The 125,535-nt window shown below is 42.2% G+C and overlaps 3 protein-coding genes and 1 long non-coding RNA gene across 11 annotated transcripts; 1 reads left to right on the top strand and 3 right to left on the bottom strand.

Moving 5' to 3' along the window:
* Positions 1-4,961: 4,961 nt before the first annotated feature.
* DGUOK (deoxyguanosine kinase) lies at positions 4,962-39,417 on the bottom strand. 2 transcript variants are annotated; one of them, XM_028517452.2, is made up of 7 exons: positions 39,204-39,417; positions 25,602-25,714; positions 15,486-15,673; positions 12,142-12,289; positions 6,679-6,794; positions 5,644-5,743; positions 4,962-5,210 (listed from the first exon to the last, which is right to left on the bottom strand). In XM_028517452.2, exons 1-7 carry the CDS (start codon positions 39,343-39,345, stop codon positions 5,184-5,186), a joined length of 834 nt encoding a protein of 277 aa, XP_028373253.1. In that variant the 5' UTR covers positions 39,346-39,417; the 3' UTR covers positions 4,962-5,183. The 2 variants fall into 2 exon arrangements, with proteins under 2 accessions (XP_028373253.1, XP_028373254.1); XM_028517453.2 differs by lacking the exon at positions 25,602-25,714 and having other exon boundaries at positions 39,204-39,334.
* A 7,015-nt stretch (positions 39,418-46,432) lies between these two features.
* ACTG2 (actin gamma 2, smooth muscle) lies at positions 46,433-69,817 on the bottom strand. The gene is made up of 9 exons (XM_028516105.2): positions 69,727-69,817; positions 60,468-60,629; positions 59,440-59,568; positions 54,505-54,615; positions 54,160-54,244; positions 52,388-52,549; positions 51,125-51,316; positions 49,191-49,372; positions 46,433-46,652 (listed from the first exon to the last, which is right to left on the bottom strand). The coding sequence occupies exons 2-9, from the start codon at positions 60,591-60,593 to the stop codon at positions 46,509-46,511; spliced, it is 1,131 nt and encodes a 376-aa protein (XP_028371906.1). The 5' UTR covers positions 60,594-60,629; positions 69,727-69,817; the 3' UTR covers positions 46,433-46,508.
* LOC118501134 lies at positions 46,909-60,518 on the top strand. Its single transcript, XR_004903737.1, has 3 exons — positions 46,909-47,136; positions 47,602-47,718; positions 60,434-60,518. It is a non-coding gene; the product is annotated as an uncharacterized LOC118501134 (long non-coding RNA).
* Positions 69,818-93,505: 23,688 nt separating the features above from the next.
* On the bottom strand, positions 93,506-120,464 carry LOC114499602 (STAM binding protein). Of its 7 annotated transcripts, XR_004903736.1 has the most exons (11): positions 119,869-119,988; positions 118,332-118,546; positions 108,928-109,003; positions 108,572-108,667; positions 107,068-107,434; positions 104,796-104,920; positions 103,776-103,913; positions 96,628-96,740; positions 95,948-96,047; positions 94,304-94,466; positions 93,506-93,781 (listed from the first exon to the last, which is right to left on the bottom strand). XR_004903736.1 is itself a non-coding variant. In XM_036028158.1 (10 exons), the coding sequence occupies exons 2-10, from the start codon at positions 118,532-118,534 to the stop codon at positions 94,410-94,412; spliced, it is 1,275 nt and encodes a 424-aa protein (XP_035884051.1). In that variant the 5' UTR covers positions 118,535-118,546; positions 120,378-120,464; the 3' UTR covers positions 93,506-94,409. The 7 variants fall into 7 exon arrangements, 6 of the variants coding, with proteins under 6 accessions (XP_035884051.1, XP_028371717.1, XP_028371718.1 ...); XM_036028158.1 differs by lacking the exon at positions 119,869-119,988 and adding an exon at positions 120,378-120,464 and having other exon boundaries at positions 93,506-94,466; XM_028515916.2 differs by lacking the exon at positions 119,869-119,988 and adding an exon at positions 120,307-120,430 and having other exon boundaries at positions 93,506-94,466.
* Between the last annotated feature and the right edge of the window lie 5,071 nt (positions 120,465-125,535).

Here is a 125,535-nt window from a genome sequence, read left to right as displayed (position 1 = left end):
GGGTGGGGCGGGAGACCGAGACACTCTGCTTGTGCACAGCAACCTCAGTCCTTTCCTCTCCTGAACCTGCTTTAGCTGGGACGCCTTGGGAAAGGGAGGATCACTGGTGGTCGTCATGGGTGGCTGTGGGGAAGGTGGGAATTGGGCCCCTCCAACTGGAGAACAAATGAAGCACAGAGAGCAGTCCAGAGATCTCAGAGATGAACAGGCAGAACTTGCTGAGAAAGGGTGTACGAGGGGCAACGATGACTCTAAGTCTCCTCATAACTGGGTAAATGGAGAAGCAGGGGCAACAGGCTTTGCTGGCTGAGGTGGGGGTGGGACGAGAACCCCATTCCACACACACTGAGCACAAGGGATATCCAAGTGATGACAGCTGCAGGTCGGGATGGCTCTAGCTTTAAAAGTCATCCCCCGTCTGAGATTTGCTTCAAAATAACCTGAGAATAGTGGGTAGGATACAGGTGAAACAAAGTTGGCTATGTGTATATAACTGAAGGGGGTGAGAAAGTAAAAATTAGCTAGGATTAAGAACAAACGCATTCACCAGGCTGGGTGGGCAGACATAGGCACAAAGTCGCAGTGAAACAGTATTTGTCCCGAGGGCACGCTGCAGCTGAAATGTCACAACCACCCCCTTCTTTGCGTGACTACCGCTTCTGACTCATGGGGAAACCTTCTCTAAAGTGACAGACCATCAGAAACTTTGCTGTTTGAAATTTTATCAATAAAAATGAAACACCCTTCTGTTGCCAGGAGGATCTAAGTCACTTTGACACGGAGAAGGAGTCTCGACTTGCAACTCAGGTTCGGAGCTCCAGATACGGGACCTCTGACACAATGCTCCATGTTCATCTTAACCTGAGTCTGCTGCTCAGCTCGGACCAGATGTTGACTCCTGCTTTGCCATGAGCCCATCAGAGCACTGCTGCTTTGAAGTCTTACCTAAACTCTGTCCTTCCCCCAAATCCTGTAACTTTCTCTTTGCCTCTTTGGTGAGACACCACATATTCCCTTGGTGTGTGGTCTCCTTTATTGCAAAGAGTTAATAAATCTGATTTTGTCAGACTACAGGTTTGTTCCTAGTGGTCTCAGGCTGTTTGGGTCAGGGCATGGGTAATGGAGATATAGGAGGTCTTTGTATTACCCCCCTCAGCTATGGCAAATGATTCATTTTCTGTAACATTTCCAAGTTTAAGGAAGTCCTCACCCCATGCTAATAGTGCCAGCCATGGCAGTGTTTGAGACCAGCGGAAGGCAGAACTAATAGCCTCCCAAAAATACCCACATCCTAATCCCTGGCACTTGTGAATGTTATCTTAATAGCAAGAGGGACTTGAGATTGATATAGTTAAGGCTAAAGACCTTGACGAGTATTCTGGATTATGTAGGTGAGTTCAGTGTACTCACGTGGACCCTTAAAAGCAGAGAACCTTTGTTGGTTGTGGCCAGAGAGGCGACCATGGAAAGTGACCCAGAGATGCAATGTCGCTGGCTTTGAAGAGTCTCCAGAAGACGGAGAAGGTAAGGAAACAGATTCTCCTTTAGAACTTCCAGAAATTAGCCCTATTGCTAATTTGATTTTAGCCCAGTGAGAACCACGTCAGAGTTCTGACCCTCAGAACTGTGAAGTCTGTGCTGAGAAAGTGGTGCAGAGATTTAAACTGCCTGCTCTTCAAAGGGAGGACTGAGGTTAAACAGTCTTCGAAATTTAAAGTGCATGTTATTTCCTTGCTTCATTTTCCTTGTGAATCTAGCACTTGCACATAACAGCTTCTTTCACCTGAAACTACCACCTTCTCCCTTCATGTTGAAAGACTAAGAGTTTACCTAAGAACTCTCACGACCTCAATCCATGCTAGAAACCCATCAAGGCAATATTCTGGTTCCAGAACAGCAGTTTAGCACATCGCAAGTGGGAAAGATACGTAGCTATTTTTATGTGTTAATTCAAGTTATTGGGCTCTGGGGGACAGCCTCCCAGGCCGGCCTGACGGCACAGCGGTTGTCTCCACACCTCAGCGCTCCTCCCAGACCGACCCTGCCCCTGAGACTTGAGGTCCACGAGTACTGCTCCTCCTGGAAGTATTTCCTTTCTCTCTCTCCAGACCATCGCAGCTACCAGTTTGGAAAATGGCAAGTTATTTCACCCTGGTGAGACTGCTGATGGCTTTGACTATCTTAGAGAACATTTACATTTTAAAATGTTCACAGATGGAAAGAAATGTTGGGTGTGTAGATTTTCAGGCTTTAAGACTAAGTGAAGAACGTGGAGAGGACTATGTTCTTACATTAAACTCACTAATCTCATCTGGTTTTGACAATCTGGGCTGACTCTCTCATTGTCACAGGAAGACCTAGGCACATGCCCGATTTCTCTGCCTGAATACTACAGTGGTATTGTAGTATAGCCCATTCATTCTTCAGAATTCAGCACCTTCATCGGGAGGGCTGTCCCAGATGCCACTGGCCCCTTCTGTTAGAGGCCCCCACTGTACACTGTAGTTCTCCTTTTGAAACGCTCACCACACCTGTCATGATTGGTTCTGTGTCTGTCACCTTCTCCATTAGATGACAAAGTCCTGTGAGGTGAAGACACGGTCTGCCTTCTGCTGTGTCCACTGCTGTCTCTGTGGTCTCTGGCACATGGCAGGCACTCACGCTTGCTGATGACAGAGTAGATGAATGAAGGGTGAGAGCTGAGCGCTCTTACTCTGAGTTTACTCTGGGTATTAGTGGTTCCTGGAAACATAAATGGGAATGAAAGATAAGGCTCCTTAAAGCTAAAGGACCAACATTAATGAGTTTCCAAAACATACCTAACACCCCATACTACTCATTCCTGGTCTTGTCCAAAGCCTGAAGCTGCAAACACACTCAAGAACAAGTGGGACAGATTTTCAACAGGGTGCCGAGACAAGTCAATGGGAGAAAAGATTAATCTTTCTAAAAATGGTGTTGGGACTAGATGTGCACATGTGAAATGAGGAAGTTGGGTCCCTTCCTTACAGCACACACAAAAATGAACTTCACGTGGATTGCAGACCTAATGTAAGAACTAAAATTATACAACTCTTAGAAGAAAACATAGATGTCTGTGACCCTGGGCTATTCAAAACTTTCTTAGACATGACACCAAAAGGACAGGTGACAAAATAAATTTGATTGCATCAAAATGAAAAACTTCTGCGCTTCAAAGGACACTAGCAAAATGAAAATACAACCCATAGAATGGGGGAAAACACTTGTAAGTCATGTCTGTAAAAAGGACTTGTATCCAGAACATACAGAGCGGTCCTACAACTCCACAAGAAAAGCCAAGTACCCCAACTGAAGAATGGACAAAGGATTTCAACAGACATTTTTCCAAGTAAGATGTACAAGGAACCAATAAGCACATAACAAGATGCTCAGCGTCGTTAACCATGAGGGGGATGTGAATCCAAACCACCACGGCACACAGCTGCACACCTGCTGGGATGGCTGTAATTCAACTGGCACACGGCAAGGGTGAAGATGTGGGGAAACTGAGCCCTCCTACATTGCTAGAACAATGTAAAATAGTATAGCCACCTTGGAAATATTTAGCAGTTCCTGAAAAAGTTTAGCATGGAGTTCCTTTGACTCAATAATTCCATCCTTCAGGAAAAATAGAAACATACAGCCACACAAAAATGTGTATATGAACTGTCGGAGCAGTGTTATTGATAATAGCCAAAAAGTGGAATCCACATGTCCATCAATGGATGAATAAACAAAATATGGTATATCCATAAAGCTATAAACAAAATATGGTATATCCATTTAGCTATAAAAAAAGAACAAAGTACTGATACAACACAGATGAACCTTGAAAATGAAAGCAGTCAGTCACAAAAGGCCACATATGATGAGATTCTATTTATACAAAATGACAAGAATAAGCACATATATCGAGAAAGTGGACTGGTGGCTGCCTTGGGCAGGCCTGGGGTGCCTGGGGACTGCTGGGGGCGGGAGACAGAGACGATGAATTGGCACGGCATTTCTTCTCAGGCGGGTGAAGCCTTTTGGAACTGACTGTGGTTGTGGTTGCACAAGCCTGTGACTACACTAAAAACCACTGAACATTCACTTTAAACATAAGGGGCATATGAATTCTATCTCAAAAAAGCTGTTAAAATTTTTTAAGTAGAAAAAGAAATGATGCGCTATTTCGAAACATCCCATTTGTAAGAAACCAATGTCACAGCCACGTTCCCAAGCACGAAGGAAACCGGTCTGCCCCAGGACCGGCTGGGTCCCAGGCTCGTTCGTTTCTCTGAGAGCCCGCGCAGCTGTCAAGGGCTCGAGCCAGCAGTTCTGCTCCCAGCAACTCATGGGCCGGCAAGCTTCCTGGAGCAATTTGATTTGATCAAGACATGTATTTTTCTCTTTTAACAGTAAATTGTTTTTGAAGCTTGAAGTGTGGCACAAAATTTTTCTTTCTTTCTTTCCAGCATAAACAGATTCACTCCCTTAAGGCATCTGAAACTCACTGGGTAAGGTGTTTGGAGCAGGCCATAGTGTGAGGTTGACCAAACCCTACGTGTTAGATGCAGAGCTCTACGCTGCTTTGTTCTCTCCTACTTCTCCATTTCTTTCCTTTGTCCAGGTTCTACCAGCTCTAGGACAAAGGTCTAAATCTCCACCCTGCCCTCCGTACCAAGAGTGCTGGATGAGAAGAGATAAAGGAGCTTTCGAACTCCGGGGGCTCATAGTTGAGCACCCACCCACCCCTGAGCCACTTACTTCCCTCCTTCATACCTATGGCAGGGCCTGGTTAGGGTCCTGGGAGCAATTCCTGCCCTGGCATGTCTGGTTGGTGAAGGATTCAGGAAGAAGAGAAGCTAAAATTCTTTTCCCGGGTGAAAATAGCTAGTTTAGAGAGGAGTTCAGAGCAGGCACCAATAGATACATGCTGAAATAAATGAACAACCAGATTAGCAAAATAAGCAAAACTTATATAAGCTTTATTATAGAAAACTTTGAGATACAAAAGAAGACCACGGCAAAGTCTATGAGTAACAGAAACCACATCATGAAGTGTCAGCACTCAGGGTACAAGGGGGTGGGGGTAAGGATGGGAAGGTGGTTCACTCGGTGCTTTTCTAGCTTCAGAGAGTCAGTGAGCCCACAGCACAGCCAGAACATCCTGGTATTGGTTATAAACCATTTACAAAGGTGTCTACCTGTGGGAAAGAGAAAACCCAACAGTTAAATTTCACTTTGCCAGCAGCCTATACAATAGTCCATCCACAATGCATAAGTAGTCCATGAGTTTTTTGAGAAGGGAAAACAGGTATGGAGAGGAAATGTGACCTGCCTAGGGTCATATGGTATCAAGTGGCAGAGCTGGCAATAGAATCCAGAAGTCTCCATTCCCTAGTTCTAGAATACCTTAGGGGAGTAAGTTAGTTGGGAAGCACATATTATAAGTTAACTTTTTAACAATTATTGGCCCCCAATACTTTAGAAAATTGGGATTATATTTGCAACTTTTACAAGGCTCCACAGGCTTTGGAGTGTGAAATGTAGTCTGAGGCATTATATTTAGGTTTGAAGCAAAGATAAAAGTGCAATAAAGGAGCGCCATTAGAAAGCAGGAGCTCAGGCCCTCCCCACCTTTCTCATGAGTTCTTCTTGTTTGGTTACTTCTTTAGAAAAATCATCGTTGACATCCAACACCAGCACTGGAATGTTCAGCAGGGCCTCAGAGTGGAGCCTGTAAGGAGCACGACCATTTAGGGAACAGAAAAAAGAAGCTGGGCCAAGCTTCACATGCGCTCACCACATCTTCATAATCCAGAGAACACATCTACAGTCACATGGCTTCCCAATGAAATGGTGTGTACACAGCAATTAAAAAATAATTTATGCCAGGCTGGGTGAAAAGGTTGAAGGAATTAAGTAAAAAAAGGAAAAAACCTCACAGACATAGAAAATTGTACAGTGACTACCACAGGGAAAGGGAAGCATGAACGGTGATGAAAGGAGATTTGACTTAGGGTGGTGGGCACACAACACAATTACAGGTGTGCACACCTACAGGTGTGTCCTGTAGAATTGTACACCTGAAGCCTGTATAATTTTGTTAACTAGTGTCCTCCCAATAAACTCAATAAAAAATAAACAAATAAATTCATATGTTTTAAATTGTGACTAGGAATCAACAAAATTCTATCACCAGAAGAAATATCAGTCATTAAAAAAAAAAAGGAATTCAATAAAGTTAGCTGGAAAGACTAAGGCTAAAATTTCTCTTTAGTCTTAAGACTAACCCTGAAGGTGAGAGCCGCAAACATTTAAGCAGAGGGCATACCATGCCTAGAGAGGAAAGGCCAAAACTAGCAGTGTCAACTTAATTTCTCTGAAATTTTTCAGCCGTTCACCCTGAGCCTATTATATAATCATCATCAATCACCATGTTCAGCCCAGTGGAATGTCATAAAACAGAAATCTGGGGAAATACAATCTAACAAAGTCTCTTGGCATATACAGATTATACCCAGTGTTAAACTTCTGAGCTGGAAAGTGCTTGACATTTCCAACCATTTCCAGTACACTCTGAATCTTCTTATGGGGCTGCGTGTCAAACTCCCTGGGTTTTACTGGCTGGCTGTAGAGAGGCGGCAGGCCGCTGTTCTCTCTGCTGCTTACTTGGTGGTCTTGTGAACAAGCCAGGCTTCGTGTTGATCATGAAGCTGCTCGAGATACGCCAGCTCAATTCCTATCTCTTCCTTCCTGTCTCTCTGGTGTAGCCTCTTCAGACAAACCTGAAAGACAATCCCCAGGCCCTGCTGAGCTCATTCTTGGCTGTTACAATGCAGTCTTGGGGGGCCTCTCAGACCCACTCATAATGTCTACCCTGGATGCTATATGCCCTGACTTTCCCTCTGTAGTCTTGTTTTCTTATTCAATCACAGGTTAAGGGCAAACATCATCCACCCAGGAATCTGGAATTACCCTGCTTTCTCCAGGAAGTCACTGAATGCTCCTTCATATCTCTCCTTGCTTCTCTCTTACCTCTGGCCTGGTCGGGTCCTTATCAACTCTCACCTGAACTACAGCTAGAGCATTTTGGCTCTCTGCCTCCTGGAGATGGTGAAGGGTATGGAAAGGGTCCAGGCTTTAAGGTCAGAAAGTCCAGGATTAAATTCCTGTCTCCACCACGCACCAGTGGTGCAATCTCTGTGGGCTTCCCTTTCCTCATCCTCTACTCACCCACGGGTCACTGTGAGGATTCAGCAGGTAAGGCACGTCAAGTTCCCCTAAAATCTGTTCTTTCCTCTTGGTCTGTCCACTCAGTCCACCCTTCCATAGCACTCCAATATAATGGCCTCACTCTCCTTGCCTAAAACACTTCCAGGCTCCTTACTGCCTACAGCCACCGCCCCCGGGTTCAAGGAAGTATGAGTACCATCACATTTACGAAAGTGTATTTGCAAACACCTCTTTCAGATCACAGCAAACGCTCTCTGCAGGAAAATGCAAAATCTGCCTTGGTCAAAGATAAAGAAGAAAAACAGTGAAGTTTGGGACTAAGTCTCCTTCCTTCCCTACTTCCAGAGTGTGCATAATTCCCTTCTGATTTCACATGGTAGACAAGTTTGAAGCACAATGGCTCAGAGAATGTCACTTTCTTCTTTACCTGTCACAAGGCCATTCCCAGAGTCTGGCCGCCCCTCCCACATCCCCACTCTCAATTTCCTTAGCCCCTCTCCTGGACTCACTGCTTTAGCCAGATTTGACAGCCTGCCTTCAGGGCAGACCAAGCTCTTTCACATCTCCAAACTCTTGCTCCAAATGTTTGCTTTGTCTCAGTTGTCTTCCTTTCTCTCTCTGCATAGCAAACATTTCATTATTCAACGTCACCTGTCCTGGAAGAATAGGTGGATTAACCCACTGATTTTAGGACTTCTCTCTTCCAAACACTGAAAAAACCTTTATTCCCAAATGTAAACTTAATCCCCAAATATAGTGCACAAAATTCCTAAAGCACAGAGTCTTTGCTATTTCCCTCTTGTTCTGTCATTCTTCTAAGGAGACAAAATCATGTACAAAGATTTCACTTATGATCGTATGCCAACTTTTCAAATTAACAGACAGATGTTAATAGTTTTAGAACTTATCCCTTCTGGTCTCTCCCTCTTCCCTCAATCAATAATTGTCCAAAACTCAGATGAAGTCCTTGTCCTAGGAAGGCCCTGGGCACACACAGACTTCCAGGGGCACTTTGGCTGCATCAGATGACAGAGGAGGTCTGCACGAGGTGCTCCAAGAGGGGACCCAGGAGGCAGGCCAGAGCCCACCCTGCTGAGGGCTGAGCCCTGGCCTGGCAGAGCAGTAGGTCATTAAGTATTTGTTGCACATATTCATTTAATGTTTTAATATCTGATTTAGTCTCTCTATCCATTTTCCTTTTAAAATGTGTATTTTCCTATTTTCTCCTACTTTAAAAAAATCTTTTTCATTTCTACTTTTCTTTACTCTGAACCTGCCTCTTTTTCTTGCCTTCTGCCCCTACCTACATCCCCTTCCTACTGTTGATGGCTTCAAGGCATTTCCCCATATTCCCTTCCCTCCGCAGTCACACAGCTTTCCACTCCTGCCTTTCAGCTGCCCAGGTCTCCACCCCACTGACAACCAACCAATATTATTAACTTTTTGTATACCTTCAAATTATTTTTACACACATACACACCCATCTTTTTTTTTTTTTAAAGCATACCCATACATATAAAAGGTATCCTACTATACATTCTGTTCTTATGTTTGTTCACTTAGCAATGCACCTTGGAGATTGTTACATGTCAGTAAAATACTTTCTTATTCTTTTTCAGGACTTCAGAATTTCCAGTGCATGGATGGGACACAATGTATTCAGCTGGTCCCTACTGATGACCACTTGGGTTGTTTCCATTAATTTGCTCTCACAAACAATGCTGCCTTGCACATGAGACATTTTGCCCATGTGGGAACGTATTTATGGAGTAAATTCCAAGGAGCATAATTAATAGGTCAAAAGGTATGTGTGCTTGTTAGTACATATTGCCAAACTGCTCCTTAGAGGCCAACCAATTTCCATTCCTGCCAGCAAGGTAAGCCTCAGGGTTTCTAAACATAGAAAAGCTACCTGATTTCCTCTCTGAGAGAAAAGTATTATCAGAATTTATAAAAATGTCTATTTTTAAAAATGTGACTTCCTGTTTTCAATTATACCAAGGGCAGAGCAATTCTTTTAATCAAAGCTATATTTATTCATTCATTGCTGGCAGGCAAGCATTGATGCTAAGGTCTTTCCTATTAAAAAGGCTAATATTTCCATTTTTACTACTAATTTGCTTAACAGAGCAAACTTCTTCCCTGTAGAAGTTTCAGCATGGGGCATAATTCTTGCTTTACTGGTATGGTTACAAAAATTCTTTTTAAAAGAAGCCTGTGCACACAGTACTTTAGTCTGGTCCCTCCCCCTCAATGGGAGGACACACCTGAATGTAAACAGGAAAGGCAGTGTATATGCAAATGCCAAGGGAGGGACCCTTCTGCCCATCTGCCCCGCTCACACACACCCCCTCATAAAAAGCTGCTGCTCAGACTGCTTGGATGAGACAGCAACTGGATGGTGACTGCTGGTGGGCCTGGCCCCTGTGCTTCCCAAACCCAGGTGCCGTTTGTTCCCAGGCATTTCTGCACGCAGTCTCTGTGCTGCAAACAGCCGGGCAGTGCCTGGCTCTTGGAGGCACACTGGCCGGCTGCACTCTCTTCCTGTCCACAGGTTTGGGTAGGGACACTGAGGCCCAGACACTTCTCTTCTAATGTTTGTTACTGTTGACTTGCTTGCTTTTTAGAATTTTGAGGAGAGAAGATGGAAAGGAGCAGAAGGTCCTACTTAGTTTAGGTCCATCTCACATGCTCTGAATCAGTATTTACCAGGGCTCTGCACTGGAGTACTGGTCACATGCATGGCTTTTTACACAGATGTTTCAACCTCTGTCCTGCTCTTCTCTTGGATATAGTTACCTCTCAGTCTCACAGAAGGTCAGGCTCACTTCATGGAAAGGATACCAGGATTCCTGGGTCCCAGGCTCTAATGCCTTCAAACCAGCACCAAAATCTCCATCCACTCTCAAAAAAATTAAACTATTTTTCTTTTTCTATCATTGGGTTGCAATAATCCCTCAACTTCCCTCAGCTGAAATGCTTCAGTTAGTTTCTCCAAAAAGATACGTCAGCCACACCAGCATCATAACAGTACTCACCACCACCATCATTTTCATTGCTCCCTCATCTCGAAGCCATCTGAATGCACAAAGAAGTGAGCAAGCCTTTCCTGCTTTCCTTGCTGGGTCCACTTCAATCTCAGCTCCCCAGAAACGAAGCCTCTGCAGCTAGCCAAACGCCCTATTCCGCTCTCAGGAACCAGTCCACCGACTTCCTTGTCACCACCAGTACTGTCTTCATGGTACCGAGTTGATTATGATGAAGTTGTTCCTCTCGAAAAGGTCAGGTCAGCACTCCCAGTTCTTCCAATGCTCAGCCCTCCAACCCACTGCACCTTGCGGCCAGCCACCTTAGGACTCCTAACAGAAACCTGGCACCTCTTCAAACTCCAACTACAATCTTCAGTCAGGCCCAGCCCCACTGTCGCTCACTCCTCCTCTGCCCGGGCCACGAGCCCTTCTGGGACCAGGACTTTCCTCTCACCCTGAACCCCACACTCAGCGACTTTAAGTCATCCTCTCTGGCAGGGGTCCTCTTTCCCCTAATCACTGACACCAATCCCTGCCTCCCACCCCAGTGTATCACCTTCCTAATATGCCTCTTCCATTAATGCTCCCAGGCAACGAAGACTACTGGACAAGGTCATACAGATGTGACCCAGCTAGTCAACTTGCAATGAATACATCTCATTTCAGCTTGCTTCTTTTCACTAAAGGTTCTCAGTCCTGTGGCCTCACTGAATCTCTAGTTCAGTTTTACTTTAAACCTTAGATCCTATTTATTTCTATTGAATCCTTTTCTTATTTCCTTCTATGACCTAGTTTCTGCCTCACAATCTCCAGAAACTCCTGATACAAAGACCCCAATAGCTGGTCCCAGTCACACTCCTGGACTCTCTCCTGGCTGACACCTTCCTGGGGTGAGGCCCTTCTTTCTGGTCCTCACCTCCCTGGCTCCTGCCAGCCTATGTGACAGAACTCTCCCACCTGTGTGGGCACAGGTCTTTGGACACAACTCAGTCTGACCTCAGGCTTCCTCTTGTCTACAAGGCTCAGTTCTCTCTCTAAAAAGCAAGGCCTCTGGTCTGGAGAGAGCTTTCCTTCCTATCCTAAGATCATGTGGTATATCTGGATTTGACTACACATTACCTATATGTCTCAAGACTTAGAGCAATACATCTCTCAAAAAACACCTCCTGCCTTGACTCAGGACCCCACTCCAGAAGAGCCCTTAGACACTTGTAGTCTGAGCCACTGGATTTAATAGGTAAGAACCCTTCCAGGGAAAGGTTTCCAGGGACTGCCCAAGGTCACTGCCAGTCTGCAGAGACCAAGGACCACTACTGGCTCCAGAGACTTTGGTGCTCCTATCAGAATCTGTGCTAGGCTGGCTCCATAGTCCAAGTCAGAGAGTCATGGAAAGCAATTTCTGTAGTCCACGCTGCCTTACCAGTGGCATCCTCAAGGTTCAAAATGAGGCTATAAATCAGGGCAGTACCAGGATGAGATGAGGCAACCTCATCCTCTTGCTCCCCACACACCATTCAGGAAACCACTAAGACAGCCACAGGGGGAGGGAAAAGCTGAGGTAACTGGCTATAGGTTACCTGGTCAGAGGGTCCAACCTGTAAACTCTGGGTGATAGAAAGAACACCCAATTTGCTTTGGTACATCAAGAGGGACCCTTTCTGTGCACATTTTTTTTCACCCTTCTGCTGCAGAAGGCCTGTGGGAAACAGGGTGCTCTACGCTAGGATGGGAGGGTGTTGACCTAGTGTTCTCTGTGGTCCAGACAATACCCATAGTCTAATTTCTCCAACCAGGAAATCAGGGGCTTGGGAAACATCTCCTCTCAAGGTTCATATGGCCCTCAAGTCAGAGGCTTTCGGTTCTGCATTACCTGGGGAGTAGCCTGAAGGTAGATGAAGCCGCATAATTGGAGCCGGCTGGCAAACTCCTGCAGGAGAAAAGAATGCCATTCCTGATAGATATGCCACTCCATAGCATTGATGGAACCATTTTCAAAAAGACTCTTTGCAAAGATATACCTGGTTGGAAATGTAAGTGGGGGGAGGGGTGAGGGGAGGGAGAGAAGAAGAATGGGAAATGGAATGGGCAAAGGAGAGAAAGAAGCAGAAAAATCAATAACCAACTTGTTCCATGGCTATTCAAATCACTTAATCCTTTTAGTGCCTTAACAATTTTGAAGAAATCTGAATTTTTAACCAATATTCCCCTCATGTTCAACATTAAGACAGAAAATAGCAACTGGACTTGAGAAGCCAAAATCGCTGCTCTCCAGCTGGATTAACCTGCTGGGAGAAAGGGGCCCTGGAAGGGCATGTTGTATCATTGGTTGCTAACAATTTTTTCCTGCTGGAAACCAGTCAGACACACAGCAAAGGTGCGTGTACACTCAAACTTTTGAGATGTCTTTATTATAATTGTAGCAAGCCCCTCAACAAAAACCAATCTAGTATAAAGCACCCACCGCATTTTATTTCAAAACAGGGCTTCTGGGTCTCCAGGCTGCTGAGCTATCCTTTGTTTAGCTGAGAAGTACAGAAGGAACTGTATTTCAGCAGCATCACCTACGGAGCAGGAAATAAATGCATTTCGTCCTAACTGCAGGATTATCAAGAATGCAACTTTCCTCCACAGCACACATGAGCTCTTTATTTACTTGCTTCATCTGTTGAGCCTCTAATCTAGACCCAAGAAGGCCAAATCTAAAAACCAACTGGCTTTGCCCCTAGCTTACTTCTACTGCTAAAGGAACATCTGATAAACTGGAAATAAGAGGTAACCAGAACCATGGCTTCAGAAGGGTCAATTCTCTTTCAGACCTCAGACATCTTGATACAAAACACAATTTACATCCTAAATAATGAATTCCAGTTTCTAACGCAACACCCAGCAACTGGGCACTTCTGAGAAAATGAAATTCAAAATCCTTGTGTATGAATGGCTTAGGAAGTATACACCGCACAGTTGTGTGCTGTAAGAGAATGGGTTGCAGAATCACAATCCTGAGCCTGATCCTGGCTCCAAAAATTTACCAGTTGTGTCACCATGGGCACGTCAGTAAACTCGGCCCATTTCTTCATCTGTATAAAGAGAGAACAGTAGAACCTAACTCACAGAGTTGATGTGAGGATTGTACATAATCCAAGTACTTAGAGGAGTGCGTGGCACATAGTATCCAAGGTGTTTTGGTTGTTGTAACTCCTTTGCTAGGCTATGAAGACACCAATCTGAGAGCTCCAGGGTCAACTCTTCCAGGCTGGAAAGGTATAGCGATAGCCTAGCTAAAGGTAAAAAGAAAAGAGGTGACTTCTGTCACTCAATTTCTGAAAAAATGTTTTCAGCTGTGTCATAGTAACATGGAAATTAAGATCTTATGAAGAGAACTTAATGATCTGTTAATAAGCCCTACAAAAAGCTGTTGCTTTCCTCAGCACCTCTTTATTTCTCCCAACTGGTGGTGACTGCCAGGGAGAGTGGGAGCAGAAGGCTGTGGCGCTGAATGCTAAGGGCAGGGCCCCACTGCAGTCCAAATCAAATGCAGGGGCTGCAAGGAGTCCCTGCAAGGACCTAGGTGGCAGGGCCCCTCTCTAAAACCACATGCTATTATTTCTTTAACTCAAACAGGGAAGATTCAGGTTTCTTCCTCTCTGTCGTCCACTCAACCAAACGACCGCGTTCCACCTGTGAACGCATACAACACGCGAGCATGTGTGCAGTCAGAGTTCCCTGTTAGACTGCAGTCGCCGTGAAGGCACAGACTGGGTCTGCTCTGTCTCCTGTCACAGCCCCTGGCCCCGCCTGCCGTCTGAACACGGGTGCCATTCAAGGTATCTGTGCTGAGTGAATACACACATGAACGAATTTTTAAGAGTAGAAAGGTTCTAAATTACCATTGGGATTAGAATGTGTAATTAGTTATCCTTTCTGTCTTAAAAATGCCCCCTCTGAAGAAAACATCTAGGATGTTGTAGCTGCCTACAGTGCAATCAATTCTCATCTCTTCCAAGAAAACAGTAAGATCTTGTAGCTTCTAAACAAAGTAGCATTTTGATTTCTGAGGGGACTCTCACATGCCTACCCTACTAGTGGGTTGGAAATAAAGAGACCAAGGGTGAGTACATTTCCAAATAACCTAGGTGATTCTATGTAACTCATCTTCCTAGTCCAGAAGGCATGGCTTTGGAAAGGGGAGAGGAAAACAGGAAGCAGTATACCCAACAGGTGAAAAAGAAGCAAAATCTAGAGCCCAACCATTGGTAATTCACAAATTTAGCTTTTATAAAGAGGAGGCTCTCTCTTGGAGTACGGAGAAGGAATGCATAGCCCACATGATTTGTTTTCATATCTTGCATGATTTTAGGTAGCATTAAAACAAGTAACATGACATTTACAAATGTACTCTTATTTTTCCTTCCAGGAGGCTTTATGGGAGCACAAAGAAGCAGAACTAGATTGTCTAACTTGGAATTAAATGGGCAACCAACTCAGTGTCTTCAGAAGTGAATGGACAACAAAAATGCAGCATTTTCCATTTTGTTATTTAAGATAGACCATCACGCTTTAAGTTTGCGGGTTCAACCCCCCCGTTGTGGTGTATGCGGGAGACAACCAATCAGTGTTTCTCTCTTGCACACTTTCTCTCTCTCTAAAGTTAGTGAACATATCCTCAGGTGAGGATTAAAAAAATAAGAAGGGTAAATCCGAAATAGAAGCCAATTTCACAGATGTGCTATTTCTTCTTAGAAAGCCTTTCTTGAAGAATAAAAAAAAAGGTGACTGCATCTCGCAGTATCGTTTTAGAAACACAAATTTTTAGTTCCATCTGCTATCTTCTTCAAGGTGATAACCAACCACCGATTCATTTGGTTTCCTAGCACATACACTACTTAAGTGTCTATTCTGTGCCTTTTAGTGTGTGATGATTCTATTAGGCATTTACCAGCTTGCCTCTGTGCCAGAAAAGAATAGGGAAACATAATCAGTGGAGATGTGGGAAAAAGTGCATTTAGTTTATGAAAAATACAATTTTCTTGACATATATGGTAGTCCTGTGTAATCATAAGTTTGAACAAAACTGTATGGTGTTGTCTTAAAAAAGGAGACAGTTTTTAAAAGTACAATGTTCAATGACCACAGTGGTGCAGGGTCTGAGCAAGAAGAGAAAACCAACAGCCCCAAGCACAGGGCTTCTGACTGGTGGCGGGTTCAGGGTCTTACCTGTCACTGTACACAGACCTCTCAAAGATCTGTACCGCTTTCTCGGCCTGTAAGAGCTTCTCAGGGAAGGGCTCCAGCCCTACTTTCAGGCGGGTCATAAAAGAAAATGTCTGGAATGTGTACGACCATCGTGCTGGCTCCCGATACATCAAATCCAGCAAGTTCCCCAGATTTGGGGTAGTGCAGGCCTAGAGGGGAATTACAAAAGAAGAGAATTGCCTAGAAGGCATATTTACTTCATTGTGTTTACCTTTTCCCCACCCCCCTGCAGGTTTAATAATCAAGGAGAGGAGCAATTACAAACATTTTCTTTAGTCACTGCTACATAGTCAAGGAACAGATTTTCTACTTTATTAGACAAGAACCTGATACAGGAAGATGATATGTCATCTTCAACGTACCACAGAAGAGCAGAGGAAGGGCCCCACATGGAATTAGAATATTACTTACTATTAATGGATTTGTGGAAACTGTCTGAGGGGGAGTTAACAATCAACAATCACCTAAAACTACTTGGAAACAATTTTTTCCATTCTAACACTATGTTGCCTTCCTTTTGGGCTTCCATATGTGGCTATTTCTTCACAAAACTTCAACCAAGGCAAGAAAGCAACTGTTTATTTGAAAATCTGACCAACCAAATAAAATCCTTTCTCTCTCAAAGAAGGGCTACAGTTTTTTAACAAACAAAACCCTTCTCCATGCTACAGACTTCATGAAAGGGATCTGGTCACCCACTCACTCAGCACGTGCAGGTGGGAGCATGTGTGGGACACAAAGGAGCCCTGGATCCTTTCTTGGGCTCCACCGCTGACTCAGCACAAAGGTGAGTTTTGTGGAAAGTACTCTGGATCTGCACTCATGTAGTCACCATTAACTGGAGGCCTATGTGAATGAGGCACTACATGAGCTAGGTGCTACAAGGGGTACTAGAAAACAAAACTAAGATTTATTTCAATGTTCACTATGCTATGTTATCTCATTTAATCTTTTATGAGCTTCACGAGGTAGGTAAGATTGTTATGTTCATTTTCTTGAGGAGAAAATCCACTCAGAAAGGTTAAGTAACTTTCTTGCCCAAGGTCTCATGGTGAGTAGATACTAAATGGGTACACAACCCTGGCTTCCTCTGACTTCTTCATTCTACTATTTTTCTCTATAAAGGTGAGCAAGACAGGTTCCAAAACTCAAGGAGCTCACAATGCAAAAGGAAAGGGGGTGAGGCAAGGATATAAAGAGCCAGGATATAAGGAAGAACGTGTGATAAAGAGTTGATCATTTATGATGGAAGGAATCTGAGGAAGTTTCTGGAAAAAAAGTGGCATTAAGCTATGTGGAATGATATGTGAAAAAGTTTTTAAAAATACCTTATTTATTTATTTTCATAGAGAGAGGAAGGAAAGGAGAAAGACAGGGAGAGAAACATCCATGTGTAGTTGCCCCTTGCTCGCCCCCACTGGGCACCTGGCCGGTAATCCAGGCATGTGCCCTGATTGGGAATTGAACTGGTGACCCTTTGGTACATAGGCTGGCACTCAGTACACTGAGCCACACCAGCCAGGGTTGATATGTAAAATTTTCAGATGGAAATTTCAGGTAGGGACAAAGATACAGGAGGGAAACAAGGTTAGATAACAAGTAATGCAGTTTGGCTAAACACCACCATTACATTCCAAAGAAGGGTCCCGCCCTTTGGAAGGCCTCAACAGGAGCAATACAGATGGAGCAGAGTGGGTCACAAAATGATTTCCCTCTTTCCGATTCCACAAACCACAGACACACACCAGTCCCATAAATGGTCCCCGGCTAGGAGCTGGAGGCAGAAGCGCGGTGGGGGGGGTGGGGGGGGGGGGTGCAAATCTGAATCACCTGGAGTCTCTGATGTCACTAGACTGCTGTGTGGCACAGTTCTGACACTGCATGCCAGCCCACTGAATGACTGGGGCTCTGCGCTGACAGATGTACTAGGATGACTGGGTGGATGCTATTCCACCATCAGGCTCTGGGCTACCAAAAAAAGACTGTTCCAGAACAAAAAAACTGCACAGGGGTCTACACAATTTCTGAAAGAAACATCTCAGCTATAGAACAAATGCAAACATCACTTCCAACATATAAACAAATAGAGGAATAATCATTGGACATAAAAATATTCAGCAATTCAAAAGGATAGGACCAATCTGCGTGCTCAAAACAAGCAGCCTCTTAGGAGACAGCTGTTGCCAGGAACAGGAAAAAAAGCAGAAGAATCTCATTGAGATTCAAAAGAATGCCACATTGATAAAAGCAGGCAGTCATAAAAAAGGAGCAATATGAAAAGAACATTCTTAGAGGAGAAAAAATAGATTTGCTAAAACAAAACACACAATGAAGACAGTAACTAGACTGTACATTGCAGTGAACCTAATGACTGAATATCATACAGAGAATCAGCTTAAGAAATTCTCCCTAGCCCTGGCTGGTGTGGCTCAGTGGATTGAGTGCCCCCCTGCAAAGGGTCACCAGTTCGATTCCGAGGATTCCTAGTCCAGCCACATGCTTGGGTTGCAGGCCAGGTCCTCATTGGGGGGGGTGTGAGAGGCAACCACACAATGATGTTTCTCTCCCTCTCTTTCTCCCTCCCTTCCCCTCCCTAAAAATAAATAAAATCGTAAAAAAGTATATCAGAATTTTTTTAAGAAGAAATTCTCCCTAAACTAAGAGGGAAAAAAAAGGAAAAAATTATGAAAGAAATGAAAAGACATGCAAGTCAGAAGATCTGGTATGTACTGTAATATAGTGATAGGGTTGGTGTTTCTTTTACTTTCTTTACTGACTGGTGTGGCTCAGTGGGTTGGGTGCTGTCCCATGAACTGAAAGGTCGCTGGTTCGATTTCCAGTCAGGGCACAAGCCTTGGTTGTGGGTTTGATCCCAGGCTGGGGTGCAATGGCAACTGACCTGATTCTATCTCACAGCGATGTTTCTCTCTCTCTTTCTAAAATCTATTCTCAGTTGAGGATTAAAAACAAACAAACAAACAAACAAAACACAGTAAATTTGCTATATGAATGAAGGGGAGGAAAATGAAAGAAAACTTCAAATACAGCAAAAAGAAAAAGATGGAGATGGAAGCACAAAATAAGGTGGCAGGAATAAATAAACATAATCATAATAAAAGAGAAAAACTCCCAGGAAAGGCAAACTCTAAGACTGAATAAAAACTAAAACTCCTGTTCACAAAAGAAACACCTAAAATTAAAAAATCCTAAAACAAGATGACAAATTGGTTGAAGACAAAGGGACAGAAAAATCCACTAAGTATTGGGTTGTCCAAAAAGTTAGTTTAGTTTTTTCCATACAATAGCTCTACTGGCACTTAGTGTGTCTTTAACTTCACTTGAAACAGTTCTGTTAGATTCTAGTGTAATAGCTGTCATATCGGTGTGTGTTTTTTAAATGTTTTTTATTTTATTTAAAATTTTTTTGTTGTTTAATTACAGCTGTCCCCGTTTTTCCCCCATTACTCTCTCCTGCCCCACCCACCACCCCACCTCCTACATTCAATACTCCCTCCACCCTGTTGTTTTTGTCCATGGGTCCTTTATACTGGCTCCTTGACGTCACTCTTCCCCCTCAGTGTGCATTTTTTAAAAAGATTTTATTTATTTATTTTTACAGAGAGAGGAAGGGAGGAAAAGAGAGAGAGAGAAACATCAATGTGTGGTTGCCTCTCATGCACCCCCCACTAAGGACTTGGCTGCAACCCAGGCATGTGCCCTGACTAGGAAGCAAATTGGCGACCCTTTGGTTTTGAAGGCCGGCACTCAATCCACTGAGCCACACCAGCCAGGACCTCACTGTGCATTTTTAAAAACTGTAACAAAATTGATGAATTTTCGTATAATCGTTTTAATATTGAAGATGGAAGAACATGCGCAACATTTTTGGCGATTTATGCTTTATTATTTCAAGAAAGGTAAAAAATGCAACTGAAATGCAACAAAAGACTAAAAGAATTGTGCAGTGTATGGAGAAGGTGCTGTGATTGACAGAACGTGTCAAAAGTGATTTTCGAAGTTTCTTGTACTACTGCCGTTTTGGTTAAATAATTCTTTGCTGTTGGGGTGTCTTATGCATTGGAAGATGTCTAGCAGCACTCCTGGCTTCTACCCACTAGAAGCCAACAGTGGGAGATAGCTAACATACTCAAAATGTCCAAATCAATAAAGTTATTGGTGAAAATGAAAAAATGTGTCATTTATCTTACGGAAAAAATTAAATGGACTTTTGGCCAACCCAATAGATGCGAATAAAAAGAAGGCAGATGTGGCAAAACTGTATTTAAAAAAAGGCATTAACTGCTAGGAGAGTTTTTTTAAATACTAATAAACCAACAGACTCCACAAATAAGTTATGAACCTTTTTATATGGAGTATTAAAGCATTGAAATATTATCAATATAGAGCAAAGACAATTAAAAATATAAGGAAAAATAAAACACAATAAAAACACAAAATTTTAACACATTTCTCTCAGATTTTAAAATAAAAAGTAGACCCCAGAAATGAGAACTTGGAGAATAAAATTCTAAATCATCTTTTTGCACTTATCTCAAACTGGGATATATCTTACAATGTTCACTAAATTAAACTTAACACACATATTTTAATTATTCCATTGAAGGGTTATTAAATTCATTATGTCTTATGATAAATGGCATCTTAGAATTTATAAAATATCTCATATCAAACTCCATACCTTACAAGTAATATATATTCTACATAACACATGGCACATTTACCAAAATTGATCATATGAAAAACTGATCATACATAAGCCATGAAGAAAGTCTTAGTAAGTTATCTCAGTTAGAAACTATATAAGCCACATTGTCTAACCATAACAAAATTAGAACGGCAAAGTAATACTCACACAAAATCTACTCAGAGAATGTAAAATATTTTAAACATAATTCTTGGGCAAAGAATACATTAAAACTAAAATTATAAACTCTTTGGAAATTTCAGTTAAAATCTTGGATGTCAAAACCTAGAAGATACGAACAAAGCTTATCCCATGAAAAAAATTTCCAGTTGCAATTGATTTTATTATTAAGGCAGAAAAAAGGGAAAAGTACACAAATTAATCACTCAAGCCTAAGATCTTTAAAAATGCAAAGAAATTCTGGGAAAGAAATGAATAAAGGCAGAAATAATGCAAGCCCCCATAGAATTAAAAATAAAATCCATTAATTAGTTCCCTTTTAAAAATGTCGAATAGACAATCTATCAAATCTATCCCTCCTCAAAATATTCAAATAAGCAGCATGAGACAAAAATAACTCTGGCAGAGTTTAAAGTATTAAAGAAAACCTACTAATTTTACTTGATTAAGTGTGAAAATTTCAATACAAGGTGAGTTTTCTAAGAAAGCAAAATTGACTCAAGAAGATTTAAAAGAAAAAGCCATGAATTGAGAAATAAACCGTTGTCCAATAACTATTTCCTCCAAACAACACTGACCTCATGGCATTTAAAAAATGATTTCTGGCATACCTTCAAGGACTAGATAATTCCTATGCTAAAAATGACACAAAACTTCTCAACTATTTTCATGACCCTGATGGTAAAACCTGTCAAAAACTATACACACGAATAGTAATACCAATTAAACTTACAAATATATATGCAAAATTCCTAACAACATATTAGTAAATTAATGGAACAGTATACTAAGGCCAAAAGAGTTCATTCTAGAAATGTGAAAATGGCACCATTATCAAATCTATGACTGAGAGAGTTAAGAAAAACCCCATGGTTATCTTGCTAGATGCTAAAAAGGCTTATGATGAAAATTCAACATCTGATTCTGATAAAAAAAGTTAATATTCTAGTGATAGAAAAATCCTCCTCCATGTGGTCTATTGAAATGAGTAACAATCCTAGAATGTAACATTGATACAGTATAGGTAGTTGGACTAAAGATAGAACAAAATAAGGGTGACTACCATAGCTGCTATTATTTAACACTGTTCTGGAGCTTCTACTCAATGAAGGAAAACAAGAAAATAGAAATGAGACGGCTTTGGAAAACTTTTGCAAACGATTAGAAATTATAGAAGAGGTAAGCAAATAGAGCAAAAAAAAAAAGTGACATGAGAATTGTTACACAAATACAATTGACTGCTTTCCTTTAACATAACAATAATCCTGTTCCATTAGTCTGTATGATTTTCTGCCAATACCATGCTGTTTTGATTATTGTTTCTCTGTAGTATAATTTGAAGGCAAGTAGTATGAAGCCTCTAGCTTTGTTTTTTCTGAGGATTACTTTGGCAACTTGGGATCTTTTGTGATTCCATATAAACCTGATGCTTTAAAATTTTTTTTAAAAATAAATGTCATTGGGATTTTGATGGGGATTGCATTAAGTCTGTACATTGCTTTGGGTAACATGGGCATTTTAACTATGTTGATTATTCCAATCCATGAACATGGAGTATCTTTCCATTTCATTGTGTCTTTTTCAATCTCTTTTAATAAAAGTGATTTACAGTTTTCATTATATGGGTCCTTCACATCCTTTGTTTATTCCTAGGTATTTTATTCCTTTTGTTGCAATTGCACAAGGAATTGTGTTTTTCATTTCTCTTTCTGAAATTTCATTGTTAGTAAATAGGAATGCAGCAGAAACAAAACCACATGTATGGGGCAGATAATTTTTGACAAAGAAGCCAAAAACACACAGTGGAGAAAATAAAGCCTCTTCAATAAATGGTGCTGGGAAAATTGGAAAGCCACATGCAAAAGAATAAAACTAGATAGACTACAGCTTGTATCCATGTACAAAAACTTATTCAAAATGGACCCAGGACCTAAATATAAAATGTGAAACAATAAATTACATAGAAGACATAGGTACTAAACTTATGAACCTTGATCCTAAGAGAGGATTTTATGAACCTGACTGCAAAAGCAAGGGAAGTAAAGGCAAAAATAAATGAATGGGACTGTATCAAACTAAAAATCTTTACACAGCAAAAGAAACCCATAACAAAACAAAAAAGTAACCAACCAAATGGGGGAAGATATTTGCAAGCAATAGCTCTCACAAGAGGTTAATATCCTAAATACATAAAGAACTCATACCACTCCAAACCAAGCAAACAATCTAATTAAAAAATGGGCAGAGGATCTAAACAGACACTTTTCCCAAGAAGACATACAAATGACCAACAGGTATGTGAAAAGACGCTGAATTTCACTAGCTATTAGGGAAATGCAAATAAAAACTACAATGAGATACCACCTCATACTTGTCAGAATGACTGTTATCAACAGGACAGGTAATGACAAGTGTTGGAGAGGTTGTGGGAGAAAAAGGAGCCCTCATTCACTATGGAAAACACTATTGTGTCCCTGAAAAAACTAATAATAGAGTTATATAACCTGGCAACCCCTCTTCTGGGCACCTACTAGAAAAACTCAAAAACATTTATTCTAAAAGATATATGCACCCCTATGTTCACTGCAGCATCATTCACAGTGGTCAAGACATGGAGAGTGTTCTTCAGTAGAGGACTGGATAAAAGTCCTTCAGTAGAGGACTTTCAGTAGAAGACTGGATAGAGATGTGGTACGTATATACTATGGAATACTACTCAGCCATAAGAAAAGATGAAATACTGCTATTTGCAACATGGATGGAACTTGAGAATATTATGCTAAGTGAAATAAGTGAGTCAGAGAAAGCTAAGAACCACATGAGTCCACTCACATGTGGGATATAAAACTGAAACTCACAGACACAGACAACAGTATGGTGGTTACCAGAGGGAAGCGAAGTGGGGTAGTAAAAGGTAAAGGTGGCCAAATACATGGTGACAGAAGATGATTGGGTGGTGGATACACAATGAATGTACAGATTATATATTGCGGAAATGTACACTTAAAACCTATTTTATCAATGTCACCCCCCCAAATTTTAACTAATTCAAAAAAATTAATAGCAATAACTAGATTGAAAAAGATGATGGGAAAAAAGATTGCAGCCACAGTAACAACAAAATGTATAACCACTAAGGCATAAACTAAACAAGAATAGTACTGGGACAAGTAAATAACCTTGGCTGGTGTGGCTCAGTGGACTGAGTGCTGGCCTGCAAACCAAAGGGTCACTAGTTTGATTCCCAGTCAGGGCACATGCCAGGCTTGTGGGCCAGGTCCTTGGTGGGGGACACATGAGGCACAACCACACAGTGATGTTTCTCTCCCTCTCTTTCTCCCTCCCTTCCCTCTCTCTAAAAAGAAATATATAAAATCTTTTTTAAAAATGTAGTTACAAGAATATTAACTATTATAACATTATTTGTCATAGGGAGAAATTAAAAAACTAAATATTAAAAAAAGACCAGATAACTGAGAGTATATCATATTATGTAGTATACTGCCACCATTAAACTGACATTACTATGAAAGGATGACCTTGTATATAGTGATGTGCAGGTGACAATCACAATTTTTGATTAAAGACAGTAGTTTTATACATTTATGTAAGTGTATGTAAATATATATTTTTTTCTCTATAGGAAAAAATCTAAAAGGACAAAATGTTAATTTTACCTCTGGATAATGGGATTATGGGAGTATTAGGTATCTGTTGCTGCATAACAAGCTGTGCCAAAATTTAGTGGCTTGAAAACACTCATTATCTCAGTTTCTGTAGGCAGGGAACTTGGGACCCAGCTTAGCTGGGCAGTTCTGCCTAGGGTTTCTCATAAGGTTGCAGTTAGGATGTTGGCTGAGGGTACGGCCATCTGAAGACCTGACAGGGAAAAGGATCCACTTCCAAGAAGACTCACTTACGCAGCTGTTGTCAGCTATGTGATGACAACACATAGGACTTGGATATTTGCTGTGTGGGCCTCTTCGCTGGAGGGGATGCTTCATCACATAGTAGCTGGCATCCCCAGAGCCAAAAGTGATCAGGAGAGAACAAGACTAAAGATGCAATGTCTCTTCTGGTCTATGCAGAGAGTCACACTCTGTTATTCATGCCACATTCTAGTCATTAGAAGCAAGTTACTAAGTCCGGCCCACACTAAAGGAGAGAATTAAGGTTCACCTCTTAAAGGAAAGAGTTTCAAACAATGTGTGGACTTTTAGTGTCAAACTAACAAACTGGAGCTCATCACCTAGACAAAGTGACTTCAGAATAAGGAATAATCTGGAGGAACATGGTGTTTGCCTTGAAAGAAAGAAGACTTGAGGGGGGAAAAGAGGAGGCAAATCATTGCCTTCAACTAACTATGTGAAGAGTTGCCATGTGGAAAAGTTAGGAGGCTTAAGAAGCAAAACTTGAACCAATGACTCAGAGTCAGTCACAGGTATGCAAAGTGGTTCATACAAGAACTTTCTAACAGTTAGTTGTTAAAAACCAGAATGAGCCACTCAGTGAATGTTTCCATTGGCTAGAGGAGGAGCCTGTGGCAACTGAGGCATGGTGCTACCACTCCCCCAGCTACCTCTAAGGTTCATGTCCAGACTGGTATTTCCTTACTCATACTGATGTGGCTGGTGTTGAAACCAACCCTACGGCCTTTCCCAAAGCAGCAGACCTGCAATGAAGGTCTAAGCCATGACGTATAAATGAAATGTACGGTGCTTGGCACAGTATAGTACCTGGTACAAAGTACGTGCTTTATAAATGTTAGTTATATCTGCATTGACTCGAAGTGTGACAAAATGCTCTCTATGGTCCTTCCCAATTTTTAAGACTTCATAAATAGTTAAAATCACTTTAATTAACTGTTAATTTTGCTCGTGAGCCTCAGTAAAATACTTAAGGGTAGGAATGACAAAATTAAACCTCAAAGCCAGAATGGCTGGACATGCTTTGGGAAACCACACAGAACAGAAGCAGTCACTTATGTAGACATGTAATAACCACAAAAAAGAAAACCAAACATATTCAAGCAAGTCATATTCTCTCTTGCATACGTGGTCTGCATGCTGGAATGAAGGTATTTTAAAAAGGAGACTAAACTGGGCTACTTCACCCCCTCAGAGCAAATTAGATTATTACAATTAGTTTACTCACGCATGCCTGCCAAGTACCCACCACAACTGAAAACTTACTTTTTGTGTGCCAGCAGCCTGGACGTTCTGCCATGTTGCTACAGGTTCTGTAGCTACGTGCCACTCTGGGTAAGTTTTCTCGAGTAACTTCACAAAGGTAGACTTTCCCACGGCTGCAATGCAAATAGCATGTATTGGGACATTTCCCAAATCAGGGCTGAAGGAAAAGGGGGCTATCCTGCCCAACTCAAGGGAACAATGATCAGTTTTTACAATTTCAAAACTCAGCAGCAGCCATATCCACTGTCTGACTGACAATAGGTCAGGCCATGCTACCCGGAGTCACCCTAGTGAATGTAGGCAACAGGGAGGAAAAATACCCCTGAGATTTGACCTGAAATTTTAATGTCCCAAACTCCCAGAGGCAAAGAGTATTTAATAGTAGTTAAAAATGTAATAGTCCAGCCCTGGCTGGTGTGGATCAGTTGGCTAGAGCATCACCTCACAGACCAGAAGGTCTCAGGCTTGACTCCTGGTCAGGGCACACACCCAGGCTGCAGGCTGGGGTGCAGACAACAAGGCAGCCAATCAGTGTTTCTCTCACACATCGATGCTTCTCTCACCCTTCCTCTCTCTCTAAAAGCAATGACAAAAATGGCCTTGGATAACAAGAATTTTTTAAAAAATGTAATAGAGTATGAAAAGTAGATGAAATCAGCTACATATGTTGTAAAGCTTGAATCACAATCCTATTTATTCTGTGATGGTGTAAAAACTGAAATTTTTTCACAATAGATTATGACTCTCATTCATTTAACAATCTGACCAAATGCTCAGGACTGTCTGACCCTGGGGGTGTAATGATAAACACAGGATCAACTTTGCCCTCATAGCTTGTATCAAGATACTAAACAAACACAGAAGGAACTTATATTGTGTTAAGTGCTAGAAAAGAAAAATGCAGGATGGCTCTAATACAGCTCAGGAGGTCAGGGAAGGCTCCTCTGCAAAATACCTGAAGTAAAATCTGAAAGATGGGCTAAGGGATAGGGGACAGCAATCCAGGCACAGACAGCAGCATGAACAAAGGAGGGAAAAGAGAAAGAAGTAGGCACACCATAAGACATAGAAGTCTACATGTGGCCTTGAAGAAGCCAGTGCAACTACAGTGTGGGCAAGTGAGGGAGAAGTGTGACTCAAGGTGTGTGTGGAGAGGCAGGCAGGCAGCCGGGGCGAGTCGTGAAGGGCCTTGTGGCCATGGGAGGAAGTCTGAATCTACTGGAAGGGCAATGAGAAGTCAGTGGTGATGGGTTTTACACATAGGGAAATGACAAATTTCTATCATTTTTAAAAGATCACTGTCAGCTACATAAGAATGGACTGCTACAGAAGTAGGCAGACCAGTTAGAAGACAATAGTAGCTTGAACCAAGGTGAAGGCAGAGGTGTAGAAGATAGCAGATGCTTTGAGAAATACTTTGGAGATTAAATCAACCTAGGACCAAAACAGTCAAGTCATCTTTTCCCATTTACACCATTGTCTAGCCCATACCTCCCTGAGCTCCAGATTTCACCCTCCAAGAGTCCTCTGGACATCTCACTTTGATGTCCCACAAACACCTCAAAGTCAATATATTCCCTAAATGAACTCACCAACTTCCCCACCAAACTGTTTTCTTTTCCATATCCCACCATCCACTCACTGTCAGAACTTCCTCCTCTGCGAAACCTCAAGTAGCCACCAAGTGCTTTGGTACCTGCCTTTTAAATCCCCCCCATCTATCCTTTTCTCTCTATTCCCACCGCCTGTTCGAGACCAGCCCTTCAACTTCTCTTGCCTCTCCAATTCTGCCCTTGCCCTCTTCAAACCATCATTCATACTGCAGCCACAATGAACACAAAACAACATTGCTTAAAACTCTCTGACAGCTCTGCATTGATTTCATAACAAAACCCAACCCTTTAACATGGCCCGAGATGTTATGATCTAGCCCCTGCATATACCTCTCCGGCCTCAGCTTCATTTCAGGCATCCTGAGCTCCTTCTGGACCAAACTCCTTCCAACTCCAATCATGCCATGTTTTCTGCTGCAAATGGGACTGTTCATACACTTTACCATTTCCTGGTACACTTTCTCTCCTCAGTTAGCCAACTCCAATTCAATCTTCAAGAATCTGCTTAGGCCCTGGCCGGTACGGCTCGGTTGGTTGGAGCATCATCCCATAACCAAAAGGTTGCTGGGTTCTATTCCCGGTCAGGGCACATACCGAGGCTGCAGGTTCACTCATTGTTCTGTGCATGTGAGATCCCCGGTCCAGCACTTAGGATTCCCGGGCCCCAGTCTATGAGCACATAAGATCCCCAGTCTGGGCACGTACGCATATGGGAGGCAACCAATTGATGCTTCTCTCTAGCATTGATATTTCTTTCTCCCTTCCTCTCTCTCTCTAAAAAAACAATGAAAAAAATGTTCTTGGGTGAGGATAAAAAAAAAAAAGAACCTGCTTAGATGTACCCTCTATGTGAAGCCTTTCCAGACCCTGATACCTCTATTCAATTAGCTAATCCTCCTTCATGCTTGGACTGGCATTCTGGGTAAGACTCCATCACTGCCATTATAATTGTATTTCTCCAGGTACAAGACAGGGGTCTTCCAGGGCAGGAACCAAAGCCCAGGCCAATGACCTGACTGAATAAATAAAACATTTAATACATTATTAATTTTAGTTCCCTCTGAAACCTACCTTTGTTAAATATAAAATATAACCCTTAAGGATGCCCTGATCAGTGTGGCTCAGCTAGTTGGGCTTTATCCCGCAAAGCGAAAAGTCACCAGTTCAATTCCCAGTAAGGGCTCAAACCTGGGTTGCAGATTTGGTACCTCCCTACAGTCGGGGTGTGTACGAGAGGCAACTGGTTTCTCTCGCTCGTCAATGTTTCTCTCTTTTTCCCTTCTAAAAAAATTTATTTTTTTTTTAAATAAAATAAACCCTAAGAGTGCTTTTGGAACTCAATCTAATCTCCTCTACTGGAGTTGATTTTTCTTATGTATGTTCTACTCTTAAAATAAATCCAAATATTGGGTTGGCCAAAAAGTTCATTTGTTGTTTTTTCCATAAGATGGCTCTAGTAGCACTTAGCTGTCTTTAATTTCATTTGAAACAATTTTGTTAGATTTTATTGTGACACCTGGCGTATCAGCTTGCATTTTTAAAAAAAAGTATCAAAATATGCCCTGGCTGGCATAGCTCAGTGGATTGAGCCCAGGCTGTGAACCAGAGTATTGCACGTTCGATCCCCGGTTGGGGTACATGCCTGGGTTGCAGGCTATGACCCCCAGCAACCACACATTGATGTTTCTCTCTCTCTGTCTCCCTCCCTTCCCTCTCTAAAAATAAATAAATAAAATCTTAAAAAAAGTATCAAAATCTGCCCTGGCTGGTGTAGCTCAGTGGATTGAGTGTGGGCTGCAAACCAAAGCATCACAGGTTCAATTCCCAGTCAGGACACATGCCTGGGTTGCAGGCCACGGCTCCCAGCAACTGCACACTGACATTTCTTTCTCTCTCCCTCTCTCTCTCTCTCTCTCTCTCTCTCTCTCCCCCCACCCTTCCCTCTCTAAAAATAAATAAAATCTTTAAAAAATTTAAAAAGTATCAAAATCAGTGAATTTTTGTGTAGCATTTTAATACTGAAGATGGAAGAAAATAAGCAACATTTTTGGCATATTATGCTTTGTTATTTAAAGAAAGGTAAAAACACAAGTGAAAAAAGATTTGTGCAGCTTATGGAGAAGGTGCTGTGACATCGAACGTGTCACACTATGAACAGTAAAATGACAACAAACTCATAACTATCAACAACTGAACCTAAAAAACAAAAACTGAGCAAACAACTAGAACAGGAACAGGATCACAAATGGAGATCACATGGAGGGTTATCAGTGGGGAGGGGGAGAATGGGGGCAGAATGGTACAGGGAATAAGAAACATAGATAGTAGGCATAAAATAGGGGGAGGTTAAGAACAGTATAGGAAATAGAGAAGTCAAAGAAGTTGTATGTACGACCCGTGGACATGAACTAAGGGGAGGGGAATGCTATACGGTAGGGGAAGTGCAGGGCAGAGGGGGTATAAAAGGGTTAAAAAATTGGGATAACTGTAATAGCATAATCAATAAAGTATACTTAAAAATGGTTTGCAAAGTTTCATGCTGGAGGTTTCTCACTGATGATGCTCCACAGTCAGGCAGACCAACTGAAGTTGAGAGATCAAATTTAGACAGTAATTGAGAACAATCAATGTTCTACCATGTAGGAGATAGCTGACATACTCAAAATATCCAGATCAATAAAATTATTGGTGAAAATGAAAAATGTGTCTTTTACTTTATGGAAAAAACCATATGGACTTTTTGGCCAACCCAACAGAACCAAGAGAAGAGAGGAAGGCACGCTTCCAGTCAATTTTATCAGCCACTCATGGCTGCTGATCAGGAGTGAAGAGTTGTCTCAGGAAAAGAACCCACACACCCAATAAGTGACATTTATCACACACCACTCCAACTCCTCTCTGAACTCACAGGCTAAGAACAAACAACGTGAATCTATGCATTTTGTACAGTCATGCTCATCTCTCACTCCCACTCCACCAAACTTTTGAGTGCCTTTGCACATGTGCTCAGCCTCTGCTCTTCCCACACTTCAGTGACTAAATGCCTTTCCCTGCTCCTCTAGGCCTGTGTCTAAATCCTCTCCCCTATCAAGCCCAAGGTCTCACTTCTTCCATAAGTTCAGGACTTCTCTAATTCACACCAAATTTCTACCATACTGGGCAGCTGAACCAAACAAGATACATTTATTAACCACCTATAATTTGTTTAGCATTTAATTGTTTTGATTATTTCATTCATCTCAGTTTTGGTTTCCTAAAAGGTTTTCAATTTCTGGGGTTGGGCTCCCAGAATGCAGTTTTAAAGTATGCCCCAAGTGCTCCTGATACACACTTATTTTTATTATTTTTTAAACTTAATCCTCACCTGAGGATGTGTTCATTGATTTTAGAGAGAGAGGAAGGAATAGACAGACAGGAGATCTATGTGAGAGAAAAACATCAACTGGCTGCCTCCTGTACGTGCCCCGACGGGCGATCGAACCCACAGACTTTTAGTGGACAGGGCAAGGCTCCAACCAACTGAGCCATCTGGCCAGTTCGATGCTTATTTTTGAGAATGCTATCCAGAACTATCTGATCAAAATCAACAGAGGTAGTTCATAAAAAATATAAATTCTAAAATTACATACTAAACTGCTAAATAAAACCCTCTGTGCTTGTCATTGAGTATCTAACAGAGTGGCAGGAATTACAAGTTGGTTGAGTTTGTATATTATCAGGTACTTGTCCAGCCTGAGTAGTCACTAGTTTAAAATATCTGGCAAAGATGGTCAATATTTAGATTGCATGTTGTTGATTTAAGTCTAAAACATGTGCCCTGCTATCAGCTGAAAAGCTATTTTAATTACTATGAAAAGATGAAGGTAATTGTTATCAGAGTGATGCTGAATAACTGTTAAAATTATTTAAAATTTTTAAAAATTAAAATAAATTATGGCCCTGGCCAGGTTGCTCAGTTAGTTGGAGTGTCATCAGCCAAGGTGCGTGTTCGATCCCTGGACAGGGCACATACAAGAAGCAACCAATAAATGCATAAATAAGTAGAACAACAAATCAATGTTTCTTATTCACTCTCTCTCTCTAAAATCAATTAAAAAAAAGACATGCACACAACCATTAAAAAAAGGAAAACAATTACTGTAGAAATTACCACATATAGCAAGGGACCTGTGGGTTAGGGAGTGCAACTTTACCTCTGAGATCAGACACTATTAGTTCATTTAAGAGCAGTCAAAACTCTCAGAAACTGACTCATTTAATCACACAAAACCCGGAATGCCAACAAATGAGATGTAATGGGATATACACAGTTCCAATGACTGGAACAATCACACCTCCACCCTGCATCCCTTCCCCATTCCGAAGCTCCTGGAAGCCAGTTTAGTAATCAGAAGATGGCTTCAGCAAAGGATGGCAGTAAGTGGTGGTGGGAGGTCCCAAGAGCTGTGCCATCCATGTTGCTGTGGGGCTTGGAGAACCTGAGTCATTTACCGCAGCGCAGAATGTCTTCAACTGCATTGCAATGGGACTCGGTTGTGCCAGGCACCATCCACACGTATGAAATAATAATTTTTATTTTTAAAAAGTATTTTATTTATTTATTTTTTAGAGAGGGAAGGGAGGGAGAGAGAGAGAGAGAGAAACATCAATGTGCGGTTGCTGGGGGTCATGGCCTGCAACCCAGGCATGTACCTTGACTGGGAATCAAACCTGGGACACTTTGGTTTGCAGCCTGTGCTCAATCCACCGAGCTACACCAGCCAGGTAAGATGAAATAATAATTAAAAAAACATTTGAAGTTATATGTTTATATTAAAACCAGACACAGCGTAACTTTTTTTAGTGCTGTGATACCTCATCATAATAGCTTTTTCTTCCTGCTTGGGTTTTGATTTTTAAATATACATGTTTCTAAAGTGTTCCCAGGGACTTCCCCAGAGGTGTTTCTGGTGGTGCTGGCTGGCTCTGCACTGCTACACTGCCCTCCTCCTCGTGACCAAAACACTCACGTCCACTGGAAGCCACTCCTCTCTGTGTCACATCTGGCAAATCAACAAATTCTTCGTTTGGTCTCTATGCAGAGCACTGGCTTCTTATGATATCATTATCACAATTTAGTTATGTCCCAGCTTGACTGTTACTTTTCACTATACTTTTTAATACCATAAAATTTTGGAGGTAACAGATCTCAGCATCAAACCTTCCCTTGGGGCCTTGGCTATCCTTGTACCTTACTTAATGTGCCATGACTTGAAAAGGGGTGGGAGCTATGTTTTGAGAGTACATTACTTCAACATGTTGATTTTTATCAGCACTGGAATTGTCATTCCACCTGCTGGACCAAAGAGTTCCACTGTTAATGTTCATCTTATTCCTAAGTCATGGTTTCTTCCTCCCACAAATTTTTCTATGCACTACAACACCTGCTATAACAACATTACGCTAAAATCTAGTAGTAAGACAGTATTGGATGTTAACACCCCAAATAATCTATTACTTTAAATGTAATACAGCTATATCTCAGGGGGAGCCTCTTAAATATATCACTTCCAAGCATTTTCTTCATTAAAACAAAATGAAAAACATAGGAAAAATCCATTTCTGAAACTTTATACAAAACAAACAAACAAACAAACCAATGGCCATAAATATAAATTTTGTAGTCTAGAGACTGGGACATAAAGCAGTGGAGAGTTTTCCTGTAACATGTGTCCTCTGTCATTCAAGGTTAGTGGTTTAAGATCACTAATACGTATCTTTAACTTTTTTGAGTATAAACAATTGGGCAGAGAATCCTGGTGGAGGAGACCTATTTATTCCAAACATTTTTCTGAAACATTCCAATCCATTTCTGAAACTTTATACAAAAAAACAAAAAACAAACAAAAAACAACCAATGGCCACAAATATAAATTTTGCAGTCTATCTTTAAACAAAAATTCTTCAAAGAAAATTAAAGACTTTATTTCAGGAACTTCATTTGATGCTGCATTTATTCACTCTGTCATTCAATCAATCAATGTAGCTACCAAGTGGTAGGTACTACAGCTAAAATGATGGACTAGGATGAGATCCTGCCCTTTAGGGACTTACACTTCAGTCCTGAATCTAAGTACCCAGGATCACATAAGCTCTGAGCCAGTAGCCATTCTGGGAAAACTTTAGAAAATCATGCAGCAGCTGAAACAAAACTTAGTACATTTTTGCCCTGATTCTTTTTTATGGGAAACTATGTTTACCAAAAAACAAAACAAAACAAACAAAAAAGCTTCTCACCGCTTCCAAGTACATCCCAAACTCATCCATTCTCCCTGAAACCCTTCCTGATCTGGAATGCCTTCCTCCCCCAATCTGTCCACTAGCTGATTCATCCTTTCACTGTTGCCTTCTCCAACTGTCTGCACCTCCTTCATCTCTAGGCAAAGTTAATTACTGCCTGCTCTAGTTTACCAAGGTTTTACAATGTAATTGTTGACTCATCACTCTCTCCAGCTAGACTGGAAGCTCACTTTTTGAAGACACAGACTGACTTTATTCTCTTTACACCCTGAGTGTCTAGCCAGGTACAAAGAATGGAGATGGATGCATGGAATGAGTTAAATCACAGAAGTAGACTCTAATTCTTAATGTTTGGATTAAATAGGTCTCCCCTGCCAGGATTCTCTGCCCAATTGTTTATATTCAATACAAGTTAAAGATGCATATTAATGATCTTAAATCACTAACCTTGAATGCCAGAGGACACATGTTATAGAGAAACTCTCCACTGCTTTATGTCCCAGTCTCTAGACTGCAAAAGTACAAAACAGCTTCCTCTTTCCTGGTGGGGTCTTTCAAATCAAAGTAAGAATAGTCTGAGATGACTCACTGACAATATTTCAAAGAACACTCCTATCTTCAATTTAGATTTGTAACAATAAAATAACTAGATTTGGAAGGTAATTTTATACTTTAGTGAAGAATATACTTTAAAAAGATAGGCTAGGTATTTTATTTTTTAGATCTTAAGGAAGTCTAGGTATAAAGCTTTTCACTTACAACCACACAGGCCTTTGGCTTCACAACTCATGCTGGATGCCATTAGTTGTTACTTCACTGACCCATTTCCTTTGCTGCTATCTACATCTGCAGGGTCAAAACAGCAAGATGTAGAGAAGTATAACTACAATACAAGAAAAGCCACTCCAGCCCTGGCTGGTGTGGCCTAGGACCTGAAAGGCTGCCGGTTGGATTCCCAGTCAGGGCGCATGTCTGGGTTTCGGACCAGGTCCCCAGTTGGGGGTGGAAGAGGCAACCAATTGATGTTTCTCTCCCTCTTTCTTCCTCCCTTCTCCTCTCTCTAAAAATAAATAAATAAATAAATAAATATCTTTTTAAAAGCCACTCTGAAGATATCTAACCTCAGGACAGGGGCTCACCTTGCTCTGTTCAGGTTTCCTGAATGGGTATTCTCATTCTGATTTGTTTAATGATGCCACCTGTGATTAGAGAACCAAATAACTCATTTGATTATACTATTAGTTTAAAATATATTTCCTTTGTGGGTATCAATGATTAACTTCCATATGGGTATCACAGCATAGGATTCAAGTATCTGGTAAACACTGAATGAGTACAATGGGTCAGGAAGGGGGGCAGGTTCTGGTGACAGAAAGATGAACAAGAGACTAAGTGGCCAGACCAGGGAAGATGTTAAATGTTGCAAACAATCTCAACAGAACTCAAGTGCTGCAGCAGTTGTGGGCACAAAATGTTATGAGAGCATACAGAGGAGGCAGTGACTAATTTTGTCTGAGGAGAGTCATCAGAGTGTGTGGGGTGATGAGAAGTAACAGGAAATAGAGAGCAAGCCAGATTAAAGAATCCCAGTCCACTTCTCATTAGTCACTCTCCTTGGGCAACTGCATTCACTTCCAAGGCTTCAACAATGACCCCAAGGTCAACAACTTCCATGTATGAAATCTCAGCTTCCAACTCTCCTGACTCCAGGCACATATATATTCTAACCTACCTCAGAACACCTATCTCTGTATGTCTCAGAGGCATCTCATATAAAATACAGTGTTCAGAAGTAAGGCTTGCTTGAGTGTGGTTGGTAGCGTACGTGAATGTCTCGCACAAGATGGACAGCAATTTGAACATTTCACCTAAAATGTCATATGGTGTGACTGAGTGTGATATTGTTATGTTACAGAATTACATGCTTATGACTTTGTAATAAAAGAGTTTGTAATAAAACACGGGGCACTATTTTTGCTGGACTCTGTATATCTCTCTTACCTCCCCAGATTTCTTCTTCTCTTACTCCCATCCTCAGTTTTCAAAGTCAGTGTCCAAAGTATAAACCTCATTGCCATCTTCTATGCTTCCTTATCCCTCACCTTCAAGTGGCTACCAAGGCTTATCAATCCTACTTCAAAATCTCTCTCAAATCAGCACTTACTTCTCTGCCTCTCCATTCCTCTGTGCAGGCCGGCATCTCTCCTCCCTCCAACTACTATAAGAGCCACAAAATTAGTCTATTTACTTGAAACTGTTTTTATTTAATCATTCAACCAACTGCATGCAAGGCAATATGGGAACTACAGCAAACAAGACATGCAAAGAAAGTGCCAGCTTCATGGACCTGTCTTCCTATTTGCTCATGCTAGCCAATTTTCTTTTTAAAATTGATCTAGTCATAGTACATACTGGCTTGAAGTCTTCAGCAGCCTCTCATTGCCTACAGGCAAAAACTCCTTGCACAGCCCACAAGTTCAACATCTGGCAAATCCAACCCTTCCACCCTCTTGTTCTGGCATCCTCTCACAGGCCCTTTAAACTCCAGGCCCATCCAACTACTTCTGTGTTATTAAAACTACATGTTTCTTCAGGCTTTGCTTTGGCAAAGGTTATTTCCTATGTCTGGAACACCCTTCCTCTTTTCCCCCTTGGGAATCCCTACCCCTGAGACTCCAAGTTTCCATGCCCAAACATGGCACTCATCACATGGTATATGAATCACGTTTAGAGGTTGGCTTCTTTCACTTGGCTGTGAGCTCCTTAAAGGACAGGAGTTGTATCACACATGAGTTCCTCTTCATAGGACACACTCAGTGAGCCTTGGTTGCATGAGAAAGCAAGGAAGAAGCATAGAAGTCCGGGAATGTTAAGAAGCAAAGGTCAGGAAAATTGGGACAGGCAGCTTACACCTCACCTGATAGCCTGTCCAAAACACTTATTTTGTAAAGTACTTTGCACCTCTCTGAGCTCTAAGGCAGAGCTTCCTTTGAGGGCATATTTTTCAAAGTACGGTACAGAAAATCCTTGATAACACCATCAGGTAGGTAGCAGAACCCTCCCTTCTCATTTCTCTCAATGTTTCTGATCTGGCTGGAGAAAACACACAGTGCCAAGTTGATTGGTCCCACTTTAAATTCTGGACTACGAAGTCCAAATGGGTCCTTAGTGCTGCCCAGTAATTCTGTATTTCCCCCTTTCACTCACTGGATATTCCATGTCTTTCCACGCTCCCCACATGCACTCTTTTCCCTTTTCCTGAGAAAACATACACAACCAAGTGACCTTCCATAAGTTCCCACTACATCTAAAGTCAGTACTCACTTATTTGCCATGCTCTCCATTATTAGAAATGAACTGTGCCTCCAGCTAAAACCAGCCTTGCTCCGCTTGGTCTGTAGATTCCATTCCTTCTTGCTTACTAACATCACTCTAGCAATCCTATCCTCTCTCCTGTTTCTCCATTTTCTCCCTCTCTACCAGGCCATTTCCACCAGCTTACAAATATGATATAATTTCTCTTACAAAAAGAAAAAGAAAGACCTGAAACCCTCTTTCCATTTCAGTTACCACCCATGTCTTTCCTTTCTAAGAAAGCTTCCAAACAGCTGTATGACCCGCTGCCTCCAGTTCCTTACTTCCCATTCTCCTTGAACCTATGACAATCAGACTTTCAGCTTTATTGCTCCTAAAAATTGTTCAAGTTCATCAAAGAGCTCCATTAAGAGAGTATCACAGTTGAAGATTCCCTCCCTCAAACAGGTTCAGTTGGCTTCCAGGATATCATTCTCTTTTGTTTTTTCAGTGGCTGGATTCCTTCTCAGTCCATTTTGCTGGTTCCTTCCCATCTCCCCAATCTCTTTAGCATTTCCGTACCCAGGGCTTGGTCCTTCTGGATGTAAAATACATACTATATTTACAACTCTAGTTTGGGGAGACTCTGAACTCCGGGCTCACATATCCAACTGCCTATTCAACAACTCCACTTAGATATCTAACAACCATATAAAAACCCGACATGCCTAAAAACAAAATCTTGAAACCACTCCCTGCCTCAAATCTGTTCTTCCTATTTTCCTCCACTGAAGAAAATCCATTTTTCAAGCTACTCAGGCCAAAATGATTAGTCACCACTGAACCCTCTCTTTATCTCATTCCATATCCATCTGTTAACAAATCTAGTTAGCTCTACCTTAAAACGGAACTAGAACCCAATCACTTCTCACCACCTCTTCTATTACCACCCTGGTCCAAGTCACTGAAACTCACCATTTCAATAACCTCCTGATACTTTCTACCTTCAACTTATCTGCCAGACTGATCTTTTTATAACAAGTCAAATCACATCACTTGACTATCCTTCCCATCTTCCTCAGCATAAAAACGCATCAAGCACTGCAAAGCCTATATCCAGTATGGCCACCCCTTCCCTCCTCCCACTCTCCCTCTTGTTTACTGCACTCCAGCCACCATGGCGTCTCTCCTGTTCCCTGAACACACTTTCCATCTCAGGGCCTTTGCACTTGGTCCTCTCTCTGCCTGGAAGATTCTCCTCCCAGTTATCCACATGGTTCACTCCCTCACCTTCTTCTGAGTTTTGCTCAAATGTCACCTTCGAAGTCTTGACTGTCTTGATTACCCTACTTAAAATTACAACTTTCCTCAATCCCTGAATTTTCTTCATCACACTCATGACTACCTAATAATATATGGTTTACTTTGCTTAATTTATGTTGTTCATTGTCAGTCTCAGCCTACTTAGGTTCCATGATAACAGATGTTTGTTTTGTTCACTGTTGTATCCTCAGGGCCAACAATGGTGCTGGCATGTAGATGTGGCTCAAAGGGTTACTTGATGAATGAATAAACAGAGAAATTCTCAGTTTCCTGCTAGCGTGCCTTCCACATTGAATACTGCTAATCCTCTTTTAGATCTCAGTAAGTTTGCAGGTAAAAGTATTAAGTCAGAATTTAGTAACATTAAACCAAAATGTTTTGCTTTCATTCACTTTTTAACTACTTTTTAAGATACTGAGTTTCTATGTGCTCTTGTAACCGTTTTTAACTTAATACACGTTTTTAAGGTTAAAAAGTGAGTTTAAGAAAAACGTTAGTAATTTATAGTGGGACTAACAGAAACATGGCAAAAATAGTGAAAGTGGTGCCTGAATGACTGAAGGCTAAGAACTCTCTTAGGGTCGAGTGGCCAGATAAAATACAGGACACCCAGCTACACACAATGATTTTTTTAGCAAGTGCCCCAAATATTGTATGGCACACAACTGCACTAAGAAATTACTCCTTATCTGAAGACCCATTTTAAATAGGCATTCTTTTGTTTTTGTCTTTTGCCTAAACCTGACAACAAAGAAATTACTTCGAGCTTCTTGTCGCTTTCGTTTAGCTCTATTCCTACAAGCTAGTTGAACTCTTGTCCTATCCACAAACTGCGTGGCTTTTATGTCTCTGTGGAGCAGTAGTGAAGAAGGACGTTCTAAATGTCAAAGAGACAGAGATACACCGGGCATTTTGGGAGGGGAATGGCCCTGGCAGCTCAGGACTAGCAGCCCCGCTGCATTAGACCGGGTGGTGGGGAGGTAAGGAGGAGGGGAGAGGGGAGGGGTTTCGGGCCCAGCTCCGTTTCCCAACCTCTGTCTCAGACACCTGCTCAGCGGAGGCCAAGGCTTGGCAGCCCCTTTCCGGCCCTTACCAATGTTGCCTTCGATGGAGAGCCTTCGGGGCTCGCGGCCCGCGTGCAGGCCCCTGGAGAGGGGCACGCCCTCGAGGGAGGTCTGAGACCTGGAACTGCATAGCGCGCGCAGCAGCCTTACAAACAGCCTGCCTGAGACCATCCTACCCCGGAACCGCGCAACCAGCCCTTCCGCCCAAGCCACTTCCGCTTCTGCTACTGCTCTCAACGCGCTTTGGCGCACCTCTGACGTCAAGAGATCGTCAGGCAGGAAGTGGGTGGGGTTGATGTGACCGAGAAGGTGGGGCCAAAGGGACCTCTTTGTTCTCGCGTTGTTTGTAGAGAAGCGTTGTGAGAGTCTAGTTTGGGATGAGGGGAAAGTTTGCTGATAACTGGACTTGCAAGGGCGTGATTAACCTTTGTGTATTTGCTCACTGGAAAATAACATTTCAAAAGAATTATAATAATTCCATCACCTTTGCGTAATTCTCATAAGTAAAGACAAATCAAAATGATTGTAATTTCAAACAAGCTCCCCCCCCCCCCAGGTGTTTGTTATCTGGTATTTATTAAATCGGACTATTTTAAGTAGGAAAATGATGCAAAGTGATAAATTACACAGATTAACTTTTTCCCATTCCCTGCAACGCAGCAGCACAGTGCTGGCACATTATTTAATATAGCAAAAAAAAGAATTCGATTACATCCCACCTCCTATTTTGTCTCTTGAATGAATAAATAAAAGTTCGCTCAACCGATTTGCACAGTAGCCAAAAATTCCATTAGAATAAAGTGGGTGGAGGCTCGGATGTGACTGGAACTGGTTTAAACTTGAGAAATTGGGTTCTGTGGGCGTGAACAACAGCGGGGGTGAGGAGTGGGGAGGGTGTGAAGTGATGGGGATTCTGAACGGGATTTGTCAAAGGAAGAGTCTGGGTAGAGAGAAACTAACGAGCTGGTGTATAAAACTGGTGTCCTGCTGTCGGTGGACAACTGCTCTGCGGAGGAGCAGGGCCAGTTCTGAGCTGCTGCCATTGGGTGAGGCCCTTGACTGGCTTTGTCCTGCTGCACTCAAATATCTCAACGACCTCAGATTGATGACATGTTGTCAGGGGGTGCATACACCTTTCACGCTTAAACCACTAGAGGCAACAGGCAAACCCGCATTCAGGCACCACTCTGAGGTGGGAGTTTTTAGGAAACAGCGACCTGGGTGCAAAGGGGTGGGGAGAGGTCAGTAGCCCGGACACCTGTCTTGAAGCTGTTTGCACAGCAAGCACAACCTGGGAATCAACTCCTTTTTCCTATATTGATGTTTATATGAATGGTTGAAGTGACATTTATATATTGAAAACGTTATTTTAAAAATGGATTGTAAATTTATTTAGGATAACCTGGGTGGAGCGCTGAAGTCTGTCCCATCACCCACCCCTCCTCCCACAGCCACCTCTGTGTAAAATTACTACTTACATTTTTTTACCTATGTAAACCCGGACTTGGAAAATATTCATCCAAAAAAGTTTGAGAGGTTCTCTGGGCCCCCATATTTTCGCTGCTTCATTGCCCTCGGGGTCTCTCTGAAGGTTAAATGAGGAAGTTGTCAGCAGATTTATGTGCAGACAGGGAACTAACCCGCTCCTCAGTTACTATTTTTTAAAAACTTTAGTGAAGTATAGTATGTAGTGAAGAAAAGAGCATGTACCATAAGTGCACAGTTTAAGGAAAAATTTCACAAACTGAATACACACGTTTGTTACCTGGATTCGGATCAAGAAACAGAGCACTGCCAGCATCCCCGGAATCCACTTTCTAGCCAGTTACTACCCCTCCCCCACCCAAAGGTAACCGATAGCCTGAGTTCTAACAGCAGACATTAGTTTTGCCTGTTCCTTATATAAATGAAATTATATAGTGAGTACTAATTTCATTCAAAATAATATCTGTGAGATTTCTATATATTATACCTGTAGTTGTTAGTTTATTCATTCTCATTGCTGGGCAGTATTTCACTATGTCACTCTACCACAAAGTTTTTTATCCATTCTACTATTGAGGGACATTTGAGAGTTTCTAGATTTGGGTTATCATGAATAGCATTGCTATCAATATTCTTGAATATGTGTTATGGTAAAAATATAAATAGATGATTTTGGGGGGTAGATACTTATGAGCATAATTGCTATGTGATAGGCTATTTGTATGCTTAACTTTAGTAAATATTCCTAAATAAGAAATAGATCCACAGTGATTGTACCAGTTGACACTGCTACCAGCAATGACTGAGCACATGCTCTGGTTCCACATTCTCACCAACAGTTGGTATTGTCAGTTTTTTTTTTCATTTTATTCATTCTTCTGTATATAATGGTATCTTCTTATAGTTTTATCTCACGTTTTCCTGATGAGTAATGAAGTAAGACACCTTTTCATGTTTATTGACCATTTTAGTAATCTCTGTTGTGAAGGACCTGTTCAATTCCTGTGCCTGTTTTTCTACTGTCTTTTACTCACTATTATTGTTCACTATATATTTTGCATATGAGTCCTTTCTGAATATTTTCTCTCTGTTTCTTACTTCTAAAAGCGTTAAGATTTTTGATGTATTGTGTAAAGTAAGAAACTAAAATGCTTTTTACCTGTCAGTTATCTCAATATTACCAATAATTCTTCTATTCCCCTTCATTTCTTTATGCTTCTTTTATTATGTTATACCATGCATAAAAATTTAGTATCTTTCTTGGTCTTAATTCCAAATTCCTAGAAGAGAGAAACTGTTTGGCCCAACTGTGCCCAAAAGACAGGGTCTCATGGAACAAACAGGAGTGTCAGATCCCCACACATATGTGGGAGGAAGAAGGGCAGTTAAAAGGATCTTTGTTGCCTGACCTGTGTGATTCTCAGGTCAGGGTGGGTGTCATCCTGCAAAGCAAAAGGTCGCCCGGTTGATTTCTGGTTGGTGTACATGCCTGGATTGAGGTTCAGTCCCCAGTTGGGGTGCATACAAGGGTCAACCAATAGATGTTTCTCACATTGATGATTCTCTCTTTCTCCCTCCCTTCCCCTGTCTCTAAAAATCAATAAATAAAATCTTTTAAAAAATTAAGGGATCATCATGAGCAAGGAAGACACGTAAAAAGAATGGTGATCAGTTCCTCCTAGAAGTAGTAAACAGGGTGTTATCATCCCACCTCAGGTGTGGGCCAGAGGTCAGAAAGTAGTGGCAATTTGGTAAGGAGAATTATGTCCCACTTTCCTGGAGGAATGGGTCCATTTCCTGCTCCTGAGGGATTGTCAGATATCTGCAGGAGTTTATGAATAAGAGCTGATTGTCCTACATGAATTCTAGCCATTCAGTATCATTCCTTCATCCAATGTTTACTGAGCATGCACTGTGTACCATGCACCCTGCTTAGTCCTTGGAGTATACTTCTGAAGAAATTATTATTTTCAAATGTAAGTGCTGTTGTGACAAATAAATACTAACTCATATATACAAAAATGCTTATGCAGCCATTAAAAATGTGACCCTGTCTTTCCTCTGCTGCTTGGATGTCTGGTCAGTTACATTCTCATCTACATTAAAGAAATTCTGATGTGCTGGATGAAAGGGTAAAGCCAGAGCCATTTGCTATTGTGCCACCATTTGCCTAGCAGGCCTATGACCTTGTTAAACATGACTGCCATGTCATGTTTACTCTTCTGAGCTTGCCCCACCCCTCAATGCTGGTGTGTCACTCTACCCCAGGCCCCTCTCCTTTCTTGGAGAGTGAATAAAAATCTTATTCTTTACATTTTCTTCTCTTTGTGAATTCTTTCACAGCCTACATCATTGACCACTCTAACACAGGATTATGCTAACTCAAGTTGGTGAGGCCGGGCAGTACACTTGCAGAATCATCTCCTGATAGGGCTGGCTGTGAGTTAGAGTTGGACAAAAGAGGACCTAGTGATATTTGGAAGGCATATGGGAGCCTCATCAACTCCTCTGGGGAGATCTCTGTTGTCAGATACTGTGACAGACACACCTACAGATAGATCCCAGCTAGTCCTCAAGACCTTAGTGACTCCTCTCTAATCATGCCATAATTCCTTCCTGATCTGTACTTCCCCAGCTCCTCTCACCTTTGAGTAGTCTCATTTCTTTTTTTAAAGATTATTCATTTACTTATTTTTAGAGAGAGGGGAAGGGAGAAAGAGAAGGAAACATTGATGCTAGAGAGAAACATGGATCAGTTGAAACAGAGAAACATGGATCAGTTGCCTCTCACACCTCTCGTATGCACCCCAACTGGGGATCTGGCCCACAACCCAGGCATATGCTTTGCCTGGGAATCGAACTGGCAACTTCTTGATTTGCAGACTGGCACTCAATCCACTGGGCCACCCTAGCCAGGGTTGAGTAGTCATATTTCTAATAACTCTTATTTCTGCAATGTGCATGGTGGCTCTACTCCCCTGAATGAACTCTGACTGATATACCTCATCATAAAGAGAGATATCAAGGAGGTGCTTAAGAGTGTGGGCTCTGGATTCAGACAGCCAGGGGTTAAGATTAAGAAAGATAGTTCATGGACAGCTTTTTAACACAATGCATGCCACATAGTTACCACTCAATAGACAGTATATAATAGGTAATGGCTCCTTCAGCTTGGCCCTCCGTGCCTAGGACATAACTTCTATTTATTTTTCGTAGACTTCCTGTTGGATTTTCACTCTTCTTAAGCCATTGTAGCCAATCCACTAAATAATTTTAGGACAGCACTTCTTGAAGTGGGGCAAGACCAGATGGAGGAGGGAAGGGCATGTCCAGTCAACTTCCCCTTCTTTCCTCATATGGAGATTCCAATATGCCCCTCTATAGCAGGGAGGATCAGTGCTCCACATCTCCATGGCTCCTTGTGTGCATGTGAACACCCTCCAACCTCCTCTCTGTGCTTTCTCTCCCAAGAGCCAGTGCCTGCAGCTCTTCTTTGCAGGACTGCCCTAAGCCCACTGGAGGTCTTTCCCTTCACAAGAGGAAAGCCTGGGACTTTATGTCCAAGGTGAACCTTCACTGACAGGTGGCTGTGAAAGCCCAGCTCATTGTCTGCAGTTAGGCTTATCTTCCAGAGCTCACTGGGGACAGCTGAAACTATGCCTGAGAGGTCCCCTGCTGAGCTTCCTCCTCTTTCCTGTCATGCCTCTTCCACTCTGCTCATGCGTTTCCCCTTTGAGTACTTCCCCAATAACTCACTTGCACAAGGATCCTTATTTTAGAGTCTGTTTCTGGGAAGCCCTTCCTGAGACATGCAAATAAATCCTCCAGGGGGTGTGTGAAAACAAACTTCTCCACCTCATCTCCAGAGGGAAATTGCAGAGATGGTGGAGGAGGAATTTCTGATGTTGAGGTACCTGCACTTCCACTGGGTTCCACCGTCTCCAAACAGGTGTTCCTGAGAAGGTTCATGGACCAGGTGGGATCTGCTCAGGAGCATCCAAAATGGGACTTGGAGAGGCAGAGAGAGGGAAAAGTACACCAGGCAGAAGTGAGAACCTAGTTCTACCATTAACTAGCTAGGTGACAGAGTTGACTAGTAAAGTAGCTATAAAATGGGAATGATACTAGTTCCTGCCTCATAGGGCTGTGGTAAGGATTAAATGAGGAAATCCATGTAAAGCTCTTAATCTAATGCCTACCATATTGTAAATCCTCAATCTATGTTAGCCATTATTCCTATCCTTTATTTTCTCGTATTACTTTGTGTGTGCTTCTGTGTCACCTCAAATCATTGTCTTGTATATGTGTCTGTCTCCCACTTTATGCAGTGAGACCGTGAAATCATCTTTGTGGGGTACATAAATTCCATGTGGCCTTACCCAGTAATTATGGATTTATTTACCAAAAATTTAGTAAATACTTGTGAAATTAGTTAAACATGATTAACAAAGGACAGGGAATGGGGATGGGGAGAGCGAGAGAGGAAAGGAAGAAGAAGAAGAAGGAGGAGGAGGAGGAGGGGGAGAAGGAGGAGGAGGAGAAGGAGGAGAAGAAGGAGAAGGGAGGAGGAGGAAGAGGAAGAAGAAGATGACTTTCAGCCAAGCTAGAAGTGTAGGTAGATACACTTTGCCTCCTCGAAAAACCAAAACAAGGACAACAACAAATTTAAAAACAAAAAATAACCAGAACTGCCAGAAAATAGAACTGTATGGAAGTCCCACAACCAAGGAATTAAAGAAGAAACACTCATCTGGGCAGGTAGGAGGGGCGGAGACTGGCAGCCAGGGTAGAGAGAATATGCAACTAGTGGAAGGCTGGCAGGTGGGTGGTCCCATAGACAGTCCCACATTTGCATGTGGATAACTGGGAGGAACAACTAGGGAGCGAGACAGACCACACAACCCAGGGTTCTGCCGCTGGGAAATAATGCCTCAAAACCTCTAGCAGTAAAAACCTGCGGGGGTTGTGGCAGGAGTAACTCCCAGCCTCACAGGAGAGTTCATCCTGTGGGTCCTAGAACATACACAAACCCAAGCACCCAGGAATCAGCACCAGAAGGGCCCAATTTGCTTGTGGGTAGCAGGGGGAAGTTACTGAAAGCCGGCCAAGAGCTGAGCAAGCAGCATTGTTCTCTCTTTGACACCTCCCCCACACATAGCACCACAAGGCAGCAAAGAGGGTTGCCCTGCCCTGGTGAATACCTAAGGCTCTGCCCTTTACAATGTAACAGGCACAGAGAGACCAAAAAATATGGCCCAAGTAAAAGAACAGATCAAAGCTCCAAAAATAGAACTAAGTGACGAAAGATCGTCATAGGAGGAAGAAAAATGAAGAAGAGATGAAGGGTAGAAAAAAATATTTTTTCTAAATGTGCTACCACTTTCTTGATAAGCCTGTGTTTCCCTTTCTATTTGTATTCTCTGCACATCACCCTTAAGTAGAAGGACTTACATCTCTGAAAGCCCTTGTTTCTTACCCCCACCACCCTCATCATCTAGCCTTAAACTCATGTTCAAGGAAAAGGAATCAAGGTGCTGTAGTAGGAATACTAACTTTATAGTGAGCTACATTTGGAGTTTAATCTTGGTTCTGGGTGATCTTCAGTAAGTCCTTAACTTCTCTAAGCCTCAATTTCCTCAACTGTAATATGGAGTTAATAATATAATAGTACCTATCTCACATGTGGATTAGAAATAAGGTGTGAAAAACCATTCATACTGTGTGTGAGGCACAGCATGGGGTGGGGAGGGAGAAAGAGCTCCACACAGAGAAGTAAGACTTGCAGGTTTTAATGTTTCATGATTGGTAACAGTAGTCTCAAGGAGATCCCCAGAGAATCTGTTCTGACTTTAGAAGCACTTCCTGTGGACAATGGAGGGCCCTGCCTCGTCATACTCTGGCTTGCTGATCCACATCTGCTGGAAGGTGGAGAGAGAGGCCAGGATGGAGCCTCCAATCCAGACTGAGTACTTCCGCTCCGGGGGAGCAATAATCTGCAAAGAGCAAATGTGGTGAATAATAATCAGTCCCCAAGGGAATAGGAAGATGATTCAGGAATCATCTCATCACACTACTGGGCTGCCCCAGAAAAAGAACAGACTCCATGGTCAGTCAGAAAGTAACAGGGTAAAACTTGTGGTAGATTGAATTATTGCTCAAATCTTTACTACCCCCACCCCCATAGGAAGAGTGTAGTGTTCTACCATGTGACTTTGGGTTCAGTTCTGCATTTGCTTTGGCCAACAAAATGTTAGCAGATGTGACGGAAACAGGAGCTTGAAATGTGCTTTAGGCATGCAGTTGGGCATACTCTCCTGTGCCTCTGCCAACTTCATGAAAAGAACTTCCTTTGGAAGCTGTTGGCCCTTCGGCTTGGGTCCCATAATGAGAGATATGGACCTGACCTGAGCTGGTTGGATCTGCAGAGCTGACTAACCAAGCCTGACCTACATCAGCTGACTTCCAACTGACCTGCAGGTACATGAGCAATACATGCTAATTGTTATGTACCCTGTGATCTCATAGTTGCTTGTTACTCAGCAATAGCTGACCAATACAAACATCTACAGGGGAAGTGCTGTTCTGTTCTTGCCTGGAGTTGATTGCATGAGCAGCTCAGGTTGGACTCCCTCCATTCCTGAGTGTGAGCCAGTCTACTCAGACCCTGTCTTGAGCTATATTTGTTGACAGCCACTTGCATCTGAGAAGTTCTTAAATTCATACATACATTATTCATTCTTGTCACTGAGCTCAGCCTTTAGAAATTGGTTGTCCTGTCAAACACCTTTGAATTCCACCTAAAAGTAGATCCAGAAGGACTGAGATTCTTCAATTAATTTCTCAGATTCTGAAGGGTCTAAGAATTCAGTGCTAGAACAATCCAGAAATTAAACTGATTATTTTGTCTCCTTAAAATCTCTCTCTGTATTTCTTAATTTCCAGGGGCCATGGAATTGCAGACTAGGAAGGGCCTTTAGAAGTTATCTTGTTCAGGCAGACCAAAGTCACCCCATCACTCCTTGAATAGATAACTCAAGGACGGGCACAGACACTAAGAAGGTAAGTGATTTTATTGCTGGGCAGTTCCAGTTGTGAGAAAACTCTGGGCTATCTTGGGCTACAGGTCCTCAATCTCAGCCACCCACCCCAACCCTATATTCCTTTTTTCACATCCTTGAGGCTTGCTTCCTCTCCCCCAGGGCTTGCTTCCTCTCCCCCAATTCTTCTACACAAATCCTGCTATCCGATTTGGCTGGGATGCTGATACATGAACAGGCTCCCTGCCCACACCCAGCACCTTTGTTCACTCTGTTTTCCCTGCCTGGAGTGCCTTTTTCCCTCCTCTCATTTAAGTCACCCTTTCATCAATTATGTCTACTAATTAGATCCTAGACTCCTTGAGGACTGGTGAATATTGCTAAACTCAGGGCAGTGGTTCATAAATTGGGATATGCATCAAATCACTGGTGTTCGTTTATCATTATAGGTGATGGGACTACCACCTTCTTCAGCCTCAGAACTGATGAACTGGAATCTGGAAGTGAGGCTAGGTGTGGTATCCTGACACGTAGTCCTGGTCAAAAGCCACATGTGGCAGGCTTCAGTATCTCCAGGTGAGGAGAGGAGCCCGAAGGTTCTCACCTGTTTTCTGGTGGCCTGCTTTGCTTCCCTGTGCTGAGCATAACCTGCTATGCAGGTTATAACCTGCCTGCAGAAGGAAGGTCTGGGGCAGCCTTCCTTTGCAAAGAAGGTTCTTGGAATACTGACATAGAGAATATACTTCCTCGGGTGAGGTCTACTCCCCAGAGAACAACTTTATTGTGATGTTTTGTAACTTTCAACCTATTTGTTATCTCTATTCTATTCCCAACTCTTTCTAAACCCATTAGCAGCAAAGTTTCTAGGAGCCCGTAAAAAGGACTATGTTATTGATTGCTTGGGGACCAGAGGCTGGGTAGAAGCAGTAAGACAAGTGGGCTCCCATTCTTCTGAGGCCTGTGAGGTGAGAAACCCTGGTGAGAAGCAGTGCGGGAAGAGCTGTGGCCAAACTGGGCCAACAGGCTGTCCAGGGATCAAGGAATGTCCTGATGAGTTGGAACCAGTAGCCTGCTCCATGGCCAGACATGATCTCTTTGAAAACTTCACTCTCCTTTGGGGTAACACCCAACTCCTTTTTAAAGTTTGGAGATGCTGTAGTGTCACCTCCTTCTTTTCTTTCCCTCTATTTCTCTCTTGATTTCCTTCTCAACCAGCTCCATATTCTCTTCGTCCCAAATTCTTTCACCCCCTTCTTATATGACATCAGGTGGTTATGTTTGAGAGCTCATGCTAAGAGTGTCTCTGACTTTATCAGCACCTGAGGAATGTAACTCCACAAGGCCAAAAGTGGAGTCTACTAATTAGGGACAGAATGTGTCCCTGAACCCAGGAGACTGCTGAGCTACAGGCCTGTCAGCTCAACTCTGAGTATCTTGCAAGTAGACAGATCATTGTACAAAGAACAGGATGGAGGGAAATGGGTGAAGACCCACCTTGATCTTCATGGTGCTGGGGGCCAGGGCTGTAATCTCCTTCTGCATCCTGTCAGCAATGCCGGGGTACATGGTAGTGCCCCCAGAGAGGACATTGTTGGCATATAGGTCCTTGCGGATGTCAATGTCACACTTCATGATGGAATTGTAGGTTGTTTCATGAATTCCGGCAGACTCCATGCCTAGTAGAAATCATAGTATATAGTCAACATCTATCCTTCACAATCACTGGCACCTTCAGCTCCTCAAGTGACCCTTCTGTTGTTGCAACTACCCTAGTTTGGACCCTTAATTAACTCCTAAATGGATTACAAGATCATTACCCTTTAACTAGTCAACATCCTGCCTTTAGTTTCCCTCCGTTCTGATTGATCTTTCACACTGTTGCCTGAGGTATATTTCTAAAGGACCACTAGCATTGCATGATCTCTTTTCACAGCTTTTTTCAGATATAATTCACATGCTGTAATGTTTACCTTTTTAAAGTATACAGAAGTTTTTAGTATAATCACAGAGTTGTGCAACCATTATCACAATGTAATTTTAGAAAATTTTTGACACCCCTAAAAGAAGCCCCATATTTATTAGTGGACACTTCCTATTTCCCCCTTTACCCTTACCCCAGCTCTAGGCAACCATTACTCTACTTTCTGTCTCTATAGCTTTGCCTACTCTGGGCATTTCATGTAAATGGACTCATGCACTCTGCAGCCTTTTGTGTCTGGCTTGTTTCACTTAGCATGTTTTCAAGGTTCATCCATGTTATAGCAGGTATCCGTACTTCATTCTTTTTGATTGCCAGATAATATTCCACTGTGTGGATGATACATTGCATCATTTTTGATAGTCCCCCAGTACCTACAGGCTGACATTTAACTTCCTTAGCCTGGCACCAAGACCTTTCCACGTGCTAAACCAGCTCATGCCCACCTACCTGGCCCCCCCACCTCTAGTCTTTTGTCCATGTGATATAATTCCACACAAAAGACAGAATCTTCCTAAAGTGCAAACTTGACCTTGCTATACCACTGCTTAAAAGCTTTTGGGGGATATTCATTGCTGATATGATTAACCCCACATTCTTTGTGTGGTCCAGCTATTCGCTCCAGTTTCTTGTATGTGTAAACACATGACACACATGCATATACATACACACATGTGCACACACAGAATTCTTTTATCATGCCCCAAATCATTTCACACCTACATGCCTTTGCACATACCATTCCATTGGCTTTGTATGCCATTCCCTACTCTGTACTTCTTCCACCTCCAGATACTATAAAATACAATGATACTCATTCTTCACAGTTCCGTTCAAATATTCACCTTCCCTAAGAAGCCCTCCCTGGTTTCTTAGGCCTATTACACTCTGTCCAGTTTGCAATTTACCACTAGTATGTCAACATTTGCTTACAGGCTCATCTCTTCTTATATACTCCTAAAGAAAGAGTTGTCCTCATGTTATTCTCTTATCTAATCCTTGTTGCAATACTATTTAGTAGGTACTACATTGTTTCCACTTTACAAGTCAGGTAACTGAGGGTTAAAGAAGGTCACATGTCTAAAGTGACAAGACTTGAAGAGGCAGAGTCAGGACTTAAAATCAGGTCTGACCCCCAAGCCTGTCCTGTTTACTACCATAAACTTCAGCCATATGACCTAAATGCTGAGCAATCCAAGAAGTGTTTTGTTTATTAACCTCATTCTTAGTTTCATATTATATCCCTCTCTTGCTTTATTTTGATTGCCTTACTCTTGTATTTAAAATGAGATTTTATCTAGTTGTATTGTTTATATATTTTTGGCTGGAAAAATATGGGCTATGTATAACAATAAATGCGTTTGTGACTCCTGCTGTTTCTCCTCCATTCCTTGCCCACCTACCCCCCACGGTGCCCTCATGATTGGCAGGATTGTGGGCAGCATCTCACCAATGAAGGAAGGCTGGAAGAGGGTCTCAGGGCAGCGGAAGCGCTCATTGCCAATGGTGATGACCTGCCCATCTGGCAGTTCATAGCTCTTCTCCAGGGAGGAAGAGGAAGCTGCTGTAGCCATCTCATTCTCAAAATCTAGGGCCACATAGCACAGCTTCTCCTTGATGTCTCTCACAATTTCTCGCTCGGCTGCAAAGAGTGGAAATGACAGAGAGCAGATACTCAGTTTTGTTAGTTTGGTTGTCCCATTTTGATCTCTATGAAAACCTCCTTCTTACTTCTTCGGATTCTGTCTTAGAATGAAAGTTAATTTTTCTCTTTTTTAAGAAGATTTTATTTATTTTTTAGAGAGAAGGAAAGGGAGGAAAAGAGAGAGAGAGAGAGGGAGAGAGAGAGAGTGGGGGAAACATCGATCAGTTGTCTCTCATGTGCCCATGACTGGGGACCTGGCCCACAACCCAGGCCTGTGCCCTTGACTGGGAATTGAACCAGCAACCCTTTGGTTCGTGGCTGACACTCAACCCACTGAGGCACACCAGCCAGGGCGAATGTTAGTTTTTTTATTCCTGTTCCTCAAGTGGGAGGTCAAAGTCTTGATTCCCAGGCAAAACATTGCACAAGCTTTGCTCATTGCTGTCTTCACTCTGCCCTGACCACGCTGCAGGCCTTCCTGAGGGCCTGGCAGGACACAGTTCCAGTCTTGATGTAGGCTTATATGTTGTGTTCTCACAGAATCTAAGAAGGCCCCTACCTAAATACTCTCTTTCCCAGGGTGTCCACTGAGGCATGATACCTTCCCCTTAGATATTCAGACCTTGTGTATTCTATGTGTCCTCAGACAAATTATAAATGCCCCTAGTTAATGAAATGTGTCACCAGATCTTACTACCATTCAGCACTGTTAAAAACTAGCTCCTATCTGGTGTGGACATGGACAGAGGCAGCAGGTTCCTTGGGAAGGAGGGGGTCCTGTGAAAAGGCACTTGAAGAGGGCTCAGCTGAGTGCTGCTTAGGATAAGTAGGCCTAAGCCTTGTCCCTCTCTCCAGGTATATTGGTCTGGAATCTTCCTCCTTAAATATGGTTACCTTGACTGTCTGGTTTTGTCCAGAGGCCCAGCCCTAGGCCAGGGCCTCCCTGCCTACCCCAAGATAGTTGGAGGATACAGAGCTACAGCCTTCTCATTAGTCCTGGGAACTTCTGGTCCTAGATCAGATTTGGTGTTTTGAGCTGAGCTCAGAATCAGGAAAGGGGCTGGATACCTGTGGTCACAAAGGAGTAGCCTCTCTCTGTGAGGATCTTCATGAGGTAGTCCGTGAGGTCTCGGCCTGCCAGGTCAAGGCGCATGATGGCGTGAGGCAGTGCGTAACCCTCATAGATGGGGACATTGTGGGTGACACCATCCCCTGAATCCAGGACGATGCCTATAAACAGAGGGATAGGACCTATGAAAACCTTTCTTGTCTTTCATCTCTCTCTTCCTGGGACCATTTACCAATGAGCTTAAATTACCATATTTTCTTTAGTATCTGAAAAAATTCATTCTCCATAAGAATAATCAATCATATTTTTGTACACATCAATTTATTCTCCCAAATGAGAATACAGCCTACTGGAAAGCAAGTAAAATGTCTCCTCATACTACTTGAAATGCTTTCATGATGATGCACACTTGCATTAAAGAATGTGACGTACACATTATTTAAGTGAGACAGGATAATTTGTACATCTTTCAGGTATCAAACACATGTGTACATGCACATGGAATGTTAGATCTGAAAGAGACTATAAAAACCAGCCAATTTGAAAAAAATTAGCATTCTCTACTATTAAAACTTTTAGTAAACCATAAAGGAAAATAAGCTTTCTCAGCTTGATAAGAAATCTCTCTTGATCCTACAGCTACATCATAACTGATGGGAAAACATAATACTGTCATTTTATTATTATTATTTACTATACTCGTGGGTGTTTTAGCCCATGCAATAAGACACAAAATGGAAATAAAAAGTACTATTATCAAAAAGAAACAGAATTGTCATTATTTGTACATGATGTGGTTGTTACCTAGAAGACCCAAGAGAATCAACTGAAAAATGATTAAAGCTAATAAGATGGTTTTATAAGAACCAGAGGTAAAATAAATATGCAGGGACAAGTAGCTTACTCTTGTACGAATATGTTGATCATAGCATATTTTATAACGAAAAATAAAAATTTGAGACAACTTACAGGCCCAGCAATGGACAAAGGGTAAAATAAATAAATAAGTTATGGAACCATTGCACAATGATTACCACATGGCCATTCAACATGATGTTTGCAACAAAATCAAGTGCAAAGCACAGGATACAAAACTGTATATACCCCGTACTTCCTTAGTACTGTCCTTACTGCCTTGAGTGAAAGGATCTTTTACTTTTGTCTCTCCCCCACTAGACTGTCAGCTCCATAATGGCAGGGTCTGTCTTGTGTGTCAGTGGTGCAGTGCTCGGCACATGGTGGGCAGGATTGGAAAATACTGATGGATGGATGAATGAATGAATGGACATATCAATGAAGACATGAATGAATATTAATAAAAAACAAAGACAAAGAAATACATGTTGGAATGATGTTCATGGAAGTTGTTGAGTCCCAATTAAACACTGTTTTATTTCGAAACTCCCTCCATTTTCCTGAGCACCTTTCCATACCAAGGACACGTACTTGCATATTCACCATCACAGTTGTTGCTGTTGCTACTTCCTGAGCAGAAACATTCCACTATTGTTGGAAGGTGTGTATAAGCTCTAGGACTAACTACTGTGAGGGAAACGGCCCTTGATGGATGTACTAGTTCATGGTTTGTTCATGTGAACTCTTTCCATCTGTCCCGGGCATACTTTCATCTACATGGCTTCCTTTCTGTTATCCCAAAGCAAGGATTTCCCTGGCCTTTGGCTGTCCCTTTAATTCTTCTGAGCAGGAACCTCTTTTTTTTCCTACCTCTGAAGTCTGAAAGGGAATGGATGATGACAACAGGGCTACCTACCTGTCGTGCGGCCAGAAGCATAGAGGGAGAGCACAGCCTGAATGGCGACGTACATGGCAGGGACATTGAAGGTTTCAAACATGATCTGAAAGGACAACGCAGAATTAGACTGTCTGGCAGAAATAGCAGCACCTTTCAGTCCAAAGAATAGTTTGGAATCTTGTTAAGGGCAGGAAATATGCCTGTTTACCCTCCTCCCTCCTCCCATAGGGCCTGACACAGACTATGAACATAACAGGTTCTCAAAAAAATTCTGTCACACTGATGTGTGAGTGGGAGAATGGGTCTGGCTGAGCATCCACGTTGAGTTCTTGTGCCAGTGCTCAAGCCTGGCTGGCCTCTTACCTGGGTCATCTTCTCCCTGTTTGCCTTGGGATTTAGGGGGGCCTCCGTGAGCAGGGTGGGGTGCTCCTCTGGTGCTACCCGAAGCTCATTGTAGAAGGAGTGGTGCCAGATCTGTTTGGGAAAAAAGCCAGATGAGTCCAGCAGACTCCCAGTGGGCTGGAAAATTCCAATTGACATGCCCATGCGAGGGGAGTAGAGCACAGGTGAGAACTATCAGCCCTGGGAATTTCTGATTGAAGGTCAGAGGTTATATTGCTTCTCAGTGCAGCCGTAGACAGGACTCACATCTGAGGCTAATCTACTTAAGGTGTTATTTCTGTCTGAACTTCCCTTCTCTCTCCTTCTTTGTGCCCTGAGGGGGCCAGGTCTGTTACCTCTGTGTTCCTTGCTTTCTGGCCTCTGGCTGTTTGGCTGATAGAAGATACCAGGAAGAGGTTGGAGGGTGGGAGGAGGAAGAGAGGTCAGCGAGTTTCTCCTGGAAATAGTCCAGCCTTTCTCTAGTGCTGCTCTTGTTTGGTGGTCCCTCTTTCAGGACTCCAGCTCTCACAAAGTTTTACTGAAATTGCTCCCACCCAACATGAGTGGTGTAAGAGCTTCCCTCTCTTGCTAGTAGTTGGGTGCCTCAACATCCCTTTCTGGTTCCCTAATTCTGCTCACACTTCTCAAGCCCCAACTAAGTGTATGCTGTCTCTGGTGGGGAAACTGACAGTCACACCTGAACCTTCCCAGTATATGTATATTATTGATCTGGCTGGTAGTTTAGAGCACGGTTTCTCAACCTTAGCACTTTGTTTTAGGTTGGATAATCCCTCGTTGCAAGGGGCTGACCTGAGCATCATAGGATGTGTAGCAGCATCCCCGGCCCCCACCCACTAGATCTCCAGCTTGTGACAGGCAGGAAACATCTCCAGACATTGCCAAATGCTCATTGGGAGGCAAAATCACCCCAGTGGAGGACCACGGTTTTAAAGGAAGGCATTTCTTCCCTCTGAGTCAGGTCCCTCTGCAGTGATCCAGGACCACAAAGCAGGAGTGTTTTTGTTGTTGTTGTTGCTGTTGTTTGTTTGTTTTAACTTCAGCAGCATTTGGCAAAGAGTGCCAGAGACCTAGGGCTTTGATCTCCTCAGAGGTGGGGCACAGGATCATTTGATTTCATTGCACCCATATATTTATGGACCCCTGGCTTTGTGTTAAGGCAGAGCTAAATGTGAGAAGGGTAGATATGAAACAGACATGGCCCCTAGATCTTAGTTCCTAAGTCTGGAGGGGAGAAAGACAGGCAAAAAGACAAAATACAAAGACATCTGCACTTTAAGCAAAGGATGAATCAGAAGCAGTTCATTCCCTGGTAGATTTAGACAGGACCTGAAGGTGAAGAAATTCTGCAGAGGCTGAGAAGGGCACCCAAGGCAGAGCAAATGGCACAAGCAGAGGCTCTGGACTCTGGAAGTTTCACGAGTGACATGAAGGAGATGACAGTCTGAATAAGGTGATGTCAACTTTTCTTCAAATGTGGTCCTCAGGTGCCTTCTGTCAGCATCACCTGAGATAACTGTTGCAGATGCAGGTCCCGAGGCACACCCCAGGACCGTCACTCAGAATCTTTGAGTGGGACTTGAATATCTATCTGTACTGCATTTTATTGGAGTTTTTAAATAAAGTACTTTAAAAAAAGATATCAATAAAGTTAAAGTTTTATTCCTCTTTTAAGAGGAATAAAAACCTCCCATATTTCAATTACTGAATAATAAACAGCTAACATTTTGGCTTTTTTTTTCTTCCTAATCTTTCACCTTTATGTATTTTCAAATTTATCACTGTTACTATTTATTTTCACATACTTTTATTGATTGATTGATTGATTATATTATTATTATTATTATTAGCCCTGGCTGGGTGGCTCAGTCAGTTGCAGCCTTGCACCATACACCATAAGGCTGTGCGTTCGATTCCCAGTCAGGGTGGATGTGGAAGGCAACCAATTGATGTTTCTCTCTCTTTCTCTCTCTCTCTCTGTCCCCCTTCCTTCCTCTCTCTTAAAATCAATAAACATGTCCTCAGGTGAGGATTAAAAAATACTATTATTGTACTTTTATATTCAATTTTGTTTCCTGTCACTTTTTAGTTAATATAACATAAATATTTTTCATAGTAAATATTTATTTTTATATATTGAACATGTATTTTTAGTGCTGATATTTCACCTTATATCATCATATATTTAATCACATCACTATTTGTGTGATCTCTTCCATTTTTATTTATAAATAGTCCTGTGATAGCTATCTTTGTGCATATTACAGTTTCTTTCTTCCATTCAGATTGTTTCCCAAAGAAAAGAATTTTAACAGTGGATTACGGGCTAAAGAGTATGACAATTGTACGACTTTTTGATTTTTACTACCAACAAAGAGGTTAAATTACTCTTTATTCCAGAATAAGAAAGTGCCCATCTCATCCTAACCTGTGTTCAGTGCTCTTGCTCTTAAAATATGAAATAATTTTGTAGATAAAAATAATATCTAGTTTTACTTTGACTTTTTTGTTTCAAAAGACTTTAAATCTCTTCAGATTTGCAACTTTTTAAAAAAGATTTTATTTATTTACTTTTAGAGAGAGAGACAGGGAGGGAGAAAGTGAGGGAGAGAAACATCAATGTGTGGTTGTCTCTCTGACACCCCCAACTGGGGACCTGGCCTGCAACCCAGGCATGTGCCCTGACTGGGAATCCAACCAACCACCCTTTGATTCATGGGCCAGTGCTGAATCCACTAAGTCACACTAGCCAGGGCAGAAATTACAATTTCTAAGAAATCCCGTTTGTCATTCTTTTTCTCTATGACTTCTTTCACTAGAAATTTGATAAATACACTTATTATATTGTATTTTTGAATATTTGAATTTTTATATTTAACTTTTATATTTAATTGATATGTGTTTGGTGAAAATAATATGAAGTAAGGGCAATAAACAATATTCCTCATCCTCCAGATAAGTAATCAGTTGTCCCAGAATAAATAATTCATTGAGTGATCTTTTTCTGGTATTAGAAGTTTCATTTATCATGCATTTTCTCTTTATCTTTGTGCTGGTACCAAATTGTTTTAATTTTATAACTCTATATTTTAATAATTGAATATGGCAAGTATCCTCATAGTTTTTCTTATTCATTTTGTTCTCACAAATTTTATCTTATTTCTTTTTTGAATGTAACTTATGATTATCTTGCATAATTAAAAATTGTTTTTTTGAAGTTAAATTTATAGAAGCAGAGAATAAAATGGCACAAGAGTTAGCAGGAGGTGGAGAGGTTGGGGAACCAATGAAGAGAGGCCGGTCAAGGGGAGCAAAGTCTCAGTGATTGATGTAGGAGAAAATAAACTCTGGGACTTAATACGTAGCATGGCGACTGCAGGTGACAGTGCTGTACTACCTACTTAACATTTGCTAAGAAAGTAAAATCAGTTGTTCTCAGTACAAGAAAAAAACCTATGTGAGGTGACAGGAATCTTAATTAGCTTGAATGTGGTGACTGTAACACACATACACACACACACACACATATATATATATATACATATATATATATATATATAAAATCATCAAATTGTGCCTTAAGTGCATACAATTTGAAAATTGTGAGATTTTTATTGAAATGGCAATGAGCCCATAAATTAATTTTAGAAGATTTGACAGCTTTATCTTGTCCCGTTTTCCTTTTAAGGCACATAATATATTTTTAGGGGTTTCTTTAAAGAGTTCATATAGTTACTACTATGAATAAAATATTTTTGTTACATTTTTTAATTATACATTGCTAGATATGTACAAATTGTATATGCCATTTATTGAACATTAAGTATGTTCCATGCCTTGAGATTGTACTAAATATTTACCTAATTCAATCTACAAAGCAATCTAGTGAAGAAAGTATTTTTATCTCCACAAATGAGGAAACCAAGGCTTAGGGGGAAGAATTTGCTCCCAGATCACCCTGTCATTGACTTGTGTCTGTGTCCTAAATGGTTCTGCTGTGTGAAGCAAACATTATTCTATTTTACCTATTTATCTCACATCCAGAGTGCTTGAATCTAGGGTTTAGAGAACAGTGTTTTGAACCACAGATTTCAAATCAACCTTCTTTATTCCCAGTGGCAGTCTGCTCAATAAGCCTCTATTACATTTCAAAAGGCAATCATTGCAAAGCAAGCACTCTCAGACAACTGTCAGCAAAATTTATCAAAAGAATATTAAAAAGGCTCTATTAGCATTTTGCACACATGATTTTGTTGATCACAAACTACCATTTAAAAACTGTCCCTTCCCCACATTTTCTTACACAAAAAAGCTGCTAGAAACCCCGATGGATTCTTACTTAGGATTTTCATTAGGGAATCATTATCATAATGTAGCATCAATGCACCTATCTGAGGTCATGGCAGAGAGAAGAAAAAGGAGAGAAGCTATTTGCCTCTCTCGGGGCAGCAGCAGCATCTGGAAGAAGGCACAAGCACTGGCTTGAGAGGAGGCTGTGTGAAAGGATGAAGCTGGGAACTAGGCAGGACCAGGTCCTCAGATGCCAGGCAGGAAGTTAGGAACCTGCCGTTGGCTCCTGAGGAGCTACTGAAGATTCTTGAGGAGGTAAATGACATGATCTGATTTATTTCTAGAAAGATAAGCTGTGCAGCAGTGTAGGGAATTGACTGGGTGAGTGAGACAGGAGACAAAGAAATCAGTCAGGAAGCAGGTGCAAGAGTCCTATGCAATATCAGCATCTTGATTGAGTATGGCCATGGGGACAGACAGGAAGAAAAGAAGGGTTTGAAAAACGTTTTAGAGGAAGAGCTGACAGGGCACAGAGGGCTGTGGGATATGAGGGTCATGATGATGTGTTGCCATTAAAATGAGCATGTTAAAGGGGGAGTTCACCAATACCTTCTCCATGTCATCCCAGTTGGTGATGATGCCGTGCTCAATGGGGTATTTGAGAGTCAGGATCCCTCGCTTGCTCTGAGCCTCATCCCCCACGTAGCTGTCTTTCTGGCCCATTCCCACCATTACACCCTGCAACACAAAAGAGGAGAGATGTGAATGGGCTGAGGGCTCCCCTCAGCAGAACTCAGGCATCAGAGGGTTTCTGAGGAAAGATGAAGACAGGAAAAATGTCCTTCCCCAGGAAGCAGAACAGCAGGAGATAAGGGTGAGGCAGATACCAGTGAATAAGGATGTGATAAGGAGAGAAAGTGGAGGATATCTTGTGGGCTTATCTCTCTTCTTTCTCCTAAGACCACGTCACTTTCTGAGAGAGAGAAAGCAGGGTCCCTCCATGTACTTCCTCTGCTTACTTCACACACACACACACACACACACACACACACACCCCTTATACTTGCCTTCCTCATATACCCTATGCTCACACTGTAACCCCCTAAATCTTTGCTCTTGCTGTTCTTTCCAAATGCTGAGATCCTCTTTAGCTTCAACTGCCTTTTTCTTATGAAGTCTTCCCCTTCCTTTGTCTCTCCATTCAGATTTAATCTCTCCCTCTCCTGGCGAAATATGATCTCAAATCAGTTGGGGTGTATCTTCACAGAGTATAAATTGCTTAAAGGCAAGGAACTTGTTGCATATATATTTTTTTAAAGGTTTCTTCCAAACCTAGCAATCCCAAAGACTTAAGCCAGACATAATACCATCATTGATGTCTGATAGATGTTTTTGGTTCTGTGTATTTCTGTTTAAAGGGGCCTTCTCTATTAGTTAATCAGAAGATAGGACCGCACCCTAAACACACACATACACACACACCCTTATACTCACGCATACACACTCATACCCTCTCACACGCACATCCATTCTCTCTCTTAGTCACACATACACACATCAACACAGTTCAGCATGGTCTCCACAATGCTGTGCTTACTCCTAGTGGCTGAAATCCTTGTGTCCAGATGAGCACACACCTGGTGGCGAGGGCGGCCCACGATGGAAGGAAAAACAGCTCGGGGGGCGTCATCTCCTGCGAAGCCAGCCTTGCACAGGCCAGAGCCATTGTCACACACAAGCGCAGTGGTTTCCTCTTCACACATGGTGAGTGTGGCCAAGTGAACTGGGGGCTGGAGCACCTTGGAGGTTGGGGCAGAAGAGAACTAGTCAACCAATTGTCAAAAACGTGCTGGAGACAGTCTTCTTGACTTAGGGGCCCAACTCCACCTGCAGCCAGGGCCCAGTTTCAGGAGGCGCAAGTGTGGACCTGGCCTCCCAGTCCCCGGCAGTTGGGCCTCTTCCCTCTGCTGTGCTGATATGGACTGCATTCATATGCTAAAATTCTAACCTGCAGTAACTCGGGGTATGACTGTATTTGGGGATAAGGCCTTTAAAGAGGTAATTTAAATAAAATGAGGCCATTCATCCAATATAACTAGTCCAATAGGATGCGTGTGTTTGTAAGCAGAGGCAATTGGGACAGAGATGTGCAGAGGGAAGACCACGTGAAGAGGGAGCAAGAGGGCGGCCATCGACAAGCCAAGGAGAGAGGCTTCAGAAGACACCAACCCTGCCAGCACCTTGATCTGGGACTTCTAGCCTCCAGAACTGTGAAAAAATACATTTCTGTTGTGTAAGCCGCCCAGTCTGTGATAGTTTGTTACGGCAGTTTTAGCAAACTCACCTGCCTGCCTCTTAAGGCCTAAAATGGCTACAGAGCTTTAATCCAACAGAGAGAATCTTAAAAGACTTGAAGATTAGGAAAGGAGTTGAAAAAATGTGCAGAATATATAACAAAGGATTTACATAAAGAACTCTTAAAAATCAATAAGGAAGAAGTAAATAGCTTGAAAGAAAAACAAAGATGACGAATATAGAACTGTCAGAAAAGGAAATGCAAACACCCAACGATTGTGTGACAAGACACACAGCCTCACTAGTTATCAGGGAAGTGCAGGTGAAGTAAGACCTTTTTTACCCATCATGGTGTTAAGATTCCAAGTTTTATAATAGGTGTTGGCCAAAGTGTGGAAAAACTGGCACTCTTTTGAGAAACACACAATTTGAAATTGCCCAAAATCCACAGTATGGGATACTGTCCTAAAGTTAAGAGAAGAGCCAGGCCTGTGTTTATGGACTCACATGGCTAGATTTCTCAACCATTCTAGAATGTATAGCATAAAGCCATTTCTGTACCTTCTTTTTAAAACAAAACAAAACAAAACAAAACAAAAAACAAGATCATGTATTTTCCACAGTATTCTATTTGTGGATAAAAACACAGCAAAAAGTCCTGGAAAAAAGTCTAAGACTGATTATAGTGATTACATCTGGAGGCGGGAAGGGGCTTCGAGAGGGGGTGCTGGGTCACAGCTGCAGTGTTTCAGATTTTTACAGGGTGACTCTATTCATGAATAGTTTACAATTAAAATCAACATAATATATCAGTAAGGAAAAAATATGCAGTAGGTATAGGGGAGACATACAATCGTAAGTGTAGAAGCCCCTGAGGAAGAGGGGGCAGCCTGAGAGGAGAGGAAACAAGTTAACCCGGACAGACGAGGCTCACTGCCCCCTGCTGCTCCACATGGAGAAAACACAGAAGTCCCTCCTCCCACGCTGCTACCTGACCCCGGGCAGCTACTGAGCGAGGAGGGAATTCATTTTTCCAACATCTGTTGAAGGTTTTCTCTTTTTTTGTGAGGGGGGGGGGGTTGAAAGACAACGTCTGACAGAATTTTGGCATTTAGTGATAAAAGAGACACAACACTTGGGAGACAGCAGATGGCCTTCTAGCCTGGGAGGCACTGGGTGGGAAAGTGAGAATGGAAATGGGAAGGGTCCTAGCTAAGGGGGTGGGAAGGCCAGCTTTCAGGAGTCCAGGGAAAGAGGCCCAAGGCATGGAAGGAGAAGGTGGTGGTGGTGGCAGAGGAAGCCCCAGTCAAGTTTCATGCAGGATGTGAGGCCACAGGAGGGGAAGAAGATGGGCGCTATGGGAACCTGTGGCCTTGGCCCATCAATGGCTATGTGCCGAAATGGACAGTGAAGATGATGACCAAAGCAAAGAGGAGACAGAGCCACAGGCCTGTGAACATGAGGTCAGAAAGGCTAAGTAGAGACTGGGCAGAAGCTTATTAACAAAAATTGAAGATTAAAGGGAAGCCCTTTCCTGTTGTGTTTGAAGCACTATGCACGCCCAGGGAAAGGCCCACCATGACTATTGAGTCCAGTTTTTCTTCTGTCTTTGTTCATCCTTATGACCTCCACTGGCAATGGAGATCAAGTCCCAGCTCTCCGGGGCCCATCAGAGTCTGACCCCAGCCTGTGTCTCCAGGCTCATCTGCCCTCCTGCCCTGTCTCATGCTTTTCACATGTGGAGGGTTTTTTTTTTCCTCCATTGAATGAACTGTGTCACTTCCTCTTCCTTCTGAACTTTTCCCACAGGATCTGGAAGATCCTCTCCCTACCTGTTTGCTACTCCTGTCACCTGTCAGACCTCTGTGTTGACACTGCATTTTCATGAGGCCTCTCTGGCCAGTGGTCTTAGTTAGTGACCCCTCCTCTTTGCCCCACAGCACCTTGAACTTGCACGGGGAATGATAAACTCTGAATATCCTGGCTCACACATAGCTCTGTAAAGACAGAGGCTGGGTCTGCCTTATTCCCCAGTGATTCTTCAGCGTGCCTAACATAATGTCTGGCACAGAGTAGACTATTAAATATTTGTTATCAAAATGGATGAGTGAATGAAGCGGTGGCTGTTAAGGAGAAAGGTTTTCAGAACAACAAAGGAAGGACAAATGTTGGTAAGAGGAATCAGGGTCTGAGGTGAAGTGGTGATTGAAAGAAAGCACTTAGCTACTCAGAACAGTCCTGTCTCTGGGTCTGAACAGCTTCTGGATTGTGGAGAAGATCCCCCAACCTCCTATCATCTTGGAAGAATGGAGAAGTGAGGAGATGGTAGGAGATTGGAGATGGGCAAATGTTTAATGTTCAAAAGGGTAAGAAGGCAGATCTCTAAAACCTCAGGTAACCTTGACATGCAAGTTAGGTTTCCAGAGACACTGTTAAAGAAGGCAATTTTAAAGAAGCCATGATTTCTTATATTTGGTAATTGTTTACCAAGAGCCAGTGTCGTCAGAGTAACAGCCCTCCATTTTCTCTCAGGACCACGGGGCAGGAGAAGTTGAGAGACATTGACCTTAACTGGATCTTGGCATCTGACAAGGTCTCCTGTGACATCCCTCTTGAGAAAGCCAAGTGGGCTGAACAATAAATCAGTTAGGCATATTTGTAGCTGCCTAAATTAGTCACTGAAATGTGTTAATTGATCGATCAACATCAACCTGGAGACAGTGATGTGCCTGAGGCTCTACTCCTGGGGTTTTTTTTATGTGACATTTTAATAAATGAGCTGGATGAAAATACAGAGCACATGCTGATAACTTCCAGATAAAACAGACTGAGGAGAGAGTAATATTAAATATGTTGGAAGGAAGAACCAAAATCCAAAGGAGATCTCAAAAGGCAGAGAAAATAAGCTAAATCCAGTAAGATTAAATTTAACAGGATAAACACGAGGTTCTGCACGTGAGTCTAAATAACCAAACTGTGAAAGCTCTTGCTCAGCCTCTCTGAGCGGGACCTGGGGTCTCGCTGACAGTTGGGAGTGTGCTGTGGCCCGGATGAAAGCTCACCCCACCTCTGGCTGGAGAGCCGTGGCCCAGGCCTGGGGACACCCTTAACAGAAAAAGTGTGGGGAAATGGCTTGTATTCACTGCTGATGTGTCAAATTGTACAACTTTTTGGATGGGGAATTTGTAAGTACCATTCAAAGCCTTAAAATAAACATTTATCTTTTGTGTATAATGGACAGGGTGGGAAGAAGTAGGTTTACAGTTGTGAGTATGTGAAATCCAGAGTTTATTCTTGTATTATTACTTATCATTGTATTACTTTCCATATGAACAACTGTATATAGCTTTTGATAAAAAAATGTATATGTCTTTTGACTCTACAAAGACACTTCTAGGGATTTATCCTTGGGAAGCACTCATGGGAAAGCAGAATGATTTGGCCAGGAGCCAGTTTATCACAGCTTTGTGGAAAGTAACCAAGATGAGAAACAACTTTAATGTTGAAAAGTTATTGAATGATAAATTGATTTGTAAACTAATTGCCAGAAGCCTCCATACAATGGAGAGAGCAGAATTTTTAATGCAATGGAAAAGGTACAGCTGCTTTGTTAAGTGAAACACAGCAGTGTATTTCTGTTTCCATTTTTGGGAAACAAAGTTCTTTTTGCCTTTTTAAAAAATAAAAGTATTTTTAATTAAAAAATGGGGGCCCTTCACATATATTATCTGTTCAATGCTCCTAAAACTCTGCAGGAAGGTATCTTTGTTTCCATTTTACAGATTTGGCAACCAAGTCTCTGAGAAGGGAAAGAACCTAACCTAATGCCTCCTAGCCAGGCAGAGGCAGGGCTGGCAGATCCCGTAGCCTGGACATGCACCTTCCTCGCCACCTTAGCGAAACTCTCATAATTTCTCCATGTTTGGTGTTTTCGTGCCTGCTTCTCTGTCTCTCTAGAGCTGTTGGCAGCAAATACCCTAAAACAAAAAGGTCTGTGTTCTTGTCTCTCTCTGACTCTCTGGGCCCCTCTGATGCCAGGATTATGTCTACATTTATGTTTATAGCCCTTGCATCTATTTCAGTGTTTTGCACATAGTAGGTGCTCAATTAATGTTGGATGACAACCTCATCACCTGAGCACCCCTCCCAGACCTGGCTTGTGCTTTCCCTGGTGTCCCTGGGGTCCCACAGTCTAGTATCATGACAACGTGGTCACGTGGGCCTGATTTAAACCCACGCAGGGACAGTTTTCTCTACAGGACCTGTTCAGCAAACAGCCATGTTTCCACGTTCTAGCAGGGGTCCACTTTGAGGGGAAAGCAACCTTGAAAACTAGTAGGTAGCCAAGAGGCAAAGCCACACCTCTGTAACTGTCTTGCTCTAGGGTCCCCTCAGCACTTCTCTCTGTCATGTGTGATTTATAGTTCAAGCCTGTGTGGCTTTTCAGTGAATCCTTCTGTCTCCCCCGAATGCTCCCCCACGCAGAAGGAGAGTGTTGGACTTTGTGTCCCAGCAGCTGAGACAAGCCACAGAGCCACTTAAAGTTGTCAACAACGCCATTCTGCAGCACTCGGGTGGATTTAAATCTACTTTCTCCAAGGCAGACCCAGATGAAAAGTAGGAAGGTGAAGGCAGGGTCAGGGCTGCTGGCTGGGAGTTGGAGCCTCTGCAGGGCCCCACGCTGCCCTGGGAACTAGGGTTTTACAGTGGAGCCAGACTCTCTTGGAATGTCTCTGTTGGGAGAAACTCGACACCCTCCTCATCTGCCTGCTGGTAACTTGTGGCTAGACTGGAGCAAGTCAGCTGAACCAGAGCCAAAGGCACTGTGGTTTCCCGGGGTCACAACCGCTTTGCGCTGGCAGAGAGCTGAGCAAAAGGTTCTGGCTCTGTCAGCATGCACTACATCTGGGCTTCATTGAGGATTTCATGAACTTAGAAACACAGCTCCTCTCTCCTCCCCAACGGTGGCCAAAAAACAAACACATAATGAACGTGAAGAATTGGCTAGGCCTGGCCAGGTAGCTCATTTGGTTAGAGTGTCTTCCTGGTGTGCCAAGGTTGCAGGTTTGATTCCCGGTCAGGGCACATACAGGAAGCAACCAATGAACAGGTAACTTAAGTGCAACAACAAATCGGTGTTTCTCTCTCTCTCAAATCAGTAAATAAAAAATTAAAAAAGAAAAAGAATTTGCCCACGCACTTTTCTCCTGCCCTCCTCCTCCAGGCAACTATGGGGAGAGAGGCGTTAAATCCCCTCCCTGTCACTCTGAAGGTTTGCCCTCAGAGTTCCCTCCGCCTTCCTTTCTGTGCCCTTATCCCCTCTTCAGGCGCCCCCTCCCGATGGCCCAGTCCCATGTTTCCTGCTCTGACCTTCAGTTTCCTTAACTATGAAATTGAAACCCTGACATCTATCTCTTAAGCAGATGGACCAAATAAAATAATGGAAATAAAGTGATTTATAAATTGTAAATCAGTATCAGCAAACTAAGGCCTCATTGCGTGTGGCCCATGGGCTAAGAATGGTTTTGACAAAGCCTAATGTATTTACTATCAGGCCCTCTTCATGAAAAGTTTGTCAATCTCTGTTGTAAAGGGCTGCAAAATTAGTTCTTATTATCTCTCCTACTCTTCTTCACCAGAACTTGCTCCCTGGATGAGGTCTGCTGAATATTGGATGGAGTTGAATGAGCCACTTCACAAATCAATGATGATTGCAAGTTGAATTTATGCCAGTTTCCAAAGACATTTTGGTAATTAGCAGGAAGTTTAAACCCTAAAAGGAAGACCTCTCAGATGGTGAGACTTCAAATAATAGTTGGGGAAATATTTTGGGACAAAGACGTTAAATGATATGTAAGCAGCAGCCTATTATAATGTGCACGCACACACATATACTCATCAAAAAGCCTGGTGGAGCAAAATCATTCCATGAAAAACATTCCTTCAGCAGAAAACTCTAGCAGCACCTCTAATTAACTTTGGGGTACCTGGGCTTGGTTGATATATATTAATTACACTTAAAACGACTGGTGAACGATATTTCTGGTCCTCAGGATTCTGTTGTTTGGACCTGCTCTGCAGGCTTTTACCTGGGCCTCTCACTCGCTCTCCTGGCTCAGTCCAGACCGCATCTGCAACCCATGCCCCTGGCACCTCAACTCCACCTCCAGGACTGCTCTCCTTGTCACCACCCTCTAAACCAGGACTGCTCCTCAGGGAAGCACACCACCCGCCTTGGAGCCTATACCCTGACTCCTCCCTCCCAACCAATCCCCAGGGTATCTTAATTCTATCTCCATGCCAACCTGCATGACACCCATGGACCACTGCACATTGCAGTAGCACTCTTGCCCTGTTCCAGTTCCCTCTCCTCACAGCTGCCAGAGCAGCCCCTTCAAAAGGCAGATCTCTTGCTGTCACATTTCTGTAGTTCCCCATTGCCCAGTCCTTCAGTGTAATGTATAAAGCCCTGACAATCCAGCCCTGCCCACCCCTCTGTCCTTATCTCTCCCTGCTTCCTGAGTTGAAGTCTAAATTCAGCTGAGTTTAGCTACTTAAAGAATCCCAAAGACCATGCTTCCTCTCTACCTGGACCACCCCAACTGTAGGACCCAGCTCAGGTACCCCTTCCTCCAGGAAGCCTTCCCTGATAACTCCTGGGCTGGGTGAAAGGATTCTCCTAGAGACCTTTATACATTTATTTACTCCATGCTTCTCTTCTGTTTTTCTGCCTCTCCTAATGATTACAGAAGTCCCTACATTGTCCCTAAGGAGCTGGGACAGTGTCTTGTACATAGTAAATACTCAGTAAATGTTGGTGGAATGAACAAAGGGAAGGAGGGAAAAAATCATGCTTCAAGGTCAGGATGTCATGCTGCCCATCTTGGTTTCCCAGGCCTGGCATGTAGAATCACTGCTCATTACACTTTCTCCAGCACTCATTCTTCTTTATCACAAGGTGGGAAGCTCTCTTTTCAGCCCAATGGATAATCTCGAAGTCTAAACCCATTAAAAAAAATAAAAGCAGGCACCCAGGGGCTCCCTAAGGAAAGTGTGGTCTCAGACCTGCAGCCTCAGTACCACCTGGGAGCTTACTAGGAACGCAAATTAGTGGGCCCTGCCCCAGCCCCCTGAATCAGAATCTGGGGTGAAGTGTAGGGCAGTCTGTGTTTTAACAAGCTCTCCAGGTGTTTTTGTTTTGTTTTGTTTTGCTTTGTTTTAGAGAGAGAGAGGAACGGGGAGAGAGGGAGGGAAACATGGATACAAGAGAGAAACATTGACCAGTTGCCTCTTGTAAGCGCTCTGAACCCGCAATGTGCTCTGACTGGGAATTGAACTGGCGACCTTTCGTTTTGTGGGATGACGCCAGACCAACTGAGTCACACCAGTCAGAGCTCCAGGTGATTTTTAAAGTTTGAGCAGTTGGCATCAGGCCCTCAGAGCCCATGTATTATCTCACTTAATCCTCATAACAGCACTACCAAGTAGGTAATATTACTATTGCTCCCATTTTGCGGGAGAGTAAATTGAGCTCACTCAGTAAATTTGGTAGCTAGCAGTCTGCTCCCAAGGCCTGCACCACTAAACTACCTGTCTCAGCCATGAAGAGATGGTAGCGACTCTGATCACGAAGTGGAAATTGCCAGACTAAAATTACCGATGGCTCATTGGACATCCCTGTACAGAGGATGCTCTGAAACTGAACCTGCCCAGCCATCAGTGCGGGTGAGCCTCCTGGGTTCCCTACCTCAGAGTCCTTCCCTGCAGCCCCTCGGTCTCATCTTCCTCTTAATTATTTGTGCACATGCGCCTGTCCATGCGTGTGTGTGTGCAGGGGAGGGGCGGTGGCATTGGCAGGTGGTTTCACAGCTGGGTGTGTCTCTTGGACAAGCTGCTTAACTTCTCCAGGCCTCAGTGTCCTCATCAGAGAGTGAATTGAATGGCTCCTATTTTCTCTCCAGCCCTCAATCTGCTTGATGCCACAGAACAGTCACTCTTACCCCACCCCTGACTTTCCACCCCCCCACCCCGTGACCCCAGAGCCTTTGAGGCCTGAGAAAAGTTTCTGTTCACCTCAGCCAAGCACAAATCAGAGGACAGTGCAACCCTCAGAGGGCTGAAGAAAATACACTCTTATTCCCAACCCAGACATCTCACAGACACTGGGGCTATTGTTAACTTTGATTCAAACACCCTCAGAAGAAGTGGGATTTTTGAAAAGCACCCGCTCACCTAAGACAGTCTCTCCCAGACATTTGGAGCTGTGACGAAGGACATGAGAGTGCAGATCCACACTGCTCCTGGCAGCAGGATGAGTAGAGACCGCACGTGTAAGATCCCACCCATTACCCAGTTACGAGGGCAGGGAGCACCCATCTGGCCTCAGAAAGCCCCTGCCCCAGAATACCTGCTGGCCAGAAAGGCCTCTTCCTGGCAGGCAGCAGGGTGCTTGCAGGGCACCGCTGTCCACTGAGGGCCTTGATGTGTGTGACCTGGGCTAGCGTCACGTCATGGGGGCCAGGCCAATGGAGGCGCCTCCTGCAGCCAGGGGGCCAGGCAGCCCTATGCAGGAAGAGCCCACAGAAGCTGTATTGTACTCACCGAATGTATGAGAGGTCCTTCTCCCAGGGACTGAGGGCTGGTGTGTCTTTGGCATAAGTACCAGAGCAATATAAAACCCCAGAGGCGGATCTTCTTTAAACAGAGTCCCTAAAAAGGCCAGCTGACGGTGTGTTAGCAATATTACCATATAAGGTGTTTTTTTCAATAAATCGGCCTTGGGGGGTGGGGAAGGGGGGGCTGGGTAGAGTGAATTATCATTAGAAAAATGTATGTAGAAGGACTCGAGTGGCAACACCCCTGGCGCTGGTGGATTTGTTCCTTTTATGTTGTATTCACATAAACAAGTCTCACACCAGGCCTTATAAGCTGCCCAGAGTGAGGCCAGATGCAGCCCTGCTCCTGGAGTGAGAACCATACCAAGAATGGCAGTGGGCCTCCTCCCTCCATGCCTCCGTTCCTCAGGCCTGAAGCCTGCCATTCTGGGTCAGCCTGGGGCACCTGTGCAGCGTCCCCACAGTGGATGCAATTGTGCCTGGTCCAGTGCAAACCCAGGACAGCTAACAGCTGAAGGGCAATGCCATCCACGCCTGGGAAAGAAATCCCCTATGTCCTACTGACCTGCTGCCCCTCACACAAGCTTCTAAGCCCTGGGATAATTCACCTGGGGTCCTAGGACACCTTAAGCTTCCTCTGAAACTTCACTGCCTCCTACTTTTCCCTTCTGGATTCCCTCTATCAGTGCCTAAGTACAGGACGTTACAGAACAAGGGAACTACCTTAGGGTTGAGGCACAGCTAGCAAGACTCAGAAACTTGTAGAACTTTCTACAACCCTGTGGTTCTTGCTTTTTTTTTTTTTTTTGTAATTTATGAACTCTCCCCGGGTAGCTCTCGCCTCTCCCACTCCATCAGCTACCAGCTCTGTGGCAATTATCTTTGATTTCATATTCCCACAGTCCCAATACCTTGTGTCTGGCCCAGACTAAAATTACTGACTGTCCAGTGGACATCCCCACACAGAGGATGCTCCAAAACAATGCTGCCCTGCCATTAGCGTGGGCAAGCCTTCCTGGTTTCCACCCTCAGAGTCCTTCCCCTTGGCCCTTTAAGCTAGAACCCCCGAGTCAGTCTTACTCCTTGATCCCCCTCATGTTTCACAACCACCTGGGCAGCTTTCTTGGTGGCCCTCTGCTCAAAAACACCTCCAGCTCTGTGTCCTCCCTTCTGGCCCTTCTCGTCCATCCCTGCTCGCCTTGTCCTGCTTCAAGCTCTGGTTGTGTCTGGCTTGGGGCCACCATGGCTCCCTGGCTGGCCTTCCTGACTCTGCCCCATCTTCAAACCCAGTGGTTCCCCAAGTGTGGTCTCTAGGCCCGTTGGAAGGCAGCAACATGACCTGGGATGGTATTAGAAACAGATTCTTAGGCCCTACCGGGACAGATCGAACCAGAAATTTTGGGGGCAGGTAAGCTCAGCTATAGATGTTTTACAAAGCTACCCCACCCTGGTGCCTAGAATATCTACCCTTTGCCAGAAGAAAGCTGCACTGATTACCTGTGGAAGGTGTCTTGGGACCCTAGGGGACTCAGTCAGGGCTTGGGAGCTTGTGTGAGGGGCAGCAGGTGAGCAGGACACAGGAGATTTCTTCCCCAGGTATGGATGGCATTTCCCTTTGGCCTTTAGCTGTCTTGGGCTTACACGAGAGCAGGCATGGCTGCACTCACTTTGGGGACACTGCATGGGAGTTCTGGCTGGTTTTGAGCATCCTGGAGTGAAGGCTTGATGCAGGTGTGTCTTTCCTATTAGCTGGAGACTGAGGGGGGCGGAGGTATGGGTGAGGGGTGCCCGCTGCAGAGAGCCCAGGGAAAGATTAGGGAAGGCTTTATGTGAGGGCTCATGCTCATCTCCTTAGAGAAGGGACACTGTAGCTATCATGACAGGTACTTCCTCATCTTTTGACCACTGCCCTGAGTGCTTAGACTTACGCCTAAACTCCAGGCTTCTTGGGAAGCTTTCCCAAGTCTCTCAGGTCTTTGGACAAGCCCTCCTGTGGTTGATGGGGGCATCCCAAGCAGCCGCCGAGGTGGGAGCTGTCCAGCAGGACGGAGTGCTGTCAGTCCTGACTGGCCAAAGCAGCTAAGAGCTAGTGCCCAGATCCTGAGTCCCTCCTCCTCACAGTTGCCCTCCTCAGGCAGGTGGAGACAGGGTGCCAGTGTCTCTTGCCCCCATCAGGGACCTAGAGGGGTATATTTCCCGCCACTGTGTCAGGGCTCCACTCCCTTCTAATCATTCCACTCTGTGGCCAGGAGGACTTTCACACCTTGGTCGGTACCATCAGCTGAAAAACAACAGAGCCTGTAGCCAAGGGGGATGGTTGTAATTCAGGGTCCACAGAGCCCAGAGATCAGAATGGAAGGCTGTCTGAGTAAAATGAAACCCTTAGGCAGGGGTGTCCAAAGTTTTGGTGGCCCTGGGCCACACTGGAAGAAGAAGAGTTGTCTTGGGCCACACATTAAATACATTGTGACACACAATTGCAAAAAAAAAAAATCTCATAGTGTTTTAAGTAAATTTACAGTTTGGTGTTGGGCTGCATTCATAGCCACCCTGGGCTGCATGCACCCATGGACCATGGGCTGGACACCCCTGTTAGGGAATGCTTGGGGAGCAGGAGTCCGCCTTGACTTTGATAGAGAGGAGGAGGCAGGCTAAAGCAGGTGCCAGAGTACTCTTTTTTTTTTTCCTTTTATAAGCAAACCACCCTTGGTGTTTTTTTCTTTCTTTTTCTCCCCACTGCACCCCCAGTTTCAAAAATCAATGCACAATTTTAAAGAACACAAAAATGTTTATTTTAGAAAGCAAATGTCCCCTGCACCCCTACACAGACCTGTGCAGAGATGACCACCGTTAACTGTATGATGTGTATTCTTTCAGATTTTTTCTATCACTTTTCTATTACTTTATATGTAACATATATATATATTACTTTATACAAATGAGATCACCTTATAACATATGATTTTAGAACTGTTCCAGAACTTGCCATGTTCTCTTAATAACACTCTTGGATGTTTTTCCAAATCAGTTTATATACTTTGTAAAACTCAACCATAGTTTTCCACAACAGGGGTACACCATGAATCATTTAACCAATATCCTACTCATGGGTTCTTGGGTCATTTCCAGTTTTTTTACTTATGCAAACATTGCTGCAATTCATAAAACTTACATGCACCTTTGTGCATGTGAGTATATCTATATGGTAAATTAAAGTGAAATTCTTTGTTAAAGCAAGAACATTTGAAATGTTGACAGGAACTGCCAAATTGTCTTCCAAAAAGGTTGTGTGAGTTTACACTCCTGCCGGTGACATGTGCGACCGCCTTCTTCTTCACTTGCTGGATATTCAGCTTCAGATGCTGGGCGTCCCTGGTTTTGTCCAATGTGCTGATTACATTTGGAAACACGCCGATTTTCATGACTCACCACCTAAGAATTGTTTAGATTTTTTCCTGATTATAAAATAATACACCTGATATATTAAAAAAAAGAAAACAGGTGACAACCAAGCCAGAGTCTCTCTCTGTGCCTGAAAGAATCATGTGAAACATTGCCAGTTAGCCATCTCTTAAATCTATTAATCCAAAAGGAAACACTTAGCATTTTCTTATTTTAAAATTAAAAATGTAAATGATTTGCTAGCTAATTAGAGTGGACATGTTTGGCTTTTATTAACCTTTTGTTTTTGTCTCTCTCTGAGAGTGGCTGGTTCATTTTTCTCTTAGATTGTTCACCCTTTCCTTGTTGAGTTAGAAGCATTCTTGGCACATTGCATTTGTGGTCCTATTAGCCTTGTTCCTGTGACGAGGCTGTGAATATTCCTGCCTTCCCCCACTCCAGCCCACTTCCCCACTGATGTAACTACTGCTTTTTCTATTTTGTCTGGTAGCATTGGTGTTGCTGAAGTTTAATCAAATATCTTTCCATTTTGGTGTCTGTGTTTCATAACATCCTTAGAAAGGCCGAGCCCTTCTTTTTTTAAGAAGTAAAATACACGTAGCATAAAATTTACTACCTCAACCATTTAAGTGCTCAGTTTAGTAGTGTTAAGTGTATTCACTTAGTTGTGCAATATCCAGACACTTTTCATCATAAAAAATTGATACTCTGGTGGGCACACAATGCAATATTCAGATGCTGCATTATAGAATTCTACACTTGCAACCTATATAATCTTATTAACCCATGTCAGCCCTACACATTTAATTAAAAATTCTAAAACCAATGCATAAAAAACTTGATACTCTGTACCCGTTGAACAATAGTGCCAATTCCCCCATTAGGTATTATCTTTTTAAGGGTGAGTAATGTTCCATTATATGCATACCCCACATTTTGCTCACCCATTCACCCATCAGGAACACTTGGTTTATGTCCACGTCTTGGCTATTGTGAGTGATGCCGCAATAAACATGGTGTACAAGAATTTCTTTGAGCCCCTGCTTTCAGTTCTCTTAGGTATATACCCCAAAGTGGAATTGCTGGATCTTGTGGCAACTCTGTTTCTAATTTTCTGAGGACACCCGTGCTGTTTTCCACAGCGACTGCACTGTTTTACATTGCAGCCAAGGGGCACAATGGCCCCAATTTCTCTACATCCTTACCATCACTTGTTCTTTTCTCTTTGCTTTTTTTGTTTGATAGTAGACATTCTGATGGGTGTGAAGTGGTTTAAAAAAGTTAGATAGATTTTACTTTTTAAAATAGTTTTAGGTTTCCAGCAAAATTGAGCAGAAAATGCAGATTTCCCATATGCCTCCTACTCCCCACCGTCAGATGCACAGCCTCCCCCACCACCAACCTCCCCAACCAGAGGGGTATGTTTTACAGTCAATAGACCTGCAGCGACCCCTCAGTATCATCCAAAGTCTATAGTTCACATTAGGGTTCAGTCTTGTGTTGTACATTCCGTAGGGTCAGACAAATGTACAATGACCTGTATCCATCATTATAGTATCATACAGGATGGTTCCACTGCTTTAAAATTCCTCTCTGCCCCACCTTTTCATACCTCTCCACTCACAGCAACCCCAGGCAATCACTGGTCTTTCATTGTCTCCACAGTTTTTACGTTTCCAGAACGTCATGTAGCTGGAATTGTACAGTATGTAGCCTTTCCAGGTTGACTTCTTTCACTCAGTAATACCCATTGAAGTTTTCTTCATTTTTTATGGTTTGATAACTCATTTATTTTTAGTGCTAAATAATCCATTATCTGAATGTAGCACAATTTATTCATTTTTTCACCTATTGAAGAGCATCTTAGTTGCTACCATGGAGTGCAATTCTTGGATCATATGGTGAGAGCATGTTTAGTCTTATAAGAAGTTTCCAGACTGCTTTCCACAGTGCCTCTACCATTTGCATTCCCTCAGTAATGTATGAGAGTTTCTGTTATTTCACCTTGTGGTTTCGATTTGCATTTAAGCACTTCTTTTTAATATCAAAAGTTTCTCCCACTTGACAGTTGTTGATCTTTTAATTTCTTTGAGAGAAGAAAATAGCACATATCAATTATTCAAACACTTAAAAATTATTTTTGTCAGTTTCTTTTTGTCAAAATAGATATTTATTTATTTTCTTCTGATTTAAAAAGAATATGCATTCAAAATATTTCAGGAAAAAAGTATAAAGTAAAGAATAAATATGCTCATCATCCAGATAACCATCGTGAACTAAAATCTTTGCAGACGTTTTTCAATACATATACACATTAAAAATTGGTATCTTAGTGTAAACACTACTTTATGTACCACACAATTTATTTCATTTTTATTATCTTTCCTTTGTCACTAGAATGTCAGCTTCAGGAAATCAGTAATTTCTTTTCTTTTTGCTCTCTGCTCTATCCCCCATGTCTAGAGGGGGTCTGGTGCATATGGGTACTCAATAAATATCTGCTATGTGAAGAAATAAATAAATTCCACTTTTATCACTTACATGTGTTAGAATTCTTTTTTCTGTGCCCATGAATATAGGTTTGCTTGATTTATTTTATTGGCTGCATATATTTCAATTAATTGAACCAGTCCCTTACTGATTGGCTGGGTGAGTGGTTTCCAACTTATCACTATTATAGACAATATTATGATGAGTATGTTTTTACTTATATCTGTGTATCTGGGGTTATCTTCTTAGATGGTTTCAAAAAGAGAAATTTCTTAGTTAAGTAGAATGCACATTTTAATTATAAATCATTTCACTAAGCCAAATGTCCAGGAAGTAACTGCAATTTATTCTCCCACTCAGGTATAGGAGTGTTCAGTTCCTTAAAACCCAGCTAGAGAGCATCAACCTTTTTAATCTTCATAATGTAATATATAAAAAATAGTGCTGCACTAGATTCTAACTTGCATTTTTTTTGTTAGTGAGTTATGCATCTTATTTATTGTCCATTTGTATCTGTTCTTTAGTAAACTGTTTGGGCTTTTTGCATTTCTATTAGTAGAGTGCTTAATATTTTCTTATTGATTTACAATAGTTCTTTATATATAAGATCATAATTAAACTCTTGTATGTTATGAATGTTGCAAATATTTATTTCTAGTTTGTCATTTCTTTTTATTTTATTTTCATAGTATCTTTTTCCAAACAGAAGTTTTACTTTTTTTTTTTTTAAATTGAGGGAGAAAAGTACACAAATTTAACTGTGTAATGAGTCTTTATATCTACACATCCATGACCTAACCCAGGTTTTCAGGTGACCTCTCCCAGTCAGTTCTCCCCACTAGGTAAACACCGCTCTGATAAAGTTTTACCTTTTATCATGATAACATCTCTCTGTTCTTCATGATAGTTATCTTTAGAAAAGTATTCCTCAACTCATAATTATGTAAATACTCACTTACATGTCATTCTGGCACTTTGATAATTTAATATATTATATTGAAATCCAGCTGAAATGTATTCTAATGTATTTTAAATGTATTTTAAACAATGAGATAGGGATCAAACTCTCCTTCCTTCTCTATTCCCCCAGGGGCTATTTCCCAATACCATTAGTTAATTAGCCAATATTGCCTGTAAGTTAGTCAACACCCTATCCATGATTTGAAATATTCCCTCTTCCTATACTCTGCTGTCTTCCTTTATTTGTCTTTTACTTCTGCAGGAGCAGTATCTCACGATTTCAAATATAACTCTAGGTTTTCATATCTGCTGAAGTGAATATTGCATCATCACTCTCTTTCAAACATTTCTTGGTTATTATTGCACATTTATTCTTCCAGGCAAACTTTAAAATCATTATGTGGAATTCTGTCATCACACACTTTGAAAAAGTTTAGATCCTAATTGGATTTGCTTCGAATTTATATACTAATTTAGAAAATGTTCATATCTTTACATTGTTCAACTTTCCAATTGTGTCTTTTCATTTATTTAAGACTTTATGTTCCTCAGTAACACCTCAAAGTTTTCATCATATAGATCTTGCACAGTTCTGGTTTTTTAATTAGGGTTTTATATTTTTTGTTGCTACTACATTAACATTTTTGTTATATTTTCTAACTGATTACTGACAGATAGGAAATGTATATATTATATACACATGATGTATAATACCTTATTATACACACATATCTAATTCTCCTGCCAACTCATCAGTTTGGTGTTTTTCTTTTTAGGTAGATAACATCATCTGGAAATAATATTTATTTTAAACAATATTTCTGCCTTTTATTTATTATTTTTATGTTACTATCAAGCACTTTTAGAACAATGTTTGATGTTTAACCTTTATAGTTGGCATCCTTGTCTTTAATGAGAATGTCTCTAATTATTATTCTTAACCCCAGCTCCTACAACCCTTGCAGTTTCTAATTCACAAGTCTGAGATGAGACCCAGGCACCTCTGTTCTGTTAGTTACACAGGCAGTGCTGAGGCATGGTCTCTCTTACTACACCACTGAGGACCCTACTGTAGTGTGTTCCCATTAAGTATTATTTTATATAATATGCATTATGTTTATGTTAGGGAAGTGTTATTTTCCTCTAGATTTATTAAGAGTTATTAATTGGGAATTAAATTAAATTTATTTAATAAAAAATGTCTTCCCAGCATCTCATTGACCTCCTCTCTAGCATAAAGTGTGGAGAAACAAGTGTTTGAAGGCACCAGAGGACCACGCATGCAGACAGGATGTGAGAGGCCAGGTTTCTAGAGAAAGAAGGGTCATTTGGGTAACCTGACATCCTAAGCCATTTTCCTCTTGAACCATCTTTCAATGTTAATGCTGCACAGGGCAGAGGCCAAGAAGTTGAGCAAGAAGTAGTAAGTAAGAGACTGAGAAGCTCGTGACACTTTTGGCAGACGTTTGGGGCTGGGCAGAAAAATACTGGAGTTCAGAGCAGTCTGTGGAGGATCCTGGAAACATTCCAGGCTTTCCACCAGGACCTGTGATGGTTAATTTTATTGTCAACTTAGCTAGTCCTCAGTATCCAAATATTTGGTCAAATATCAATGTTTCTGTGATTAGCATTTAAATCAGTGAACTCATGGATTGTCCTCTATGTGTGGGTGGGTGTCATACAATGAGGAGATGGCCTTGATAAAAAAGGGCTGATCTTCCTGGAAGAAGAGGGAATTCTACTAACACACTGCCTTTTTTTAAATTTTAATTGTTGTTCAAGTACAGTTTTCTGCCTTTTACTCCCGTCCCAGGCCAGCCCCCTAGCCCTCCCTCCCTCCCTCCCATTTCCAACACCCTTTGTTTTTGTCCATGTGTCCTTTATACTTGTTCCTGCAAACCCTTCCCCTTTTCCCCTGAAATTCCCTCCCTAATCCCCTCTGGTCACTGTCAGCCTGTCCTCTATTTCAGTGTCTTTGGCTACATTTTGCTTGTTTGTTTTGTTGTTTAGGTTCCTGTTAAAGGTGAGATCATATGGTATTTATCTTTCACCACCTGGCTTATTTTGCTTAGTATAATGCTTTCCAGTTCCATCCATGCTGTTGCAAAGAGTAGGAGCTCCTTCTTTCTTTCTGCTGCATAGAATTCCATTGTGTAAATGTACCATAGTTTTTTGATCCATTCATTCACTGATGGGCATCTTGGTTGCTTCCAGCACTTGGCTATTGTAAATTGTGCTGCTATGAACATTGGGGTGCAGAGGTTCTTTTGGGTTGGTGTTTCAGGGTTCTTAGGATAGAGTCCCAGCAATGGAATTGCCGGGTCAAAAGGCAGATCCATTTTTAGTTTTCTGAGAAAATTCCATACTGTTTTCCATAGTGGTTGCATCAGTCTGCAATCCCACCAACAGTGTACTAGGGTTCCCTTTTCTCCACAGCCTCTCCAACACTTGTTGTTTGTTGCTTTATTTATGATGGCCATTCTGACTGGTGTGAAGTGGTATCTCATTGTGGTATTAATTTGCATCTCTCTGATAGCTAGCGATACTGAGCATCTTTTCATGTGTCTCTGGATCCTCTATATGTCCTCCTTGGAAAGGTGTCAACAGACTGCCTTTGGACTCAAATGGCAACTATTCCCTTGGTCTCTAGCTTTGCTTTTCTGGACAACCCCAACCGATACAGTTCCCTAAAAAAAATGTGCTCTAGGAGCAAGGGCAAGCAAGAAATAAATAGACTCTAAAAGGAAATGAGCTTAGCTTCGAATAAGTTTAGTTCCAGATTGGAACAAGGTGATCTCTAATTACCTGCCAAAGTCAGAGTAAATCCTCTCTAGAGGAAGATAATACTATTAAGAACCTTTACAAATTTTTGGCCATACCATCTGGCATTTAATTTAAAAATTATCAGGAGTACCAGGAAATAGGACTGAAAGAGAAAAAAGAAAGCAGCAGAAATAGACCACAGATAATCTATATTGTGGAAAAATATAAAAAAATACCAAAAGATAAATGTGGAATATGGTGAAAAGGTCTAAAATGTTTGTAACTGCAATCCCAGAAGGAGAAAATAGAAAGAATGGGACAGAAAGAATATCTGAAAAATAATGGTCAAGAAATTTTCAAAACCGATGAAAGACATTAAGCTACAGGTTTAAGAAGTACCCTGTATTGTAAGTAGGATAAATACAAAGAAAACAATTCCTAGGCATATCATACTGGAAACGTGATATGTGGTGTGTGTGTGGGGGCACTAAAAAGAAAACTTTTGAAGCATCAGGGCAAAAATGTTACTTTCAAAAGAATAGCAATAAGACTTATAGCCAACTTTTCACAATGGAATGACACTTTAAAAATGCTGAATGAAAATAGATGCAATTTATAACTACATAACCTGTGAAGATATCCTGACAAAGGAAAAAAGACATTTCCAGAGAACCTAACACTAATAATTCATCATCAGCAACTTGCCTTAAGGAGAATGCTTCAAGAGGAAGAAAAATTATCCCAGTAGGAAGCATAGAAATTAAAAAAGGAGTAAAGACCAATGGAAAAGATTAATATGTGCATAAATTGCATAAATATTAATTATATAAAACAAAAGTAATAATGTCCTGAGGGGTTAAAATATGTGGAGAATTATAATGCATAATAATGGTAACACTCAAGTCAGGAGGGGAGGTAAATGGAGTTAAAATGTCCTAAGATCCTTGCATTGTCTTGGAAGGAGAAAGTTACTACTTTACATGGAGTGTTAATGATGCAAAGAGAGTGTTATAATATCTAGGGTAATCTTTAAAAGAAAAAGAATGTGTAACTAATAAGCCAATAGAGGAGAAAACAATTAGAATAATAAAAAACACTTGATTAATCCAAAGGAAATCAACAAAGGAGAGAAAAAGAAAGATAAAATAGGTGGGAACAATAGAAAGCAAGCTGTGAAAGATGAAGATTGTTGGACTGGATATTTGATAACATTAAATTGAGCAAAAGATGCACTTATAATGCAAGATTGAAAGTGAAACACTAAGCCCTGGCTGGTGTAGCTCAGTGGATTGAGCTCGGGCTGTGAACCAAAGTGTCACAGTTTCGATTCCCAGTCAGGGTACATGCCTGGGTTGTAGGCCATGACCCCTAGCAACCACACATTGATGTTTCTCTCTCTCTCTCTCTCTCTTTCTCCCTCCCTTCCCTCTCTAAAAATAAATAAAATCTTAAAAAAAAACACACCTGCCTGTCTATATATTGGAGACAAAACTGCATGTAGGAAGGCAGAATAATAGGTCACCTACCCATAAAAAAAAAAAGAAAGCGAAGCACTAATCAAAATGAAGTTATAGCAGCATCAGACAAAGTAGTTTTAAGTCAAGGAGCTGCCCTAAAGATAGAGAGAAGAGAGAGAAGAGAGAGAGAGAGAGAGAGAGAAACAACAAACATTTTCTTTTTTTTTTTAAAGATTTTATTTATTTATTTTTAGAGAGGGAAGGGAGGGAGAGAGAGAGAGAGAGAGAGAGAAACATCAATGTGCGGTTGCTGGGGGTTATGACCTGCAACCCAGGAATGTACCCTGGCTGGGAATTGAACCTGGGACACTTTGGTTCCCAGCCCGCGCTCAATCCACTGAGCTACGCCAGCCAGGGCTAACAAACATTTTCTAAACAAAAAGGAGAAACAGGAATTTGTGATCGTACTGGGAGATTTTAACCCAAGTTTTCCAGTAACTGATTGAACAAGGAGGCACAAAAACATCAGGAAAAAGTTAGAGGATTTGAAAAATAGGATTAAATTTTATCTGTGTTCAAAATGTTGAGTGAACATTTCTCTGTTTCCCTGAAATTGTCTCCATGGCCCCAGCTGCAAACAATAGGCTCTAGGAGAGAGTCTATGCAAGGAAGCTAGAAAAAATTGAGTCTTCCTGTCATAGTCCTTAGACTGAGCTGAGAGCAGTGTGGTGGGGAGAGGGGATTCTTCTCTTTCTCTGGGTTGGGGTGGGGACTGGGCAGGCTGTGGGGATGGGGCCCACTGTCCCCCTCCCAACTTGGGGCAGCCTCACAAGTCTAATGGGCACAGGGAAAGTGGCTGGGCTGGAGCCTTCTTGTCAGTACCCCACCCAAGACAGGGTTCCAATGGAGGGGGTGTGAATAAGGGAGGATGAAACTGTTTGAACTACCATATACCAGAGATTTGCACTTACAAGAAGCAAGCATTCGGATAGTCAGTGCCAAATGGAGAAGTAACAGCCCAAGGGGAAAACTTTGAAGCCTACTAGATAGCTAAGGAAAAAGACACTCGCATTTTCCCACCAGCTGGGGATGACCCCCACTCTGGAGCAGCTAGAAACAGGCTACGCTCCACTTTCTAAGTGTCCTGAGTGGTGGGGTGGCCTGGGAGGTACCCCAGGATCCCAGCTCCTCTCCTTACTTATAATCAGTCATTTCTCTCCCCAGACTCCCACACTCTGCCTTCCTGGCAAGCCCTTGAGTTGTGGTGCCCCCACGGCCCTATCCTCATCCTTGCAGGCAGGAGTAGATTGATTGATTGATTGATTGATTGGTTGATTTATCAATCATCACCTGAGGACATGCTCATTGATTTTAGAGAGATGGGAAGGAAGGGAGAGAGAGGAAGAAAAATATCGATGTGAGAGAAAAACATCTTTTGGACACCTCGACCAGGGACCGAATCCCCCACAACCTAGGCACATGCCCTGCCCTGGACCCATGACCTTTTAGTTTACAGGACAATGCTCCAACCAACTGAGCCACACCAGCCAGGGGAGGACTGGAGAACTTTAAAAGCTAGGTTGGTAAGCTCCCTACTGGATGGTTCTTTCAAAAGTCAAGCTCCACTGAACACTCAGGCCCTCACACCCAGAACGGTGGCTTTTAAGTGAAAGCATTTTGTGATTAGGTGCTGTGATTTCCCAGGGAAAGGCCTCTGCACACAGGGACTCAGCAGAGCCTGGGTTGTTAGGATGCTCTGCCCACCGCTCTAGGCAAGAACAAGAGTCCCCAAAGGGTGATCTGGATCAGACTATCGGCCTTAGGCCTCACTATTAATTACCATTATTGATAGTTGCCATTGATTGTGTCTTTGTGCTACACATTGTAGTAAACCCTGTGTATGCATTTTCTTATTTAATCCTAGTGTTATTCACATTTTTTAGAGTTGAGGACTTTGCAGGAGGATAAGACACTTATTGAAGTGACAGCCAGAAGCAGCCAGGAATCCATCCACCCCAGGTCAGTCTAGCTCCAAAACCTGTTCTTACAACCTTAGCACCACACCCTCTCCTGATGCTGAGGGAAAAAATATACTTGCAATTTGGTATGAGCTGAGAACTATTAGAAGCATCACTTGCATTCCAAAGGTAAGGTTCTCCCATAACGACATCATGCAAATAATTTAGAATCCATCTGACTTTCAAAGTGTTACTGCAAATGCTGATCCTGCTTTTCCTACAGTTGGCATATGAATTCCTGGGCTTTGACTCGTTCTGGCTAAAATACCCTTGAACAAGTCCAGTGAAGGAGGTGAAAAGCCAAAATAGGAGACCCCTCAGGGCCTGATAAAAGTTAGAGTTTAGACAACATTTTTCACTCTTAGAAGTTTGATAACACCTTGTGGTGAGAAGGGAATCCATCAAGGAGGGCAGACTCTGGAAGCGGAGTTTCAGCATGTATCCTGGGAGCTGAGATTGCATGAGGCTGAACACGGGATGGCACCTAGGCAGTGTACCTCCTCCAGCGCTTGACACAAGCCTACTGCCCCAATTTTTATAAATGTGAGGCCAGTCTTTGACTAGAGCCCTGTTATGGCCCTTCAATGCCCAGCACTCATGGGGACTTTTTGCCTCTAGAGTTGGTAATGAGGGGGGAGAGAGGTTGTAGACATGGATGCTGAAGTGTGGTGGGCCCAGGGACTTCAGAGCTGTCCAAGGTGGCAGAAGGGCCAGCACTGTCGATGGCCAGACTCTATTTCGATGGAAATGTGCTTGGGTATGATGCTGTTGGCTTTTTAAAGCTGAAGTGAGGTGAAGAGGCAAGGCTTCCAGGGATAAGGAAGCCAGCTACAGAGAATGATTTAGGATTATCTAAAAATGGTCTTTTTCTTTTAGTCTAGGTGATGTTTCCACTTCTTTCACTCACCAGTAACCCATTGCCACTTCTCCAAAGACAGTAACATCTCGTGCTCTCCCTCAGGCCTGGGAAAAAGGAATAACCCTGGACCAGTGTGGGGGTTCTTTTTTGGAGGACATGGAGGTGGGGAAAAGTAATCCTTCCCTAGCACTCATCACAGAGGAGACTGACTAAGGCCAGACGGACACACTGGACTTCTTCAGTTCTTTCTTGGCCCTTCACTCTCCAGGTTTTTGTCCAAAGATCTCCACCAGCTCTTGCAGGCAAGGTTTATGTTGAATGGGTTCCAGTGGTGAGGTCATCCTCGTGGAAGGTCTCCATATATGACATGCCTCTGCGGCTGTGCCCAAGAGCATTCCCAAGGCCCCTCCACTGACACTGTCCAAGAATAAGGTCATGGCTGGATTCCCACACTGACGGGGCAGTGGAGGTTTGGTTTCTGAAAATATTAGAAATGTCCTTTCTGTCCAATTATAAAAGCAATGTGTGTTCTCTGTAGAATATTTGGCAAATTCAAAAAAAGTATAGAGGGGGAAAAAGATCATAATTCCATCACCTACAGATAACTAATATTAATATTTTGGTGTACTTGCTTCTCAGACTTTTTACTAATTGATGTATCTGTGTATATTTTTGGAAGGTAATATTGCATTTTGGTTAAGAATGTGGTTTGGTAGTGACCAGAGGGGCGGGAGGAAGGGGAGAACCAGGGAGAGAAGGGGAAGGGTCAAGAAACCTGTATAAAGGACCCACAGACAAAGACGATGAGGTGGGGGGAGGGTTGAATGTGGGAGGCAGGCAGTAGGTAGGGCAGAGGAGAGTCATAGGGGGGAAATGGAGACAACTGTAAATGAACAATTTTTAAAAAAGAATGTGGTTTGGAAATCTGACACCACTCACTTAGAGTTTTGTGGACTTCGACAACTTAAGTCTTGTCCCCTTCAGAAATGAAGCTTGCAAATTCTTAATTTAGTCCTCCACCAGTACGATATTATTCTAACACAGGTTTATAATAAGAGTTATCTGGTAATAAAATTTCTCCCAACATTCTTCTTCTTTCAATTTTTAAAAATAATTATTTCACTTATTCCAGGTAAATTTTTAAATATTCAAGTTGCTAAAACATTTTTGTAGATTTGCATTTAAGCTTATGGATTAGAGAAGGGTTAACATCTTTTAAGCAGTAAGTCTTCCCTCATGGAATATAGCTTACCTATCTACTTTCTTCATGTCCTGCTGTGAACCTTAGCAGTTAGTTTTCTTCATGTAAGTCCTGCATGCTTCCTGTTAATTTTGTTCCAAGGTAGTTTATAGTTGTGGTTGCTAGGGTGAATGAACTTTTTCCTCTCCCAATCACAACTATTACCTGTACTAGAAAGCTATTTTAGAAGTCTTATGTATATATTTTACTGGACATCCTTGCTGCTGTCTCGTTAGATTTTTTTTTTTTTATGATTATGTTCAGATTTCTAGGTGGACAGTTTGCAGCCAAAAACTGTCTCCTTTCCAGTAGTAACCCCTTTACCCTGCTTCATTACATTGGCTAGATTAACCTCTCAGGACACTATTGAGGAATACTACTCAGGATAGGTTTGTCTTTTCCCTGACATTATTTATTAAAAATGATGCTAGGTGTTGTTTCAGAAGACGTTTTAACATGTCAATGAAATTTCTTTCTTTCCTAATTTACTAGGGGAGTTTTAAAAATAAATAATATTGACTTTCATCTTCAAATACTTCATTATCTACGAGACTCGAGTCTGTTTCTTTTCTCTTTTGACCAACTTATGTGATGTATCATATCAGTGGATTTCTTTACGGGTCCATCATTACCTTCTCAACAAACTCACTGAATGCATCCTGGGCTCTGGAGTCAGGCAGACCTGTGCTGCCTTTCTATTCCACCACTTACTAGCTGAGGGGTCATGGGCAAATTCTAAACAGAGCTGCACAATAAATGCTGGCAGTTATTAAACATCATTCCATTACCATATTGATGAATTTGTTAGTGCTTTATTTAGCATTTTTAATCTATTATTGAAAATGGTGTGAAGTGTGTGTATGTGTGTATACACAATTTATTAGGTGTGTTCACAGAAATGAATTATATTGGCTTTCTTATTTTCCTATGCTTTACAGCAGTTAAAACAGCAAAATATTTATACATTCATACCAGCAGCAGCATTATTCACAATATCCAGGAAGTGGAGGCAATCCAAGTGTCAACTATTGGATGAATGGATAAACAAAATGTGTTACATGCACACAACAGAGTATTATTCAGCCTTAAGAAGGAAATTCTAACATGTTACAACATAGATGAACCTTGAGTACCTTATCTAAGTAAAATAAGCAAGTCACAAGAAGACAAATACCGTATGATCTAAAGAAGTCAAATTCATTGAGACAGAAAAAAAAGGCGGTTATCAGCATCTGAAGAGGAAAAGGGGAGATGCTGTTCAATGGGTGCAGAGTTTCACTTTTGCAAGATGAAAAAGTTTTGGAGATTGGTGTTACAATAATGAACACATACTTGACATTATTGAACTGTACACTTAAAAGGGTTTATATGGCAAATTGTAGGTTATGTGATTTCTTTTTTATACTAAAAAGGCAATAACAATGGTCTATTCCTTACAAGTTTGAAGAACTCATTCATAGAAGCACCTGGAGCTAATACTTTTTTCTACTTCTTCATTGAATATTGATTTTTCAAGTCCTTTACTTGGGGTTTCATGCACATGTATTTTTTTTTTTTTTACCAAAAAATCACCTATTTCGTTGAGTAGCAAATTCATTAGCCTAGTTATACATAGGAATTTATTTTAATTTTTTTAAAAATTGATTATGCTATTATAGTTGTCCCAATTTTTCCCCTGTCCCCCTCTACCTTGTACCCTCATTCCCTCCAGCAATTCCTGCCCCCAGTTCATATCCATGGGTCATGCATATTAGTTCTTTGACTGCTCCATTCTCTTAACTTCCCCCTATCCATTTTGTACCTATTGTTGTACTTCTTAATCCCTGCACCTTTCCCCCCATTCTCTCCCTTCCCTCACCCAGCTGATAACCTTCCAAATGATCTCCGTATCTATGATTGTATTTCTGTTCTGCTTGTTTGCTTGGCTTGTTTTTTTAGATTCAATTGTTGATAATTATGAATTTATTGCCATTTAATGTTCATGTTTTGATCTTCTTTTTCTTATATAATTCCCTTTAACATTTCATGTAACAATGGCTTGGTGATGATGAACCCCTTTAACTTTACCTTATCTGGGAGGCACTTTATCTGCCCTTCAATTCTAAGTCATAGCTTTGATGGACAGAGTACCCTAGGTTGTCTTTGCTTTTCATCACTTTGAATACTTCTTGCCAGTCCCTTCTTGATTGCAAGGTTTCTTTTGAGAAATCAGCTGGCAGTCTTATGGGAACTCCTTTGTAGGTAACTCTCTGCTTTTCTCTTGCTGCTTTTAAGATTCTCTCTTTATCTTTAACCTTTGGCATTTTAGTTATGGTGTATCTTGGTGTGGTCCTCTTTGGGCCCATATTCTTTGGGACTCTCTCCTTCCTGGCATTGTATATTTCCTTCCCCCAATTAGGAAAGTTTTCTTTATTTTTTTTTCAAATAAGTTTTCAATTCCTTGCTCTTCCTCTTCTCCTTCAGGTACCCCTATGATTTGGATGTCGGTACATCTGGAGATGTCACAGAAGCTCCTTAGCCTATCCTTGTTTTTTTTTTTTTTTAATTCTTTTTTCTTCTTGCTGCTGACCAAATGTTTTTTTCTTCCTTGTGTTCCAAATTGTTGATTTGATTCTTGGCTTCATCCCCCTCACTGTTGGTTCCCTGTAGATTTTTCTTTACTTCAATATATACTTTATTTCATGTATTTCTTTACATATTTCAATGTAACCTTCATTTCTGAGTCTTTTTTATGCTGTTGAAGTTCCCAATGAGTTCCTTGAGCATCATGATAAGCAGTGTTTTGAACTCTGCATCTGATAGGTTGCTTATCTCTGTTTTATTTAGTTTTTCTGGAGTTTTGTTCTATTCTTTCATTTGGGCCATATATCTTTGTCTCCTCGATTTGGCAGCCACCTTTTGTTTCTATGTATTATTAGGTAGAGCTGTTTTGACTCCCTGTCTTAGAAGCATGGCCTATTGTAGAAAGGCACACCTGTAAGCTGGATGGGGTGGAGCCTTAGGTAATCACCAGGGCAGGGCAACTCATGCCACCGCTGTTGCTGTGTGGGGGAGGGCTCACAAGAGGACAATGCCACTGCCTGGCCTCAGAAGCTTTACCTGGGAGGAAGCTGTCTCCCGTCGCTTGCCCTGTTGCCAGTCACTTCGCTTTCTCCCCATATGCCACTGGTGCTGAATCCCAGAGGGGTTGGGTCTGTGTGAGTCCCAAGTCCATTGCAGACCCTTTAAGAGTCTCTTGAGAACCCCACAGTTTCTTTCACCACCCCAACCTCCACTGGTTTTCACAGCCAGAAGTTATGGGGACTTATCTTCCTGGCAATGGAACCCTGGGCTGGATTGTATGGTCTGGGACTGTGATCCCTTGATTCCAAGATAGCCCTTCAAGCTCTATCCACCACACACGGATGTGGGACCACCCATTCTGTGACTCGGTGCCTGTCTCTGGGCCTTTCCACCTCTCGGTGCTTCTCTGCACATAGCTGGCCCTCCTACCTTTTTGGATGAATGTGGCTTCTTTAAATTCTTGTTTGTTGGACTTTCATACAGTTTGATTTTCTGATGTTTCTGGGTGACACTTGTTTTGTAGTCTAGTTATAATTTTTGCCATAGTTGTGCAAGGAGGCAAGATGTGTTTATGTATGCCTCCATCTTGAGCAGAAGTCCTACATAGGACTTTTTATAATGTGCATTTGTTGTATCTAATTTTTTTGTCTTTGGCTATTTAACTGTCCCCCCCCCCCACCCCCCACTGGAAGAATGACCATCAATATGTCTACCAATTCTCTCATTTTAAAACTTAGTAATATCTGCTTTCATATTTCTTTCTTTTTGGCTTTCCCAGTATATTTCATTCTTTTTCCTAATATGAGTCAAATGCTTAACTCGTATCTTTTGATTCTTTATTAAATAATTAAAGAATTTAAAGTTCTAAATTTCCTTCTTTGTACAATTTGTGGAAATTTCAGAAGTTTGATTTGTGATATTGCATTATCACTCATTTCTAAATAAAGACAAATGACTATATATGTAGTATTTTCTCATGCTTTCCTTCTTTTACCTTCTAAAAGTTAACCTATTGTATGATTAACTTGTTAATTTTTAAATTGTACAGTCTCTAAAATCACTAGTCAAAATGTGTGCATGTTTATTGCTCTGTCCCTCATCCCCAACCAAAGCTTTCCCACTAACTGGTCACTTTGGACAAGTCTATGCATTTGTTCTACCTTATTGAGTGTCAGGCACTGTGATGGGAGCTGAGAATACAAGGGTGAACAAGGCAAAGTTGCTGTTTTTAAGGAGTTACTTAAGGAGATATGTAAGCTACAAATAAACCAACAGGATGACTTCAGCTAATGACAGTGCAGTACAGACAGTAAAACAGCTGTCGTAGGGTGATGGAGTGGAAGTGTTTTAGGTGGGGATGTCAGGGAAGACCTCTGCTAAGTGCCAGATCCCATCTTGGAATCAGCTTTGTCCTCAGCCCAGAAAATTTCTCCTGAGCCATCTGACACTACTCTCCTCCTTCCTTTAAACTGTTGTCTTCCATGGTTTCTGTAACTATATAGTGGTATCACTATCTCCTGGTCTCCCTTCATCTCTACAAGCTCTCCCTTTCAGTCTTCATTGCAGGTATGCCTCCTTGGAACACCCACTGAGTGAGCCTGTTGGGCAGGAAAGCCGTCTGTCCTGGCAGCTGGAAGTAGAGCTCAACCCCTGGCTCTCTCTGCTGAGAGCTCATGCTCATGTTCAGACGTCAGGCACAGGCGACACTGGGGTGACAGCACAGGACCAAGACACCATGTTTGAGCCACAGCATTTAGATCCTTCCTACAAGGTAAAGGTAGAGCTCTTCAAGGTTAGGGCACAAGTTCAACTGGCTCCCTAACACATACTTCAACACCATGGCGACTATTTCAAGGAAGAGCTGAGCAAAAAGCAGTAAGGAAGTACTAGGATGACTGAAAGGCACTCAACACAGTGCTAAAAAGCAACACGGTCCCTACCTGTACAGAGTTTACATGACAGTTAAGAGGCATGACTCATGTAAGAAGACAATGAGAAAACACTGCAAACCAGCAAAAAAAAAATAAACAAAAATGGTATAAACAAACCACATACACATGAAATTGTGAGACACATGCTATAAATGACCACACTTCAAAGAAGGAGAAGCCCTTGGAGTGAACTGACCAGTAGACACTGCAGGAGATCAAACCAGAACCAAGCCCTAAAGAAAGTAGGTTTGATCACCAAAGGACACAAGAGTCCTGGTTATGCAGCACAATGGGGCTGGATTCCGGGTCTAACTGGAACAGTGAATGATACTGGACACATCCTATAAGTGTAAGGTCCTGCTTTAACACCAAGTAAGCTAAGGTTAACAAAAATTTCAACTCAGGATGAAGGCGTGAAGACTTCTGTAAAGAGAGTCAAAGTTCTCTTCCTCTTCTTTCATCTCAAGAAAGAGGTGGAACAAAGTGAGAGGTTCTAATCAGAGCGGGGTGGAGCCTAAGGATAAAAGACCTGGTGCAATCTCCAGGTCTTGGCTCTGTTCTCAGTCTTTGGGAATATGAGTAGACATTCAGAAAGTTTCTTCTGGCTCTTGAGGTTCTCAGTTTTCCAGCTCAGAATATCAGGGCAGACCAGGCAAGATATTTGCAGCTGAGGGCCAGCTAGTTACAAACAATAAAGAGTCCTCTAGCTGGAAGCTGGACTGAGTAGAGGCCTAGTAGGTGGAAGCAACTGCACCTCTACTCCAACATTTTGAGAGATACAAGTAACAAGTATCTTAGGTCTTTATAGTATCATCTTACGACTCTCAGAGTTCCATACAGATTTCATTCCACCCTTATTTGAGGTAGGCATACTAAACTGACCTCATTTTACAGATTATAAAGAATTTGGGAAGGCAAGTGACTTGCTGGTGAATGAACAGCTGTGCCTAGAAACAAAGTCTTAAATGTTTCAATGGTCCTGATCTAAATAGGCCTTCTCAGTGCCTGAAGCAAAGCTCCCCACGAAGAGAAATGAGCCTTGACTTAGAAGTACCACTCTCGGCTCACAGGACTGAAAGATCTTTGGACAAACTGGTCTCCAAACCCAGGTGGGGTTAAAGCACCGAGATGCCAGGTGGAGGGGGAGGGAGGCACAGTACCTACAGGAAAACTGTGTTCTGGAGAACAACATCTGGTTTTGCCCTAAAACTGTTCCCAAAATTCCTTTGAAACAGACCAAAGATGCAGGATGCACTGGGCCCTCACGCCCTCAGCTCTGCTCCTCGCACACGCCATTCCTCTCAACCCCACATGAACAAGTTTCCCTTCCACCGGAGTAACTGAAACCCAGAAGAAGCAATCTACAGTCAAAGGGGGATAGACATTATGATTTTAAATCCTGGGTTACCAAACTGAGAGTTAAAATCCTTGCCTTCAAAGCTACAGATATCCACTATGACACCAGCCCCACTGGGGACCACTTCTCCCCAGGCTGCCTTTTAAGTGTCTGGTGTGTGAGGCAGCTCAAGTGGTTTCTCCCTTCTCTTCAGTCTCCTTTACCTAGGAGTATTTGAAAGTGGTCATCAAAAACAAACTTACAAATAAAATGCAGCCCCGCCCTCACATCTAGCAAAGCAGCTTTCCTGGAGTCTCTGCACCTGGTCAGTGGCACTGCAGAGGGTCTGTGTCTCTGCAGCCAGACACGGCCTTTCTTTTCCCCTCAGCCCAGGCCGGTCAACATGGCACTTGTGTGGCTCGGGAGAGTGGGAAGACTTTCAGAGGCCCAGGAGTCAGTACTGTTACTGAGTAGTTGGTACTTTTACTATAAACTTTCCTCAGGTTTCATGGTCTAACTCCCTTTTATTTGCAACATTCATTTCTTCCTTTCCCTACACCTCTGGTTCCTTTTCTCTCACCAGCTTATGCAGCCTCCCTCCCTCCTGTGGGCTGCCTTGACACCACAAGAGTCTGTCCCACAGAGGTGCAGTGAAGAAAGAGGCATGTGCTGTCCTGTGCAAAGTGCCTCTGCTGTGGCCAGGCTGCGGCAGGTGCAAAGAGGGCACCTGCGCTGATTTCCTGAGCTCATCCAGCCACTGCGCCTTCCTGTGCACAGGTGCAGAGGTAGAGAAAATATGGCAGTTTGGTAAACAGTAAGTGATCAATGTGCTTGCAACATGTGATACATTCAGTTCACCTAGGTTCAACAAACATTTGCTGAGTGCCTCTGATTGGCAGAGATTTAAGACAGCACACAATTCTTAGGTATAAACGACTGGTGCACTGGTTTTCAGTGCTGACCCTGGCTATGCTTAAGGATCCTCACAGCTTGACAGGAAGACACAAACAAAACACAAACATCTCTGGAACCCCCAGATTTCACTGTATTTCACTGGTGGGGGGTCAGAAGGAGGGGGCAGAACACAAGTATTTAAAAGCTCAGGTATTTGAATGTGTAGCCAGAGGCAAGAACTTTATGTGACTATATGTATACATTTCTGAATAAAGGCTAAATTTAGGTTTTAGGCAATGGAAAGCTATTGCAGGTTTTTGAGCAAGAGAGGAGAGATGAGAATGATCATAATGTGGGAAGCTTCTCCTGAATGCACTGGGCAGAACAGACTAGAGTCAAGACACACTGAAGACAAAGGAACTGGCAAAAGCCTGCTGCACTAGATCAAGTGAAAGGGAGCACTGAGAATGAGCAGAAGGCACGAACCTCATGGGAAGTACAGGACCAGGCAATGGCAGGACTGTTAGAGCAAGGTGAAAGAGGCCAGGCTGCCTTGGGGTCACAGCAGGGAAACGGGGACAGTGACAGGTGACTTGACCCCACTTGGCCCCACATTCCTACCTGCACTGAAATTGTGTTAGGAAGAATTTCCAATGCCTTGGGGGTTAAAAACCCAGAGAAGAACAAGAATATAAAGACTGGGCTTTTAGGGGAAAATTTCAAGGACTACTAACATAAGTGATAAAGACTGAACATATTTAGGACGCAAAATTTCAAAATGAAGCAAAACTTCATACATTTTTCCCACAGAATTTTGCTGTGAAAAGAAACCTCTGCCTTCCTATCCAAGCTATTTACAATTGCACCCTGAGGGGTCACCAACAGTAACATTATTTCTAGGCCACCTTAGAACACAAGGCTCAGCTCATAGAGAAAAACACAGGATCAATTGCAGCTTTAAACACCTTTCTACCTAAATGTTGCCCAGTCAGAAAAGAACAGCTAACACACAAATTTGGTAGGGTGAGGTAGCATGGGAATGTAGTCATTTATGTGGAGCGTAACCTGGTACTCCAAATAAAGGCTCTATTATCTTCATCTGAAAGCTTTTAGGGCATAAGGAGGAAGTGAATGGATGACCCACTTGAGACAGTCCCAAAACGAACAGATGACTTCATAGCTCTGGATGATGGCAATAAGTAGACAAAAAACACGGGACAATTAAAAGTGAACTGGGGCACACCTTCACGGAAGTTCATCTCAAATTCCACATCACCAAACAACCAGACCTTGCAGTGTCTGTTTGGACAATGGTTGGTCAAACAGGTGTCTTTAGAGCACACGTACACAAATAAGTTAACTGTTATTTTATTATAGAGGAAAAAATATCCTGAACCATGTGTTAAATAACAATAATTCCTGACAAAATCATTCTTCAGGGTTTTCAAGCCTCACCATCTGGTCAGACATAGTGAGCTGTCCCTGGCTCTTGTAATAAACTTCATTAATATTGCCATAAACCACAGGAAAACCCAGAGATTTTCTGAATGACTTCCACATTTCTGCATAGATGCCCTTAATTAGTCCAGAGGTAAACAATAAACAAGTTGGCAGAGAAATTAGGAGAGCTGAAAGAAAAAAATGTTAGCAATCGGTGAATCTAGAACAAAGAACATAGGAGTGTTCATTATACCATTTTTTCCTTTTTTAATCCTCATCTGAGGATATGTTTTTTATTGATTTTAGAGAGAGAGGAAGGGAGGAGGAGAGGGAGAAGGAGAAGTGGGGGTTGTTGGGGTCCGGGGGAGAGAGAGAGGGAGAGACAGACGGACGGACGGATGGACGGAGAGACAGACATTGACTGGCTGCCTTCTGTACACGCCCCAGCTGGGGATGGAACCCAACCTAGGTCTGTGCCCCGACCAGGGATCAAACCCACAACCTTTTGGTGTACAGGACCATGCTCCAACCTACTGAGCCCCCCGGCCAGGACTTTATACCATTCTTTCAACTTAATTTTTAGTTAGAGGCAGACTGAAAAGTTGCTTTAGCATGACTGTGCTATTTTCCAGACTTGCCTAAAAAATATATTCAATTATTTCTTTTCAAGTCAGAAATAGAGAATCGGTTCTCCCCCAGGTGATACTCACTTTCTATCCTGTCTAATCTTCCAAAGCTTTCTGGAAAGTTTAACTTAAGGGGCTACAGTATACTGATGTGGTTTTATAGTTCTTGACAGGGGCTTGAGTTAAACTCTCAGCGGAGGTCTGTGATGGTCACTGCTCTGTCCACAACGGTCACGTGGCTGCAGCTCTGTAACAGGGATAAACAAAGAAAGGGGAAGTCCTGGAAAATTCTGAAGTCATGCTTTAAAATTTCTTACTTAAAATGCTCATAGTGGCTAATGACTCACTGCGGAAGCCAGGCTGCCACTTCACTGGCAGTTTCAGTAAGGGGCCTGGGAACCACTACTTCCACCAGTCCCCACCTGTAGCCTGAATCAACGTGGACCCTCGCAGCCTCATTTATTTTCCAAACGTGTCTACACTCTAGAGTCATTCAAGAGGTATAGATCTATCTGAAAGAACTGAACTCACTGCAGTTTTTGGGTCACTATGCCAACCAGATAATAAAGCTCGCCTACTTGCATGTGGGGAATGCTCCCTGGGCATGTAAAAGGGTTTTTTACAACTGCAAACCTGGGCATTCTGGGGGGATAGTGCGGCCTCTGTTTCAGCATCATGGCACCCAGACATTTATTACATTTTAAGGAAGACTAGCCCATTTTTTCCAGTCTAATGCTTTTCTCTAAGAGTTTTTAGCCTAATATATTTTTTCCTTTTTGTTGAATTCATTGGGGTGGCACTAGTTAACAAATCACACAGATTTCAGGTGCACCATTCCACCTATTTTTTAGCAGATCTGTCAGAAAGTTCTCATTCTCAGCTGAAAACTGTCATTCTGTGAGATCGTAGTTTTGTTTCTACCTAGAGATGCACCCCACATCTTATTATACAATAGTTCTCCCAACATCAAGGTCAGTTCTCAGATTCTCCCTGGAGTTTCTCTTCTGCACAACCCCAGTTCCTTTTACGTGACAAGGTTCTGAGTCTCTTTTCCACATGGGTCACTTTTTAGTGAACCCAAAGGAAATAACACTCCATGGGCAGCGTGGAGTGGAGCAACGCTACCACATCAGATTTGAGGGGCATACTGAATCATGCGGATCTTACCAGCAACTGAGACCTTTTATTCACAGAACACAACTTACGGGAAAAAACTTCCTAAGAAGTCCATAAGAATCTCTATTATCTACATAAAATTCCGGAATCAAATATACTTTACTTATCTTAAGTGACTTTTTAACCTTGATTCCAAATCTCATACTGAAGTATAGGCTTAGCAACTGATGTTGATGAAGAAAAAAACCTAAGCATTAATAAATAAGCCAGCTTATGGCACTAGGTACTTTCTGCATATTATTTAATTTAATCCTCTTGAAAACCCTGTAGAGTAGGTATTATTATTATCACCACCCCCATTTACAGGTGAGGAAGCTGAGGCCCAGGAAGGTTGAGTAGCTCGAGCAAAGGCACACCGTCCGTAAGCGGCAGAGCCGACTCCAACCTGCTCCTGTGACACACTCGGCCCCTGCTCGTCCTCATCAGGACGATCTGAAAAGACGGGTGGATAAGGCTGATCTTCTGTATGGGTCACAAAGTGCAATGTGCCTCCTCAGCTCTGACTGTCCCTGCTTGAGGCACAGCCCCAGTTTCTTCTACACAGATACCTACACAGAAGAGCGGTGGATCCTTGCTATGTGGATGGAATCCTTTCTGGCGACAGGAAGAAATCTCCTCTAGTCCATGATCAGTTAGTTTAAAGAATCCAGTTCTGAAAAAAAGAAAAGGCAGGCCCAGAATCAAGCAAATGCACCCCCCATCCCTAACACACACACACACACACACACACACACACACACACACAGCAGAGCTCATAGCTCATTTTGGGGCAGCTTCAAAGTGTGTGGGATCGTAGGTCTCTTCTCTGGTGAATGAATCAGAGTTAGAGAATGACTCATCACTGTCACCACACTAATTTTGCTGGGGGAATTCACAGTGAATAACATGATTTAGAATGAAAAAGAAGTTAACATTGAGAAATTTGTTCAATTTTGAAATTTCTAATCTGACGTCCACCTCTTAAAATTCCTACTGCTTCAAGTCAAACACTTCAAATTTCTTATGTCCTTTTCTTAGAAAAGCACCTAAGTTGTTGCTTGGATATCTTTTCAAACAAGCATAACATGTTTATCAGGCAAAGTGGCTTAAAAGGAAGCCTTTCAGAACAGCCAGTCAATACCACAGTCTATTTTACAGAGAACAAGGTCTTAAGAATATGGACCTTTTCCTCTGAGGCTTTTCCCTAACTGTCTCCTTGTAACGCCCCATCGAATGGTGTCCTAGGTACTTACTCCTGGAACTTGGGGGAGCAAACAATGGCTATGGACTCCGGCAACATCATCTGGTAGGAGCAGTGCGTGTGCAGGTCAACACTGGAGAGGAAGGCAGTCTGTGTGGGATGAGTCTGAGAAGGGAAAGAGCAGTCAGACCCTCTCAGTGAGGCTACCCAGCTAACCCAGCCCATGTATGAAGGAAGAGTCAGATAGCTCTCAACAGCTGGTCACAATCTGATTGTCAAGTACAAAGTCATTTGTAGCCATGAGGGGTGTGCATGAAGTTCATAATAGATAGTGAGCTTCCTTTCCAGCAGTGTAAACAAGGGTTGTTTAATGTGAGTGTGTGAAGAGACTCATAATCTCCAACTTGTTTAACTCCTCATACGCTCCCTCTCCGCAATGAGAGTCATCCATGCTGGAATAAATGGTACAGCTGTCCAATATAGAAGTCAAGTGCTTAATAAGCCACAGTTAGATGAATGACTCTTCTTCCTGAAGGAGGTGTTGTGAGATCAAGCATGAGTCTGGGGCTCTAAAGGCAAAGACGGCAACAGTTCAAGTGCATCACCCAAGGACTTAAGAGGCAGCGGGTGACCAGGATTTCAGTGAGTAGTTAAATCACACAAGGGACCCAGTCTTGTTTGGGAAAAAGACCAAGATACTGAAATTTGAAGGTAATCAGTTAAAGCACCATCTAAATGTATATTCAGTTTATTTCATTTGTTTTCAATTATTTAATGTTTTATTAAGTCCACTTTTATACACGATTGAACAAATATATAATGATGTATGTTCATCTTAGAGGGGGTGTGATTTTAGATAACCAGAATGGAAAAAGAAAGGCCCAGTATGACTTAAAAAGACCACCAACCTTAACTGACAGAAAAGCACAGAAAACAAGTAAGTATATTTGACCACCATTTTCAAACTTGCTGTGCAAAACCTGAAGCTCCTGAGGAGCTCCACCCCTGGAAATGTCCATCCTGAGAGGAACTTCTCTTTTTGTATTTTTTAAATTGTAGATTTTACTTATTTATTTACTTTTAGGGAGAGAAACATCAATGTGCAAGAGATACATCATTGACTGGCTGCCTCTTGCACACCCCCAACTGGGGACCTGGCCCCCCAACCCAGGCATGTGCCTTGACTGGGAATCGAACCAGCAACCTTTTGGTTTGTAGGCCAGCAAAAAACCCACTGAGTCACACCAGGAGCTTTTCTTTTTTAAAAAGCTCATCAAATGGTTCTTTATGTGCCACCTTGTCTGAGAAGCACCAGCCCATAGAACACTGTGGCCAGCTTACTGTGGAAGAGGTCTGCAGGACAGGAACCGTTAGCCGAATGCAGAGAGGTCCTCATGGGGCAGGTAAGAATTTTGGTGAGCACAGGGAAGAACAGTTTCCATCTGATAATAATGTGGTCCTATAGACTGCTGAGGACAGATGGCTGGACAACACATTTTATCCCATGGTTAGAACCAGTACTGTAACTGGGAAGAAATGAGGCCTCTATATGCTGAGCTAGGCCTCTGATCTTAGGTTGGGTTAGCTAGAAAGACAATATAGAGACACATAGCAGGGGTTCAATAAATAATTGTTAAACTAAATAAAAAAATCTTGCCTTGAGCCTCTGCTTCCCTCTAACTATTATGCCTTCACTCCCTCTCCATCCCTTTGCAATTGAGTTTCTTGAAAAAATAGGTATGTCCACTGTGTCCACCATGCTGGGGACAGAGGAAGGCATTTTTATGGAGAGAAAACAATGTACCAAAGGAACAGAAATGAGCAGGGGGAGTGGATGCTGAGGGCAGCCTGGGCACCTGGATGGGAGCAGAGTGGCCACAGGAGCAAATTCAGGCTGGGACCAGGTAAAGGAGCACCTTGAATACTGGGTTGGAAGCCACAGGACAGCTGACGATCAAACATGACAATGCAAGGCATTTGACTAGAGAACTTGGTTTGTGGCTGGCAAGGTGCAGAAGGAAGAACTGATCTTTTGCATTTTCCTCTTGCCAACTTTAAAATTGGAGCACACTTATGATTTGCTTTTGTTTATTTTTAATCCCAAGTTAGGAAGGAATGGAAAAGAAATATCGTGGGGGGTGGGGAAAGCTGAAATGCTATCAATTAGGCTCTAAATTTGTTCCCACCTGGGCCCTCACTGATATTAGAAATCCTTTTATTCATCTGTGGGTAAGCTTTCCGAAGTCTGAACAGTAAATATTCCACTTTCCCCATCTCCTCCAGGTCCTAAACCCCCATCTCCCTCCCACTGGGCAGTGGATCTGGACTCCAATCTTGTTGAAATCAGATCACCAAAAATGAGTTTCCTTAACTCCTCTAAATATAACCTCGAAAATCTCCCTGTATATTTACTTCACTCTGCCTTCAATTCTGTCTCAGAGTAATGTGAGTTTCTCTCCCATATGTGAATGTCCTTTTATACATTTGATTTGATACTTTCCTACCTCCATATTACTGTCTCTCCTGCCCTTTAAAATCTCCTCCACTGGCTCACGGGTGTTAAACACACATGCAGACAACTATACCTGAGAATGGAGATAAACCTTAAAAACATTGAGCAAAAGAAGCCAGACACAAAAGAATACATATTACACAATTCTATTAGTATAATGTTTTAAAGCAGGCAAAAGTAAACATCCTGTTTAGGAATACATGTTTAGGTGGTAAACCTATAAAAAAACGGAAAGGATTTCCAGAGAAGTCAGGATGGGGGGGGGGGGGAGCATGACTGGGCAGGAGACTGGGAGGGGGGGCTGCCTCTGGCAATGTTCTGTTTCTTCAACAATGTCTATTTCTTATAGTTTGTGTACATAGATGTTTGCTAAATGATTCATAATTTAGTTTATGTACTTTTATATATAGTTGTATTTCAAATGTAAAGGTTTAAAAAAACCAAAATCAGAACAAAACACATGTTTAAGCTTTTCACACTAAACCATAAATCAAGTGAATCTTCTCTCAACCTGGCTACTCTTCCAGCTGCCTACCATTCTATCTCTTTCCTTCAGAAATGAGCTCTTCAAAAAATTAGTGTGTATTTCACTATCACCACAACCTCAATTCCCATCACTTCTTAAACCCTTATAATCTACTCCCACTACTGCCTAAAACTCACAAAATCGAGGTCATTAGTGACTTTCCCAAATCCAACAGGCTCATCCAGGTCTTCGCTATTCTGGAACTCTCTGCAGAATGTGACATATTTAACACCCTGAAGTTTCTTCTTAAAAAGTCCTCCTCCTTTGACTTCTGTGCCTTAACACTACCCTCACCTTATGTCTCTTTGCTTCACTACTGCCAACTTCCTATGTCCCCCCAGGTAGCCCCTCCCCTAGGCTGCCAGTCCTCCAGTTTCCAGGTTTCGAAGATCAGCTCTATGCAGAGGTTCCCAGGTCTCTCTACTGCCTCACTTTGCTCCCAAGTTCCAGCCACATTTCCAACTGATAACTACCTCTACCAACTTAATGTCTCATTGGTACCATCGTCATGCTCACAAGTGAACACTATTTACCCAACTTCCAAAGTAAGTCCTCCTCCTGGAGTCCCTGTTTCTGCTTATGAGATGATCACTGCCACTGCTGTGAGTCAGGACCCAAGTCTCTACGTCATCACTGACTTCTACTCATCATCCTCTTACTCATTCCCACATCCTTTGCAATCCTACATTCATCTCCTCCTACCCACACACAGTGACATCACCCTGGCTCTCATTATTAGATTTTATTTTTATTATTATTTTTTAACATATTTTATTGATTATGCTATTACAGTTGTCCCATTTCCCCCCTTCTCTCCCCTCCACCCTGTACCCCCTCTCCCACCCACGTTCTCCCCCTTTAGTTCATGTCCATGTGTCATACTTGTGAGTTCTTTAGCTTCTACATTTCCCGTACTATTCTTGCTCTCCCCCTATCTATTTTCAACCTACATTCTATGCTACTTATTCTCTATACCTTTTCCCCTTCTCTCCTCCTCCCACCCCCCTGCTGCTAGCCCTTCAGGTGCCCTTCATTTCTGTGGTTCTGTTCCTGTTCTAGTTGTTTACTTAGTTTCTTTTGGTTTTGCTTTAGGTGTGGTTGTTAATAATTGTGAGTTTGCTGTCCTTTTACTATACATGTCTTTTCTTTATCTTCTTTTCTTAGATAAGTCCCTTTAGCATTTCATAAAATAAGGGCTTGGTGATGATGAACTCCTTTAATTTGACCTTATCTGAAAAGCACTTATCTTTCCTTCCATTCTAAATGAGAGCTTTGCTGGATGGAGCAATCTGGGATGTAGGTCCTTATCTTTCATGACTTGGAATATTTCTTTCCAGCCCCTTCTTGCCTGTAAGGTCTCTTTTGAGAAATCAGCTGACAGTCTGATGGGAACTCCTTTGTAGGTTACTATCCCCTTATCTCTTGCTGCTTCTAGGATTCTCTCCTTCGTTTTTACCTTGGCTAATGTAATTATGATGTGCCTTGGTGTGTTTCTTCTTGGGTCCAACTTCTTTGGGGCTCTGAGCTTCTTGGATTTCTTGGAAGACTTCCCTTTGCCAGATTGGGGAAGTTCTCCTTTATTATTTGTTCAAATAACTTTTCCACTTGTTGCTCCTCCCCTTCTGGTACCCCTTTTATTCAGATGTTGGAACGTTTAAAGGTGTCCTGGATGCTCTTAAGCTTTTCCTCGATTTTTTGAATTCTTATTTCATCATGCTTTCCTGCTTGGTTGATTCTATCTTCCTTCTGGTCCACTGTATTGTTTTGAGACTCAGATTCCTTCCTTTCACTATTGGCTCTCCTCCGCGTATCTTCCTGCATCTCTTTTATGGTAACCTGCATCCTTTCATCTAAATTGAGCCCAAAGTCAACCAATTCCGTGAGCTTTCTGATCACCAGTGTTTTGAACTGTGCATCTGATAGATTTGGCTATTTCTTGGTTGCTCAAAAGGATGAGTCCTGGGGGACTGATCTGTTCTGTTGGAAACATGTCTTATGTCTTTCCCTGTCTCTCCTTTTTTTTTCCCCCCGGTCTGGTCACTCTTGTTACGGTGGGAGGTGGAGTCTTAGGTGTTCACTGGGGCTGGGCACCCCAGTCGCTTGATTGTATGTAGGGGCAGGGGCGGGGGCGGGAGGGAACAATGGCGGTAGTTCCGTTCTCCTGGGCTCAGACCCTACTCTGGGATCCTGGGCTGCGAGCTCTGCCCTGGTCCACAATCGCTGCCTCGCTGGGTTCCCTAGCCACAGCTTGCATACTCAGGGATCACCGCTGCGTTCTTGCGCCCTGGATGGCTGTCGCACCAATTTCACGCCAAATTTTCCCCGACCTCCACGCGCCCGCGACCCGTGCCAGCCCCGCGCCTGCCCGGCTCGTCGTCCCCTACCAGTCTGGATGTACGGGTCTACTTCAACTTCTTGGCTGTCCGACTTCCATTCAGATAAATCCTCTGACAGTTCTGAGTGTTATTCTGTCTGTAAATTATTGTTGTTCTATTCTTGGTTGTGCGAGGCGGTATGGTGCATCCACCTATTCCTCCATCTTGCCGGAAGTCTACTCAGATTTTATTACCACAGTAATCTCTTACATGATCTCCTTGCCTCAACTTATCTTAAAATTGCCTTTGTTTTACATTTTCTGAAGTATGACTTTGATTTGTCATTGCTCTACTCCAAATGTCAGATCGCTATGTTGTACACCTGCAACTAATACAATATTGTATGTCAACTATGCTAATAAAGAAAGAAATCATCACAAATACAGAAAAGGAAAAAACCCCCAAACTTTAAGAGTTCTCCACTTACTGAAAAAGGACAACTATTCTGAGTCTATCTACTCAATGTTTCATAACAAAGCTTATCTACTACCATTTCCTATGTGAACCACACGCCAGCAAACTGGACGCTCAAGGCTCCAGGAACACCATGTGCCTCTTCCAGGGCCTTTCTCTCCACATGGATCTCTCTCTTGGCCCATCTGGTCAACATTCTAGTAAATCGTACCAAGTGTGGTCCTTCCCACAGGCTCCCTGCTCCTCTTGAAGAACTTGGTACATTCTGCCTCATTTGAGGAGTTATAATTTGTTTGTGTCTAATCTCCTTCTTGAGACTAAGATCCTATCTTACTCAAATCTGTATCTACCTGCAGATAAGGAACACATTTTCTCTCCAATGGGGATGCACGATGAAAGGCAGATATTCGTGGAATTAAACTGAGTAAAGGACAGAGGCACACGGGACCGCCTCACAGGCCAGTGTTTCCCAAATGCTAACATGCACGTGTGAGTAATCTTCCCAAACACAGAAACGAGCTGACTTGGTTGTGTGTAACCCTGGCATACAACGTAAAAAGTAGCTTAGTCTGTGAGAGTGAGGAATTAAAAAGGAACAGGAAGTTAAGAAATAATCTTTCGAGATAAAATTATATTCTACCTGAATATGACCAAAAGACTACATAACATATGGAGACACTTGAAAATCCCCTATACTGGTGGCCCTTCTGGCTTATACAATGGTATATGCTGCTTTAACAAAAAACCAAATGCAAACATCTGAATTAACTCTCTTGGCTCATTTAAAGTACTTTGGTTTATATACCTGTAGGAACATATAGAGTATGAATGAAGTAGGTTTAGTCTGTGTCCACTTATAGTCTAGGCCAGCATCCCATCACCATTCACACTCATGAGGGAACTGGGGCTTTAGGAAAACAAGTTCATTGTTATTTAAAACTCCTTTTTTTTTAATAAAGATTTTATTCATTTATTTTTTAGAGAGGGAAGGGAGGGAGAAAGAGAGAGAGAGAGAAACATCAATGTGCCGTTGCTGGGGGCCATGGCCTGCAACCCAGGCATGTGCCCTGACTGGGAATCAAACCTGCAACACTTTGGTTCGCAGCCTGTGCTCAATCCACTGAGCTATGCCAGGCAGGACTTTTAAAACTTTTTTTCAATAAAATTTAAAAGCCCCAAGTAGTTTCCAGAAATCAATAGTGGAGTACAAGCAGTCATGTATGCTAGAGAAGACAAGTCTGCATCCAAGGAAGGGAAAAACAATCATCTAAATAATCTGAAAATAATCCACTTTGCTCGAAGGAAAAAAGCAAGCAGTATGTTTATAACATTGTGAGAGAAGAGGCTGACCCTGAGAGCTCGGAATTACTTACATGAATCCAGCCCAGTGTGATGAGGCCCTGCTGATCCTGGATGAGGAAAAGCTCTTCTTCATTCTCTGTGTTGCAATAATCAGACCCAGCACTTTGCTTGGGGATGAGAACATGGGTGATGGTAAATTCATTCCTCATCTGTCAAAGGACAAAACAGCCTATCACGATTCCCTGGCACTCACGAAACTCTACTCTGCCACAACAGTAGAAAGTTAAACATCTGTACAAATAAAGGCCCTTCCCACCCCAGTCTACATCTCACTCCGAGTGCCACACCTTGTGGTTCACAACATTGGTACTGATGTGCATTCCCCTGGCGGTGCTCTGCAAAGTTACAGATGCCCGCAGCCCTGGGGCAATTTCCTGCTGTAACGAAATGGGTCTACTTGTGGTTCTTGAGAAGCTCCACAAATAGTACCATTTCTCTTCCCTTGCTCATGCTTAGTTTCCCTTTTCCTGTTTCTCTAAGTCCTTCTCATCCTTTAAGGCTCAGTGTAAGTCTATTCCATGTCATTCATTTATTCATTCAGCAGTTAGTAATGGGCTCTGTAAGTGCCTCCATTTAACAATCTTTCCTTCCTCAAAGTTCTTAGTGCTCCTATTGCACATGCTATTCAGAATGCTATTTGTCTTTTGGCGTATATCCCTCACCTTTCCACAGTGCTGGGGTAATTTCTGTGGACACATGCTACATGCCTTATGTATTTCATATCCCCAAGTCCTACCTTAGAGCAGGTGCTTGAAAAAAATGATATATAGGTAATGACTGGATCTTCCCACCAAGTGTGGAAGTAGGTATTTCTTACTACTAGCATTAAAATAATCAGTTCAATTCAAGGGACTCTGAAAATCAACCAAATACAGAGTTACCAAATTCAAAGCGACATCTGTATTACGCTGTCCATGGTCCCTTCAGCAGAGGGGTCAGTGCAAAGAGTAACTGACCCTGTTTGTCTTCTCTGAGAGTCAGAGGTCAAGGGGGAAGAAACAATTTCAACTCAGGAAAGCATTTGTTTTTACCAGTTTTCCACAGAGGATGCCACAGGTCTCGACTCCTCGCGCAGTGTTGGCACTGGCTAGTTGGAGAAACTGCGGGCACAGCCTCCCGGGCACCACCACGTGGCGCAGTCCGTCGATTGTAGGAGCTGTAGTGGAGAAAGGGGAAAAGTCTGAGACCACCAGCAGAGCGTCCCCACACTGACTCCAAGTTGGCAACCCTGGGAGAGCGATGCCAAATCACTGCTCCCCTCCGCCTTGTCCCCTCTCCCCAACCAAGGTCAGGCAGCAAGTGGGAAACCTCATCCTAAATGGCAGGAGAAAGAGGGCTGTAAAGTCTCTTCTCCAATCTCTGGCTATAGCTGTTGGGAGTACGTTATTTGAAGAAAAGAAAAGAGGCTTCAATCATTCAAGATAAGACAAAAGTAAACTACTACTGAAAAGAAGTTTCTGAGCTCTTCAGGAATTCTCTGTCACCATCTAATACAAAGGATGAAAAAAAATCTCATTCAATTAAACTTTCACTTCTATTTTAAATCTCTTTGATCTAAGATAAAAATATCAAAGAGTACACCTTTCAAAGAAATACACCAGGATACATTCTAGATAATGGGAAGTAATTTGGGTAACTACTTAATTCTGAATTTATTAATTTAGAAGAAAGTTAAAATGGTAAAAGAAAACAACAACAGAAATTGTGGTCCTCAGAAAAGGCATGGATCCAGGCCCTGACTGGCGTGGCTTAGTTGGTTGGGCATCATCCTGCAAAGCAAGGGGTTATCAGTTTAATCCCTGGTCAGGGCACATGCCTGGGTTGTGGGTTTGGCTCTTGGTTGGGGCTTGTACAAGAAGCAACTGATCGATGTTTCTCTCTCACATTAGTGTTTCTCTCCCTCTCTTCCTCCCTCCCTTCCCCTCTCTCTAAAAATAAATCACATCTTTAAAAAAACATGACCCAGTCCCTGAACACCAAGGAGAAACCTATGAGAGCCAGCAGGCTAAATTCAGGAGGTATCTCTCATAGTCAAATTTTCATTAAAAAAAAAAGGATATTTTGCTTTTGCACATTCAACAGCAAGATCTGAACTGCTGGAGTGTAACAATGGCAGACCACGAGCCAAGTGGTCACATGGTAATCTGATGACGTATCTGAGGATTCTGAGTTAAGGCTTGGCACAGTGCTTCCCTTTCAACTCAATAATCACTTACCAAGTAGACACTGTGTTCAGCCCACAGGGAATACAAAACAGAGTAACACTCAAACCCTAACCCTACAAGAAGTTAAAATCTAGTCATTGACAAATGACTACACTATCAGGTAGTGACCTCAACTGCATTACAGATAATAAGAGCTCCAAGGGTTTTAAGAACAGAATCAATCTGGTTGAAGGGAAGGGGATCGGGAAAAACTTTAAGACAATCAGAAGACAGAGATGGAGAAAGGAGATTTTAGGTTCAGGGCAAATGTTAACAAACCTCTTTGGATAAGATCGTCCAGGAACTGTTCTGGGAATGTGAGAGTTCAATTTGACCAAAGTATAGAGTATGTATGTAGGAACAGTAGTGACAGACAAGTCTGCCAAGTATGTGGGGGAAAAAACCCTAAACACCAGGCTTCATAGCCTAGCACGCCTTGCCCACTCTTACAGTGTCCTTTTAAGTGGATCTTCTGCAAAGCAGACTTGTTCAAATGATTACTTGAAAGCATCTTCCTATCCAAAAAGATCTATTTTAATAATTAAGGTATACTCTTTATTTTGCAGCTATTATTTTCTCAGACGGTCAACCACTGCTGAAAGGAGGAAGACTGTCAACAGTTTCTATGGTTAAGCTGAATTATCAGACTGTATCCAATATTTACCTGACTAAGCTCTTTAAGGATTAGGAATGTCCTCAGGGCAAGCACAATTCAGTAGTCCACTGCCCTATCAAATCAGCTGTTACACTACAAAGTGGTACAATTAACTTCAAATGTCTTTTACAAAAGGCCAATAGTGGTGTCTAGTTCACTGAACATTTCAAATCTCTGTATAGCCCTTTACAAACTGAAGGTGGGAAAACTGAAGGTGGGACTTTCAAGGATAGTATTAATTCTTCAGAAAATTGACCTGGATCCAGGTTAATTATATGGCTTAGGCAAAGGCCACTCTCATAATACAGCCAGTGTGATAGGACACAGCATGGCAATACAGCCTAGTGAGTGGGATCATGGAGGTCATCTTAGGCTGAATCCACTGGAATGACATACTGTTTAGCTATAGCTAAGACGGAAGAGGACATGAGCAAAACGACTCACTACTTTCTGAGTTGCTCAGCGATCCAGGTTTCAAGGACCTATCCACCGCAGGTGGCTTGGCAGGCCTTACGGTTATATTACAGTCTGAGGGCTGTGTGGATGCAACAGGTGCCGTGGGGGACACATCTAGGGAGGGCTTCTCCAAGTCAGGCACCAGTGGACCGCCTAGGCCAGGGTCCACCTTCCCAAACTCCTGCACAATTTTCAGCCGCTCCTTTTCTAGCTCCTGGTTCCGGATCATCTCCTCAAAGGCACGGAACTGTTCCTGCTCCAGCTGTTGCTGCTTCTGTTGTGCTACCCTTTGTCTTTCCTTTTCCATCTCCTGCTGGATAGCCATGTTCCGGGCATATTCTTCCGCCTCCTTCTTCTACAAAGAAAGACTAGGAGTTAGGCTAACACTACACTCAGTGACTTCATATCTCAGGAGGACAAGGCTGTGCAAGTAGGGGGATTTCCCAAAATGTACCTCTGCTCTGACCTGATTTCCCAACACAGGATTGATGCTTCCCTTACTCCCTCTACCCCTACACACACGGAAGAGTCACCACTGCTGTCTTTCTAGCCACCATGTACCTATTCTGCAATGCCAGTTACAGTCCTAATCCTCTTAGTGTTCTTCCCAGTGACTCTAATGTACTTTCTTTTTTACAAAATCTCAATGCAACTTATTGTTTGCACATCATAATAAGAATCACAGACAGTTTTATTCTCTGTTTCATGTCTACATTCTCTATCCCAAATAGGGATGTAAGACAGAACCAAATCCAAACTTATACTTCCTATGCTAGGGGTCTCATTGAATTTTTAACACAAAATGAAGTCTCGGTAATTTTCTGGTGATCAGTTCAATATAGAGTGACATTTTTAATGAACAAGAAATGTTAGGTAATAATCTCCTTCATTAAGGCTTTTGCTTACTCAGTGTCTTAGAAACACATGCCCCATAGCTGCTCAGCTCTCTGCTGACGTTCACCAACAGAGTCCGGAACAGAGCTGAGTGGAGTGCTGCAAAGCAACGCGGAGGGCCCGCCACCGGGTGCACTCCCATCTGTCACAGACCTCTGACAGTGCCCTGGAGTGTCTCCACGAGCTTGAACTAACTCTTCCTACCAAGAATTATGTGAAAATGCCTTGAAAAAGAGTCATTTCAAACAGGTATAGCCTGTTTCAGGTATAACAAAATGTGAATCAAACCTGACAAATTCTCTGATCTAAAAACCTATGCTTCAGGGAGAATTTTCACTGTTTTTTAGGTTCTTGTTCCAGATATAGCAGACAAGCAATAGATTTTCTGTCCCTCAAGTCACCCCCTTGGGCAAGCAGGCTAAATCTGTGTTAGAACACTCAGTCTAAACATTTGTGCTCTACTTTTTTGTGTTCTGGCCTTTGCCAAAAAAAAAAAGCTAAGTATCACATTAAAATCACAGGATCTGCTGAAATATTATAATCCCAGAGCAGCCTAAGAAAACAAACTAATTTCCCTACTTTGTAGTTATATACTCACTTTTGCTTCATTATGATCTGTATATTCTTTGGTGTATCGTTTTAACAGCTCTGCCTTCAGCTCTTCTGCTTTGGGAAATGCAATCTCCTTTAATTTCTGAGACATACACAAAAATACTGAGAATCAGAATAATTCCCCGCTAATTAAGTAGAGAAGTCAAATTGGCAATAGCAACAATGTTTCTAAAAACAATTTAAAATACCCCCTGCTACTTCATACTGATCTGGTGAAACAACTGTCCTCATCTCCCATGGCAGGATTTGGTGCTCAGAAGCAGACACTCCTACTTTTACTTTGAAGTCAGTGTGTGCCACTCTGAAGCTTTTAGGTGGGCACCAGTGAGAGTGAAGACCCACCTTTAGTGTGTCTTTCTTTTCAGGAATGACAGCTGATTTGTAATCTCGATGTTTTGGTAGTTTCTCGATGAAGAGCCTAAGGAAACAGATTAGAATGATTATGATACAAAGAAAATGAGCACATGGCCAAAAGATTCTGAAGCAATGCAACTCCCTCATCCTGCAGCCCCTGTAAGACAGGGATCCAGATGTGCCAGGCAGGGGTAACAGGCTCACCCAGACAGGCTGCGTCCCCCCACCCATCTCCAGCCCTCTAAAGAGCAACAGAGTGTTTCTCTCTTCTCCCAACTCGGGCCTGCTGCGGCAAGCACCAGACTCCCACAACAAAATATATGGGGGGATGGGGGAAAGCCTATCCTGTACCCAAAAATATAGCTCCAAAGACATTCTTTTCTTGTGACAGCAACAGGTCTCCAAAGGAAAGGGTCTCTGCCACAAATAATTCTTCGAAGAACAGTGAGGCAGCCAATGGTGGGAAGCTAAAGGAAACCCATGTTCTATTTCTACTCCCAGCCTCATGTGACCTTTCACTTTAGAACTTGACTTTTTTCCCTTTGTAATTCATGTTCCTTTAAAGAATACTCCTTGCATAATGCTAAGCACAGAGAAGCTTTGACAGCACCTGTGTGTAATACATTCATGTTACATGTATAACATGCATTATAGTCTGATGAAAAGTACTTAGAGAAATATAAGTGCTAGATTTTCTCTTTCAGTTCTTGCCCTTGGCTGTAAAGCTCAGTGGGAAAGGTAAATTGACTCAATTCACAGACTTCTAACATTGAGAATGTCTACTTGGGGGCAGTGAAAAAAAATGGAATTTCAGTGCCAGCTTCAGAATCTACTCTTTTAACTACTACACCACACTGCCTCCACATGGTTCCTGGAATGTCCACAACTGTGGGAGGGGTTCTGAACACAGCAGTCTTTTAATAGAATTAAGCTATAAAAAAATACAAGCCAAGACCCAAAACAAATAAAACAGAGGTAGCTTGCTCACAGCCCTAAAATATTCTGCTATAGTTGGGATTAACTGAGTCTTTTCCATTATCTATCAGGGGTGGGAGAAAAGCAGAGAAGGAAACCTCAGTAAGGGGAAAAGAAGAAGGCTCCCCCCACTCGCAGTACAACAAACCCTCTACAGATGAGTCCGCCTCCTTTGGCTCTATATTTGACATAGAAAAATTTCCTTTTAATCCAACACCTCTCAGGCCAGGATAAATTCTAAAATCAAAAGGATCCTAAAAATCTTTCCTTTGGGTTTATGAAAAAGATATAAAATGGTTAGTTTCTTTGAAGTCTAAAACAAGTACAAATTTATTTGTTCAGTCATAAAGTTCTAACAGGATATTAAGATAAATAAGAGACTTACAATTCAGGAAGTCTCTCAGTCTTGCCCTAAAGACAAAGGCTCATGTTCCTGCCTTCAGTAGACCAACAGAGCTTTGTGCAGCAGCCTGAGTCAGCCAGGAAAGGACCAGGCCACAGGAGCACTCGCTTTACATTTGCTTATGGCTCAACCTGAAGAAAGAGACTGTAAATGCCCTGAGGCCAGAGACTTCTGTCTCCTGCTTCTTTCTATATTCCTATAAAGCCAATGCAGTGCCTTGTATATATCGCACTCAATAAATATCTGATGAACAGGATGGACTTAAACCTGTGGATGAGCTGAGTGAAAAAACCAAAATGTAAATAAATGTGCATTACTTTGTAAGAAAGGGAAAAAAACTTACAAATCTGTATATTTATTTATCCTGCTTATAGATATATAAAGAAAATAGGAAGTATATACAGTAACTAACAAAAGTAGAGGGCAGGGGAAATAGGGTGAATGAGACAAGGGTGGGAATAAAACTTTTCACTGTGAACCTTTTTATATTCTTTAAACTTTGAACCAGGTAACAGAATCTAGTTTATATGTAAGGAAAAAACTTTCAGACCTATACATGAATACCTTCCCTTGTTTCAACTGTTGCCCTTTTTCTGAATGGGAATATATGGGCCGAAAGGTCTCTTGAAAGTGAGACTGGGCCACATAACCCATTTCCCATACTGGAGGATACAGAGCTCAGTGGTTAGGGGGACAGGCTCTGGAGCCACCTCACCTGGGCTCAAATCCTGGCTTGGCCAGGCCATTTACTGTGACCTCAGGAAAATTACTGCATTTCACCATCCCTGTTGCTTTATATACATAAATTACATAAGTGGAGACAAAACAGTACCACCTGATAGGATTGCAGTGATGCTTAAAGAGATAAACAAATACAGTTCTGAGTATAGTGCCTAATATATAGCTAACATCTATGTGCTTATATAATTGTTTTTACTAATAAGTAAACAAATAAAAAATGTGCGCAAGAGACGAAGACATTAACACCAGGACTAGAAATGTTCCAGGCATAGAATAGCTGTGGCCCAGATGTATACTGTTCTCTGGGGTTAGATCTGGTTGCAGCCTAGGCAGAGGATAGGTACCAAAACAAAGAAAGATGTGCTAGCAAAAATACAGGCCAAACTCCCTAACCGAACAATGGAGAAAAGAGATAAGGAGAAAAGAAAATACAAAAGGTGAATAAGTACATGAAATGGTATTCAACTTTACTTATCATGAAGGAAATTGAAGTTAAGATGAGATACCATTTTCATCTATCAGACTGGAACAGTCTTAAAGGCTGATTATAACCAGTATAGGCAAGGGTGTACGGAAGTGAGTGTCCTTATACACTCTTAGCAGTACTACAGTTTGGTAATACCTTTTTCTTAGGGAAGTGAGACAACTATTAGAAATTTAAAATATGCATATTCTTTCAACTCACAATCCCACTTCTAGAAATTTACCCTATACAACAGTACAAAAGTGTGTGTGTGTGTACACACACACATGCGTGTGACTATTCAACATGGCATTCATTGTTCATAAAAGCAGGCAAAACTGAAAACCTAAATGTCCAATAGGGGATCATTTAATAAATTATGGTGTACCCAAATGTGATAAACAATGTAATCATCCATCCATTTGTTCAACACATAGTTATTGAGTGTCTACTCTGGGGTCAGGCATTATTGTAAAGGCTAGGGATTTGGTAGTGAACACAGTCATAAATTCCTCCCCAAAGAGTATACATTGTAGTGGGGGAACAGACAATAAACAAAACAAAAAGTATGCAGATAATCAGCGCAAGGAAAAGTCATTATAGAGAAGGGAAATAGGAAGTGAAGGGGGTAGGGGCTGAGACTTTAGATAGGGCAGCTAAGGGCATCACTGGCAAGGTGGCATTTAAGTGTGAACGGGAAGAGAGGGAGGCAGGAAGAGATCCGGGATAAGATTGTTCCAGGCAGAAAAAATAGCCCTGAGACAGTGAGGTGAATCAGTATGTCCTGATATGGAAAGACAGGCTGTTAAGAAAGCAAGTTGTAGAACAAAATAGATTATATGATTTCATTCATGCTTTAAGAAAAAAGGATAAACATGTGAGTCCATATGCTTGCATGGCATAAACATTTTCTTGTAGTATATATGTACAAGAAACAACAGTTTTACCTCTGGGAGATGACACTTTTCACTGTAATATTTCCCTTGCTGTATGTTTTAGAAAAAATAGTTTTAGTCAATGTACAAATATTAATTTTGTAAAAAAGTAATTCAGAAAATCAGGCAGAAATTATATAACATGAGAATATTAAGGCCTCTCATTTCACTTCTTCCAGTCTCAAAGAGTTAATCAGCCAAGGGAGCACAATCACAGATGAAGAACTCTTCAGTCTATGAGCCCCAATGCCAGTTGTAAGCATTTTCAGTGCTGGTGACAGACCATTTTCAGAAAGTGGGTTTGAGTTTTAGGAGGCTCACAGAGCTGACAGGAACTGCTTATGCCTTCTCTAACTACCTTCTGTGTAGCCTAGTCAATGACCATAAAAAGCTGTGAAAGAATCCACTGCCTGGATTATTGGCTGTGCTCATCATGAAACTATGCACTGCTTTAATGTGTGCAAAATCCTTCTCCTATACCGGGGTCTGCAAAAGGCAAAGCATTCCTACAGCAGGGAAAATCTCTGAGTGGGGAATGCACTTGAGATCATTCAGATGCCTGAACTGCTCCAGGGAAAAGAAAAAACATGCCTTTTAAACTCCGGAATTGAAGGATCCACAAAAGGTCTAGAATGATGACTCCCAATATTGGGGGAGGCGGAGGAGTGGTGACGTGGATGCCGTCATCCTTCCTCAGTTGTAATAATTGCCAAAGTGAGCCATTGTTACTGACAAAAATAGACCAAGTAAAATGTCTTAAAAAAACAGAATGAGAATCCTGAGCTAGAACTTTTTTCTTACTCTCAGGGCTTGTTGGTTCACAGAATCAGAATTAGGGTCTTAAAGATATCTGCAAGAAAAATGAAGGTAGCAATATTTATTGATCCAGGTCAACAAAATCCCAAATTAAACCCCAAATTTAACAAATTAAGTAAATGAGCTGCTACATCCCATCTCTTTCTCATTCAACTCTCCTCCAGGCCTAGTTCATCATAGTAAATGGGAACCACATATAGGAACAGACTACCCATCAGTCTGGCTATTAACACTAACATTCATGTCACTCAAAGTAACACTGAGTCACAGAAAAATATCAATTCCTTAAGAACCTGTGTACTCTTAATCCAACCCCCTCTTGCCTATTTAGGAGTTTATTGCTACAGTTAAATACTATCTTTTCTGTAACAGCAGTCTCTCCTTCTCCACGGGATCTTTTTCATCAGCAAAAAAATATGCTCTAGAATCTTCCATCTTAAAACACATAACACATTTTCAGGTACTCCTTGTCTCCCTTCAGTTACTTCCTCATTTTTCCACTTTGCCTCCGATCCAACCTCTACAAAGCACTGTCTATGTCAGGTCTTGGCAAACTGCACTAGTGGGTTAAATCCAGCTCACCATCTGTTTTTGTAAATAAAGCTTCATTGGAACACAGCCATACTCTCTCATTCACGTGTTGTCTACGGCTGTTTTCACACTACAAAGCAGAGGTCATGACAGAGATCAAAGTGCCTGCAAAGCCAAAAATATTTACTATGTGGCCCTTTACCAAAAAAGCGGGCTGGCAGTATAGTCACTGTCTCCACTTTCTTACTGTCCATTCACCTTTCAACCCACTGTAATCTAGTGTGTTTTTAATCTTTCTAGTGAATCACTTACCAAAATCACCAATGACATCATGTTACCAAACCCAAATCCTCACCCATCTGACCCATCTGATCCAGCTGGCTCCTCTCTGCAAACACTGACCTCTATTGGCTCTCATGGCACCACCCTCTTCTGGACTTGTTCCTGCCTCTCGAACTTTCCTCAAAGTCTCCTTTCCTGGTCCTCCCTTCACTAACCAAAGTCAGGGTTCCAACTCAGGCTCCTTTTCTCATTCTATAGTCTCATGATCAACGATTCTTGATCCTTTTATGCACCATGGATCCTTCTGGCATCTGATGAAACCTATAGATTCCTCCTCGTAATAACTTAAGATACAAAGAATTACAGAAGAAGCCAATTCTACTGAAATACGGTTTTCGAAATACGAAATATTGTGATATGAACTTCTTCACTGATGTGTTCTTTATTAATGCAAACATCAATGTATTGTTAATGCATTTATTAATGCATTAAAAACAGGACCTAGTCATGGGTTTAGTAACTCTGCACTATAATTATGAGGTAGTGATAAGTATAAATGCTACCTTGAGATATCAGTAAAAATTGTAACGTAGAATGAAAATATCTTGATTTCTATTGGTGACAAAATTACAAATACAGGCATACCTCATTTTATTGTGCTTTGCAGATGTTTTCATCAACATTAAGGCAAGATCCTCCCTACTAGCAAAAAGATTACAACTCGCTGAAGGCTCAGATGATGGTCAGATTATTAGCAATGAAGTATTTTTAAATAAAGGTATGTATTATACATTGTGTTTTTTAGACATAGGCTATTGCATACTTAATAGACCACAGGATAGTGTAAACATAACTATATGTTATAGTTATGTTAATAAGTTAATATGTACTAAGAATATGTAATTACATGTTAATATGTACTAGGAAACCAAAAAGTTCATGTGACTCACTTTACTGCACAATTTGCTTTAGTGCAGTGTCTGGAACTGAACCCACAATATCTCTGAGGTATGCCTATATTATTAATACTGCTGTCATTTGAGGCCTATATTCAAAATCAAAGGAAATGGTAAATTTCAGTTGGAGGTTAGTAAAAGTAAGAAAAGTTTTCCTCAACCAAGAATGGACTCCAAACCAAGAATGGACTCCAAACTCCATCTATGAATCACTGTGGGGTTCCTGGACTCCCGATTAAGAACCTCTGTATGATGAGCACGGGCTGTGAACCAAAGTGTCGCAGGTTCGATTCCCAGTCAGGACACATGCCTGGGTTACAGGCCATGGCCCCCAACAACCGCACATTGATGTTTCTCTCTCTCTCTCTCTCTCTCTCTCTCCCTTCCCTCTCTAAAAATAAATAAATAAAATCTTAAAAAAAATAAAAAAAAGAACCTCTGTATGAGAAGGTCTCAGTGGTTCTCAAGGTTCCAGAACCACTGTATGCTGAGGACTCCTGCATTTGTATTTCCAACTCAGACTTTTCTAAGTTCAGGCTGACTGGTGCATCCAACCTCCTACTGCACATCTCTATTTGGATAATTCACGGGCATCCCAAACTTATCATCTTAACATGTCAACTTGAACTCTTGAAACTTCCCCTTTCAATACCACTCTCTCCATCTCAATAAACACACCAACACATCCCACATGACTCAAGGAAGAAAGCTGAGGTCAATCTTGACGTAATCTTTCCTAAACTATAACTAGGTCCCATGGACTCCACCTCCAGAATGCCAAATCCACCCGCTTCTTTCCAGGTCACCACCGTCCTTCAAGCCACCAGCCTCCCTCCTGAACAGTTTTGTTCCCTAACTAATCTCCCTGTCTTCTCTGAACACTCCCTCAACTATTCACCACATGGTAGCCAAAATTTATATTTTTATAATACAGTAAGATAAGATTTAAAGTCACAACCTCACTTAAAACTTTTCAGTGGTTTTCTATTGCTCTCCAGATAAAATGCAAACTCATTACCACAGCCTATACAGTTCTACAAGATTCATTCCTTCCTGCCTCTCTGATCTCATCTGCAGTCATCCTGTTCCCTCACTTGCTACACTCCAAACACAATGGCCAACGCTACTGTATCCTTCAAGTCTCAGTTTAAATCTCATCTTCTCAGACAGACCTTACCCTGACTACTCTAGTTAATTAGATATTGGTTATTTTCTGTCACAACACTCTGTATGTTGCTTTCATAGCATTTTTTTCATTTTGTGACTATAGTTATTTGCTTACTTATTTGTTGTCTTCTCTCATATCCAAAAAGGTACACCAATAAAGGTAGGGGCCATTTTATGTGCTATGTATGCAGGCCCTCACACAGTGCCAAGTATATGGTAGGTATACACAATACATATTTGTTAAATGAATATGGTCTTTGACCTCAAAGCACTTTCTATGTGGGGCAACAGGACCTGGAAGTCCCTTAAAAAAATACCTGGTAGAGTCATTTCACGATTCTACTGAAGTCTCCCTAAGGAATTATGCCCTTGGGTTTCATTCTGAGAGAACTATCTACAAGATTACTGACAATATACAAGAATACTATTTCTACCAGCAGCAGAGTATATGAAGACACGGCTAGTAGCCAAAAAAACTTCTCAAGAAAATAAATTGTGTGCCCACTGTGCCTAGGAATGAAAAACTTATTACAGTAAAGAGAGGCCAAAATGTAATTACAATTCAATGAAACTTTATCAACATTGAGGCCACAAGATGAGGCATGATGGCGTGGATGGAATTTAAGATCTTTGAGAAAACACGCACTGTTTCTAGACTTAAGTAAAAAGGACAACAGCAGTCCCTTTTCGCCATTCTAAAATCACAGTATGAGTCCTAGGCTGTCCCCTCTTAACTCCCACTTTTCTTTAGAGCACCGGTTACCAACCAAGGCAACTTTATTCCTCAGAGAACATTAGGTAATGTCTGGAGACATTTTTGGTTGTCACAGCTAGGGGGCAGGAGGTGCTGCTGGCACTCAGTGGGAGAGACCAGGGCTACGGATAAACACCCTACAATGAACAGGATAGTCTCCACGACAAACAATTGCTCAGCCCAAGATGTAAATGACGCCAACGCTGATATACCCTGTTTTCGAGTGGTATGTGATCAAAAGCTTATTGTGCCATTATTGATAAGCATATATCACCTCTGGGAGGACATACAGGAAACTAATACAAGTGAATGTCTGCAAAGAGGAGTGGCAGGAGACGTAGTTTTTAAATACTTATGTTTTTAAATATTTATACCCTATTGTGCCTTCTGAATTCTACACCATATGTTATGTGTTACCTATTCAAAAACAATAATAAAAAATAATTTAAAAATAGTCAGTGTGGCTTAAGACTATGATCTCAAAAAACAGAACATTATCAAAAGGAAAACAAAAAGGACAGAATCCATATTGGGTTTTGTCACTCTGAAATATGGCATGAAGTACACTGCTGAATGCTGGGCTTGTCTCCTCACCTGCAGAATGGGAGGATGATGTGCACTACTAAACACACACAGAACCAGGAAGATCAAATGAAATAATGCAGGCAAAATGCTCTGTGAACTATTAAAAGCCATACAAATATACTATTATTATTTTTTAAAAGGTCCTGGTATTACCAAAGAAGACTAGGAATTATAAATGAGACCCTAGAACATTATTCCCTTCCTAAATTACACATCACTGGGGCTTTAGGAGCTGTTCCCTGTTAATTGTACAGAAATCTTTTATTTATGCTGCTAAACCCTAAGATGCTAAGCAAGCAAAGGGAGCCACACAAGCTGTAGATGTTCAACACTTGTTTGATGACTTGCATAATAAAAGTTAAGAAACAAGTTAAAAAACTTTTTCCTGAACCACTCAATTTGCTACTAAATAAGTAGAGGTGAGGAATTTTGGTTCTGCAAAGCTTTATCATCAATCCTATGATTAATAGAGGAGAGGAAAAACATTCATCAATACAAAACATGGACAGTTCAACCACCAACTCTCTTGCCTAACAGCTGGCACAGGCCAAAGAGCTAGGTCTCTGACTCATGAAATACTGAATCATGGAGATAACTCTTTTCAGTACTCATGTCTTTGAATATCAAGGACAGCTAATATGTAGGAGCTGCCAGCAAAAATGATTAATGCTAATGATGTAAAGTTCTCTAGCTTTAGCAATTCTGAACAAATAAATGAGCACAAAAGCAGAGTGAGTGAGGCATCAGTCACCGGAAAAGAAAAAAGTAATTGGAGGTGTCTTACGTGATATACTTGTTATAGAGAATGAAGGCATGCTCAATGTTGCCTTCCTCAGAGTAAATGGATGCCATTCGGATAATCTCGACTCCAGAGCGGAAGTACCGTCGGGGTGGGATGTCTTCATTTATCTCCACTGCGCTACCCATCTGGGAGAGAGCCCTCACCCGGTCTTCGGGAGGAAGGCTCACATCTCCATGATCAGACATCAGGACCAAGTTCTGAGACAGGAAACAGAAAAAAAGACGACATCAATGTCATGGCCCACATCATCCCAGCACAACCCAGCACACTGGGAGGAAAATACCACATGCTGTGGCTCATATCAGATAATGCCTCCTACAAGAAGGCTGAGACCCACACGGAAGCCCCTATCACAATGATGAATATTGGCAGACTCAAAAACCCACAGTCCCTGTGCCATAATTAGGTGGTACAGGGAATATAACTATACTGGGCCACAGGGGTTTAGTTCTACCCTTCATGCTAATTTTTCTGTCTCTAGGTGGCCCTGCTTTCAGCACTATATAAAAGGAGGGACAGCATCTTATATTTCTGGCATTGTTTCTCCTCCCAGCTACCCATTCTATCTACCCCAGTACCTGGCAGAGTACACTCAATGAACTTTCATGGTGATTGTTAATGCACTTCAAGTCTGATTATTTTTATTGAGTCTGAGAGTAAACTGACATTTTCCTATGGTGTTAGCTAGGGAAGGTTAGTTAGGGAAACTGGTCTGGGAATGAATGCTCATAATCCTAATTTGCTCACTAAACCACTATTCCAGTCAATCTACATCACTCATCATACCAGTGCAAGGAATTTAGATCTTGAAAACAATTCACCCAAATATATCTTCACAGACTAAGGACTCGTTGAATAACAAAAGGGCACAAGGTAACCTGGCAGCAAGAAAACCTGGGTACTTTCTCTTCCTGGGTCTCAAACTGCAATAAATCTACAATCTTTGCAGATAGTGGTCAGAATCAGATTCCAGCTTCCAATCAGGTATCACTCTGCATCATTTCCAAAAAGAATCAGGATATTTGATATATATTGAATTACAGCACATCCTAACCAGCATGCTCTGAATATATTAAGCTATAGTAGAATTCACTTTGGAATTCAAGGCCCTCTGTCACCTGGCCCTATGTTGTCTTTTTAATTTTAAACCTTACCCCTTCCCAAAGGAGATCATTTGCTTCAGTCAGGACTCTGATCTGCCCAGAAATCCTCACATTTCAGTTTCACTTGTTCATCCACTGTTGTTGTTTCCCACTCCAGCCCCTCCCTCAGAGTTCTCTCCCGGCCAATTTTGTCTCCAGGCCACATTTCCTCCACTAAGCTTCCTTTCTAAAACACCCTCGCTAATGGTACAAAAGCTGTGGGTGCTGCCAGGGATGCAAGGCATTCCATCTCCAACAAAGCCTTTTTAAGAGCTCAGAAAGCCTAAGCAAATCTAAAATCTCCCCAATTTGCCTAATTAGTATACTCTGTCCAGGGCCCATTTAAAGCTAACCGAAGCGGAGGATGCTTGTTGTACCTCAGTAGCTCTTGGGAGAGGATGTTTGGGGTCACGACTGCAACACTCTCCTGAGGGCAGCAAGCGGTGCCCCGTACTACAGGCCCAAACAACTCTCCAGAAAGGAAATCAGCATCCGTAAACAAGGGAAAAGGGGTCGTAAAGGACTGAGGGGGAAAGACGAAAAGGAGAAAAGCAGCAGCAGGAATGACCGGAGGGGGCGTATGCAGAGGACGGGGGGCCTCCTGACAACCACCTGAGGCCCCTCTTTGAAGGCACTCAAGCCCAAGTTGCCAACTGGGACAAAAATCATCCAAGGTCTTCAGGTTTTTCGAGTGTGATAGGCGGGGACGCGCTGGGCCCAGCGGGGGACGGGATCCAGGAGCCGGCAGGGCCTTTGCGCGCGGCGGGCCGGGCAGGGGACCCAGGGGAGGCGAAGGCTCTAAGCCCCACACTCACGGCGGATGCTCCCCTTGAGTCCGACCACGCTCAGAGGCCGGGGCCCACCACATACCCGGGCCCTTCCCAACCTGTCCCTGCGGACGGCACTCGGAGCTCCCGAGCTTCCGTAAACGTCACATCCGGCGGCCGTGCCGTCCACTCCCGCTCGCCCGGATAAACTACATTTCCCAAAATTTAGGACCCAGGGCCTAAGGAGGTGATGGGAGGGGCTACTGAAAGTCCGACCAATGAGGAGAGAGCATGAGGGTGGCCATCTTTGTAAAGGAAATCAACGGGGAAGGAGAGCCAAGTAGTTAAAGGGACTAACGGCCAAGCTTACTTTTGTCATCAGAATTATTTTGATTTTGTTAGGAAATTCTTGTCAGCTAGGCTGTCTGTTACACACAAGTCCAGCATTTAAGGAGGCATTGCTGACCCAGAGTCGCTGGCTAAACTAACCAGGATTTCTAAAGCAGGGAAAGGAAAACAAATTTTCAGTTTGTGTTATTTCTACACAAAATTGATGGCTCGAGGTACTAAACAATAGCTTTTATTGATTAGGAAAGAAAGACTAATTTTTTAATGTGAGCACCAATACCATTTATTGAAAATGAGCGTTTGATTTCTAAAGGTCAGTGTACAAATCCATAGGGACAAATATCTGTATGACCCAGTTTTTTTTTGACCCCCCCCCCGGCCGCGCCCAGCACAAGATGGCTATTACGCCAATGTAAACAGAATGGCACATTCTGTGTGTGGATGTGTGTGAGTATGAATATATGCACAGTCTCTTTCGAAAAGGTCCTATAAGTCACTGCAGTCAGTCTCAGGAGACCTTATATATATACCACTACTTTGAAACTTTATGCCTTGGTTTAAAATTTTAACTTTCTTGGCAATACTTGACTCACTTCCGGTTAACCCACCTCCAATTTTGGGAGCCTTCTTGTGAAAGGACAAAGTCAGCGCCATCTGCTATTGTGGCACCATCTGCTGAGAGGCCTGTGCACTTGTTAAACATGACTGCCATCTTACTCTTCTGGGTGTGTCCCCAGGACTGGAAATTACTGGAAGCAAGAACAGAACTAACCACTCTCTACTGCCCCTTGCAGAAGAAAACATTGGAACAAACTGCAGCCCCTGTTACAATGTCCTAACAACCCAGGGGCCACACAAGAGCAACCTCCTAACCCCTTTTAATCCAATTACAATCCAATAAAAGTTCAAAGCCCCCACCCCTCAGTGCCTGTGCATATCTGCACACCTAGCCCTTTCCCTCTCTTGGGAAAATAAAATAAAAACTTTGTTTTTTGCAATTTGTTCTTTTTGTGAATTCTTTCACAGCCTGTGTCACCACCCTAACACCCTGCAAACTTGTTAGTGATTACGTGACATATCTTTCAAAGTCTAGCTTAAAGCTCCTGCACAGATGTTACCTCTTCTTCCAGGCCAGCGTCAGATCTTTAATTTTTTCTACTCCCTTTTGTGTAAATTTCTCTTGGATTTCCCTGAAGTGATTCTGTGTGGTCATCAGCTTTTCAGTCTTGTGACTGAAAGCACCTAGCAGATCCTTTCCCCTCTACAAGCATAAATATGCATGTCAGTGCTAGGATCTACTGTGGATTCTCCTGGATCCCTTGCAGGTAACTTTGGGAAGACAGCTGTAAAGGGCACTCTCTTGTGTCTTCAAAACTTTTATTTCTATACTGCCTCTTTCCCTTCAGAATGTAAACATTGTGAGTCGAGCATAAAGAAATTGATGGCCTAGGAGTGCTGGTCATAGGGAGGGCATACAATACAGGTGGGGTCCTGGCAGGAGACAACACAGGACAAAAACCAACTGATTCAACCTCTTAGTAAATATTTCTTCAGCATTTATTATGTGCCAGTTTCTGTTCTATGTGTTAGGGATATAGGTGTGAACAAATCCAGGTGGATTCTGTTATTGTGGTAATACAGACAGAAGCAGAGCTGATGGAGTATGGGGCCCCTAGGGGCTTCTGCTCCCATTGAGCACATTCTCCAAAAAGTAGCTCTTTTTTGTAATGTTTAACTTAAGTTAGCAGAGTTTACAAACCTGCTATATGTTCAGATTATGAGGAGAAGGCTTTAAGAAGCAATGACTGGGAAGCACATGAAAGAGGCATAGTCACAAACACAGCAAACACACTACACACATGCTGTCAGCAAATGGCTTCAGCATTTCACCCGGTGGGCCAAGGACAGGCTCAGAAGTGAGGTGCTTTTCTCCCTACAGTGCCCATACCTAGCCGTGAACACTTGCCCTGAACAGCCTCCATGACCTCTTGCATACTTTGATATCACCGACTCTGGCACACTTGCGTGCATATTTCTACCAGCTCATTCCTTGGAAGCATCAAGGGACTCCTAGGAGACAGAATTTTTAATATATAACATCATGGTATAGAAAACAGACCCAGGTTAGCTTTCTGGGGGAGTGAAAACAAGGAAGATTCCAGAAAGATGTCATTTGCCTAGTTGTTATTCCGGTGATAAGTGCCATACCTAGAGGGGCAATCTCCTTAATACAAGAATGACATTCATTATTACCTATTACGATGTATTCTTACAGTAGAAGCTAATATTATTTTAAAAGCAGAAATTAGCCCTGGCTGGTGTGGCTCAGTGGTTTAAGCGTGGGCCTGTGAACCAAAGGGTTGCTGGTTCGATTCCTGGTCAGGGCACATGCTTTGGTTGCAGGCCAGGTCCCTGTTTGGGGGCAACTGGTGTTCTGTCTTTCACACATCAATGTTTCTTTCCCTCTCTTTCTCCCTCCCTTCCCATTTCTCTAAAAATAAATAAATAAATAAAATCTAACACCCCTCCCTCCCCTGCACATTAGATTCTATTGCTCCTGGGTTTAAAACCCTCCAGTTATGTCCATGGCTTCAAATAAAAAATCCACACTTCTTACCCTGCTTATTAGTGAGTCTGTTCTCTTTATCTCCATGACTTCCTCTCCCACTCTTCTCCTTTCTTACTACTTTCTACCCACACTGTCTAGACAACTGTTCTTCCAGTCAGGACCTTTGCAGAGCTGTTTTGTCTTCCTGGGTGTTCTTACCCTGATCTTTACTTGGCTGGCTGTGTCTTGTCATTTACATTTCAGTTTACCTGGCACCTCCTCAAAGAGAACATTTCTGACTACACACTCTAAGTAGCCACCCAGTCACATTCTATCACTCAGTCCTACTTTAATTCTTTTTTAATAGTCTTTACCACTATCTGCTATGGTCTGAATTGTATATTGTCTTTCATTCCTCCCTAGAATATAATCTACAGGAAGACAGGAGCCCTTTCTGACTTGCTCACAACTCTATTTCTAGTGCCTAGAACAGCATTAATCCCAGATGACACTCAATAAAAATTGTTGGATATTCAAACATTGTTGAACTGAATGTCATTTCACTTGTCCAAAATGAATCACAGGGATGGGTAGCCAATTATGGTGATAGCCAAGATAAGCAAGAAAAACAGTGGCCATGATGCTTTTGGGACCAAGTCTTAAGGCAGTTAGTGTTAAGAGCAGAAAACCTCCAAGACTAGATGCCTTCATTTATTGAGCAAGTATTTATTGAGTGAGTACCTATCATGTTCATGGGTTTATGTCAGGTGATGGGTCTACAATAAAGAAAAAGTTCCTGTTTTTTAAGGATCTCATGGATGAGTACCTAGAGCCACCACAAGGAAAAAAATTCTTTAAAAGATGATTAAGCTTCTCAAGGCGATGGTAGGTGAGTTCCATGCATTGAGACACTAATACAGCCTACCTTGAACATTCCTAGAAAATTCAGGTGCTCTGAAAGCAGGAAAGGAATGTGTACTAAAAATTGTTTATATTGTTAAAATTTTTGCTGTGAATCCATTGGGAATATAAAATTAAACATGTAATTTCAAAAGTAAATACTTGTGAAGAAAAAGATGAGGGATGAGCTTTCAAAAAAAAAAAAAAACCAGGAAATACAGCAAGTGTACTGGAATCATTTACACTTGTGATTTTATGAAAACAGGCAAATTATGTTCCTTTTCAGTTGTCATTGGAATTACCTGATGAAAAAAAATGTTCCTTGAAAAGAAGGTTACAGTAAAACCAATAACATGAAGATAAATCTGAGGTTTGGAACTTCACCTATAGTTTGTTTGAAGACTGGTATCTGCCATCACCAAGGAAAAAAGAGTGTAGCTGGGAAAATGAACTTTTATGCATGCTTGGAAAATTTTCAATGTGTGTGTATTATTACAATTAATGCTTAAATGTGTATATAAGGAGTAGATTTTGTTTTAAGAATATTTTCTTCTTAGTTACCTGCTAGATAGGTATCAGTTATATAATTGATTTCCTAAAGACTTAAAGCCCCCCCTTTTTTTTACTTAAAGCCTTTTTGTATTAAGTGCCATTCTCAAATGTCATTCTCAAAATTACAAATTTCAACAAAAAGTAAATGAGATAAGGAACTTTAGGGCTATTGAAATGGACACTTTCAGTGGAAGGATTGTATCATTTTATTTGGTCTATGTATCTACTTTGAAAAATTATTGGCATATGACCAGGTACTACAAACTTGAATGTGGGATAGAATTTTATGCCACTATGTTTCTACTCTTATAAAAACATTCATTTAGTCAACTAACTAGTATTTATTGAGTACCTACTATGTGCCAGACACTGTTCAAGACATTGAACATATATCCATGAACAAAGTAGATAAAGGAAACCTGTGCACTCAGGCATCTTACATTCTAGGCATTTGACTTCCTGTGAAGATGGGAGTATAGATAAACACACTTTACCTCCATGCACAACTACAGCAAAAATTACAACTGGACTACAAACAAATTTCACCTGGCTTTGTCAGATAATTGGGCTCTATGGAAGTATGACGACCAAGGATTTAAAGGAGCCACATTCATTCAGATGGGTAGGAGAGGTGGTTACATGGGGGTGCAGAGAGGCATGGGGAGATGTGAGAGGTGGCAGAATGGGCTGTCCCACATTCATATGTGGTGGATAAAAATTGGGAGGGATACCTGAGGAGTGAGCAATCCCAGCCCCAGACCAAACCACCCAGCCCATGGTTCCAGTGCCACGAAGATAAGTCCCCATAACTTCTGGCTGCAAAAACCAATGGGGGTTGGGCCAGAGGAAGAAACTACAGGATTCTTAAGACACTTCTCTTAAAGGCTCTGCAATGGACTTATGATTCATGTGGACCCACCCACTCTGGG

Source organism: Phyllostomus discolor, chromosome 6 (assembly GCF_004126475.2).
Source record: "Phyllostomus discolor isolate MPI-MPIP mPhyDis1 chromosome 6, mPhyDis1.pri.v3, whole genome shotgun sequence".
Classification (NCBI taxonomy): Eukaryota; Metazoa; Chordata; class Mammalia; order Chiroptera; family Phyllostomidae; genus Phyllostomus; species Phyllostomus discolor.
The sequence above is the reverse complement of the archived record's forward strand: the minus strand, read 5'-3'. Positions and strand labels throughout refer to the sequence as shown.

Coding starts and splice junctions, on each gene's coding strand:
- DGUOK (XM_028517452.2), bottom strand. CDS start 39,345: ATGGTCTCAGGCAGGCTGTTTGTAAGGCTGCTGCGCGCGCTATGCAGT. Junction 25,715..39,203: donor CTCCATCGAAGGCAACATTG/GTAAGGGCCGGA, acceptor TTTGCATTGCAG/CCGTGGGAAAGTCTACCTTT. Junction 5,744..6,678: donor CTTGTTCACAAGACCACCAA/GTAAGCAGCAGA, acceptor TGCTCCTTACAG/GCTCCACTCTGAGGCCCTGC.
- ACTG2 (XM_028516105.2), bottom strand. CDS start 60,593: ATGTGTGAAGAGGAAACCACTGCGCTTGTGTGTGACAATGGCTCTGGC. Junction 52,550..54,159: donor TGCTTCTGGCCGCACGACAG/GTAGGTAGCCCT, acceptor CTCTGTTTATAG/GCATCGTCCTGGATTCAGGG. Junction 46,653..49,190: donor CCAGCACCATGAAGATCAAG/GTGGGTCTTCAC, acceptor TGCTCTTTGCAG/ATTATTGCTCCCCCGGAGCG.
- LOC114499602 (XM_036028158.1), bottom strand. CDS start 118,534: ATGTCTGATCATGGAGATGTGAGCCTTCCTCCCGAAGACCGGGTGAGG. Junction 108,668..108,927: donor AAAAGAAAGACACACTAAAG/GTGGGTCTTCAC, acceptor TGTATGTCTCAG/AAATTAAAGGAGATTGCATT. Junction 96,048..96,627: donor TGCTCCCCCAAGTTCCAGGA/GTAAGTACCTAG, acceptor TCTTTTTTTCAG/AACTGGATTCTTTAAACTAA.